At 44.5% G+C, this 141,646-nt stretch overlaps 6 protein-coding genes across 18 annotated transcripts in view; 3 read left to right on the top strand and 3 right to left on the bottom strand.

Moving 5' to 3' along the window:
* Window positions 1-24,798: 24,798 nt before the first annotated feature.
* ntrk2a (neurotrophic tyrosine kinase, receptor, type 2a) lies at window positions 24,799-91,672 on the bottom strand. Of its 3 annotated transcripts, none has more exons than XM_076019586.1 (20): window positions 90,885-91,672; window positions 88,218-88,292; window positions 87,046-87,117; window positions 86,807-86,875; window positions 85,151-85,299; window positions 77,305-77,438; window positions 76,398-76,530; window positions 76,193-76,264; window positions 75,058-75,285; window positions 74,703-74,729; window positions 74,127-74,138; window positions 73,426-73,463; window positions 73,204-73,303; window positions 45,022-45,210; window positions 39,558-39,688; window positions 34,765-34,937; window positions 34,473-34,628; window positions 33,925-34,015; window positions 28,089-28,247; window positions 24,799-26,692 (listed from the first exon to the last, which is right to left on the bottom strand). In XM_076019586.1, exons 1-20 carry the CDS (start codon window positions 91,136-91,138, stop codon window positions 26,507-26,509), a joined length of 2,448 nt encoding a protein of 815 aa, XP_075875701.1. In that variant the 5' UTR covers window positions 91,139-91,672; the 3' UTR covers window positions 24,799-26,506. The 3 variants fall into 3 exon arrangements, with proteins under 3 accessions (XP_075875701.1, XP_075875702.1, XP_075875700.1); XM_076019587.1 differs by having other exon boundaries at window positions 33,931-34,015; window positions 90,885-91,671; XM_076019585.1 differs by lacking the exons at window positions 24,799-26,692; window positions 28,089-28,247; window positions 33,925-34,015; ... (3 more) ...; window positions 45,022-45,210; window positions 74,703-74,729 and adding an exon at window positions 55,535-58,361 and having other exon boundaries at window positions 90,885-91,668.
* A 3,809-nt stretch (window positions 91,673-95,481) lies between these two features.
* LOC142884014 (solute carrier family 28 member 3-like) lies at window positions 95,482-103,297 on the top strand. Its single transcript, XM_076019406.1, has 17 exons — window positions 95,482-95,618; window positions 95,937-96,016; window positions 96,193-96,284; window positions 96,645-96,834; window positions 97,622-97,766; window positions 97,855-97,968; window positions 98,148-98,225; window positions 98,321-98,401; window positions 98,586-98,666; window positions 98,792-98,917; window positions 99,781-99,911; window positions 99,998-100,166; window positions 100,245-100,442; window positions 100,612-100,693; window positions 101,576-101,674; window positions 102,133-102,244; window positions 102,334-103,297. Exons 1-17 carry the CDS (start codon window positions 95,550-95,552, stop codon window positions 102,443-102,445), a joined length of 1,959 nt encoding a protein of 652 aa, XP_075875521.1. The 5' UTR covers window positions 95,482-95,549; the 3' UTR covers window positions 102,446-103,297.
* Window positions 103,298-114,704: 11,407 nt separating this feature from the next.
* Window positions 114,705-121,236, bottom strand: rmi1 (RMI1, RecQ mediated genome instability 1, homolog (S. cerevisiae)). 3 transcript variants are annotated; one of them, XM_076019602.1, is made up of 9 exons: window positions 121,146-121,236; window positions 119,445-119,662; window positions 119,217-119,327; window positions 118,965-119,114; window positions 118,284-118,354; window positions 117,883-118,006; window positions 117,688-117,781; window positions 116,776-116,950; window positions 114,705-116,476 (listed from the first exon to the last, which is right to left on the bottom strand). In XM_076019602.1, the coding sequence occupies exons 2-9, from the start codon at window positions 119,604-119,606 to the stop codon at window positions 115,438-115,440; spliced, it is 1,926 nt and encodes a 641-aa protein (XP_075875717.1). In that variant the 5' UTR covers window positions 119,607-119,662; window positions 121,146-121,236; the 3' UTR covers window positions 114,705-115,437. The 3 variants fall into 3 exon arrangements, with proteins under 3 accessions (XP_075875717.1, XP_075875716.1, XP_075875718.1); XM_076019601.1 differs by lacking the exon at window positions 121,146-121,236 and adding an exon at window positions 119,931-120,173; XM_076019603.1 differs by lacking the exon at window positions 121,146-121,236 and adding an exon at window positions 119,785-119,910.
* On the top strand, window positions 120,281-132,650 carry hnrnpk (heterogeneous nuclear ribonucleoprotein K). 4 transcript variants are annotated; one of them, XM_076019605.1, is made up of 17 exons: window positions 120,281-120,348; window positions 121,216-121,289; window positions 121,440-121,582; window positions 122,013-122,110; window positions 122,372-122,428; window positions 123,385-123,428; window positions 124,979-125,051; window positions 125,579-125,692; window positions 126,158-126,286; window positions 126,381-126,706; window positions 127,138-127,185; window positions 128,514-128,553; window positions 129,531-129,546; window positions 129,942-129,974; window positions 130,155-130,222; window positions 130,415-130,584; window positions 131,748-132,650. In XM_076019605.1, the coding sequence occupies exons 3-17, from the start codon at window positions 121,525-121,527 to the stop codon at window positions 131,776-131,778; spliced, it is 1,305 nt and encodes a 434-aa protein (XP_075875720.1). In that variant the 5' UTR covers window positions 120,281-120,348; window positions 121,216-121,289; window positions 121,440-121,524; the 3' UTR covers window positions 131,779-132,650. The 4 variants fall into 4 exon arrangements, with proteins under 4 accessions (XP_075875720.1, XP_075875723.1, XP_075875721.1 ...); XM_076019608.1 differs by having other exon boundaries at window positions 120,284-120,348; window positions 121,485-121,582; XM_076019606.1 differs by having other exon boundaries at window positions 120,286-120,352.
* Window positions 132,651-133,112: 462 nt separating this feature from the next.
* qng1 (Q-nucleotide N-glycosylase 1) lies at window positions 133,113-137,855 on the top strand. The gene is made up of 7 exons (XM_076019596.1): window positions 133,113-133,153; window positions 134,137-134,329; window positions 134,741-134,888; window positions 135,852-135,964; window positions 136,396-136,539; window positions 136,867-137,062; window positions 137,153-137,855. The coding sequence occupies exons 2-7, from the start codon at window positions 134,141-134,143 to the stop codon at window positions 137,380-137,382; spliced, it is 1,020 nt and encodes a 339-aa protein (XP_075875711.1). The 5' UTR covers window positions 133,113-133,153; window positions 134,137-134,140; the 3' UTR covers window positions 137,383-137,855.
* A 921-nt stretch (window positions 137,856-138,776) lies between these two features.
* Window positions 138,777-141,646, bottom strand: part of LOC142884114 (kinesin-like protein KIF27) — a 9,303-nt gene continuing 6,433 nt past the window's right edge. For 4 of the 6 annotated variants that reach the window (XM_076019588.1, XM_076019591.1, XM_076019593.1 and 1 more), the window contains 5 exons: window positions 141,394-141,561; window positions 141,097-141,276; window positions 140,785-141,012; window positions 140,252-140,450; window positions 138,777-139,554 (listed from right to left, as the gene is read on the bottom strand). In XM_076019588.1, coding sequence (XP_075875703.1) covers window positions 138,971-139,554; window positions 140,252-140,450; window positions 140,785-141,012; window positions 141,097-141,276; window positions 141,394-141,561 — 1,359 coding nt within the window. In that variant the 3' untranslated portion in view covers window positions 138,777-138,970. The remainder of the gene's footprint in view (window positions 139,555-140,251; window positions 140,451-140,784; window positions 141,013-141,096; window positions 141,277-141,393; window positions 141,562-141,646) is intronic. The other 2 variants (XM_076019590.1, XM_076019589.1) reach the window with 2 other exon arrangements.

Consider the following 141,646-nt stretch of genomic DNA (forward strand, 5'->3'; position numbering starts at 1 on the left):
GAATCATTAGGAGGGTATACTGTATATTATTTGTCATCACGCAGCTCAGTCCAGACAAAGAGGGCGGTTATCAGAAAGGCTAAATGAACAAAAATTAATTTAGCCAGGATCGTGTAATCTCCACCAAATTGAAATTTCATTGATTAAAATATCAACTTTCTCATCTGGGCAAATTTGGTAATAAAATCTAGATCGATGATCGTTTGAAATTCTTAATTATCGTGATTCAAAGTGGTGCAGTCTGGCTCTCGTAATGATGATACCAAACCTTTGACTCAAAGCTCAAAATTAAAAACTAAAAAAAAAAAAACTAAAAAAAAAAAGATGACTTGTTATCTCTAACATCTGCTAAAGTCTGCAAAGTACCTTGCAATTAGTATGGAAATTCGTTATGGATCGACGCTCGCAATTCTATCAACAGTGAGCTTGTGCTGCACAAAGGTGCAGGTGACTGATCATTCGTTCTCAAGGAAAAATAAAAACAAGACGCCACAGGGGCAGGAGTCATGTCTTTAAGAGAGAAGCGAGATTGCTGGGTGGAAATAGGCAGAGAGAGGCAGATGGGAAGAGGAGTGAGACGTCACTGCGAGCGGAGAGAGAGAAGCTGGAGGGGAGGAATCTGGAGAGGTGGAGAGAATGTTAATCTGGGAAAGGCAGTGTGGAGAGAGAAAAGCTCTTTTTCTCTCTAAGCCCTATACGCCGCCACTTCCTGTCCCCGCTGCCAATCAAATTAGCTGAAGTACATCAGACAAAAGACTCACGCATGCACCCACCCAACCACACACACACACACACACACACACACACACACACACACACACACACACACACTTCAACCCTTCCACCACAAATAGCCCCCAATTACCTACCCTAGTTAAGGGCAGGAAGTGTGTGTTTTTCAGGGTTTGGATTTGAGCTGCTGTTTCTCTGTGTTCCTCGTGTTATTAAGACAGCCCTAATTAGAAATCTCTCTCTCTCTCTCTCTCTCTCTCTCCCCCTTCCTTCCTCTCTCTGCCTCACTGGGGCATCTTGCCCAGCCTCCGTCCTCACGCTGACAGGCTTATGTCTGTACTCCAAGTGTCGCTCTGTGAGCCTCTAATAGCGTGGCCAATTAGTGCCAGTGTCCGATTTGGCTGCGCCTCCAACTTGCTGGTGGGTCCACTGAGCGACAGAATGGCTCCGCTGAAAAGGTACAAGGCCACAAAGACCGGGTCGACAAAGACGTGTGTGCACAGGCTGCATGTTACAACAGCAGCACACCCGAGGAAGGAAAAATGCTGTGTGTGTGTCCTGTTTTGTTTTTTTTGTTGTTTTTTTTGAATTACACAGTAATAATGAGAGCGGATTTTAAAATCTAAAGATTCAGCGTTCCAAAATGGGATGTAAATTCGCAATGATTGTACATGGAAATACTATCAAATACCCCTGCAATCAGTTCATTGGATACAGCTGAGCAAGGCTGCATATATTAGTCGCCTTCATGTGGAACATAGCGATACTGCACCAGGCATAGGCCAACTACGGCTCAGGGGCCCTATGCTTTTTAATGCGGCCTGCCGTACTTGAAAAAATTATATCAATAGTAAGTAAGCCATAAAATTGCTGTATTTCATCCATTTTCCCCCCCCAGTGTTTTAAGAGTCATTCCAATAAAGAGGTAAATACTGTGGGGCTTTAAAGACACATCTTTTGTTCTGATGCTTTTGTTCATTTTCAATAGCTGTCACATATCGGATATATTTTTTCCTCCTACGAGGTGGGTCACTAAAACACTCCATCCATCTGCTCCTGCTCCTGCTCCTGCTCCTGCTCCGGCCTCTCTGTCAAGGTTTTAGAACCCATTGTGGCCCCGCCAGTCAAAACGATTGCCCGCCCCTGCACTACACCCTTATTAGGAGCATATTTTCACTTTAGTTTTCATTTTTGTGCAATGCTATTTTATCTTTGACACATAGACACACAGGCACAACATCCTATTGATCCTCCTGCAAAAATAATTTGACTGGCATACAGAGGACAGGCAAAGAAGAAGGTCTCTGCAACCGTAGCAGTGGAGCAGCAGAAATAATGACGAGGTGACCAAGGATGTAACAAATGTTGTCTGTCACAAGGGGGAGCTGTGTGTGATCGGGTTCTTGTAATCGCACAAAATGTGCAGCTTTTTGTAAACAGACAAGAAACTCAACGGTCGTTGCCCGCCTGGGGGGGGGGTGGTTTGTCCGTGGCCTGTTTGTGTAGCGTGTGTGCAGCTTGTGTGTAGAGAGCAAAAAAAAAAATGTGTCAGGTAAAAAGAAAAAAAAAAAGAGGCATTAACGGACGTCGTGTTTAAACTAAATGCCCTGAAGTCTCTCTCTCTGTTTTTTGCAGGAACTCACATAGACCCACTTCCTCTTTTGCATATCAATAACCCCAGATAGTTGATACACACACATAGTAGTTGGGCGCGTGTGCACGCACGCACGCACGCACACGCACGCACACACACATAATTGGTTACGTAGGGAGCAGAGCCAACTTGCACCTCGTTGCCGTGGTTACCAGAGAGACTGATTTTTCTAGAAGCACTTACTCACATCCCGTCTGTTATTCACTTGTTTGTTCATTCATTCCTCCTTTTAGCTCTTCTTTGTACAACACCATGCTCCTCTCTCTCCATGTCTCCCTCGCTGCTTTTCAACCCTTTTCCCATTCCCACCTCTCCTCCAATGAGATGCACTCTTATCATGCATATGCAAACGAGGTGGACTTAAAAAAAAATAAAATAAAAGGAGAAGTAGAAGAAGAAGGAGAGAGAAGGTGGTGGTGGGGGGGGGGGGATAACGTTTGGAGGAGAGCTGAATAACGAACAGCTTTGTGGCGTCCTCTGTGGATTTGGAGGCCGAGGCTCTGAGCCACTGACACAAAATCTTTGCAGATACGTGTCGTTGCTACTGGATGGCCGAAACAAAGGAGCTCGGACGCATCCGATGGCTTCATCCGAATACGCTGACTCTCGTCTCGCTTGCAAACCAAACCTTTTTTTCAAGCTGGTTTCGTCGAGCTTCTCCTCCGCCCGTCTCCTTCTCCTTCTCCTTCTTCTCCTTCTCCTGTCCTCACCGCTCCCCACAGCTCTCTCAAGGGTGTATCAGGTTTTCGTCGACCCGCCGGGCAGGAAACAGGAAGTGTGTCTTTTGCTTTGTAGACCGAAACCTGGGCGCACCAGATGCACGGACGCACTCGCAGCTCAACATCAAATGACCTTGCAGGCTCGGACGACGGATTGTCGGCTCACTGATAAAGTAGGCCGACGCTCCGGAGCAGCAACAGATAGAACTGCAGTTCCTCACAAACATTTTGGCTTGTTTAACTCCAGAAATTTCGAGGAGTCTTTATCTTATTGTGGTTATTCTCCAATGTTGAAGAGATAGTGATAAAGATAATTGTAATCAGTTACATTACTGGGGGGAAAAAAAAGTGTATTTAAGTTACTTACTTGTGGAATTATTCATGATTTCAGTTTTCATTACACCTCACCAACTTTTACAAAAATGGTTTTATGTCTAATAATTTTCCTGGTTGCTTTGCTTGGTTTTCTCATCCACTGGCTTTCTGTTTCCCTCCACGGACAAAAGTTTGATACTACTCTGATGCTTCTGATTGGTTGCCAGTTGACTTGTCTCTCTCTGAAGGGATATCAGGTATCAGAGAAGGGGCGCAAATATTATGGTCCAATGCGGAGATCTGTTTTGAGTGCCGCTGGAAGCTGAAATCCGTCAGGTCTCAACAGTTGAGAACACAACTATTAGAAACGTTACAAAAATGTAATCAAATGTAATTAGTTACATTACTTTGGTAAAGGAATTGAAATAGTTACACCACTATTACATTTTCAATAGGGTAACTTGTAATCGGAACCAGTTACAATTTGCAAAGTGGACACGTTTAATCTCTTGAATGTTGTGAGACTCTCAGAAACAATCAGGGATATCTTGTGGAAGAAAAGGTTCCACAAAGCTTGACTTCGCTTTGTTCAGTCAGATTGGAACAGTCAGATTGGAACATGTTCCAATCTGACTGTTCCAATCTGACTTCGCTTTGTTCAGTCAGATTGGAACAGTCAGATTGGAACATGTTCCAATCTGACTGTTCCAATCTGACTTCGCTTTGTTCAGTCAGATTGGAACATGTTCGCCCTGTTCAAGCACCGCAACGGTAAAAAGCAGACAATAATAGAGCCCAACACTACCATTCACCATGGCAACGGGCAATAAAAAGAGCTTTGCCTCCTCATGTGTCACTCAAATTATGAGATTTTCCTCTGCAAATATACATAGGGAGTGAAAATATTTGTAGAAAAGGGTCACGTATATGTCACATATCTGCAGCAGCAAAAACACGGAAACACAGCAGAGCATTCAGTGTGTCGTCTGTCCATTTGATATTCAACCTGAACACACGTGTAGCATTACAGCCTTAGACTGATGCTGGACCGAGATTGCGCTTTAAACAGCGCCACCGGAGGAGAGCACAAGAAGATGAACATAGTGTGAAAGCATATGTGTAGCTCTGGCTATTGAAAATGAACACGAAGTAAAGTTACAACAAAATGTGCCTTTGAAGCTCCACCGTATTTAGCTCTTTATTGGAATGACTGTTAAATGACAGAAAAAAAATGAATGAAATACACCTATTTTATTACTTTCTTACAATGAATACAATTTCTATTACATTATGTATATTATATCATTGATTCTAATTTAAAAAGCTGAACGGGCCAAATATGGCTCCCGGGTCAGTTTGCCCACCCTTGCTTTAGACAGTCCAACAAGCCGTGTGTAAATATGGATTTTATTCAAACAGAGGCATGCATTGTCAAGTGTACAGGGAAGCATACTGCAGTCATTTGAAAAACAAAACAAATATTAATTTGAGTAAACAAGATAAATGGTCATTTTGGAAAACAAATATTCAGATTTTTTTCTTTAAGTGGACACAGTGTATTTGATACCACAGTCACTGATTCAGAGGTATGGCCTTTAAAAAATAAATAAATAAATAAATAAATAAATGGCTGGTGCCGTCAAAAAAACCAGGAGCAATCATGTCAGCCAGGCAGGCTGAAGCAGAAGAGACGCCCAGAGCAACTCACTTCACATGTGAGGAGCAAACCGTGGCTTTTGGAAAGGCTCGAGGAGAAGATTAAAGATGATTAAAGGGTGATCTAACAAAGTTGCACCCACCAAAGGGAGACGGCGGGCCCAATCATGAACAGCCCCGCTGCGTTATTCAGGGTACAAGTAGATAAGATGCTAATTACAGATACGAGTGCCGTGAAATCATCCGCACAAACTCCGTGTGTGTGATAGTCTCTCAGATACAACCCCCCCCCGACCCCCCCCAGGGACAAGGAGGACCTGGGATCAGGTGGAAGTGCAAGTGGCGTCACTCACAGTTGGCTCATCTTGTGCCGTACGTGTGTTTAGGCTCGAAGCGTTACAATTAAACCCACGGGTCAGTTTCACTTTTATACAGTTATATCCACCATTATAATCATTTATAAACATTGTCATAAGTTGTCATACATGACGCTCAACATTTATGACATGCATGCATTATAAAAGCACTCATAATGCATTATGACTGACCTCCATTTCTACCTGTTCTCTGCGTCCCTGTCTCTATGGGATCAAGTGGATTTTTCTTTTTGTGTGTGTAACAGCTTATTGGTGTATGTGCGTCAACAGGTTCGTCATTCATTGCGCTTCTATGCCGCTGTGCATGAGGCTGAGGCTCGGCGTGTCTGGACACCCAGGGGTTCAATTTGTCACGTATATGCAGGCATGGGCGGGGCTCATTGAACCACGCACCTGCTGCTGAGGCTGCCTCACACACACACACCTGCCATCAATTCCTGCTGTTTGCCTCGTTTCCTCACCTGCTGCTGCTGAAGGCAGGTGCACCACGCTCTGACTCGCTTGGTTCCAGGCCTCAGCATGGTGCATGCTCTGACAGTTTTTCATGGTTGATTTTTTTTCCAGTCTAATTTCTGGGTTAATCCCCCATCCATCCAGTCTACTCACCAATTTTCACTTCATTTGAGTTGACTTTATTCATACAATTTCTACTTTATGCCCCAAAATTTGTGTTTTTTCAAGAAATTTTGACTTTATTCACGAAATTTCAACTTAAAACTAAAAAAAAAAAAAAAACCCTGTCATTTTTTTTTCTCTTCTTGTGGCGCTAATCCTCTTTCGTATGAAACCTGATTGCACGGAAGCTAATCATTTTCTCCTCGCTCTTTGGCTCTGAACCTTTTCATGTAAAAAAAAAACAAACAAAAACTTGACTTAGTAACCCAATAGAGCTTAGAGATAGCAAATCAAATCACAGTTTGTGAAGGGTGTTAAGATCAAAACAGAGAAGATAAAGTCCCGAGAAAGAAAAACAACTGGGGAAATGGCTGACAGGAAACTATGTGAAACCTTAGAATCTGTTGGTATCTAGAGAGAAAGACAAGAGACTTGTTGGGAGAAGACGATGAGACAGCGATCACTAACAGACCTGCGTCAGCGTCCGGTCAGACCAACAGACCGAGGCGACTTCGATGGGACGTCAATGCATGGACGCCGCCGAGGTCAGTAGCTATAACCTTCAGGTTAAAACAGTTGACGCACACTTAGCACACGTATGCCGGGCGTAAAAAGGAATAATCATAAAACCTGTAGCCCAGTTGTACCAGTCGTTGTACCGGTTATATTGGTATCAATAGTTACTATTTGCATAAGTCCATTAGACTCAATTTGCACGCTCACAAGAGTCTATGGAAAATGTTTTTGACATCCCAGAACAACTCAGAGAGTGTAACTCGATGACGTTCATTATTATGTCTTTGTTATTGATAGACGTCGCTACTTCTTTTGTCAAGACAAAGGTTCTGTTTTTCCTAGAATGTTTCGGTGGAGCTTCCGCCTTCTTCAGAAGTGTCACACCACAATGGCAATGTGTGATGCGTTTTATCAGCTGGTGTTATGGAGCTGGTGTAAGAGCATCTAGGAAAAAAAGAACCTTTGTCTTGAAAAAAAGAAATAGTGACGTTTGTCAGAGGGTGTAGGAACCTTCTGTACCAGAATAATCAGGTTGTGTTGAGCAAACTTAAAGAATTCCAATACCAGACACACATTTTGCCCCTTTTACTTAATGCATTAACCAAAACTTTTGTCAAAGGCAGTCAGTCAGAAGTTAAATTTAGAGGGTTTCAACAACAACAAAAAGCATTCACTGCTTTCTTTGCTTATCTTTCCGTGGCAAGATTCCACCCAGTTCTGGTAAAATTGCCCTTTAGTACCAAACCTCTGCAATAACAGCAAGTAACTTTTTTAACAATAGTTATTTCTTAAGGGAACCGTATAACAGTGATTTGCTCTTTAGCTTTTGTTTCAAGTCTCAAGTTTTGTTTTGTATTTTTTTTTACCAGAACTTATTCATTTTCAAAAGTTTTTTTCTTTTGTTCTGAAACTGAACAATAAAAATAAAACATTTTAAAAGGAAAACAGCTAACGTATGTGTGCCAAGGTTATCTTTTCTTTTTAACAAAGAACTCCATGAATTAAGTGTTTATTTTTCGTCAGAAGTTCCTCAGGGCTTTAAAGTGTTTTGGCAAACACACAAATGTATTAACTTAAACACAGTATTTGCCTGAAACCTGCTGTACAACTGATCATTTAGATTAGCGGTTTAGATGGAAAACTATCATTTGTGTTGTTTGTGCTCTGCAACTGGAGGCTCTTAGCTTCCATCTGGCATTGACTTTTCCTTTTCCGCACTGATAATTGCACGCGGGTTGTTACAAGTGTGCAAAGTTTAGTCAGGTTTTTTTTTTTTTGGCCCCATATGACCCAGATCAGTGAGTGGCAGAAATCACATGGAGTCCAATCTTTGCTTCAAAGAGAACCTGATCCACTGCTCCACGGCTGGCTGTAAACGGCTCAGCACTTCAACGTCCACGCTCAAACAGGGTCTTCTAAAACTCCTCACACTGTACAAGATAAGATATGAGGTGTATTTATTTACGTTTTCCTTAGCTTTTTTTTTTTCTTCTTGAAAGTGTAAAGCCGTGTGGCATCTTTCCTTCACTCTGTCTTCTCCACGTCTTTCACTCAAATCACCTCAAATCCACTTCGGGCAAATGTGTGACCTCCAGGGCGACCCCAGAGATGACTGCGCGGCCGTCAAGGCGATGCGTAGCTTCCATTTCCATCGGCTTAAAAGAAAGCCGCCATGTGACCCTCCAAGATTTAGGAGGTGATCTAAGGATTGAGTGCGCGCCCGCCCGCCGGTACTTGACTGCCTTCGGCTGACAGCTGAGCTGTTATCGATGCAGCAGGTGGCGGCGGGATGAGGAGTAAATTCCAGACTGGACGGGCTTCAAAATCACTTGGGTATGTTAAGAGCAAGGTCTAACTGAAACCACAAAACATCCGCAGCATTTAATTCAGGGGCCTGACATTGACGTACTGTAGAGGGCTGGAACAGAGTCTATTGACTTCACTTCTATGTTCACACGAGGGCTTGACATTCTAAACAAAACAAACCAATGGTCGTGTTTTTAAATGAATGTGTTTAATTTTGGATTTTGACAAAAGCGTTGATTCATAGAAAGCTATGTTTTGCGTTCAGTCAACCTCACTTAGCAACAAGACTGCCAAGTGGAGGAAAACATTTGAAGAATGCTAATGAAACATTTCTAGGTGAGCCTTGCTGTGATTGATGATCAGTAGGAAACGACTAACAGGAAAAAAATCCAGTCAAAAAGTTTGCCCAAGTCTGGGTTCGAAAAATCTTATTAAAAACATTTGGAACGAATTTGAGTTGCACACAAAGGTTTAACACCGCTGATATGAGAAAGGAATTGCGCATATGGAAACTCGGAGTTTACGAAGCGCCTGACATAACAGCCTTGCTCCCTCAGTCAGTCAGCGGAGAGAGCTGTGAGCAGGTGAAATAAGGATAATCTCAGCGTGGGGGTTTAATTATGTAACAAGGAGAAGGATGGAAAAACAGAGAAATACCGAGTGAGACGTACATTTCTGCGGCCAGTCCGATGTGCTGCACATTTGTGCGATTAAAGTTTAATCTTCATATAAACCTGATGTTGTTTGATGTAGCATTCTGTGTTTTCGTTTATCCCCAAGCCTATGAAAATCATTTACACCTGTGCACCAGTGTCATCTGGTCCGACGTGCATCCAAACACTTTCCAGCGTTCGGCCGTCATGTGCCTCCCTTTCCCTTTCTGTCTTTCTTCTTCTTCTTCTTCTTCTTCTTCTTCTTCTTCTTCTTCTCTTTACACCTGTGGGTTAGTCCATCTCATTACACCCTTTGAAGATTTTTGCTGCTCCTCCAGAAATGAGAGTTAAGGGCTTAATTAATCCTTCATGACCCTCATCAGAGCCAGTCTGCCTCAATAACGCTCGCTGTATTGAAGGGAACAATAAGCACATGCAGCTCCATAAAAGATGCTAATGGTCAGGTTGGTGGACGCACAATCCCACCCGCACTACACACACATGCACGCGTGTGCACACTCACTCATGTGTTCGCCGGAGGGGGTCGGAGGTCCCTGAAGGATTAGTCAATTATTAAGCGGTCCAACCCACTAAGAAAGAGTGTTATTGATTGATTATTACTGTAGGTTTAATAATTTAGTTGTTTTAATAGCAGCGTTATGGGAAAAGACACGATGAACACCAATGGGCGGAGAGGAGTGAAAGCACAGAAGGTGAAGACGTCATTGCAGAGTGGAGAAAAGATGAAGGACAAAAATAAGAGCTTGTTATGAAACATGTACATTTGCTCTCAGCAATAAAACAGGTTTCAAATTTAATGTGATTTCTTCGGTCGGAGAAAAACAAACAAACAGCATTGTCTCCATTTGTGACGCAGTCGTCAAGGTTCTTGTTGTCTGTTGAGAACAATGATGAGCTTGTCCTTCAGCCAGCATCCTGTATACAAGCAATTTATTGTTACCTGGCAGTTAGAGGGAATGTTTCCAGAACCTTTGGGTTTATATCACATAACGATCCGGCCTTTTACTCAAAGTGTCTCTCCAGTCTTACAAACCCTGTAAAGCCCCAACCTTCCGTCTAAGACGTTTCTTGTTGCGGTGGCTTCCAAAGAAAACATTTTCTACTTAGTATCATAAAGATTTATGACAATCCAACTGCTGCTCAAGATCTTTTTTTTTTTCAATCTCTGCAGAAACCAGCTGTGGAGGTACAGAAGAGGATTAGGCCCACAGGAAGAGAAAAAATTAGATACAAAAAAAGATACAATTCGAGAATGAAATTTCGTCTTTTTTAATGTCGACTTTATTCACGAAATTTTGACTTTAGTCACAAATTTTAAACTTAAAACTTGAAATGGAAACTTAAATAAAAATCTCCTTCCAGCAATATTTTTCTCTTCTTGTGGCCCCAATCCTCTTTCATAGTGGAGGTGGAAGTCCACTGAATGCCCTCCGCTGCTCTCACCCACTCTGAGTACCTCATCTTCCCAGCCCTCATTTCACGTCTTCACCTGATGCGCCGCTGTGCGCTGGGCGTGGAAAAGGCACGGCTGAGCGGAGAGAGGAGGAAGACACAGAGTCAGCCACTCACATGTATACCTGCACCCGAAAATCTGTGGCATCTTGTCTGGCGTGTTTCTCCCTGTTAAAAATGCATGAGCAGACTGTGCTAGAGAGGCTCTTTAACGCAAGAAGCATGGCCCGCCTGAAAAATTCATGTGAAAGGGGCTTCTTTTTTGATTGCCCACTGTTTTCTAGATGGAGAGAAGAAAGGGAGGTCGTCTCATGTCGGCAATCTGTGACCCTGTTGGCCCCCGAATGAAAACATGTCAGCCGTTAAATGTACACATATGGTACACGCGAGGCACGTAAAAAAACGCGGCGGCAGCTTTGTCAGGGTGTGCGTGTTTGTGAAGCGTCTCGACCTGATATAAAATTCCAGATGCTCGGTCTTCAAAGGAGGGGAGGCAGCGTGACCGGTGTTTTTTTGGTTGGAAAACAAGGTCTCCGCTAATCTGACACATCGGATGGAATGTGCTGAAAACCCTCATGTCATGTCTCGTGCATGAAGTCAGGAGGCCCTTAGGGCATAATGGAAAAAGGTGTAGAATGTAACTGGATGGAGCTTTTGCCTCGCTGAGCTGTGATGTGCTGCCATGTAGAACGAGAGTCTCACTCAGGCCAGTTGTGAGTGCAACCAAACCATTCATCCACTCTTTTTATGCTAAAACATCATCCAGATGTCAACGCTGCTAATATGTACAAGTTTGTAGTCGTTTCTTCTTCTACTACAACTTTTTTTTCCTTCTTCTTCTTCTTTGAATGGAAATGAGAGCGGCAAATAAATGTTATTTTTCAAAAATCAAAAATCTTCTTCCTCTTCTTCTTCCTCTTCTTCTTCTTCTTCTTCTTCTTCTTCTTCTTCTTCTTCTTCGTCTTCTTCTTCTACCTTGGGTTTTGAGAGCAGCTCTAATCACGACTATAATCCCTCCTGGAGCTTCCGTGGCTTTCTCTTGTACATTTGAGCAGCAGGGACCAGTCGACGGTCGGTGATCGTGTAGAAAAGGATTCTTTTTAAAAGACTATTGTTTATCAATGCCTTCCGAAGGACCCACGAAAGGCATTGAAATTCCGGTGAAAAAGCACTGCGTTGCATTTGAAGACTGTTCGTGTCATAACGCGTATTTTGTTGTAGCAGTGAAAAAAAGAACAGCCGCTGGGAACTGTAGTCTGTGGCCTTGATCTATCAAAGAGTCTGAGATCGATTGCTCTAGTCTCCTCCCACACACACCTGGGACATTTGCCATATTTCCTCCATTAGATTCCGGCTGCCGCGAAGGAAGCATCGCTGCTTCGCTCCTGTGATTGTTTGTCCCTTTGTCTTGGGGGCACAATAACTTCTTATTCTGCATCACGGACGCTTTAGGATGTTTCTTAGATGCTTCAGTCTGGGGTTTTTCCAGACGATTGGATGATATTTCTGAGTTAAAACGTCAGCTACTGTGCTGCATTTGCATAGTGTGGTGATTACAGAACAATCGACTTCTTAGTTGGGTTATTTTCCTCACATTTTAATCCATTGTAAAAGCGCTTTTCCAATCAGTTGCAGCATCTGTTGCAGAACCATCCATGCTCATAATATCAAGTAAATTAAACTGTAATTTAGTTGCAAATAACAGTTTTTTTCCGCACATATATTTCTAGTTCAGACCTTGTCTAGTTTTCTTTTCAATTTTTTTTTGGTCTGTGTTTGGTTACAGGGTTGGCAGTTCTTCTTCATAGAGATGCCTCAGTGTCCAAACCCACAAGGTCTTTATGAAATGGAACCGTTAAGGCTCATTGCCCCGCTGCCATTGAGTGCCGCTTTAAGTCCTGGTGGTCTAGCCGCAGAGCTGTGAGCCAAGTCCACTAACTGTCCCGCCGAGGCTGCTGAAGCTCAAACCCCAAATACACCCATGCTCTCCATCCCCTGACCACAACCGTCCCTGCTACGTAAACACCAATCCCAAACCAGCGAAGACGCACCTGGAACTCCTGTAGGGACCGTGGAGCATCATCGCGGCCCCCTCGACTCACACGTGTGTCGCACAAACACACACAGCAGCGGCGGCAGCAAATCCACCCTCCCTGGGCCCGGACGGGAAAGTCGCCGGTGTGACTGTATTATTGATTGGGCCTGTATGCGTTTTTTTTTTCTCTTCCTTCTTAAAAGCATTTAGCCATCTGGCAATTAGTTAGAGCTTAATGTAGACTGTCAAAACAGAGCTATTGATCCAGCGGGCGAGGAGGAAAGATTGATCAGTCAACTCATTACGAGGCTGGCGCTGCCTCGTCATAAACACTCCAGATACGGCTCTATCAAAAGCCCATCCCGTGTTCGCCGACTCTCTCCTGCCTGCTCTTCTGTTCGCAGAGAGTCTTTCATTGTTGATGATGGATAATTTATAGTAAAAGAAAATATCCTGGCTTTGTCCTACACATATATTTATTATGTGCTATACATATGTATGTATGTCTGTATGTCTGTATGTATGTATGAGTGTGTGTATGCATGTATGTATGTATGTATGTATGTATGTATGTATGTATGTATGTATGAGTGTGTGTGTGTATGTATGTATGTATGTATGTATGAGTGTGTGTGTGTGTATGTATGTATGTATGTATGTATGTGTGTATGTATGTATGTATGTATGTATGAGTGTGTGTGTGTGTATGTATGTATGTATGTATGTATGTATGTATGTATGAGTGTGTGTGTGTGTATGTATGTATGTATGTATGTATGTGTGTATGTATGTATGTATGTATGTATGAGTGTGTGTATGTATATATGTATATGTATGTATGTATGTATGTATGAGTGTGTGTATGTATGTATGTATGTATGTATGAGTGTATGTATGTATGTATGTATGTATGTATGTGTGTATGTATGTATGTATGTATGTATGAGTGTGTGTGTGTATGTATGTATGTATGTATGTATGTGTGTATGTATGTATGTATGTATGTATGAGTGTGTGTGTGTATGTATGTATGTATGTATGTATGTATGAGTGTGTGTGTGTGTATGTATGTATGTATGTATGTATGTATGCATGTATGTGTGTGTGTATGTATGTATTGACGTATGTGTGTATGTATATATGTATGTATGTATGTATGTATGAGTGTGTGTATGTATGTATGTATGTATGTATGAGTGTGTGTATGTATGTATGTATGTATGTATGTATGAGTGTGTGTATGTATGTATGTATGTATGAGTGTGTGTATGTATATATGTATATGTATGTATGTATGTATGTATGAGTGTGTGTATGTATGTATGTATGTATGTATGAGTGTATGTATGTATGTATGTATGTATGTATGAGTGTGTGTATGTATGTATGTATGTATGTATGAGTGTGTGTGCGTGTATGTATGTATGTATGTATTGACGTATGTGTGTATGTATGTATGCATGTACGTACGAATGAATGTATGTATGTACAATTACCACTAATCGAATCAGTGCTATGTGGTAATACACAAACAGTGCTAATTAAAGGCCATAAACACACTACTTGATTATTTGTACACACGCTCATCAGTTCAGCAGCCCATATCAAGGCAGACCAATCAGAAAACCTCCTGCCAGGTGTTTAGTTTTCACCCCCCCCCCCCCCCCCCACACACACACACACACACCTTCTCCTTTGCCATGACCAGAGTCATGGCGTCTCGACGGATTAGCAGTTATCATTAAATCCCACAAAGGCTAATAAAGATAATTAATCCAAGTTCACTGCCATCGATTCATTAGTCAATCACATGAAAATCAGGCGTGTTGCAGAGACACCGGATTCAATTAGCAGCAACAGACGCTCGTCGGCCGTCTTTTCAAAATGTCGTATTGTTTGGTGAGCAGATGCAAAGCTCATTAAAGTTGACACATGCTGCAAAATAATGAGGGCTGGCATTTATGAAGCGCTTAACAGCTCAAACGTTGTTTCATTGCTTGGATTTCATTTTTCCCTGTAAAAAGAAACACACACACACAAAACAACCACACACAAAAACACAACGCACACACACACACACACACACACACACACACACATACATCGCTATTTGACATACCACTCATAAACAAGGTGGTTAGCCCTGCACGAGCGGTTCGTCCAAAGTCTTATTCAATATTTATAATTTTACACAAACTAACGTCAAAGTGACAGCTCATTTCGGTTCATGAAGGTCGCCTCATGAGCCCTGTGTTGTCATATTGATGTGTAAAGGTCTGCGGCCTCAGGAAAAAAAAAAAAATACAGAATAACAAATGATAATAAAATAATATATATAAAAAGAAGCGCGTACGTTGATCCAAACTCAATCGTAATCAGATTCAATTTATAGTACGATGGTTAAAAATGTTTTAATTAAGAGCACAACTTTACACACTATACAACAGATAGTTAAGACAGACAGTTTGGATAGGACATGCTGCCAGGACTTGCAGCTTTTGTATTCATCACTTTGCCTCACAGGTGTTGCCATCACTTATTTACACCACATCTCAGTGGTGTTGCTGGATTGTGTATTGCATTGTGTTGTATAATTAACAGAATGGGCCTCCACTTCAAACTCAAGGCAGAAAATGAATGAATAAAGAGGGCTGTGATAATCATACGGCGCTATACTGGGAATCACTGTATTGTACCTGCACCACAGAAGGTCTCATAAACAGTGATAAGGCAGCGTTGTGTTTTTGCTGCAGCACTGAATATTGCATTCCCCCCCCCCCATTTCATAGTCAGTCTGGCATCTAACGATGTACAGGTATAAGTCTATTGGTAATAGAGCAACACCTCGCCATGCATGAGTTTTTAGCATGAACACGAGTTGAACAGTATTAGATAGCGTTTGATTTTTACAACATGTGGCAACATGTTCCAAAAGCTGTGACCAGCTGGGTGGGGGGTGCAGTCAAAAGCAACAAATCGATTCATCAATTCAACGAGGCAAAGAGCAGGAGAGGCAGGTGAAGCTCATCTCGCCTAATTGGAACACCAGGCCCAGGAGCTGACAACCAGCTCAAACTCCGTCCACTGGGCACCTGCTGCATGAGGGACTCAGAGGGAATAAAGGTCTGGGGACCATCAACGATCGTGTGATTGAAACCCTTTTGCCTTGCAACGTCTCCACCCAGGCTCCCAGGGTCCAAGATGGCGGCCCATTCATTTCAATGGAGTCGCTCACCCAAACGTTTTTGACTTTCGCATTAACGGGCCCATAGAGCGTTCACAGTAGTGTCACTTCCCATCATGCCTCTGTAACTCACATGTTCTATTTGGCCGATCAGAAGGATTCTGGAGAACGTCACTTACAGACACGTCAGGAAGCAGCCAATCGGAACGAGCTGAGACACAGCAGCACAAACGACGTTGGGAATAAACTCTTTTCTGGTGATTTTTATTTTAACAACTAAAAGACCATAACTGAAAAATCTACAATAGAAATATTTGCTGCGAATTGCGTTTCAGGTCACAGTCGTCAATTCAGCCGTTTTAAAGGCGTTCATTTTTGTATTGTGGTCTATGGGGAAAAATGTTTTTTGGGCCCCAGGGATTCTTTTGCTGCAGTACCTCGACTGGCCACTGGGAAAGATCGGTGCGCCGCCATATTGCCAGTCCGGAATCCAGTTCTTATAATACATCCATGGTCTCCACTGGGTGCCGAGGGTCTTCTCACAGACACGACCGGCCGCCTCACTGCAACAGGATCGAAGCCAAGTCAAAGGAATTAAACTTTGAAGACCTGCGTAAAGATCCACTTGATGTTTTTCTCTATGTGCGTGTGGAAAGACACGACTCCGGACACGTGTGCAGCCGAGGGAAGCGGGGAGACAAATCAGCGCTGTAATGCAACAGCAGCTGCTGGTCGCCTCGGAGATTCATCTCATCTTCCAGACTTTTTCCCTGACAATCCAGCTCTTTATCGCTGCCTCACTCTTACTTTTGCACTCTTTCGCTCGATAACAGCTTCCAAATGGGATGTCAGCGGGGACGGAATAGATTGCACCCGAGATGTTTCTTCAGATTGAGTCCACACACACATACACACACATTGTTTTTTTGTTTTTTCTTCCTCCACACCATCCTCCACAAACAAGCCTGATTTGTTTGCCTTTCCCGGGCTCCTCCTCATTGTCTGTCCACCCCTGCTCACCCCTGCTTGCTCCCCCCACTCCCCATCTCCCCTCGTGCCCTAACAAGTGTCTTATATTTCCAATGATGATTTAGCTCATAAATCTTGATAAAGCCACTGGCTGTTCCGTTTCAGTGGAACATGAAACTCTTGCAGGGCCTGGAGGAGACAGGAGATGAGAGATGGCTCTAATCCACCGGGCTGTCCTGTTTTTCCACACTTTTCCATTTTGATGCCATCCGCTGGGTGAGGCCGCATCTTTCCTGCCAAGCGCTTCTTCTCATTGGAATTCAGGATGCGGTTTGCTGAGGTGGTGATTTTAATCATATCTGTGTTTGTTCAGCCACCCTGAAGACTGTGTCTAATCCTTTTTTTTCCCTTTTTAAGTCAACTGTTATTCCCGTCATTTTCCGACCACCTCATGCATTTAGCCGAGACAATTAAAGCTGCCTCATTAAAGTCCTGCATTGCTGACAATTTGTTTCCCTGATAATGTGGTTCTGCCTGAACCGTGCTCAGTTGTGGAAACCTTATTTTGAAAAGAGAACATTTTACGCGTGTGCGTGTATGTGTGTGTGCGTGTGTGTGTGTGTGTGTGCGTGTGTGTGTGTGTGCGTGCGCGTTGCCATGGTGATCCTCGAGGATCAGTCATTTGCTTCGCTTTAGGGAATGATTGCTGTTTTGATTAAGATGTTAGACATTTTCAGACATATGTCCCTGAGGTAACACAAGGTATTAAAACAAGACTAAGGGGAGAAATATCAGAAATGGCTGGTTGTAAGACGCACCCAGAAGCTATCGACACAATGGATCTCTGGATGAACCTATGGGAGGGGCTGTACGTGAGCAGGCAGCAGACTACCTGGTGACGTTAGAGTTCATCTAAGATTTTGTCTGTGTAATCAATTGGCTTTAATATGTGCAGCTGGTCAACTTTCAGTCAGTCGTGGTGAAGACACACCAATTAGTGTTGGCGACAAAAGCAGTGAGACGTCGTTAGTAAAGCGGCCCTGAGAGACCGCGGAGGAAGGAGCAGGTGAAGAGGAAACGACCTAGATGCCATTTACACCTGAGAAGATCATCAGAGGCTGAAATATGTTCTCTTTACTCCCAACAGTTAACTTAAAGTTTTGTTAACCACTGCGGAGCATCTGTGGCAGAGTTCAGTTGTAATGACGCACCAGGCACTTATGTTTATTTGTTCAGGTATTTGCACTTTGCTCGAGTAGATCTTTTACTGATGACTTTTTACTTTTACTCCCTTCATTTGTTCACAAAAATCTGTACTTTCAATTTCTAACATTGGAAAAAACATGGTGGCTGCTTTATGTGACTAAAAGATACTAATTCTGTTAAATTAAATGTTTTTGGAACTCCTCTGTTGTTCAGTATAAAAGTGTATGGTATTTTAGAGGGAGGTTATTTCAGAGTACCTCGGCTTTGAGGCCACTGTTCAGTACGTTCTCAGTACAGAGAAAAACAAAAATGAAGAAAATATCATTAGCTATTCTTAGTAAATGTGTAAACAGCCAAAAATGGCTCACTGGTCGTAACTATTATAGTACATTAAGAACACTAAAACGGTTGAAAACAAAACAAAACACATTTTAATTTTCCAAATTTTTCAACTATTGTATTGTTTCGTTAAAGGCAAAAAAACAAAAAAAAAACAAAAGAAAAAACAACAACTTTTTCCTTAAGTACAGTTCAGAACATGTGCTTTCTTACTTTTACTTTAGTAAAGCAGTTGAATCAGTACTTTTAGTTTCCCCAGTGTATTTACTTACTTAAATACAGACTGTGAATACTAATGTCTATGGTGCTTTTTTTCCCCAACTGTGACTTACCATGATCTGGTTTGTGCAAATTATTTGCCAAAAATTGGATTTTTTTTTTTTTTGTTGTTGTTGCAAAATCAACACAGTCAAACATTCTTACCACAAACCAACAGACTAACAACATCAAATTCCACGTTGAGTGCATAAGACAGCAGCTTGCAGCAGGGATCAGCATCGGCCACATGTTGTCCGCAGACGGCCAGATCGGCACCAGCGCTGCTTTCCCTGCTGGAGCCGCGACGGAACCAAACAGGTGCAGCAGTGACGAGTGAGGCCCACTAATGGCTCCCTGTCATCCTCCTAAAAGTCGGTAATTGGTCCACGTCACCGGGTGGCAGCCTCGCCTCTCCTCGCCTCCTCGTTGCGTCTTCACGGAGGCATTGTTCCATCATGTGTTTGCGTCATGGAAGGCTGAGCCTCTCCGGTAATGACACACTGTGCAACAGTCGCTCTTCCTGCTGTTCTTAAATCTTGTGGGATGGGGCTGCTGCTAATCATATGGTATTAGGGCCCAGGCAGGCTGTACTTAGTAAAGGCATTACTACGTCTTTGATGTTTTGGCACAATGTGCACACTGAGGCCCGCTCATTATTTTTTGGACCTAAAATATTGTTGAGGGGTGCAGGGTTGCTATTTTTGGAGGGGGTGTCAGTCACTCGGGGTCACGTGACCTTGTTGTGGGACCGTAGGCTTGTTTATAAGCCGCTATAAAGTATAAAGTATGAAAAAACCATTTCATTTTCTGCTGTTAGAAAAGCAGAGAATACATTATGTAACAATAGTAAATTAAGTCAAGAAAATGATTCTTCTTTTATGTCTGTTGTGAAGAGATTTGATCAAATTTTGTTCATTAACAGCCAAATCAAGTGAAATTTAAAAAAGCCAAACCAAACTATTGTTTTATCTTACATGTTGCCTGCTCTGCTACCTTTCACTGTGCTTGTTCCGTATGCCTTTCCCCCCGTTTTGTCGTTAATGTTTACCTCATTTCAAATTAATTTCTGACTGTCAGAGAGCTGCACTTGTCAGCGGGGCAACTTTCTCTTTTAACGAGATGTCGTAATTTGTGGTTGTCATAAAATTTGACACGTAATTACTGCGGCATCTCTGGATTCCCTGGTAGGGCCAGTCTCTCCCTTCAGCCTCGGCTGTACACTTAACATGAAATATGTGATCACTTCATCAAGCTCCCCTTGTGCTACAGAACTTTCTTTTTTGTCTGACGGTCATAGGATGGATCTACATTAGTCTCCGGAGCAGCAGCAGCAGCAGCTATGGGTGGATGAGTTTTCAATTTTGCACTATGTTGATTCAATTGTCAGGGGTAGGAAGTGAAACGCTGTTTTGTTTTTATGCCCTTAATGAAAATGGCAATAGATGAATCAATCAACTGATGGATCAGTCGATCTCACTCGCTCCTCTTCTTTATGGGCGGCTTGCAGCGGCTGCTCTCTGCTATCAGACTACAAATCAGTGCTAAGACCTGCTGAAAGCGCTTCAGCCTGGATGAGCTAAGATATAAGACTCAAACTCTAAATGATCCAGCTGCGTTGACAAAGTGACAGCCAACTTCAGCAGTAGGTAAAAAAAAGAAGAAAAAAAAAAACAGTTGTGTTTGGTGGGATTTTGAGTATCATCTTTTCACTTGGCCTCTGACTACATTTACACTGCATTTGAAATTTGTGAATCGTAGAGGGAGTGATGAAACACTTCACAAAGCTCACTGGGGGAAAAAAAAAAACCTTTATCCATTTTAAAATGCAGATTTTTTTTCACCCCCCCAGAGCAAAGGATTTCTAGTTGCCTGCATGGACTTTTTTTTTTTTTTTAGGGTAGGGGGGAGGTCTTTAATCAACTTGCTCAAGCTGTATTTCCTCTCAAAACTCCCACCCTCTGAATCTCAAAACCTCAGCCACTCAGGCCATCAATACAATCTGCCAGAGAGCTGATTAGTGAGACTTAAACACTCACATTAAGGAAGTCAGCCTTAATTACTTACTTAGGGAAACAAATAGCGCTCCAGTGGAGTGCCCTGTTTTCTGCCTAAAGGATGGGCCAAAAACTCATAAAGATCAATTTAAGCTCAACATTATTAAGGTTAAGCTTGCATTAATGAAGTGTATGGTAATGCTGTCTTGAGGCGGAGAGAGGGGGCGCCACAGTGAGAAAGGTGACTTCACAACACTCTGGTACCGGATCTTGTATTTCCACCCCTGAGATGATGTTCGCTCTGTATTATTTTCTGCCTTTGCCTCTATTTTCTTGTCATTACACGCAGACGAGCAGCGTGGCGAGGTTCACTCCTCTTCACCTCGCCTGCGCGCGTCTTGGTTGAAAGTCTAATTCATGAGGCTGAAGTGCTGAGTACTGAATCTCTCGGCTGCACAAACAGGAGAGCCACCGCCGCCTTTATTAACACTCATATGCATACAAAGACGTGTGCACGCGCGCAACACCCAGCCCGCTGACTCCGGTGAATTTGCGTGCCGCCTTGCAAACAAGCGCTCACTCTGAGGTAAAATTTTGTGCCGCCTTGTGCAATTCTCATTTCCCTCCCAATGATGTTTTTATTAAAAGATAGAGTGCGGACAGACCTCGGCGTGAAAGGAGCACATCCATTCAGCTGTTGCTTAATTGCATCAGGGACTAGGACGCTCTCCCCTCTCCTGTCCAATTTGCTTGTTCAATTGTGGGCCAAAGCCGACCCCCCGCCTCCCGCCCCCTCTCCCCCCCTCATAATCTGGAAACCCAACCAGTGGGTTGTTACTTCTTCTTTTTTTTTCCTCCAGTTTTAATTTTCCTTGAAACACTGGATTTAATGTTGAGATTACTGGATCTGGAAAGACGTAGGGACACCACAGGTCCACCGCCACATTCACCCTCCACACACACACACACACACACACACACACACACTTCATGCTAGTGAGGTTACATTAGCAGGCGATATGATGAGACGTAACACTTTTTATTAATTACATTGTATCATGACAGACTGGTCCACATTCAAAGAGAAATCAAATCATTATCACCTTCATGACTCACGATAAACACTGTCACCCCGAAATGTATTACTGTACAAGTTTCATAGATGGTGTGTGTTCCTCAACATGCCCGTGTCTGTTTGTGTGTGTGTACGTGTGTGTTGAACCTTGCTAAAAACATCCTGCTGACAAAGACATTGGCTGCACCAGTCGACACATTTACAGTTTCTTTTCTTTTTTTCTTTTTTTTCAAATGACGTTATGTGCTTTGTAATGGAGACACATCTGATTTCATCGCAGGTGCGCCAACGACGACCCAGGTTGTATTCATGAGGCTCTCGCTCTCTCTTAAGCTCGTTCACAATTTACATTCCACAAAACATCCAGTTGCGACTGGTCGAGTGGATGGAGACACTTAAAGGCCCACTGAGCAAGATTTCACAGCACCTAGTGGTCAGTGAGCATATTGCAAGCAATGTTAACGCTGATCCCCCCCCCCCCCGCTCCCCTTTCGTTTTAGACATCTCACTGGAACTGGCGTCTTTCTTATACCAGCAGCGATGTCCAACGAAAGCCACGGAATCCCAGTAGATGAACATTCAGGGCTACTGTTGATACGTGTTGACTCAGTATGGCTGCCCCCTTACAACAAAACCCACTCGTTATGTAACGACATATGCTTATTATTAGCGAATGAAAACACAACTGCTATTTACCTTTATCAATTTGACTGAAAACATTCATGTGTATTTTTATTTATTTTTTTTAAGCTTATTTCACACCAATAGATCCCTTTAGAGGTTACACAATGGGCCTTTAACACAGACTCACAGTTGTAATGTTTTTCGTCAGCCCAAATACTTAAGTAAGTGACGAAGGGACGGACACAAAGAAGAGGAAGATATTGCTGATAGACTTCTCGACAACACAGATTTTACACGTTTATGCCGAGCAGATGGCTGAATTTGGAGTTACGAGTGACGCGACTGAGTGATCCCATTAATCTTAGCTGCCATAATACCAACCTCAGACCCAACATGACTGGGCGAAGTCGTTCATCATGTGTTGGTGGACAGTGACAACAAATCAATTCCCGATTCCTGTGTTGAATCTTGTTGCATTTGAACAAACTAGGCTCTGGCTGGGGTCTAAATCCTTCCCGACTCTGCCCAGCATCCATCAGTCTTCTCCTCATACACACACACACGCAGACACACACATGGACACCACAGCGGGGAATAACTAAACGGGGCTCTGCCTCCCCGTGGCTGCATTCTGTCTTTTGTGTTTTTGTGAGTCCCATGTCGTCGCCCACGTCTGTGCCCTTGTCTTGTAAGACAAAAAGATAGAAACAAAAAAAGAAATTATACAATTTAGAAAGTGACGCAGTCTCGGACACAGCGTTTCGCCCGTTTCTCTCAGTAGCTTATTCACATTTGTACAGTTATTCTTGCTCACCCCCCGCCCCCATCCCTCATTATTTTCTGTTACAAAAAAAAGACAGAGAAAAAAAAAGTAGCACTTTCAGAGACCAAAGGTTAAGACTATTACATACGGTATAGGCAGCATAGAAGAGAAAAGTTTTCCTTTTTAGTCGTTCTATTTTACAGTAGGTCACTTGAAGAAAGAAAGCGAAAGAGAAGAGAAAGTCTGTGATTGTCAGTCCCTCCGTTGTCGAGGTGTTTTTTTTTTTTCTCCCTCGAAATCTGGACGCAAAAGTCTGAGAGATCTTCAGCCGGACCGTAAGCCTCCGCTTCGCTGACGTGTCCTCACAGGGAAAACAAACACCTCAGCCAGGCCAGGCGACTCTCCCGCTGCCTGGAAGCTGCACCCACTGTTGACTCTTGACATCCGAAACGTCCACACCCGCCCGTCTCTGAGTGTCTTTTTTTTTCCATCTTCTTCTTCTACTTCTTCTTCTTCTTCTTCTTCTTCTTCTTCTTTTTTTTTTTTTTTACTATTGTCATTATTATTATAATATTTTTTGCCTCACACATAACACGCAGGCACTCGCACACTGTAACCTCCGCAGCTGTGAGAGTTACCGTGCGGGCCAGTTTTGAGTGCGCTCACTCTGCGAGAGCGCCACTCCACTGTACAGGAGGGGCGGCTTTCCCCGCCGAGCCTCGACGCTGCGGCCCGGCGGCTCTTCACGCCCCCAGCGGATCGGCAATCACCTTGATATGTTTGACTGCGAAAACGTGGCCGACTGGCGAAAGAACCGTCCCTGCTGTACAGTGCACAGTGTTGAGATGCGCGGGCTAGCTAGCGGTCAGGGGGGAGCCCGACGTCAAAATCACAAACGCTCGGGAGTACCGTATCTTTACGCGTCGAGTAAAACTGAATCAAAAAATAGCCCCAGTGATCAGTGCCAGTCACTTGGCCTGTTGCGAAAAGGCAACCCTCAGATATAGAAAGAAATGTACAAAATGCTCCTTAATTATAAATAATGGTACTATAAATCAACAAAACCAAACATTTTTCAAGTTCACAGACATCGATACCATCAAGTGCTGTTGGTAATAAACAAACGGGACTCAAGTTTCAGGGTTGACGGCGGGGAACACTTGTGTTTCTTAGCGAGGCTGCAGAGATTAACGACGTCGCCATCAAGAGTAAAATATGCTCCGGTAAAATGTCAAAACAAAACATTGAACGCGTTCCAGTGCATGCACATGAGTTCTTGTATATGTATATACAGATGTGTCCGTAAGCTTTGGGGGAGCAGATACTGTGTACGTGGGCGGCTGAAGTGAAGTGCTTCTCCATTATGGCGGATGCGTGGCGTATTATCGAGATTATTCGCTGTTTGGGGGAACTGCCAGGAAAAAGAAGTTGTGCGCGGTGCGTGTTTGTGTGTGCGGTCGAGGCCGGGCCGTCGGAGCGCGGCCGGAGCGTGAAGTCCGAGCGTTAGTGGCTTAGAGAACACACGCCGTCCACCGCGATGATGGATGCTCGCTCTCACCGTCTCCCTGAGGACATTCACACCCTCCACTCTGCGCCCCGCTCTCCTTCCACCCTCTTATCTCCTCCTTCTCCTGCGTCCTCCTCCATCCATACCCTTTTGCTCCTCTTCACCTCATTGCTTTAGGCCTTCATCTATCCACCACCACCACCTCCATTTCCCCCGCTCCTCCACACGTCTGCTCCTCACTCCAGGTTCCCAGAAGTTCTCTCCTCCTCCTCCTTTCCCTCCTTCGCCTCTCCTCTCCTCTCCTCCTCCTTCTTCTCTCTGACTCCTCATCCTTCCTCCTTTCTTCCTCCCTTCCTTCCTTCTGAGCCATAAAACAATAAGTCTTGAATGTCTGTGAGGAGACCGTGCTAATGGAGCCCATTAGGCTGTAATGAAATATACATTACACCATTACAGTGGACAGGGCCTGGCTGAAGCACTGCACCGCTCAAATAATAAAACATGCACAATTCAATTTCCTCTCTCAGCCCGTTTTGAGTGTCTTTCACTCCGTCCGTCCATATGTGTGTATGTGTGTGTGTATGTGTGTGTGTGTGTGTAGGCAAGAAGGTATGAGGTACCATGTGTGTGTGTGTGTGTGTCGTCCTGCGAGTCCCGTCTAGATGTGGTTTCCAAGGATGTCTGAGTGCTGAGAGCCTTGATGATTTAATATGGGTTGACCAAATGAACCACACCTTCCCCAGCGCCGCCGGCCACACGTCTCCCCGTCATCCCACCACTCGGAGCCCTCCGTGATGACGACGACTCCCTCCGGAAACCTTTACACCCTCCCTCGGTGCCCCGCCACCCTCGTCCAAAAAAAAAAAAAAAAAAACCCCACTGGGACCTCGTGATTGGCGGACAGCTGCGGACAAATGAATCTATTGACCTCCGACACGAGCGCTTGACATCACAAGTGAAGCATCTGTCACTCCAAAAAGGGGGAGGGCGGTGATGGGAGTGTCATCATGTTACCGCGCTCATTACAGCGCAGGCCTCGGCAAAAAGGAGCGTGACAGTGTGTAGATATTTGTGCATATTCTCTTGTTTTGTTGTTGTTGTTGTTGTTGTGTCGGTCTCATATTCATAATTCCCCGCCACAGTACAGCAGAAGACCTCAGTCGGTCTTCCCCTCAGTGTGTTTTCAGCCTCAGCAGACAGACGCCGCCTGTGTCCCTTCAGCGAACCCCCGGAAGAAGCACACTGTTGATTTTCTTGCCCCACTGATGTTTTTAAAAAGGTGACAGCTGATCCGAGAGTCAAGAGTTCATTTTTGCCGTGGCGCAGTCTTTCCCCGCTGGCTGCGTCGGCTGAAAGCTAACGTTACTGGTAACTGGGACAGACAGACAGGCAAGGGACAAGAGGGGAGGCGTGGGAGGGGAAACACAGTGTCTTCGTGAGGCTTTTTTTCCTCTGAAACGTCTCACCGCCGCTCGAGTCTCGTATTTACATGAAAAGAGAAGAAGATTCCAGAAAAGCTCCGTGGTCGCCGGGAACAAAAAAAAAAATCAAAAAAAAAGAAATCAAAGAATTCCGGACAAATCCCGTTTTGTCCGGGAGGCAGCGTGGGATGAGTCACGAAATTTAACGTCCCGTTAATCTGTTTCGATCAATTAGTCTCCAGACGTTTTAAAGCAAATGAGAGCCTTTTTTTTTTCTTTTGGTAAATGTCTCTTCTGCAAGGGGGGGGGGGAGTCAGGGAGTGGGACGACACAAAAGAAGAGAGGAAATTGCCAGGAAGGAATTAGGAAAGAGGCGATTGGGGCATGTATTGAGGAATTTTCTTTTGATTGCCTTGAAGAGTTTGAAAGTAGCTTCACACCCGGCGGCCCCTCTCACACGCCGACTCGCAAGGCGCTGCCGTCTTCTCTCATGCACACGTGCAACTCAAAACGCACGCACAAACACACACACCTTAATTCTGCGACCGTCCCAACGCCAAACACACCCACACACACTCATCCTCCGAGACTCTCCTCCGCCGTCCCTGCCGGGCCTCAGCCCAGTATATCCAGGTAGACCGGCGAGGCCTTGGCCAGGTTGAGGAGCAGGCCGTGGATTTCTTTGATGTTAAGTCTCATGTGGGGCTCCCGCTGCCAGCAGCCCAGCATCAGGTCGTACACCTCCTTGGGACAGGTCCTGGGGCGCTGCAGCACCCTGCCTTGGGTTATACACTCTATCACCTGCGGGGCAAGAAGAAGATGGAACATCAGAAACGGTCGTAGGAAGCTGATAACCTCAAGCTACAGCGAACAAGACGGAGCTACAGTACAGCTGTACTCCTGCTGGAGTTGGTAAATAATTCAGTACAGTAAGGTGAAGAGGTGGCGGGGTAGTGGTGCAAGAGGGTCACAAGTTCATTTCCAACCCAGGGACTTGGTGCCCGGGTGGATTCTCTCCAGCATCCTCCCTCAGTCCAAAGACATGCACGGCTAAGCTCTCGATCTTCTGTTAGTCTGGATTGTTCTTCTCTTTATGCTGCTGGCCCTGCGGTAAAGTACCAACATGTCCAGAGTGCAATCGCACCTCCACCCAAAGACAGCTGAGATAGACTCCAGCACCCTGGGGTCCTGCAGGAGCGGTGATAGAAAATTGTCGGATGGATGGATGGATGGATGGATCAATGGGGGAAGAATATACACTCCCAAAAAGGGTAAAAACACAATAATATGTATCAATATTTTTTATAATTAGTAATAATTTGTTGTGTCAATCATTATAATCCAATTAGTTTACAATCTGAAAGTGTCTCTACTTTCACCCTTAATTCTAATGAGTTTGTGAGAACAGATGCACAACGTAAATATGATTACGCTACACGTTGCTTCTTAAAGTTATCTGAGCTCCAGACTTGGTTCAGGAGGTGAGTGAACTGTGGCTCAATAGAAATCTAATGGACCCGAAAAGGAAGACGGAAGGTCACGGGTGGCCAGAAGGTTAATCCTTGGATGTAACCAGAGTGAGGCAGCAGTTTGGAGGCCTGGTGACATGGTTAGAGACCTGTAACCAGAGTGGAGGTCATGACAGGGCCGCCAAGGTTAAGGTGAAGGGTTGGAGGTCCCCGGTCTAATTTTCTTTCCTGGAAACTGGGTCAAGACCCAGAGAGTGGTAAAGGGAGGATTTGTACCAGATCAATTATTCAGAGCGAAGATTCAGTGGTTATCTCATTTATTATTTGCTGCCTCGGCTGATAATTTATTTACTTTCTGCTGATATAGTCTTAAAAAAAAAAAACCACATCCTAGATGTGACCTGAGTGACTTCCTTGACCTCCGTCGGACCGACCCTGAGCAGGCCAAGCGTGACGAGGCAGCTTGTGGACTCATCATCACAGTCTGGCCTGTGATAGCAGCAGCTGCCGATTCATATCTCCATAATCACAATCCTCTCTGGTCCAAACTTAGCCGAAGACAGAAAGTATTGACCTTGCTTGTCCTTTGGTCCTGCTATGTTCATGCAGTTTGTGCTCAAGCCCGACGAAAGCCAGCAGAATACCCGTTGTATGACTTGGATTTATTTTTTTTGGTAGGTAGAGAAATGAAAATGGACTGCTTTGTACAAAGAGAAACGTGACATTACCTCATTATTGGAGAGCTGGTACCACGGCTGTTTTCCATAAGTGAAGATCTCCCACAGAACCACCCCCAGACTCCAGACGTCGCTCTCTGTGGTGAACTTTCTGTACATGATGCTTTCAGGCGGCATCCAGCGGATTGGCAGCATTGTGTGACCTCCGACCTTTAAGACATAACATAGTGGGTAAGTCGGCATACCAAGTCCCATATGATACGACATTCAATGTCTCAAAAAAGACAATCAATACTTCCTCTTCTCACTCTGGCACAGACATTAAAAGAAAAGTCCATCCTTAACTTCTTCACAGCACCTCACACCCACACAGGTGTTGCTTCTACCCTCTCTCAACCCCTTGTGGCTATACCTTCTCTTTTGTCCCCTACCAAATTTGACTGATGGTCCAATAAAACATCAGCGTTTAGCCGGAAGCTGAACTGAAGGTTTTTGCAGCAGACTGTAAATTGAAGGCTAATTTGACAGTTCCCAAGAGATCTACAGAGTTTGCAGTGATTGGTTGTTCAGCACCACTCTCCTTGACGTTCAGAAGAAAATTAAAAATCTGGAAATGGTTCTAATGGGTACGACTTCTTGTATTACATGAGTCTTTGAGTGTAATTCCAGCAATGGGATGTCAACCTTCTCTCTATTCCACAATGGTTCTCTGTACATGGACTCTGGACATCATTTAGCTTCCATATAAAATACGCCAATTATCTTGCTGGGAAAAAAAAAATCAAATAACTGTCGATGCAATGAAACATGAAACACAGTGCATGAGCCAGACTGTGTGCGACATGCTTGTAAATGCACAAATGAAATAAAGCTGCCACTGCAGTTTGGAAAAAAAAAATATCTGCACAATGTGTTTTAATAAGTCTTGAAATCAAGAATTAAACGGCTGCAAACCAACACAGCGACTCATAGGGCGCCTTTGCCACAAAGACGTGGTCATTTAATTAGGCTCTGATCTGAAATGAGCCTTCGGAGGCTGCTTGACTACAACACTCATTAGCTCTTTCTTCCATTCATAACCACCACATCTAAACAGCCATTACTAACATGCCATTAACAGCCCATTCGCCACAGAAAACATCATTCATCATTGAGTTTGCATGTTTATTACCTTTACTACACTGTGTTTGTTGGCATGTCACCCAAGGATGATTATAGATCTGTAACGTGCTGCTGCCAATCCGTGAAAACAAACCCATGATTGAAACACAGAGTTCACAGTAAATCTGTGGTCTGAGAAATTTGCCACAGCTTGTTGTTGTTGCTATTGTAAATACAGGTTTGATAAAAGCTCTGCTAAGCTGTTGTACATGATAGATTGTGCAGAACTTCAATTTTCCCCCTGCCTGAAGTGGAGGAAGCCAAACCCGGTGTGCCGGTGTTGCTCTCCATTATTTCCGCGCCTCCCCGCTTCTTTCTTCTCCGCCTTCAATATGAATCTTGTTGCCCATCCGCGCTCGGCTGCCTCACACAGATAGACACGATCCATTTTCTCTGCTTTATTCCTGTTATTAATGGTTATGTCCCCACGTTTGGCTTGTTGCGTTTTTAGTCAGTGGGTTATTTAATGGGCTAATAAAATGTGCACGCTCCGCACAGATAGCCATCAGGTTGACTGCAACGCCTGGGGATGCATATCTGCCTCCATCCCTGCAGCTTCTCGCGCCATTCATAAGCGGCTGCCTTGATTTTCTGCCTGCGAATGCGGCCGCTTGTTTGTCTGCTTCTTGTTTGCAGCTCCGGGTCCAAGATGAGTTTTGACTCGAGTTGACATGACGGAGTGCAATGTGGCTGAGAATCCGAGGGTTGGTTGCAGGCTTGTTTACTGACTTACATGGAAGATCTGTTGAGCATTTTTTTAAATAATGATGATCGGAACCGGGCTCACCCGCCTCGCTGTCATTAACCTGACACCAGGAAAATCAGAAGTCTGCTACATTATTCCAAAATCCCACAGCTGGCGAGAGCACACCAGGATCTGCACCTGACTCTGTTCCTTTTTTGTTTAATTCACCGCGGCTGGTCAATTACCCCGTGATGGACTGAAATATTAATACCGCTCTCTTAAGCTGCTGGGAAACCTTTTCATTTATTTATTTATTTTAATATGTTTATTAAGCGCTGCATGAGAGCAGTGAGAGAGGGGCAGGCAGACAGAGAGAGAGAGAGAGAGGGAGAGAGAGAGAGAGAGAGAGAGTGCCACTCTTTTCAAAGGGGATTACACAAGGCTGTGGTGAAAGGGAGAGAACAGAGGGAGGGAAACAAATGAAAAAAGGAAGGAAGTGAAAGACTCTTTCAGGAAATCCTCTTTTCACGGGGAGGACATCGAATTTCAGAGAAGTCGGGCGTTTCGGCAGGGGGCCAACGTTTCCCTGGGAAGCGGCAGGCTCATCCCTCCGCATGATCACCTATTCCCCTGTTTTCTCCTTGCGGCCGCCGTCTCCTCTCCTCTCCGCTGCCTGTTCTTCTCCACCCTCTGCTTGCTCATAAATATGCATCAAGCTCAGCAGCCAACCGCGGCTCGAGTGTCTCAGCCAGGGAAGCCTTGTTAAAGTGGAAAAACAACGCAGACAGAGGCTGTGGGATCTCTGAAGTGACCTCATGCAGGCTGCGGTAACCTTAGCAACTGGCCAACTTGGAGAGAGAGAGAAAAAAAGAAGGGGCTGGATTATGGGATGCGGTGTGGGAGGCGTGTTTGCGACGATACCCACCTACCGTTTATCGCGCTGCCTTAATTGCCCTCGGTGTTGCTATGGAAAGGAAAACTCCCTCCAAAAATGTGCAATGTGCATGTGCGCGTGCGCTTGTGTAGGCTTGGTGTTTCTGGGGTGCAGCGCTCGTTTTTAACTGTCTCATATACTGTAAAAAAAAAGGTTGACATTAACAAATGACGCTGTTAAGGAAGCTGGCCACTGCAACAATAGCTGTGTGACAGATTGCATGTGTGGCGCACTCAACACGGGGGGGAATGTTGCTCCAAATTGCGCGTTAGCAGGCGGTGACAGCAGTATTTAAGCTTCTCCCATTCCTGACCTGCCGCTACTTTTCAGTCGGAAGGACAGACATGTCACTCCAACGCACACATCTCAGCGGCAAGATGTAAACATGTTTATCAAGCTTAAAACGTTAAAGCGCGTTGGCACACCTAGCAGATACTGATGCTAGTGTGCAAGCCAGCAAGCTAGCAACAGCTAGCAAGAAAAAAACCAAACAATTTCCTCGTGAGTTTGAGGAAATCATCGTTGGGGTTTGTGGCTGATGCTAAATGTGCGACTGGATGAATTCAATTCAACTGAATTTGTGTCATGGTGATTTTTCGTGTTTCCTGTTACATCGTGAAAGTCTTTTCTGTCCTTGTATTTTCTGCACTTTCACTGTTCCTCCTCTTTTTCCGCCTTTTTCGTAGCCTCACGATTTTCACCTGCGTCTCATTGTCCCTCCTGCCCTCGAGTGTTCTTGCCTGTGTTCCCTGCTCTCTTGTACAAAAATCCTCGTCTCCCTTTGTCTGTGTTTGGTCGTTGTTACTTCCTGGTCGTTTCCTCTTGTTCCCCCCCTCTTTCGTCTCTGTTGTCTGTATCTCCAGGTCTGTTGCGGTTCCATTTCAATCATCCGTTGACACTTCCGGTTTTAGATTTGTTTATTGACCCGCGAGGACACCTTCAGTTGAGTTTTTGTTGATTATGCAAAATAAATATTTTTTTGTTCTCCAAGCCCAGAGATGCCTGCCGTTGAGTGCTGCCCACACCCTCTCTGTGTGGCATCAATCTGTTTTATGTTTAACATTTCACTGTACATCCCGGCTGAGTACAAGCAAGTTTAGTGTTTAGCATTGGAATATTCTGTTAAAATAACAATAGCAGCCCTCCCCACCTGCACACACACACATGCACGTTTGGCTTTGAGGTGTTGAGGTGGAGGGAAAGGAACAGATGCGCTGCAGCGGAAGTCCCGCAACACCCGCTCCTCACACCATCTCCTCCAACACCCCCATCCCCCCAATCACTCCCCAAAAATAAAACAGCCCCGCCCCCAAAACACGAGGAGGCTCGACGGCCGCCTGAATTCACGAGTGTTTGTCAGGTTCGTTGTGTAACGGGGGATCGAATGACGTCACCACGGCGCTTTCAGCCCACACCTTTCTCTGCCTGTCAACACACACGCACACACGCACACGCACACACACACACACACACACACACACACACAAGCAAGGGGGGGCTGCTCTGATTCCTCTATGACTCATCTTTTGCTCCTGTCTGACGCAAAAGCATGACTGTGTCCCTACACCACCCACCAGCCAACTCCCCCTTACCAAACACATGCACACACACACACACACACACACACACACACCTCCCTCTCCCTTAGACATATCTTCATCACATACACACTTCCTCTCTTCTGCTTTTGCTGTTTGTTGCGTCTGTATTTTTTCTCTGTCTGTATTTGAGTTTCTTGCTGTTTTTCTTTTGCCTCCTGTGCCATGTTCTGAAGCTGCAGCGTATGTGTGTATGTGTGTGTGTGAGTGTGTGTGTGTGTGTGTGCGTGTGTGCTCCTGATAGTCCTGTGTTTGTCAGCGTGCCTCTGTTCCATGCCGCTGTTCTTCCCGTTTGGATGCTTATCTGCGTCGTTCCCTCCGTCCCTGACCTCCCACCCTGTTCCCATCTCTCTTTTCCAGCCTCCATCTCTTTGTCACCTTGCCGCCTCCGTCTCTCACACCCCCAGCCACCCGCCACTCGCCCCCACCACTACCGCCACCACCTCTCTCACTCGCGAGCGCGGTCTCAGCATACTAAATAGAAGTTCTCTGATTACTTTTCTTCCTGAGAAAACGCTGGATTTGATTCCGGGGGAACGTCGCTACTGCCTCCCCCCCCCGTTGCCATGACGACAGCCAGGGCGTTTTAGGTTTGCCGAGGTAAAGGGAAGCAGAAGGGGAGGGTGGAGGCGTGGCTACGCGTCGTCACAAAGAGAGAGAGAGCGCAGAAGAAAGACGCCGACGAGACGTCCCAATGAATCCACGTCCAATCACATCCATATCAACCTCTGCATCAAAACACTGTCTGTCTCATATTATGGGTATTCCGGGCACTGGCTCACTGATGTTAGGCACTCATTTGGAGACTTTTTTTTTTATTAACCAAAAATTCCATAATAATACATACATTCAAAATGTAATTAAGCACTGGAAAACAACAAAACATGTTTTTTTTGGCATTTTAAAGACTGTCATAAAAATAATGAATGGACTTTGTAAAGCTAGATTTATCAGCCCAGAGTGCCAGTCAAGTCATATAGATCAATGCTCAACAGTCCAGTCCGTGCACGTCCCTTTAAAAGCCTCCCTGCTTATTGCCTTCCCCCTGGATTCTGCTGGCAATATTTTATCCAAAGTTGAGCGTCCACTCCCCGCTCCCAGCCCTGCCTCTGCCATCCTTTGAATTCTGTGTCACTGTCACTTGCTGTCACTCTGTCACAGGGGATGGGGCAGGGGGCAGGAAAAATGGACAGCCCCTATCAATCAGTTGGTGTGATTTATTAGATTTGGACGCTGTGGAAGGGTGACAGGTTGCTTTACAGAAGGGAAAAACGCACCCCCAAAAGTCCGAGTTAGCTTAACCCCCAGCGTAGAGAGTTCAAGTTCCCGCAAGAAACTTGAACTCCAATAACCGAAAAAAAAAACCCAAAACTGTTTACATGCGTGCAAACAAGTTGCTCCACGAGATTGGTTTAACCGGGCTGAGAGGGATCCATGCAGCAGGGAAGAGGGAGAGAAAGTGGGAGACGAGGAGGGGGAGGAGGAGGAAGTAAAGAGGTGGACACATACACCTACCCTGTAGTAGTCAGTGCTGTAAACGTCCCTGGACATGCCAAAGTCTCCGATCTTCACCAGCAGGTTCTCCCCCACCAGGCAGTTCCTGTTGGGCGGCACAGACGTGGCACAGACGAGGCGGTTTGCTGTTGCGTGACAATTTATAAGCAGTGACGACGAACCGCATCACGACCCAACTGAACAAAATCCCCAGCAGAGGGACTTGAGCAGCCACTACAGCTTCCGATCCTATGTGACTTCTTCACTGTGGTATTTCTCTGATATTACCCTGCTGTTGATATGCACTGCGGATAAAAAATAAAGTTCTTGAGATGAGTTAAAATCTGAATCTGAATTGAAATCCGAATTGAAATCGCCACTAAACACGAATTAGAAATGTGTTTATCTGTCTGTTTCCCGGTCTTGCGTTCTGATACTGTCATCATATTGTAAAGAGAAATGTTTCTGGCATTAAAAATTGTGTTTTGACATGGACAAAGTGAACACGGCTCCAGCTGTTGGTGCCAGCTTGGTGCTCGTCGGGTGTCAGGTGAGTGGCGGACCTCGTTGCCAGGTCGCGGTGCACAAAGTGCTGCGACGCCAGGTACACCATGCCAGATGCGATCTGCTGGGCGATGTGCAGCATCTGGGACTGGGTCAGCTCCACCGGCCTGGTGTTCTGGCCCTCGGCCATCAGCACGGCGTCGGGACCGTGAGCCCTGCGAGGGAACAGGCGGAGGGAAGGGAAAGAAAAAGAAAGCTCAGCGTCGGCTACTTTTTGATCGGCTGTGCGAAGCATTTATTTTTTTTGTTTGTTTGTTTTTTCTGCTCGATTGTAATGCAAACACTGCGTGCCTGAGGAACTTGTTGAGGTCTCCGTGCTTCATGTACTCGAACACCATGATGAGAGGGTCGCTCTCCACGCACACGCCGTAGAAGGTGACGATGTGCTCGTGCTGAAGGTTGGTCAGCAGCTCGGCCTCGCGGTGGAAGTCCTTCCTGGCGTTCTCGCTGGCCTCTTTCAGCGTCTGCGCAAACAGGCACAAGTCGCACGCACTTTAACCAAACAGACAAGCGAAGTGAGCAAGCGATGGGAGAAAAATCACACGCCAGACGTCCACACGTCGGCCAAGTGGCTGCTCCGCGCCGTCTGCTCCGACATGTCTGGCTGACGTCCTCTTTGCTTTGTAAAAGTGAGCTACAGCATCTTGGCAAATTCTCACGTGGTGGAACTATTGGCACCAGCAGGCGCCGTCCAAAAGAGTTGGTGTGTGTGGGGGGGGGTGTTCTGTGTTAATGTGATCTATTACGAAGCCAGTCTTTGTTTACATTCATTACGTTCTCAGATTCATTTTCGTGTTTGCCTCATTTCCGCAAATTAGGAAATGTGTCAGGCAGCGCGTGCTGAGCAGGCGACCGCTGTGAAAATAGATGTATGTAAAAGATGGAGAGGAAACAAAAGGCGGAGCAAGAGAAGCAGGATATGAAACTGACCCGGGAGAGCTGTTTATTTCATATCCAGTGATGGGAAATATAGAAGAAATTCTCCTGCCCTTGATGAATAATTAATTCCTCTTCTTTGAGTATATGACATGGATATACGTCCACGGTCCACCTTTATCGTGTGTGTGCGCGTGTCTCTTTGCCAGAGAGGACTTCCTATCCTATCACGGACCTTGACTCGAAGGACGGGGGGTAGGGGGAGGTCGTATAGAAAGGAGGGAAAGGACCTGCGACCTCTCAGCCACAATAATGCGGTCGAGAAAACAACACCGACAGAGTAACAGGCTCGCTCACTCAGGTGCACTGCTGGGGCGCGGGAGGAAATCGAACGCCGCGTGATGACTGCGCGGTGCATTACAACTGTAAATGTACTGCACGCTCCGATGAAATGTGTGGGAAACGTGGGCTGACATCTGATACAGTCCGGCATGATATGTTGGAGGAAATCCTCCGCCCCCCCCCCCCCCCCCCCCCGCCCACCTCCCTCCCCCTACCAAAGATGTGAGCAGTCTCTTTAATCGTACTTTTTCCATGCATCCGCCTACCTGCTTTATTCTGGCGTGATGTTGGGGGTCAGTGAGGACCCTCAATGGACTCAACAGTTGCCTTGAGAGGATGTGAAAAATGCTACTGTTTTATGTTGTTGTTTAAATAAATAATCATATTATTTCTACCATCAAATCTGCATGTCTGACTTGTAATACACCGTCACTTGATACACTTTGACTGATTAAACCCCTGATGAGTGATCTTTGTTGTTGCTACTCCCATTTAATATAATTTCTTCTAATCTTATTACGATCAAGCCGGCATCCAATCAGTGTGCAAACACTTAAGATGATTATTCCACTGTTAAGGAAGTCACAAGCAGGTTCTAATCGTTCAAACAAATACCAGCAGAAAACTTTTTGGTATCTGAGAAATCCGGCTGTTTCTTGTCTCTTTCCTTTTTCCTATTACGGTGTAAACAGAGGGTGTTTTGAAATAGTCCATTGTGAAAGGACGCCCAAATGGAGTCTGGGAAAATAAAGATCTGAAAAATAGAACCTTTAAGGTTTCAATTTGTCGGGGGGGTTCCCTGCAATGAAAAAAAGAGAGAACTATCCATGATGCTCCTTCTCCCTGAAATGGCGCCGCTAACTAATTTCCAGCTAAAACCAATACAACATCTGCCGACGTGTTAGTCACCCAAGCTGCGCACACAGTCAGACGAGTGGAGGGAATGAAAAGAAACCAACATCCTCTCGATCAGCGACGTGGTGACTCACGCTTGCATGTGTGATGGCAACTTCCCTGCAAGAGTGAGGTATGTGTGATTGATGGCATGTCGGGCTTTGCTACTAGTGTGTGCTCTGAGGCCTCATTTCTGTGCGCATAGGCAAGTGTGGACGCGAGCCTGTGATGTGATTGATGGCCCTGCCGTGTATACATTAACAGTAAAACCCGCGTCCGTATTGCGGCTGGCTGGCTGATTGATAGCCGGCACTGAACTCGGGCCCATTATTAGTTCTATTAGTGACTGTTGCTGAATGCATACACAGCGCAGAACATGCTTGTGTAATGGAGCATGCATGACAAGGTGCAACGCAACTGTGATGTGGTAATGAGAAATGGCAAAGGCTGGCTTCCGAGGGATGGATTTACAGCAACAAAGTGCACCTGAACGCACGTCCTTGCTGTGAGCGTGCAGCTTTCTGAATAGACACAAATGGAGTTTGGAGTTTCTTTCCTGGGGGCTTAGCAAAAATATCAATCGATGTGTGAGGTGGTTAATAATAGCAATAAATCTGCTTCCATAAAACCAGATGCAATTTGAAGACGATGCTTCTATTTCGTTAGGCAAATTGTTATAATCTCTGACAGTGAAAAACGAGTGAGTCAGTGTCAGTTAGTCACTAAAAAGTAATTTGATATTCTTCTATTGTGGCATGAGTATATGGACATCGATGAGTAAAAATTCAAATAATATTGAAAAAGGCAGTTCAGAACAACAGGGTGACCGACGAGAAACAAGGCCTTAGCAACATAGCAAAGTAGGTTTATACTACTTGATGCTGTCAGCCAATTTGAGTGGAGCCAACAGAGCAAACATGCTAACAAACCATTAGATCAGGGACTACATTTAACACACTCATAGTTCTTCTTTTAGCTTGTATTTCCCCCCCTGCTTTCTTGATGCTAAAGATCTATCTATCATGGTTAGCCTAGCATAATAGCAATAGATTGAGCGCAAGGCCCACTGGTGCCAAGTAGGGTTGCCACCCGTCCCGTTTTCCCCAGAATTGTTCTCTTTTTTTTCACCACCTGTCTCGGGAAAAATAAAATCTCTCCCGGAAGTCAATTTGTGACGTTTTTTTTTTTTTTAGGGAAAATGACAAAACCTCATCTGACTTCCGTCTGTGGTCTCCATAGGGTTGCCAACCCTCCTGTAAAATACGCGATTGTCCCATAGTAGGCAACTAAAAAACCTGTCCCGAAATGAACTGATACGGGACGCACTTCACTTTGTCGCGTATATTTCGGGGACCCCCCCCCCCCGTCGTCGTCGACAGACCCCCGAGATGACCCGGATTTGAAACTCTAGGAGGTGGCAACCCTAGTGCCAAGACAGCTATTGACAAATGCTAAGCTCAATGTAAATGTAATCAAAACAAAACAAAGCAACGAAAGACTTTTTTACCCACTTCCAAAACACTAAAATAATCACTCAAGCGTTTATTTCCTCTTTAAATAGTGATAGGACGCTGAGGGACGAGACTCCTTTGTGTGCACATTGTTGTGGTCCAGCAACCGTCGTGTTTATTTGCCCGCTAATTTGTCAAGTCAGTTTCCTCCACTTTTCTAGAGAGAAATACAGCACATCCGAAAAAATGTTGAGTCACATAAGCTGACGGAGGGATGAGAAGAGGAGGAGCAGGAAGACCGCAGCATAAGCACGCAGTACATTAGCTAATTAGACGGAATGTGACGTACAGCAAGTGTTAAATCAATGATGCGACTCTAATGATCTGAGACTCCATCTACGTCAAGTCATCTTACAAACAGCACCCATGCAGGAGCATCAATTCATTTGTAATGCAAATAAAGAGCAAATTAATCCAAGGTCCTCGAGTTATTTTCATATCTTTGTTTTCTCGTTAAAGGCGGAACTGCTCGTTCTAACGACGGACTTTCAGAAAAGTGGTGCAAGCGTTCCGCCAGAGTTTGCTGATGGACTGTAGACACGTTTTATTGTTACTGGTGAAGTGAATGTTGTATGCATGGGAACCGTTGATGCTTTACGTGACTCCTGCTGCACAGATATCGTCAGAGGTGGGAAATAACAAAGTACAAGAACTTGTTATAGTACTTAATAGATTTTAGATTTTTTCGAAAGATTTTCTCAGCACTTCACTTTCGTATTTACTTTTAGCAACGTTTCCCTTTTACTTCCTACACTTGTACATATAAATATCTATACTTTCTACTCCTTACATTGGAAAATCCCGCTCGCTACTTTTGTGTTTAAAAGATACAAATTATTTTCAAAGTAATTCACTCATTGGCCACCTCTGGATATCCTTTACAGTGCACTGTGGTGCAAGGTGCAATGGAAGGCAGCAGAGGGGAGGTGGGGTCTAGGTGGGTCGGTGGGTGGGGGTGGGGTTGGGGGGGGTTGGGCTCTCACTGGCCATGTATAGTTAATGAGAAGCTCTTTACCAATCAGCTCGTGTTTCACCGCAGACCAGTAGGCCGAGCACCTCTGATGGGGAGAGGGAAGGATGGGAGGAAGCCAGTCAATCTGACCCCGGAAGTCAGCGGTTTGAGTGTAAAGAGAGACCCTCGCTGCAGCGGCGGAGGAAGTGAAGGTGAGCCGCCGTGTCTAAACACCGTGCGCATGCCGTGCGAAGGGAATTTCTTTCTTTTCTTTTTATAAACAGCAGGCGTCAATTTCAGTCACTCGATATAACCCGATGTAATCTCCGGGAAAGGCTTCAATTTTCGGACGCTGAGATTGTTTTTCCGTGACAAGACACGGATGGCGGCGGTGAGTCAGTTTTTCGATGACGCTGAGCCAGCGTGTACAGTTGGTGGTTTCCACGCAATTAATGCCTCTGCGTTTTAAAACGCACTCTGTCCGGAGAAAGGGATACGACTCAGGTTACCTTGACGGCCACCAGGATCTTCTCCTGGTCGGGTGACAGGTTGTAGCACTCAGCCAGGAAGACTTTTCCAAAGGCTCCCTCTCCGAGCTCCCGCTTCAGCACGATGTTGTGTCTCTTTATGTGCTGAACAACTGTTGAAATAAAACACAAACAAAACACAGGAGGGTGACTAATTTTCTTTCTTCTGGTCCCATCTGTTTTTCGTATCCGCTTTAACAACAACAGCGGCAGACGGTGGCAGCTTGAGCTTCCAGCGAAAGAGAAATGCTCCTTGATGAATGGTGGGACCTTTAAGGTGACTGGAAGGCAAACTACGCAGAACTACAGAATTAAACCAGGTGACACAAAAAGCATTTCACCCACTTTGTATTCAAACGCTTCCCACACAAGGGGAAATATTGCACATCGGTGCCACACACGTGTCACAGATCACATGAAAACGGCAGTAAATTCAACCACAATTTTAAGTACGAACTCTTGCAGATGCTGGTACAGGCTCCGATCCCTTTGAAATGAAAGCATGTGGGTTCGGCCAGGGTCTAGTTGGTGCGAGCCTGTGCAAACAATGACAGCGGCACCATGAATGCTGCAGTAGCGGCAGTTTATCAGAAGTGGAAGTTTCGTCATTGAGCGAAAAGCAAAGAACTGCGCTGAAGGCTGTTTTTTGTTTTGTTTTGTTTTTTTGGCTGGCTTTGGCAAGAGTTTAATTTGACACGTTTCACAGCCCACCATGGCGGTTTGAAGGCTCCATCACAGTCTCACTCTGTTAACAATTTCCCCATTTGACTGCCAACAATAGAATCTTTCCACTTTATCTGTAACCAGGAGTTTGTCTTTTTTTTTTTGAATTACCTTCGGAACAATCCCGGCAGAGGGGCCACAACTCTGTGGTTTCTGTGGAATCTCCCCCAGGATTGACATCACACATGTTTTACACGTCTTTTATGTTTTGTTCTGTTTCCCCCAAATGTCACAAATTTGTAAAACCATCACATTTGTTGAGTCAGGTTACATCAAATCAGCCAACACTCTGGTTTCCTCCTCCATTGATTTGATCCGGTTTTGGGGAGTAAATCTCTTCTTGGCTGCTGTTCGCCGACAAATCGGTCGACAAACCTGCTTCCTGTTGCTAAGTAACTTGTGAGTCAAAGCCAGCTGATTTTTTTTTTCGTATTTATTAATTAATTAATTTATTTTTAGGGAAAATTGGCGTCTCAGCACGGTGATTTGACTGCTATTCACCATAAGGACGAACAGCACGGTGCCCTCGTTAAGCCTCCTTTTTGAACGCGGGCCACGCGTACAGCTGTCTGCATGCACGGAGGCACCGATTAACCTGCAACACGTGCACTCTGTGTTGCCTGAGACTCGGATGTGCACGTCGGGATGAGGGATGGAGGGAGAGAGGGATGGAGGGCGGGAGAGAGAGACGTGGCACCAAAAGGAGACATTCGTCGGTGATCTGTGATTAAAGAGGTGCGTTTGAAAGGAGAGCTGTCCACTCAGAATGTCACGGTACGGGTCCAGCCGGACTCTGACAGGCTGCGTCGACGAGGTTCCACTTTGACCCAATATGGTGCAAACTGGGACATCAAGAAGAAAATTGGGCAGAAATAAATATAAACCAGCGTAACAACAGTAACCAAGGACGGGATTCTGGGTTGAGGCTCAAGCAAAACCCTGAGTGCAGGAGATAGAATAGAACAGATAGAATAGAATAGATAGAGGTAGAATAGGTAGATGGACGGATGAATTTGTCACAAAAATATTGCATTATGTTAGATTATTATTATTAAATTACAATGAAGGAAAGTCTGTATGTTTTAAAACTGAGAAGCAAAAGCACAAATGCTGGCCGCAGACATCAATACCAGCTTTATTATCCTCCCACATTGTGGCCATTTTCAAAATCTCCAGAAGAAAATAAGCAAAAACATGTTTATCCCTCTGTTTGCACCCTCCAGCCAAAAAAAAAAGAAAAAGAAACTATTGCTGTATTGGCACATGGGCTTCACATGTGAGATAAATAAGCAAAAAAACAGCTGTGAGACTGTGGCAGTGGGGCTGCTGTCACTCACCTGGGTAAGGAAGACCTGCCCTTTGTGACAATAAAGTATTATAATGCACACCTTCCACTCATTTTTCTGCCGTAATCACCTCAGACTTGCGGGGAAACGATCGTCTTCATTTCACAAACAGCAGCTGCATCTCGATGATCTCACAGCTCAGTGCACAGCGGCAGCAGCAGCAGCTCGCAGTAAAACCCACATCCCCACTGGATGGCTACCCACCGTTTAGGCAGCTAATAAACTCACCACACATTTCCTGCTGCGGTTGCGTAATCAGCAATCGCCCTTTTATTAAAAAAAAAAAAAAGAAAAAAAAAAAAGAAATTGCCGCGCGCCACTTCATCTTAATTAACACCTTCTCACGGCAAAACAAACTGTGCGCAGCCCTGTTTTCTTGCAGCTCCACGTGACGTTGGAGACTCAGCGCCAACCTGGTCAGCCGAAGATGTTTCTACTGCAACATTTTTAAGCATGTTTTTTTTTTTTGTTGCTTTCTGATTTTCCCTCTCGTTGTCGTCACCCTTTTGCTTCCCTCCTCTCCCTCTCTCTCTCTCTCTCTCTCTCTCTCTCTCTCTCTCTCTCTCTCCCTTCCCGCGTGGTTCCGCTCATCATCATCATCGCTCCATAACAACATTCATAATTCAGGCCCCCTCTGCCCCCCTTAACAAGCTTTGCACTCAATATTTTCTGATGTTTTTCTTAATTGCCGCCCATCTTCCGCGCTTGTCACTTTCACTCATTTAGCACCATCCCGTCTCATTATCGCCCTCCCACTAACCTTATTTAGCACTCCTTTGTTCCGTGATTCATTCTCTCCCCACCTCAGCTGCCCAACCTATCACTTTTTAATCAACATCCGCTAAACTTTAATATCCAGCCGCATCTTCTCCTTTTTTTCCCCCGCCCCAATCTGATGCGCCATCAGTCTTCATTCACTGGTTTCTGGCAGCTCTTACAATATTGCCATCAAGAGAAATAACATTCACCATCAAGCAGCCTCCGCTGCCGTCTCCCTCCATTTATCTTCCCCAATCTCCTCCTAATTCTAGAGCCACCTTTTAGACAATCCTCCCTAATCAGTGCCTCGTAAACAGCCCCAGCAATTAATGTCACGGGAGATGACGATGCTCCATCCACCATCTGCTTCCCCCACTGGGGCTCCTCTCAGACACGTCACCTGTGTCCATGACCAGGGGTTTGATTTTAAAGTCCAACTATTGTTGAGAGTTGAAAAAGAAAACAGAAAAATGTCTATTCATCAATTTCACGTCCTGAATTTATGCTTCACCGATAGTAAAAGGTGCGTGGGTGTTTGCAGATGGACACTTCTACATATTACACATGGGAGGTCACCCGGATTATGTTGAAAAATATAAAACACATGATCTGCTGGGATTGCAAAACCCAGTGAGGGAGCTATGATTTGGACCGCTGTTAAATCACTGGCAAAAAGGGGAAAAAAAGAAATGTCTGCTTTGCTCCAGGGTTGCATTTTCTCTTCCGGGCACTAAGGCCAAGTCTTCAGTGTTTTCTCCCGCGGCGATATAAAAACCTCAGTTTGTACTCTACAACTCTGCAAATCCGCCCAATTCGTTTTCTAAAAAATAATTTGAAAATCATTCTTGTCTAAATTGAATAACTCATTGCAACAGCGTTGTTCTGTATGAGTTAGGCAGGAATCTCAGCCTCACAGCGAGGATGGGAAGCGTCCCGCTACTGTACGCAGCTCGGTGTGTCTGGCACAAGAAAAAGCGGCAGTTGCCACTTTAATCTTCCATGTGACACACTTTCCAACAGCGTTGCCTCCTTTGATGCTATTGTTGTTAATGAGGTGTTCACTTCAGAGGTACGCTACACAAAGCTTTGCATCACAGCTTACAGTTCCCATAATTACACACGGATCATGTCTGCGGAGTAATTGTTCCTTTGCTGTTGCCAAGACGAAACCCGTGCCATCCTATTTTTTTCTTTTTCTTTTTTCAAACAAAACCATTCACTCGCTGCTGAGTCTTGTGTTCGCTGTTACAGGCCAGAGGAGAAAGCCATTATTTAGGCCCAGTTCAATACTTGGCATGTTAAAAAACAAAAACGGCGCTTTGCCAAAGTGTCTCTATCAAACGCTGTCGCGCGGTGGCGGGCGGTGGGGAGCCAAATAATTGGTCAGATGCTTTGCATTATTTATGCTGCCTGTGTGTGAGTCAAAGATGCACGCAGAGTGATGGCGGTATGATGGCGGCAATGTATTAAAAAACACACAGGAGCAGGCAGGTGCACCTTAGCAGCAGCACGCTATTGACTTCCATCGATCTGCAGCGCTGTCATTCATGCTGCTGGGCAGTAAATCCCAGACTATCTTTCAGTTACTGCAGGGGTCAAGCCACAATCCGCCCATTGCTCCCCTAATAGGATGCACCTGATTGAGCATGGACACACACACACACACACACACACACACACACACACACATGAAGGGAGCTCGGGATTTACGACAACACAAGCCTTAAGAAGCTTTTATGACTTGCCAATAATCATAATGCCGTTTTGATGGAGCGGGTCAATAGCCCTGGGCGCTGCCCTGTCTGTCTGTCCATTTGACCGTTGCCCCCCCCCCTCTGCCCCACCTCCACCTCCTCCTCAATGTCCCCCTCCCTTCTCTCCATCCCCTATCACCCCTTTGCTCCTCTGTCTCTTTTTAAAATGGCCACTTCCTGAATCCATAACGCGTCCGTCTGTCGGAGAGCCCACGGAAAACGTTTTGGAAAGTCGAGGCAAACGGTAGAGGGCAATTGCTGGAGTCCACATTTAAGCCGATCCTCAGGCTACGCGCTAGGCACCGCGGCCTTAATGGCTCTCTTGCCGCTAGCGCACTCGAATTAAAACAGGAATAACATTGTTGTGCACCCTCCAGTGTGCTTCTTTGCTCTTCTTTTAAAGTGAAAAATACCACCAGGCTCTGCTAAAACTGCCCAACGGCAAAATATGTGCTAATCTCTTTGGCATCGGCCGTCGAGTCCACAGTCATTTCTCCTTCCCGGTCTTTTTTTTCTTTGTTTTCCCGGAGCATCACAGAGCGGTTGCTTCCCACTCCTGTGCCTCCTGCTTCTTACACACAAGGGGAGCTGATTGGTTACGGCATTTCAAGACCCATTAAGGCGCCACCGAGTAGCGACTGGCACGATGGATTTCACAGTTGAAATCTGAGCGATCCTCCTGCCGCGTCATGTTAATTTTTTCTTCTCAAGGTAAATTATCACCCGTCTGCCTCAGAGACAAACACGTCTCCAGTTCCTCACAGACGAATGTTTGTCTCCGTTGCACTTGAAGCTGATGAGTGAAGTCATGTCAAACATACGATGTGTAAGCGGCGATTGGGGACAGACGGGGTCCGTACTTACACGTGTCGGTTTTCAGAAGGCTGTTTGTGCTCCTGAAGTACTGAGGGTTCTCGATCACGGGGATCTTGGTCATGCCGATGATCACGGCATCGGGGCCCATCTCAGAGGAGGATGGCGTGTTGCTGCCGTTGGAGACGTGGTGAAGAGGAGAGGCGGAGTCGTCGTCGTTGCTGATCACCGAGGACGGTCCTGGTGAAGGGAGAAGGACGAGAGGCACAGTTGAGTCTTTTTTTCCACAATGATAAAATGAAACACAATCGTTTGTTGTTAATGAAGTGGCAGGCTGTCACGGCCAGCAAGGCCTTCTCTGCTGGTCCAAACATACTCAGAGAAGTCCCCTCCCAAACCCCCGTAAATATGATAATAAAGTTATTCTCCATATTTTCTTTTAGAGTTCCTTTTCAGAGTTTTTATCCTGTTGTATTTCAGCTCGCTTGTGTTGTCAGGTTCCTTGAAATCTGCCCGAGGCCTTCAGAGTCAACATTACGGGCTCCTGTTGGCTGTAAATGAACGGACCACAGTCAGTTGCGATAGCCAATCAGATCTCGAGTCTGTGTTGCCGAAACCAGGCAGCTGATTGGATAAGCACTCGTGAGATCCGTTCGCTACCACGACGAACACAGAATGGCTGAAGGGGAGGACGGTGCATTGAAGAATCATCTGCAATTACATGTTATTGTTCAATTGTTGCATACTCTCCAAAACAGATGCTTGTTTTGTTATTGTCTCTTTGGTGTTTTATATGAAATGGCAGCAATGGCCAGTTTATTGGTCAAACGTGTTTAAGCTTAAGTGTACTTTTTTTGCTGGACTTATTAAAACTTTGTTGGCTAATGTCTTGAAAACCATTTCTTTTGGGGTTTGACAGTATTAATGGTATTATGAGGCACATTAATTTAGGTAAGACTAAGTACCGTGCCACTGAAGGCAGAGACGTGAAATGCACGGCCCACCGCTGCGTTAATGAATATCTGGGAGGTGGGGTGGGGTGGATTTGCACAACTCAGACCCATCTGACGGGATCACACTTTGGATGTGTGGATGAGAGGCAGCGCTCACGTCCCTCTGACTGCTCTCTGGAAGGAAATCATTTCCCATCCATGAAAATGAAGTAAAAGCCGGATTCTGCGGCTGAGTTTTGTGACACAGGGTGTTACATCAAGCCTGGGTTCGGCTTGACTGACGGGTGGGTCACTTGGCGGTGTTTAATAATGGAGACAGAGAAGGAGACAGACTGAAGTGTATTTCAGCAGAGCTAGAGGGTAACCAGGGGGATTAATGGGAGCCTTCAAAAAGACAAACAGCAGTAAATCGAGGAACAAAGACCCAAAGTGCCGCGTTAGCGTCACTCCGGGACATGCTTTTTTTTCTCTCTCGAAAATTTGGAAAATCTGTAACTTTTAGCTGGAGAAGAACTATGTTGATACGGGCATTTTTATCTGCAACGCATCTGTAAAAGCACGGGGTAAACAGAGGTGGGATGGCAGCATCACACACTGAGCCCAGGCGGTGAACAGTGATGAAGGTTTGTTTTGCCTCACGATCCCAGTGCTATGAGACCTTGAGACAGTTTAACAATCCATGACACATGTTCGGAAGTTAAATTGAGCAAACATTCACAAGTCTGATGACTGCAAACTGTTGCCTTATTAATATTCAGCACACGAGCTAACAATCCCACCCACCTCCACCCCCTTCGCACACAGACTGTATCAAGATAGCAGCCGTGTTCTCAAGAAAATAAAGGAACTCGTTGCCTCCCACGTACGAGAAGACATAAAAGAGACACAACACTTCCCAGCAGCAGGAGTCTGCTTTAATGGTCAGGATAAGTTCCCAATATGTCAGTCTGAAAGACGGCCACATGTCCCATCCAAGTGCTTTTGGAATTGTCTCTCAGTTTGTGATCACGTGGAAGCTGTGAGTCCAACAGTTGTTCAGATTCAGCGTAAACTTACGCTACGAAATTACACTTGGTCGCATTGCTGCACTCGTTTGTTGAGGAATATTGTTCACTTGCACGTGTCTCTTATTGCTGCACATAATCAGATCAACAAATCAATCAATGTGGTCAACTCGTACAAGGCCAGTGGATGATGGTAGTTGGAGACGCTGTCGAAAGTTAACTCCATGTGCTGCTAAGCCCAAGCACAAGGAAATCTTTGGATTGAATAACGAAAGTTCTGTTCTGTATAAAAAAAAATATAAACATCGAAAAGAAAGGTGTAACTTTACGGCCAAGTACATTTCTATTATGCTGACACTATAGGTCCTCTATTGTCTCTTTTATTTAGTCATGCAAACATGTGGGTTTATGGGCCCTTTATTGTCCCAATTAGCATAACAGGGACACAAAATATGAGGTCATTGCTGTTGCAGCCTGCTGTCTTTGTTGGATCGCTGGAAGATGTGCTTGGTTGCCACAGTAACAAACGGCCAGAGAAACCTTGTGAAATGCGCACCGTTTGGTTTCAGCGCAGCCTTGTTCTCTGTGTCTGACGACAGAGGATGCCGGCGTCAATACACTGAAGCGCCCCGACATCTGTGTTCACATACCAGCCAGTTTCCTGCACAATGAGAGCAGAGAGAGAGACCTGTCTGCTCCCGAATTGCATCCATCGCTCCTTCAGAACGCGTTAATCATCATTATAATTCCACAGATGATTGCTGGTAGGTAATCATCTTGGAAATCATAATTACGCATTTCATTTGCAACACCAGTTCATGCTATCCGGGGCGGGAGCAGACTGGCCCTGCAGCTGTAGCCATGACAGCCAGCTGGGGCACCACAGGTCCAATTCAAAGGGTGACAATGTTCTTGCCTCGGTTCTGCCACTTATTAGCTAATTAACCAGGAGCGGGGACACTCACTGCATCTGAATAGACATATTCCAGAGTCCGTTTCTGGTAAAAAGTTAGCATAACCGCTTGATCAACCCAATCCACAGTCTTAGTACTGCAGATTTCCTGATCCACAATCCTCTCACAACCTCGAATGCATACATGGCCATAGCAGAGTTAAAGTTAGAATTAAAGTGCCAGTGATTGTCACACCCCGAACGATGCAAAATTTGTCCTCTGCGTTTGACTCATCCCCTGAGGGAGCGGTGGACGGCAGCGCTGCCACGCCCAGGAATCACTGAGTGATCTAACTCCCCAATTCCAACCATGAAGACTGGGTGCCAAGCAGGGAGGCAATGGGAACCATTTTCATGTCTTGGGTATGACCCGGATGGGGATCGAACCCACACTCTACCACTAGACCACTGGGTTGACCGAAGAGGGTTTAATAGATTGGGTGTTGGGTCCTCAGGTGAGAGGCAGTGATACATGAAGACTCGAGCCCAGCCTTGATTCACCTTCAGGTAATTGTCCAAGTCGTGATCTCATCGAAGGGCAACGTGATCTGACTGCATCTGAGGTCGAAATCATGGCCGAGGATCCCAACTGAGCATTTTAGCTTCCATTAACCAAAGCAAAAACAACAAACAAGAGACCCAATCATCATTAGGAAATATCACAACACACTAGACCACACAAGAAATAAACACGTGCCAGAAAGAAATTCTTGCATAAATTCAGCTTGAGTTCTCAGGAGTACAAAACACAGTAGACATATTTTACTGTAGTTTACTCTAGTTTACTCTAGTGGACTCTGCTGAAAGGCAAAAGAAGACAGAGAGAGAGAGAGGGCGAGAGAGAGAGAGAGAGAGAGAGAGAGAGAGAGAGTGCGCGCACATATATATCACTGAGTTGTCAGGAAAGGTGTTGATCGACCTTGGGAGGGAAAATTAAAAAGAGCAAAGAAATGAAAAAAGAAAAAAAATAGATAATGGGTTTTGAGAGAAAAGATTATGCATATACATCTCTGGTTATCTTCATAAATATTAGCTCTAAGCGGCTCAAGAAAGTTTGCTTGTCCCAAGTTACGCCACCGCAAGTTATTTCTCTACGGGAAACGTTTGGGAACTGATTGACTTTTAGAATATCTAATCTGAAAGTCAACATGTGCATATAGGTGTGTGCAGTTTTCTCAGGAGTGCAGGTTTTTGTCTGTCATTATGCCAATATGTGTGTGTTTGTGTGGCTGTGTGTAAGCGAGACCTAAAGATCATTAGCACGCAGAGATCACGGGGTCAGATCGTTATAAATACTGTTAAGACGAGGGGCAACGAGAGCCTAGCCGCAAAGGATTGTTTGTGTGTGTGTGTGTGTGTGTGTGTGTGTGTGTGTGTGTGTGTGTGAGTGTGCGTGCGTGCGTGTCTGTCTGTGTGTGTGTGTGGAATAGGTGTCAGGGGCTCCAGAGGGAGTGGCCTGCTTAAAGGGCGATGAAAAGATGGAGAGCGATGGGAGACGGGTGTGGGGGAGGAGGCGTGTAAGTGGGGTCAGGTCACGACCCCAACACCGTTAATAGACATGGAGCTGATGTTTGGCAGGAGCTCCTCACCGCCTGCTGCCGGCAGAAGCAAGACGCGTCCCGCACGTGACGTGCACGTCACTTTGTGCAAAACGGTCTCTCGCTCTTCATCATGTTTGGTCATGTGTTCTAACCAACAGGGATGTTGCCCACGCGTGATTGGTTGATGTCGTTAATGCCACGGCCACAACATTGAACATTGAACAAACGGCTTCAGCAGGTGATGCAAGTAGCTACACTCTCCCAGAACGCGCAGCAGTCGGATTTGAGTCAGTACAAATTCACCAGTTCATTCAGTGCCATTAACGACAACATTTTACTGTACAAATGGAATCTTTCTCTGTCATGCCTTCTACAGCCCACGTGTAGCAGTCTCCAAGGTCCAAATTTTAAACCACAAAAGGTAAAGAAAAATGTGGTCGCCAAGGAAACCAATTTTTTTCTGTTCCTGCAGAGAAGCAACTTTTCAAATTCCAACACTATTATTTCCAGTCTGAATGCAACAGCCTGTTCTATATCAGGTTCCAGAAGCCTTGCCAGTGTGTATAACCCCTTTAATTTTTTGGTCCTTTGCCCTTTCACTACGTGGTGACCCTTAGCTGAGCCCTGCCAGTCCTGAGTTGCCATTGGTACACATGAAGCTCTGCATGGAAAAGAGGTGCTTACTATATCAGCAAGTATCAATTTGAAAGAAGCGTTCTAAGGTTCAAATGTTCAAATGACCTATTATGTCACAATTTGAGTCATATCTGAAGTTGCTCTTTTTGGGTTTCCGGCTTTTGGGTCAAGCCCCCCAAGAGTTTGACATTAAGCCTGTAAACTTTTAGTTTATTGACAGTTGAATCGTCCCACTTCACTGCATCGGCATCTCAGCTGCTGAATTCTGACGGTGTCTTGGTCCTTTGTCTGCCTGGGGGTGTGTCTCAGTGTTTGCAGTGGGCGTGGCTACCCCTCCCCGGTTAAGCGTCTAATCGTGCACACCTGCCACTCATCGTCTCATCACCCTGCCAGTATAAGAACTCCTGCACGCCTCTCAGGCTTTTGTTGGGTGCTGAGCTCAGAAATTGAGACGCTGTGTTTATTTTCCTTCGCCTCTTGCTGAATTTCCTTCTCTCGTGCAAATCAAACCAATCCTCTCTGCCACGTGACATTTCCAGCAGCCCAAAGTGGCCTGAACTCATTTTTCTCTCTAGAGTCTTCTTCAGGATCCACAGTTCACTCTCAATCAATTTCTTTTTTCCCTCCCTCTAAATTTTATCCTGGGTTTAGCACTGCTTTCAAAATTCTAACACAGCAATTATATGCTCCCAGCTAGAATAATGTTGACGCTGCACTTTGGCAACATCACTGCGCTCTGTGAATTAGAGCTCGGCTGTTTATAGCGAACATGCCACGAGGTGTATTACTATAAGGGGCAGAAACAATACGCCTTCTTTTGATTGCTTTTATGGAAATCTGCTGTTCTGGGTGAAAACACCTCCTCCCCGCCTCCCACTCCCCCCCCCCCCCCTGTTTGTAGGCTTGAGTGTAGTGCGTCCGTGGCTGGGACAGACTGCGTGTGCTTCCTGAAGTGGCTGCACTGCAGACACTAAAAGCCCACTCCACCAAGGTGTCGCTTCATTCTATACAATAGCTGCAACCATGTATTTTATTTGGATTGGAGCACAAGGAGCACTCCATGAGCACTGGTGTAACGTAACGTGGGCTGTTGTCATCTCACCAAATCAATCAAAGTGACACGTATCAGAATTGCGACACGCAGGTGTTAACAGAAAAAAAGACGCTGTCAGCTGTTCTGATACTGCTGGCACTGAATCGCGGCTCTTGAATATCTGGAAATAATATGGATATAATTAGCTGCAGCTGTAAGCTGATCTCAACGTGCACAAGGAAGAACCTGTCTGAGACTGTTGTTGCCCTTAATGACGTCACCAATTGCTGAAGAAGGCCCATTAAGGAAACAATGGACTACTTTAGAGATACTTTGGGACGACTGTAGGTCAGGAGGTAGAGCAGGTTGTCCAATGACTGAAAGGTTGGCAGTTCAAATGCAACCTCCAATACATCCCAGTCTGTTGTTGTGTCCTTGGGCAAGGCACTTAACCCTAAATTGCTCCCAATGGGACTGGCAGCGCCTTGCATGGCAGCAGCCACCCATTGGTGTACTTTAAGGGTACCGTGATGGTGCTGGAAAGCGCTATATAAGCGCAGTCCATTTACCATTCTATCTGCAAAGTGAATTATTTGCATAATATGAGACATTTCATTCGAGAGGAATTATTTTTTTTCCCCCCAAAAACAGCAAGACAGTTTTTAGATATACTCCACAGTCAGTCAGTCATGAGTTATATAACAGACAGAGAGTTGTGAAGCCGCGGAACATAAACAAAACACGGCAACTTGCTGTGAACGTTTCCACCTGGGTGCTGCTTTCTGTATTTAGCGGCTGCTCCGACACCACGGTTGCTGTGAGAACCAGAGTTTGGAATCTACGGGGGGGGGGGGAGGCCGAGTTTAAACAATGTGTGTGACTCCATCGATCTCCTCCAGGCTCTCTGGGCACACTTCACACAAACCCGAGCCATTTACTGCCGCACCTTGCCCAGGGCGATGGATGTAAAAAGGCTTTAGTGGGATTTAAGGACATCAGGGCCTGTCAGTCAGTCTGTTAAAAACAACTCGGTTGCCTTCTTTCCTGGGAGAGGAGCGGCCAGACGGGTTGTTAGCAGACCACGGTGGTTTCAGCCATGGAGATGACTTTATTGCCGTGTCAAAGTGGGGGAGCGAGAACGTGGCCTGGATACAGTTGGGCGGCAGTGATGGACAATTTAGAAGTCAGGTGCAAGTTTGTTTTTTTTTTAAGAAAAAAAAAAAAGAACAGCATGAACAGATTGCACTGGCAGGCAATAAGCTGCGTGATTGCTGCCATTTGGTGCGTTTACTGGGAGCCGTCTTGGCTCCTGCTACCGCATCACGTGCCATGGATTTATTTTGGAGACGGTCTTGACTCTTTCACGAGCAGCCTTTTCTTTTTTCTTTTCCTTTTTTTTTAATTCTTCCTTGGTTGGATGTTTTATCTCGACGATACTGCTGTAACGGCTGCCATTCAGGCGTCGCGACAGAGACAGAACCGCCCCGGCCACCGTTGACCCGCAAGGTCTCTGTGACCGCTTTAAGGCCGTCGCAGGGCATCCAAGCACACAGGAGCCCCGTAACACGATCCCTATGGTCCTTTAACTGTGCTGAACAAAGGAAGCGCTCGATCGACCCCGGACAAGGACACACAGAGAGAAAGACGGGTCGAGGAGGAGGAGGAGGAGGAGGCAGAGAGAGAATCTTTGGAAAATGCAGCACTCGTTTTTTGCTGGCCGACACACAGAGGAAAAGAGAGCGAAAGAAAATGTGCAGGAAATTATGCAAAAAAACAATTACAGGTTCCGTCACGAATGGCGGTACGTGCGGCACGTCTGCCTTGGAGTTTTTTCCACGTTGGCCTCGAAGCGAAACCAAGTTTCATGGAGCAGGTTTGCGCAACATTTGCATACAAATGCAATTAGACTCGCTAATGCTGCCAGCCCAAAAGTAATAAATCTAATCAAAGCCCGCAGATTTCCTGCGTTCATTGCACACTGTTTTGAATACAAAGTCAACGAGTGGCAGTGAAATCTGCAACAACAAAAAAAATATTACCGCTTATTACTTTCACCAATAAAAATAATCATTCAAGCCAACAGTCTCTAAACGAGAAATATTCTGATTTTGAGACAAATTAGTTTGCTTTGATGATTTATTTAAAAGCTGCTGAAAGAAAATGACACCCAAATAATTTTTGTAATATTGTGACAATTGAAGCAATTTTTTTATCTTTTTTACTGTCTCTTGAAACAATGATTATATCTTCACACTGAACCCACGCAGCAGTCCTCGCCTTTAGAAAACATTTCTTTCTTTCTTTCTTTTTTGCCTTTTTTTCACCGACAAAAACCCCAATTGATGCAAACCTTGTGACGCTGCCACGGGAGAGCCTAAAAAGAACATAGAAATGTAAAAGTGAGACAGTGGGGGTGGGTGGGGGTGGTCAGATAGACGGAGTCAGGAGGGTTTGAAGAGGGCTGACAGACAGTGGAAGGGCAGAGAGGCACCTCGGGTGGGTGGATGGGTGGATGCGGTGGAAGGCTAGAATTTCCTCCACGCTGCATTTAGGCGGAGGCTCACATGAATCAGCCTGGATAAGCCAAAAATCCACCTCCTCTCCGGCCTGACGCAGACACCGATCACATCCCCCCCCATTTTCTCTGCTCCCCGCGCCGGTAAAAATAGACGTTTCCGTCCATCTGACTGCTGCGCGTCACGTATCTCCTTGCTCCGCTCTCCATGTACGTATATGCCACGCGGCTTTATTTCATCATCGCCGTCTCCATCTCCTCCTCTCTTTCTCGCTCATCCCATCTTTTGTCTATTTTTAATATCCAGCCCACAATCACCTTTTGAAATGACACACCAGGGGTTAAGGAAAAGGGAAAGAAAGAGAAGAAAATCAGGATGTGAGGGAAAAAAAAAAAAAAGCGGGGCTGTCGCATGATAAGAAGAGAGGATATATAAGTGCAAGGAAAACTCGTGTGTTTCCGGTAACTCGGCTGTATTTCAACAACAGCCAACCAGCCAGCAAAAGGATGAAGAAAAGAGGAAAAAGATAAAGCATATCAGAAAAAGCCTATCAGCCCTTTTCGTCATCCTGCATTCCCAAACTTTATTTCTATAGCCCGTTAATAAGGTTCTCGCTCTCCATCTGCTGTGGCAGGAAATCACAAATAGAGCTGAGACTGAGTGCTAAATTAAGAAATGTTACGGCGATTAAAGTCTGTCCACTCCACTGTTCCAGCAAACAGCTCAGACCGTCTTTCATCCCCACAGCAATTCAAAAGGCTTTAAACGGTCGTGTTTTTATTTATTTCTTGTCCGGTTGCGCCAGAGGTTTTCTCTTGTTTTATTGCATATGTACACATATGCAAAAGACCACGAGGTGGCAAATGAGTTTTCTTATCTGGGATTTGGGAAGCCCGTGCACATTTTCATTAACACTATTCCTAATTTAAAATTTTCCATCTCTGGCCTGCACCCATTACCCCAAACAGGAAGGCGTGAAAGGAATTGATTGGATTTAGACCAGCCGCAAGGGCGATGCCCGGTGCAGTAAAAAAGAAGAAATTGTGATTTACAAAGACGAGGCCGAACAGTAAAAGAGGCTATAAATGTTAAAAATGTGAATTTTAAGAACCTGGGAAGGCTTACAACATTCTGTTCCTTTTCTCCAGGCTCTAGAAATACCATGTGTGGTGATGATGTGAGTTCAGTCAGCGCGAAAAGCACCTGCTGGCTCATTTGATTTTCGAGGAAAGTCTGTGTGATCTCAAGCGTTGACCACGCTTTGAAGTTTAAATGTGTGAAGCAAAAACCTCAAACCTTTGAGTTTCAACATCGCCGCTGCGGACTGGGGGACAATAATGTTCGCCGAGGTAACCACAAACATGCACTTTATGCCTGTTAAATAAAAACATGATGCCATTGTGCATCATTATCATGAGATAAAAGAGTTGTTGTTGAAGTTTCACAGTGTGTTGGCTTTTTTCTAATTAATTTAGTTTCCTTTTCACCCGTTGGATAGACATGAGAGAAGAGAGTAACGAAGCCTAATATGACAAAGAGGAATCAAAAGAAATTGATCTTAAACAAACCCACACAACACATTGAGCGTCAACTGAAGGCGGAACAGGCTTTTTAAAGCGTGCGGTGGCCACAGCAGGCTGGCAGAGCGGCCATCACGCTCGGCTCTACGCGGCCTTTGAGGACTTGGGCGGCGGTTTACGGGGCCAATAACTTGGAGCCTGTAAATGGTATATTCTTCTGTGTTTCACAAGTTTAGTCAGAGAAACAATAATGATTTAAAAAAAAAAAAAAATCAGCCGGCTGAAGATGAAGGACAAGACAGATGAGGAAAGCCGCTTTCACGTTGATTCTTGGTGATTGTTTTCGTCCCCTGCTGTACATCGTCAGTGAGCAAATTGACGAAAGAAAATAACCACACAGAGTCTGTCGCTTGTGTGAGGGAAGACCTTTATTGCAGGAGTCCAAACCCTTCTCTCCCTGTCAACGTGGACGTGCCGCTTCACCACATACACAAGGTAGAAAAACAACCCTTCACTTGGGAGCTTGCCTCCCACTGTTCCCAGCCTCTTATCCCACTTATCCCGACTTTCCCACTGGTGGTGGTGAGTCTTATTTCTTTTGATCCAACTACACCAGGCATGGACAAACTACGGCCCGGGGGCCATATGCGGCCCGTTACGGTTTTTAATCCCGCCAAAAGTGAAGAAATTATATCAACACTAAGTACGACACAAAATAGCTGTATTTCATCAAAATTCTCTGTTTTCAGAGTTATTTCAATAAAGAGCTAAATACCGTGTGGCTTCAAAGGCACAGATTTTGTAACTTTGCTGTTGTTCATTTTCAATTGACATTCAAGCACATTTTCAACATATCCCCTTGATATATGTTTTCCTCCTATGAGGTGGGTCACTAAAACGCTCCCATTGTGGCCCCGCCCCACCAGTCAAAACGTTGGCCCACCCCTGAACTATGCTGTTTATGCCTGAATGAAAAGGGCATGACCCTGCCAAAGACAAAGATCAGGCACAGGGAAGCTCCACTCAGTGAATTCCACTGAGATCTTGAGGTCCCCCTGCACCTTTTACCACATTTTATCCTTTTTTTTTGTCACGTTGTGTTAGTTATAATACTAACTGCTAAATGACGGATTTAGCGGTGTGGATGGAGTGTAATTATATTGTAATAGTGATGAGATATAGTTTACATAACAAAACCATGCACAATTCAAACGTGCGTGACAATGTTAACTCGACCGTCCTTCCTTTGTTTAGACCCAGTGGACTGAACTGGAGGTGAAAGCTTCTCACACTAAGCAGTTTCAACCATTTGGTCCATGACAAATAGTCAAGTTGTAACTTTTTTTTTTTGCAAGATTAACAGTTTTGTTTTCAAAGTAATTTTGAGCATCTCTTTCCATAAGCAGCCAAAGCATGATAGAAGATAAGCAAGGCAGAGGGAAAATATTCATTTCAATATTGCTTTTTATGCCTGCTTTTCCTATTTCTTTATGATTTTGTTAAATATATAAAAATCTAATTATTACATCTTGGCTACTTAAGTTCACACTATGGGGTAATTTAATTTAGAAAAAAAAAAATCTAATTTCTTTTCTTATCAAATTAAATTACCCTTGTAATTCTCCTATGTCTGAGACTCCATTATGGCTTAATTAAAAAATATATTTCAACAGGAGTGGAAGCATGTGCACTTTCTGATCTTTTAACTTCTTTAAATAAAATATTAAGGAGGAAGCCATGTCACATGACTGACGTGACATGTGCAAACATGGTGGGCGTGTCTGCGCTAAAATGCAATCTGCAGTGGATGTGGACATGCATACATGATGCACTTCAGCCCTGGATGTATGCCGGTGATTATTAATGAATGTGTGCCTTTCTGAATGTGGACATTCCATCTCTGATCTGATCTTACTGTGATGACCAGCGTCTAGAGTTTTCTTCAAACAGGACTCTGAAAACTGAGTAAATGTATAAATAAAAGTTGCAAACACTTCCAACTATGACCATTTCTCAGGTTGATATTTGATTCTTTCCTTTGACTCATACTGCTGCTTGGAGCAGGACAGACAGATGTGCATCTACGTCTCCACGTGTCTCAGAGATGGAGAAACACTAAAGCCAGTGATTAATTCAACAGACGCAAATTTACGGCCTTGTTCAAGCCAGCGCTGGATTGGGTGGGTTTTAGCCGCAGAAAATATGAAATGAGTCATTTTCCAGAACAGCTGGCTGTTGTCAGTGTAAAAATAAATAATGCCGCTGAGCCGGATGAGCCGGATATTTAGACAGGTGCAGTTAATACCTGCAAAAGTGCTCTGGCTGCGCCGTCGCAGCGTGAGAGCGGGGAAGGACAGGAAGCGCGCTCTGCTATCTTGCATGGTTAACGACTTTGAGTGAAAGACGGACAAAAAGTTGAGCCACTCGTGTCTTTTTCCCATCGGCGACACTTATTGACACGCATTGAAGAAGAAAAAAAGGGAGGTGAGACACCTAAGCATCACCTATTTGTCTTGTTTTCAACTGTGAAATGCAGAGAAGGCTGCTTTCAAACTCCAAACTTTCCAAACTTTTTCTTCAAAGCCAATTTTTTTCCTTGGGTCGCATCAACTTACAGTTTTACTGGTTGTGCTGGGCTGCGCTTTCGCAGCAGCTGAATGCTTCGGCCTTTGAATTTATAAGGGTTAGGCCTCTGTCTGTGTCCTCTGTGTGTGTGTGTGTGTGTGTGTGTGTGTGTGTGTGTGTGTGTGTGTGAGTGTGTGGGTGCGCTGGGAGAGGAAGGCAGTGCATATTTGGGGAAGATGTGGGTTAATGGCTGCCTCTGTCCCTCTCATCTAAATAATTCATCCGCTGGGAGGCTTCTGAAGGCTCCATGTGATTGGTTGATCAAGGCCTCTGCACCGCGCAGGCCCTCTCCCGCCAATCACACACCTGTCCACTACTGGGGTCTGTTTCTGCACTGGAACAATCCTGGGTCCCCAACTGTTAGGTCCACTCACCTTATATATACACACATACATGTATATCTTTTTTATTTTTATTTTTTTTTTGCATTTTGTTTGTCGGCTGAACGTTTTGCCGTTTCGTGGTAACAAAAATCTCCAACACACACTGGGATCATTTCTGAGGCAAACATACAGACAGACCCTCTCTCTCTTTCTCTCTTTTTTCAGTTTCCTGTGAGTCCGTCTCCACTGAGACCACCTCCACTTGGATCCTCCTAAACAATGCACACCCTGAGGGAGAACACAAAACCATAAATAAAGCAAACAAAAAGTGAACAAAACAATCATTAAATAATGAGGACAGACAAAATAATGATATACTTGGAAGGCCTTGTTGCTGGTGATGTGAGTAAAGCAGTTCTTCCACTATTTGGACTAAGAGTTATTGTTAAGTAAAACAGCAGGATGGAGAGAGAACACAAGGATTTATTCTAATAATTATACTTTCTGTTTCAAGAAAAATGAAACTTTCTATTAAAACTTTAGACAAATCTGTCAAACTGCATAATGAACATTTTTCACATTTACAGTATGTTAAAATCCTTGTATTGATTTTCCACCCGACAAGTTTTACATAATGTCAGTATTCTGGACAACAATAAACAAACTAGGATTAGAATAGAGAGTTTTAGTAAAGTTGTTTAATGTTAAGAGCATCGTCAGGTTCCCTCGGTCCGCTTAGAAACATCAATCGTTTTTCTTGATGTTTAGAAACTGGCCAACGGTGCAGTGGCTTCGTATCCAATCGTGACCTCTGAACCACGAGGAGCCGCTGCAAACTAAAATATCTTAATTGCAAATGCAAACCCGCTGTCGGTGATGTTGTGGGCGACACAGTGGGGCACAAGATGAATCATAAAAGAAGCTGCCTGAGTCAGAGAAAAACTCTGAGGGAGAAAATCTGGTGAGTTCCCACAGGGATTTATTCAACACTGGACTGGCAAAACAAAACAGCTCAAGAAACCACAAACTACACTTAAAAAAAAAAATAATAATAAGGCTGAAACTAATTTGCTGTGGCTATTTAATACTACCTTATATAGCAAAGATAAAGTTTACATACACAATTTACATTTATCACTCGCAAGCAGTGAACCCTCAGCTTCTCATATATCAGCAGCTTTAGGAAATTAGCCACCCACATTATAAGAGGGTTGATCGAAGAAAATGTTCACAATTTTTGCCAGAAAAAACACTATGGTCTTCCTGAACATCCAGAGTTTGGTCTATATGCTCACAAAACCTCTCCCTGCCTGCAGAACACAGCAGGGAAACCCAGCAGCAGCTGTGCAAGCAGGATGTGCAAACAACCATGTTTTACTTTCCAAATTCCTCTAAAAATTCTGGATTTGGACAATGACTCAGCATCATTCCTAATACACAAGACCAGACAGGCAAAACCTTCAAGATCAAAAAGATAAGCAAGACTCAAACTTGCACCGCTGCAGAACTGCGGAAATTTCAATAGTATCTGAAATGAAACGTTTCCCAGTAAAATCCTACAAGGCGTCCTTTTAACTCGTGATGAAAACAGGAAGCTACTGCTGCAAGCTGCCCTTTATTGACCCAGCAGAAGACAAAGAAGAAACAGAGGAATCCAGCATGGATGCTGCAGTGATGGGAGTTGGTTGGAATTTTCGTAATAAAAGTCAAAAGTTGCACCAAAGAGTTTGCAGTGTGTAAAAAGATGTTTTTCCTTCACATCAAAATGGCTTTGGTAAAAGTTTAGCTCAACACTATGAGGCAGATATCAAACCAATAAGAGTCCTCTGGATGTAGTGACATCCATATGTATCTGTCAGTAAAATACGCCACACTGGTTTCCTCCAACACGATGGACTGAGGATTCATTCAAGCATCTGCTGTGCCAGGTTTAGTAAAAAAAAAAAAAATCCTGGTATTTATTTTAACGCAAAACTGTTGAGGAATTTATTGTGTCACGCTATTAGCTTAGCCAAAGAGTCATATGTCATAAAGCTGACTGACTGGAGTTAGACTGACTCCTGGCCTAGCTTACTGTGAACAGATTAACCAGTGGAAACACTCCACCATCCGCGTGTGGTGTATTTATTTAATCAAGTGTGCAGTAAAGGTCAGTGTCGCTGATATTTCACACAGATCAACAGCGGCGGCTTTGAAAGGAGGAAAATAATAACACAATAAAATTACAATTTATTCAGGGCGCAGGTGACATGACCTTTAACCAGAGCATAAACACTCAACTCATTGATCCCCAACAGCTCTGGACTTCACTTTATAGACTTTAACCTTCTGACTGTACTGCAATCAATAACACACTCGTATCGCAACGTCCCATAATATAAAACATTGAACTGTTTCGGCATCGAAGCAGTACGTTCCCAGGCCTCGGTACCGACGATTTCTTTTCCAATATTTTAAGCGTAGCTTTACATGCAACACTTTTTAGATGTGAAGCAAACACAAACACAACATCACCCACATCACTGTAGCCAGGGCGGACAGGGAGGCCACAGATGCGAGAGTGTGCAGTTTCATTTCCCAGTGCGCGAGAAGCAGGTGAGCGATGAAGGAAATGAGAGGGAGAAGTACGAGAGTGTGTGTCGCAATTATGGCTCCTGCTGCAGCGGCTGCTGCTTCAGTTTAGAACAGTGTGCGGAGGGGAAGTCGCTTTCATACTTTTGACTAGTTATATAAGCATTATCAGGAACACCAATCTATTCAGGTTAAAAAAAAAAAGCAAACCTAAGTTTGGGTCACATGACCCTTAAGACTGAAGCCGCATTAAAAAAAAAAATCCACAACATCCACAAAGCGATTGCCCGGCTTTTGCGCCAGAAGATCCGTGTAAAGAGCACCAAAAACAGTGCGTCCTATCCACAGAGGGGATGTAAACGTGAAAAGCAGCAGGAAAATGCGTCCCCTTCTATGCAAAAATGCCTCATTCGAAACAGCGGCAGACCCAGGAAGAGTTTGTGCTCACGTCCCCATGTAATTTGACAGGCGAAAACACCGCCAGGCAAACCCAGGCACCGTTTAGCCCGCCAAAGTGTTTCTGGCGTCAAAGCGACTCTCTCTGATGATGAGGTGTATGTGTATAGAAAAATATCATAGGCACATATCCTATCAAATATAAAATCCACATTTTTATATATAAGTTCACCTACACTTGAAACCTGCACTTACACGATCAGATCAGTCACTTAACAGCTACAAATCGCATTCACGGTTACTGTAAAATATATAACGCATATCGTCTGCGTATCGCGAAAATCCTTCCTGGATACGATGCAAAGGTGGCTGAGATTGTGGCCGCAAAGTCGCCGCAAAACGCGGCACTATATACCGCTGCGCTCCGTTCTTTGTGGATCTGGCCCTTAGTGTCTGGTTCAGCAAATTGGAAGTGTCCCAAATCGGATGTGAGCGGTTGAGAGATTTGCTCGGTTCACACTGCCATTAAAGAATAAAATTCGGGTCACACAGGAGTTAAAAGTCATTTTGGGGCCACTTGGTCCGACTCTGTGGCTTCAACACGGCCTCATTCAGCAGCATGTGTCTCCTGAAAGCTGCACACCAACAGCAACAACACCTGGCACCACACCAGGCAGCCCTTCCAGCTCCACCTGGCACTTTACGATAGACTCTGAGTCAGCCAGCAGTCGTAAAGCCTCTCTGCTGGATGTGGCACTGAGGTTCAAATTCCAATTATCTCAACGAAAACGAGGAACGTCTCCATCAACCCGTGGCTGGAGTTAGTTTGAGAACAGTAGGAGACTGGAACAAAATGATGTGTGTTTTTCGAAAACCATACAAAAAAGAAAAAAAAAGAGTGCTTGGGAAAAGATTGGAACAGCGGAGGCGAACTTGAGCTGGAGTTTGAGGCCAAGTTAAATATGATGCACGAACGATAAGTTCTGAGAATCCATTAACTTTTCTTTTTTTTTTAATTATTATTATAACGTTTCGGATTTACTCATTGTCTCTCCCTCTGTGTTTTGGAACTTGTACAAAGAGCCTTTAAGGAGATTTTCATACCCTACTTAGAGAGTTTATAAACCAAACAACAAGACAATTAATGGAGAAAATACTTGGCAGATGAAATACTCCAGACAGTGAGTCTTACTCAAAGTCTTAAAGCTCGATTAAAAACAATTTATTATTATCTATCGGAAATCACCACAACAACTAAATGAATGGGGCTGGGCTTCACAATGGATGTGAGCTGCACAATCAAGTGCAGCGGTGGGACTGCGGTGGCATCCATGCTGAATGAGGTCACCGGAGGGGCTGAGTCTGTCTCTTTCACGATTCAGATTATCGGAATTGTGTTCCTCGCAGGTGAATGCCGAGCATTCACCTGCGAGGAACACAGAGGTGGAATGAAGTGGAGGTGCGCACAACTGAGACGTCTGTGTCACCCACATCAGGGTACAGAACTTTTGTGAGCTACTGCAATTCCCTGTTCTGCCAGCAGGTGACGCATTCGTTGTAAGGAAGTCTTCAGTTCAGCCTGTATTCATTCTTTTTGTATTGAGACCTCCTACAAAGAACCCACTTGGAAGAGAGAGAGTTGAATCTACTCTGCGAGCTCCTCAAGATGCCTCCCGCTGGCGGAACAGCGAATTGCAGTAGCTCACAAAAGTTCTGTAACCTGATGTGAGTTACATCTGTCTTTGGAGTGTGGGGTTCGGACGGGAGCGCCTTCGCCGGATGGTTGCGTAGGTGTCGAGTGAAAGCTGAGTGAATTAACAATCCCAGGACGCAGATTAGATGAGTTCCCATCATTATGCATTTTTCGCTCAGCGGCCAAGACGGTTCTTTGAGTCCAAGAACAGCAACGCATCGGTGGAGAAGTGGAGAATGGAAGGAAAAAAAACAAAAAAAAACAATAATAACAAAGGCGTATTGAATCGCTTGGAAGTGATGAGGAGTGCAAGTGGTGAAAATCCTGACGAATGGAAACACGCTGAGGAGAAAAGAATCGAAACACACGAAGTGGAGGAAGCACACAATGTTTGAGATGGCGATCTTCGTTTTCCTAATTACTATATGACCATCAAGACCCAAGCCACATTAGTTGGGACACTGATTGTTGTTTTCACGCAGAATGTGAAGAGCTAATTTTTCACAGGTCTAATTTATTCAGAATTTGTTCACATTGTGAACTTATGCATAAACCAATAAGTCACGCTACAACAACAGTGGCTGACAAGCTCATTATCTGTGTCTCTCAGCACCAGAAGTTGTCAAATGATTAATAACAGCGACTTTGACAGCAACGCTGGGCCCATTTTTTTGTGTCAAAGCAGCGGCCACTCGAGGTACTGCTGGGGGCCTGGTCAAGCCAGACTGGGGGTGTGGAGCCCAAAATTCTTTTGTCCTCGTGTTTGGTACTCGTTTTGTTTTCTCCACCTTCTTGTCTCCAAAAAAAACCAACTATTTTTTGGATTTTTTTTTTTTTTTTTTAACGTTCGATTTTTGGATATTTTATTTTTTTATTTTTTTACCTTAAAGCGAGACTGGACATTGAAGCGACACAAGGGAGTGTCGAGAGGAAATGGGCAACGCATGAGCCGAGATGACGGAACTACGTATAGTTTAAACCAGGTTTTGTGTCTCAGGGCTCCTTCATAGAGTTCTCTATCATCGAGGAGCTTTCGAGTGGGGACGGCATCGTTGGACACCTGGCGCAATCTGATTTGCATCATCTTTCCGTGATCATGTACGTAGAAAACCGCCTCCCTACACCTTCACCCCACCTGAGTCCCTGCTGCTATTCCTGGATCAACACCTGTTCCCACTGCCTGCGCCTGCAGGTGCCCGGTGTCTCGTCCACTGTTCAACATCTCCTGACGTAAACATTTGGGCTGTTGATGCGCCCGACTCCCCTCGCCGTTCTGAAAGTGTGAAAATGTGAGCTGACAAGTGGAAAAATAACCGTCATGTCTGGCTGCCAGTCATCGACGGGCCGCTGAGGGTCGATACATTCGTCCAGCTTTAATGACTCACAAGCAGACGCAGCAGAGAAAGAAAAAGAGCAAAAAGAGATTTTTTTTCCTCGGACTCGACTCGGACCCTTCGGCGCAGTAATGAAGTGGCGCTTCACGACCTGGCGTCTCGTGTCTCAGCGACCAACCCCCCCCACCTCCTCGCCGGCTCCCCGTGTGTTGGTTGTGCGTCTGAAGGCAGTGATTCACTCCCTTCGGCTCGGCCAGTGATGACAATGTAGTTTTGGAAGTGCGCAGGTTGGCGATGACGCGGGTTGCTGTGGAAACAGCATGCATGGAGCCACAGAAGTTGACCTTGCTGTGCTGCAAGCCCTTATGACAACTTCACACACACACACACACACACACACACACACACACACACACTCATGCATGCAAAATGAAAGGGATATTTCTAAAATTACAATTTTACAATTTCTAAAAAATACAATTGCGATTTGCTGGTGTTTCTATTGAATGGTGTCAAGCGCATAAACCGAAATTCTCACAAATCTTGTCTTGAATTATGATTATTTTCGTTTGTTTACGTTTGTTTCCTGTCAAGAATGGTTGTCATGTTTTCCTCTTTGATTACTTGTAAAACATTTTGTGAAAAAGGTGTTTCCGTGACACTTTTGCTACATACTTCTATATCGATACGTCTGGAAAAAACACCTCATGAAAGCGTAAAAACATTATTTGATATTTGAAGTTTAGGCCTTTCCATTACCAATTTTTTACTGCGATATTTAGGTTTTGCGCAGTTCTAGGAGAAACGGGAACGCAGCCTGTGTCTCGCACACACACCAACCAACAACCCAATGTGTCGCTTGGATTTGGGCAACCTTTGATTATTTCATCAGTTTTTAAATCTTTCCAAAAAGTATTCTCGATTTCATGAGGTTTTAAATCGTCCGTTGGAGTGGCTCGATTGTGGTAACTTCAGGAGTTGCACCATCACCAGTGGCTCTACGAGGGCCTCTTCTAGTACCCACTGTGTCGTACACAAGTGATGCACATCACATCGGTCCCTTTTTGACAAGAACCATTGGGAAAACTGGTTATTTCTTCAGAGAACTGTCAAGAGAGGCCTGAATCGCTCGGTAGACAGGAGCACCCTGCCTGTTTCTTGGTTCCAAACCCAGTTTGTGCGCAACCAGCTGTGTAATCTAGATTCAACAGTGAAAAGTGCAAACTGCAGCTCATACATGCATAGAAACATGTCGCCTTTGTTTTGACTGTATTCTGAGCACCATCTGTCTTTTTAATCAGCTCTTTCTGCGGCGTCCATTTGTTTTTCTCTGTTCTTGGCAGGTCCGGGCTGCTTGCTGCTCGCCTGAGAGAACTCAGCGTCAGTTGCCTTTTGTCAGCACAAAGAGACCGCGCGGATAGCTCAGCAAAAAAAACAAAAAAAACATCAGGTCTTGGCACTGGACCATGGAGTGGACCTCAGGACACACGGTAATAAATTTGACTGGTTGCTCCCTGACGCTGATAAAGTGCTGTGGTATCAGGATGTTTGGACCCATCACTCAGGCCGCGAGCATGCGGAAAAACAATCAGCACTCTGACTGACAGTCTGCTCCCTGCTTGTCACGCACACACAAGACAAGCACGGACTGAAATTGATTAATTTTCAACCTAAATTAAAGGGCTCCTCCTCTGCATCATTCAGAGAAATTGTTTGGCTTAAAGCTGTTCAACAAAGGTCATTGCCAGCTCATAGCATCGACACAGAGACAGGTCCAGACGTCTGTTTCTTTTGTGCATGGATCAAATCAACAACCCTCGCCAGCGTGAGTGCCCTCTGTCTGAGCTTCACTCTCTGTGAAAAGCATAAATAATTCCAGGAATAATGCAGCCACAAATCATGGGCAGGGGGGGAAAAAAAAAATCACTGTTGAGACGCCTCTAATTGATGGTTTAATTGATGTAATTGACATCAGGTCCACAGACACACACACACATACACACACGCTGCTGCACTTGGCATGAGGCGGTTCTGGGAAGGGATGGCTAAAAACACAGAGGTCTCCAGGTTCAGTCTGGCTAAATCAATTGATCAGTCAATATCTGTTGTGATAAAAAAACACAAGTGCACAATCCACACTGGATTTCTGCGCGTCAGATTGTGCAGCGGCTGGCGGCTTATTAGCACAGATCCTGTAGGACCGACGCTGTACTGCCAAGGAAAAGGGAGACAGCAACACGCTCGATGGCGGCTGTGACATTTAATAAGAGATCAGCGCGCTGTCACACTGCGTGAAGAATGAAAATAAACACACAAAAAAGGGATGTGTCAGCACCAGAAGCGTGAACTGGCGTGACTGAAGGTTGTGCCGTCTCAACGGCAACAGTTTAGCATGTGGGACTTGAAGCTTGCATGGACCTTATGGCTTTTCATGGTCCTAAACTATAATTTAGTCTGTGGTTTACAATTTTAATACTCCAAGCAGAAGGCTTAATTAACCAAAAGCAGAAAATAAGTTATAAATATGTTGTTTTTTTTCTATTTCACAAATTTTATACATATATATATATATAAAATCCTAATGAACTTACTTTTTCAGAATCATTGTTTCTCGTCTTTTAGATAAGGTTCATTAACGATTTATAATCTTTATATCAGGAATCCTACTTACAGATTTCTCATGGTTGTAATTGTAGCACTAAAATTCCATGGACCAAAAATTGTTCTTTTGATATTTCGAAATGTGATTTCTCAGATTGAATTAAAAATTATACCAACATCTTCATTTTAATTCCACAACATTCCTCATCATTTATTCAGTAAAATGGATTAAAAAGGTAATTTGAGTGTCGATACTGCAAGTTGACATATAGGGCACAAGAGGCAGACGCTGGTGCTTTTACTTTGAAAAACAGTTTATGCACATTTCATAAGTTGCCAAGAGGAATATTTTCACATAACGTGACATCAGAACAGCAAAAATGTGTCTGCACAGATCGCACTTGATGGAACACAGTCAAGTTGGCAATGGCCGAATGTGTGAAGATTCCCATATTATCGTTGCCAGTATCAATATTGTTTTTGACATTGACAATATTGGGATTTCCCATCGCGTGACTGATAATCTGAAGAAACGATAAATTGCCCGATGCGCTACACGGAATTTTTAAGACAGCTGGAGTTCTTGACCTTGAAATAAAAGTGGCTAAGGGTCTTCTGTTCTGGTCATATCTTTCTCCTAGATGATATTCAAATCACAGCTTTTATGACGCAGAACGGTTGATGGCTTTCATTTGAAAAAAAAAAAGATTTCAGTGATCCTGTTATGCTGCTACAAAAAATGCATTAGTGAGGTTCTGAGTTGTTGTTTTTTTTTTCCCCCTGTAGGCAATTGGTTATTTCTCTGGCACTAAAACAAGCAAATAAATAAATAAATAAATAAAAACCACTACGCTATAGAGAAAATATATGGAAACCTTTGACATGTCTGACAGTAATTTTACATCAGCCCTCCTTTTATGAATTTACAATGCAAATCTAGTGACCACACCGCAGAGCTGCTCGGCGCTCAGAAGCAAAGAACCGTTCCAGAAAATAATGCCCAAGATGAAATTGGTCGCTGCGGCTGGAAAGCCCGACGTTGTTCGCAGACTTTAGTATGCCCACTGACTTAAATAAATGGATATGTAGATGATGTACGACTTATTTGATACACCAGAGCACGAAGGCCGAACTTCATTTTTAAAAATGCCACATACGAGTACATAGTCAAGTCATGGCGTGCAGCTGCATGTTAAACATCCTCCGGGTATCTCTTTTGCATTCTGTGTTTCTGCGGTTTCCTTTTCCTGAGCATCACAACTTAGGCCACCATTTTATCAGGCTGTGCAATCGTTAGCATCGAGCTGTGTCTGTTCGCCGCTGTTTGTTGTCTATCGACAAGGTTTTAGGAGCAGCAGGGGGGACCGCAGCTCCAGCTATGCATGCAGGGAGAGGACATTCATCTGCATCTCCACATATATTTATGTATATATATATATATATACATATATATATATATATATATATATATATATATGTATATATATATATATATATATATATATATATATATATATATATATATATATATGTATATATATATATATACATATATATATATACATACATATATATATATATATATATGTATATATATATATATATATATATATATATATATATGTATATATATATATATACATATATATATATGTGTGTGTGTGTGTGTGTGTGTGTGTGTATATCTTTACAACTTTCTACACTGCAGATAGATACAGAAGGCATATAAATATATTATATATGTAATAATGCAGCAAAGAAAAACGTGAAAAAATATGCTTTTTATAAAAGATGGCTATTTTGAAGAATTTAAATACAAAACGTGTTCAAGTTATTTTACACTTTTATTGTTTCCTATATAATTCCATATGTGTTTAGACGTAGTTTTGCCTGCCTTTTTATGCCGTGAGAAACCGCAATGTCCATAGAACATGAGAATGAAAGAAAAGACAAGTAAATCCATAGGGTGTGTCCAAACCTTTTACTGGTAGTGTATAGACATATATATATATATGTATGTATACATATTAACAATATTTTTTTTCTGTGTGAGATGATACGGGACAATAGAAGAAAATTCCCTTTAAAAACAAGAAAATTCTTGTTCCGAAGTTCCGGAAAAGGACGCATTAAATTTACGCTGCGCTAGAATCCATCACTGCCCTACAGACACGCCAAAGGCATTCCCCCTTCCAACTCCCAGCATTAAAAAAAAAAAATCAAACCTCTTCTGTAAAACATGATCCAGTCACATGAGGTCTTTCCATTGTATATAACTATTCATCCATTATTCATCTGTTTGGATTAAAATTTGAAGACGAAAGAAAGTTCCAATCTTTCTTATTTATTGACTCAGCTCGGTACATTTGTCCTTCTTCTTTCAGCAGTCTAGCGGGTCAGTCTAGGGAGAACAGGGATATTGTAGAAATAAGGTTGCTGTCGCTCAGCCTGTAAAGTCGGAGCTCATTTACCCACCCAACAAACAGGGTGCGTTTCAATTCGTCCTGTCTCTGCATTGTTTTCTTTTTCTCACAAGTTTCAGCGAGTTGCATGAGGCGGCCGTGTTGCTGTTTACTCCAAATAGCCTTCTGAACTCAGGGCAAGGGTCAAGCAAGTGCAAGAACTATTGGCAATGGAGGCGGATTTCGCCTGACATCGCCTCGACAGGAGAACCGACCTCCGAGGGTGTTCAGCGGCCACACACACGAAGCACCTCTGACCCCACCTCGGAATTTATTAAAACCTTCCTATAAAGCTGCATTCAGATCATCCATGCGCAAATCATCCATATGAGTTACATGGAATCATAGCAAGTCTGCCAAACCCGGTGTGAGAAACATTTTCAGTTGTTTGTCCAGGTGTTGACATGGGGGATAATCTGCCGAGGGGCGCAGCACGTTGCGATACGTCGACGACTTTGAGGTGGATTCCATCGGACAATCGTCCAAGATAATTCAACTCCTGCCAAAGCCGGCCAAGAGTGAAGAAAAGTCTTTTGTGTGCCGTCCTCTCTCCTGCTTTTTTTTTTTTTTTTTTTCTATGAAGAAATGCTGTCGACTCCTGATTAAACAGCGGACGGTGCGGACAGTGTGACAGTGACAGCTTTCTGTTCCCGCTAATCCCGGCTCAAGGCTCCATGGAGGTAGCAGCCAAAGACAAGGTAAATCAAGCAAAATGATTGGTCCGTTCGCATTCTGACCACCTATGGGTGAACCAGATGGGAATATGCCAGGACGGACTGGCCCAGAATCTCAGCGATGCGATTGCCCTGCAAAGTTGTTCTTCTTGTGGCCTTTTTTTGAAATTCTGAGGGTGCAAACACTGACACACACACACACACACACACACACACACACGCGCGCACGCACACACAAAAACTCCCAGGAGCTTACAGGTAAAAGTTTCTTGTCTTAAAAAAAAAGGTGGAGGAAATAAGGAGGAAGAAGAAGGTGTTGGGTGTACTGAGCATGCTCAGAGGGGCCTCGGGCCCAGAATAGAGCTCTGCTGACCTTGAAGGTGTCATATTGATCGAAAAACTGTGAGGAGTCGTGTGTGCTTATGAGCGAGGGAGGGAGACGGAGGTGTGCAACTTCGCCCGACAGAAAATTGAAACCTGCAGTAATGATGAATCATTGATAAGTGGAGAGAGGACGCCTCCTCCTCCTCCTCCTCCTCCTCCTCTCTTGGACTCACTTTTTCTTCTTCTTGCTGTTTTCAAACAAATGTTCTCATACTGGGAGTCTGTCTCTCTTACCTACTTTTCATTTTGTTTCTGCCTAGAATTCTTTTTCTACTGTGACAGTTAGCATTACTTTTACTTTTGCCAGTGTCTTCCGCCTGTCTGGGCATTTGAAAAAAAAAAAAAAAAAAAAAATCCAAGCTTCAGGTCAGGTTTCCCTCCCTGCAGGTTCTTCAAGGGCACTGAGGCAGAAGATGCTGAGTCTCTCCCTGTCTGCCAGCACTGTCTGATCACTTTGCGGAGTCTGCAGTGGGTTTCGCACAGGCTTTGCATTCACTGTGCGAAAACTGTCATGCTTCTAAGGAGAATTTCAAGTCTGTCTCACGGAATAGTCTTCCCTTTTTATTATTTTCATTTAATTAATTAATTTATTTTCTTGCAATTTCAGTTCAACGCAGTGGGTGCACACATGAGGAGGTAAGAGGGGCTTCTTTTCTGTAGCCGAGAACAAGCAGAGATCAGTGAAGACCAGTGAAGACCAGCTAAAGAGTTAATCAGGTGACTCGCTGCCCAAAGAAATCGTTGCGATTCCGCCTTTTTGAATCATGTTGCGTTTGTTCGTAACATTGTAGCGTCAAAGTATGTTCAGGTTATGTGTTATTTCACAGCAATAATAACACTAGAGTTCCACATTGAGCCTACAGCTTAATGTCTGACAGCACAGTCCAGTGGTCCGTCTCGGCCAAATCTATTCTTTGGGCCACACAGTCGCTTTCCACTTGCTTAATTTTACATCCAACCATATTATATTGCCGTCAGCAAAGACAGTGGAAACTGTTCCTCTGTTTAAATGCCTTCTATGAAGGCTCTGCTCTGCTGCGTGTGTGCGTAGGGAGAGTGGTCAGGCTGAGAGTTGGATGCAGTGACTGCCCCCGCCTTCCTGACCACTCAGTGGTTAAATGTGGAGCCTATGGCCGGTGCACGTTCGTCAGCAACTCTGCCTCCCTGATTGCACCACTAATGTAAATTGTGTTGGGAGAATTTCCCCTGCCAGAATTCCAAAGGTTTGGGAGAGGGCGGCAAGTCGGCCTTAAAACCCCAAAACACAAACTGCGTAGGATTGGGCTTCAGTATTTTGTGAGAGTTAGTCTTTAAAACCTTGCAAGGAAGCTGAATAGCATCGTTGTGAAGATTTTTGTATAGTTTTATCTTGAAATCTTTGATTTTGAGCCCGTAAGACGTCGTCTCTCGCATTCATAAGAAGCACAGTTACCACCTGACTTGAACCAAGCATGTGACAGATGGTGTTTAATCACTAGTCAAGTTTTTTTTAGGAGAGGTCTTGACTACAATTTTTTTTCCATGCGCTTTCCCAGACGAGCTATGCGCAAGATGTCTGTCAGACGCACAAGACTTTTCAGCAGGTGAGTCAGCTTGTAAACTTTGTTCACTGGCTCCGTGGAGGAAATAGGATTTTCTTTTTCCGAACAGACGTGTAGTAAAAACACATCTCACTCAGAGCGCTCTCTGCCTGGGCAAACATGGAACCGGGAGTCAGGATGCTGCGAGGCATCGACATCTGAAGGTGCACTGGGCTCCAGAGCAGGAAGAGGGCGAAAAGCCAGGACGCAAGCCAACATCCCACACACGGATGGAAAGCAAACACATGTGCAAAAGAGATTCATCTCAGAAAACCGCACAAATACAGGCATTGGGGTTTGTGTGTGTCAGTGTGTGTGTGTGTGTGTGTGTGTGTGTGTGTCTGTGTGTGTTTGTGTAGGGAGGGGGATTCCTCCTTTCAGAGAAACCTAATTCACTTCAGCTGAAGGAAAAATGAAACCACACATGAGACCATGAATACAAACACACACTTCCACATAATAGCTGCTCAGTCCCTCACACTAACCCCCCCCCCCACCCCCCTCACCCCACACACCCTCCCCTGCCTCCTCACCACCACCACCACCAACACCACCACCTCTCCAGCCCATAAATCAGCCGCTAGCAAAAACACAGCACTTCATCGCGTCTCCACGTTTGCTTTTACTTCTTCTGGAAGTGTCAGAGCTGCGCGACGCGAGGAAGTTTCCTTTTATGACGGCGCCAGAGTTTTCTTTCCAAACATAAATAAACCCAAACCGAGAGGAGCAGAACCATTGTTTGCACTCGGGGGGGCTTAAATCAGTTTTGCGCAAAAAGAAATGAGCCAAGATTGACATCTCTGTGGCAATTCATTGTTCGGAGGACAATGGACACATGTGCCTGCATTTTCCGACAAGACTTAAAGCCATTGTTGTGTGTGTAAATGCAAGAGCGATGTGCCATCATTAGTTCGCAAAAAGAAGAAGCAAACGGCGGTGGGAATGACAGCGGCTCTTGTGAGTAACTGTGAGAAACTTTGCGACAGGAAGTAGATTAGTCGCCACTGCAGAGGTCAAGCACGGTGTAGTGACGCCCGTGCAGAGTGGACATGCATGTTATGGGCCGGCGCTGAGACATGGCCGACCCCGACCAATGGGCAACCACCTTCACAGGCAGCAAAGATGAATTCATGGATACGTGGTGACATTTAGACTCTTTTTGGACAGAAACAACAAGACTATGAGAATGAATGCTGACAGTCGAGTCATTTCTGTTCCATCCGTCACCTGGAATTAACAGGAAATGTCCGTGGAGGTTTGTGCTGGATGGATGTAAACGAAAGTGGACCAAGGAAGCTGGGCTCACATTCAAGCCGTGAGGCCGTCCAGTTGTTTGATGTCTGCTGTATCTATGAATCCATCCGTGCTGCATTCGCCCGAAATAGCCACCAAATAGCCAGCGTTACTGAAGCAGACAAACGGCCGGGACTCTTACCTTTGATGCCAAATTTGGAGTTTCCTCCGAACTTGAGGATCACCAGCATCAGGAGGAAACCGGTGAAGGCGACGGCTGCGATGCCCACCACGATGTACACCTGTCCAGTGAGGACAGACACTTTGAACCGCAAGTAAAGGCCCCCGAGGACAGGCAGTGCTACAGATCATGTGTAGATGTCAACTTATTGACAACTAGAAATAATAAATCGCTGAAACTCACAGCAACTCTGTCTTCGGGCGGCTCCTCGTTAGGACTGTCTGTGTTGTCGGGGGGGTGGGGGTGGGGGGAAGAGAGTGAAGTGAAGCAGTGATTTTTTTCATGTCACAATGTGAAATTGTACTGCAACACGTGGTGGACTTTCTTTTGGATGGTGGATTAACCCAGTTACCCACTACTGATAACAGCTGTATCCCACAAGGTTCATCCACAGTAATCAAGAAACTGGCGAAAAAGGAAGCACTGCACGAGACTTGAGAGCAGAGCCTTTCGACATAATTATCGACATTTTGAGTTATTTCATGTTGACATTAATTGCAAAATGTCCATTTTATTCACAAAATTTTGTGTTTTTTTTTACAGACGGTTGGAATTTCGATTTTAATCTCGAACTTTCAATTTTATTCTCAAATTGAAAATTTGAAAAAAAAAAAATCTATCTCAATTTTTTTTCTCTTTTCGTGGCCCTAATGCTCTTCCGTATGTTTGTACTTTCTATCTTTTGGTTGAAATACAAGACCTATCTTCTGGGCTCATATTTAACTTGTAGTCTCCTTGTTTAAGCAGTTTTTGTGTCTTTTTTTGTTAGTTTTTTCATATTATGGATTTTTTTAAAGTAAAAACAAAGAAATTTGAAATGTGAAATGTGTCCATTTTTGTTTGTGTGTGTGTATGTGTGTGTGTGTGTGGGGGGGGGGGAGTACCTGTGGGTATATCTGCACGAGGAGTGATGCGTTGGAGAGGGAAACAGCAAAATAAAACAAAATTAGATCTAAAAACATTTAAAATACTCAAATGTGTTAAATCTTACACATGCCAAAAAAAAAATATTGTCATGCTTGCTCACTGAGCCTGTTTCAACAGCACAGCCTCAAAACACAAACTGACGGAGGACATGGAATTGGCATGCAAATCATTAGGAAAAACAATAACAACAACAATAACAACAACAACAAAAAAAAAAGGATAATACGTCGGGGTTACAGTGTGAGAAAACACATGACAACAACCCGAAATGTGTAGTTGCAAGTGTGTGTGTTTATCTAACACACTCTTAGCAACATGACAGATCAGAGGGGGAGACAAAAAAAAATCTGAACTGTGTAAATTTGTCCAGACACAAATGATGAGATGTTAAATGGGGGCGGGGGGAAAAATAAATCATTGACCTGGAGATACTGTTTCTGTGTGAACATGATGCGAACACAAGATAAGATGAATCAACACTTAAGTTGGATGCTGCAAAATGAAAGATGAGCGAAATACAAGAACTAGCTAACCGTAATAGAAAGGCTCCTTCTCAGTTCCTGCACATGAGAACAACAACAACAAGAGACACGTTAATTTTAGTGGACCCTTTGCGTCAGTGTGACAGCAGAACATTTGTTTGTTTTACTCTTCACCGCAGAGCATTCTGAAAAGCTCATATTTCTGGTGCAACTACAGGTGCATTTAACCTGACTGCTCTAAAAAAAAAAAAAAAAACAACAACCCCAACACAGCACACAAGAGCAGCCCGTCTGAGTCGTCATGAAACATTCAATGCCCACATGTCGTCCGTGCACACTCACGGAAAAGACAAAAATAGCATCCGTTCAAAAGCAGACAGAGTGTGCGCTCTTTTCCGCTGCTCACCGTTCCAGGGCTTGTGCATGAAGTGAGCTTCCACCTCTCTCCGGTCCGTCCCGTATTGGTTGCTGGCGACGAGCGTGTAGCGGCCGTTGTAGATGTGCGTGGGGTTGTCCAGCTGCAGGCAGCCGTGGTACTCTCTCTCGGTGACGTCGTGGATCCTCGTCTCGATGTAGAGATCCTCCAACACCAGTTTGCCGTTCAGAAACCACTGGAAATTTGGCTGGGGGTTCCCTGGAGAGGTGACAATCAGGTGTGAGATTGTTCACTCTCTCTCTCTCTCTCTCTCTCTCTCTGTGTCTTACACAATCCTTCAAGATTTGTGGTTTCTCCACGGAAGCGTATTACCATACTTATAAAAAAAAAGTGTTTCTCGGGGATCAGTATCACGTAATTACGTAAAGGTTTTTACAACATAATTTTCACATTATTATTTGAAACTATCATATTGTTTCCTGATAGTGAGAGGCTCAGTATTACTGAATTATGTGAAGAGTTTCACATTTTTACGTGATCATTTTCACATTATTCCATGATAACAGATTGAAACTAAATTAAACAAAGCAATGAGAGCCTCTTTTCATGCGTCTCCAATTGAACTTGCATGCATCCCATTGAGCTCCTGCTACAACGTTGACGTTAATGTTAATGTGATGTAATGTAAAGTTCCGGATCTCATCACGTCTCAAACCAAGCTTAAAGTACAGCTTCATTGAATCTTGCAAATAAGCCGTATTGCCTTGCTTTTGCCTTGTTTCGTTTCGTTTCGTTTTGTGTCGTAATCATTAAATAAGGTCAACATTTTGTCGTGAAAACGTGAAACTTTTTACCTAATTACGTGATACTGAGTCTTTCATCATCACAAAATAATGGGAAATGATCTTGTCAAAACGTGAGTATTATCTAGTAAAAACGTGAAACTTTTCATGTAATTACGTAATATTGACACCATTGTTCAATATCACAAAATAACGCGATAGTTTCATGTAAAAACCTGAAACTTACACGTAATTACGTGATTTCTTTTTTTCAGTATGGCAGCAATGGGCGTCAGTCGCTTCTGTTTGTCTTGTGAATCAAACCGCGGATGTTTAGCTGCGTAGCGTCACTGTGTGTGGGTGCACGAGTGCGCGTCTCTCACCCGTCACACTGAAGGGGATACACCAGTGGTGGTCCGGGATTGCGTCGCTCAGTTTAGTGATTTTTGGTGCGACTGTGCATCAGGAAGAAGAAGAAGAAGAAGAAGAAGAAGAAGAAGAAGAAGAAGAAGAAGAAGAAGAAGCAGCGGTTTAAAAGGATTTGATTTCAACAAAGAGAAGGAGGTAGGGGCACTAGACCAAACCCACAGTGTATGTTGAGCACCAGCGACGACTCCTTCTCTCCGACGATGTTCTCAGCTTGACAGGATATTTTCCTGTTGTGGTCCTGCCAGGACACGCTGGACAGCCGCAGCATCGAAATCTGGCCCGACGTCAGGATCTGAGAGTGTGGGCGCAAAACAGCCCAGCGTGAAGTCATACAGCTCGACAGTGTCATGTGGTTCATCCACGAGTCGGAGAAGCACATGAATCCAAGGATGTATTATAAGAACTGGATACTGGACTGGCAATATGACGGTGCATCTATTTTTTTTCCCCAGTGGCCACTCGAGGACAGGACGACTGTGACCTGAAACACCGTTCATAGCAAATCTTTCTATTGGAGATTTTTCTGATTGGCGATTCCTGACGTGTCTGTGAGTGACGTCCTCCAGAAGCGTTCTGATGGGCCAAATAGATCATGTGAGTTACAGAGGCATAATGGGGAGTGACACTACTGCGCATCCTCTATGGGCCCATTGATGCGGAAGTCCAAAACTTTTTCAGCGTATACGCTGGGTGAGCAACTCCATTGAAATGAACGGCCCGCCATCTTGGACCCTGGGGGGGGGGTCGTCTTGGACACCCGCATTGATCTCCCAAAATAAAATCAGTAAGTTGAAAGTATGAAAATATATTGTGTGTTAGTTCCCCCCCCCCCCCCCCCCTCTAGACAATGGTTTGACAAAACCAGAAAGAAACAGTGGGTGTCACACATTGCAAAGACTTTCTGTCCAAAAGTATGTAAAATGTGTTCACTATACTGCACTATACTATCACTATACACAATGAGACAAACATAAAAATATAGTTTTACAACCTGTGCACTGTGAGTGTGCGTTTGTGCGTGCGCGTGTGTGTGTGTGTGTGTGTGTGTGTGTGTGTGTGTTCTGACCTCATAGGACGACTTAATAATCATTTTCCATATCAGCTCAGGTGACGGCACCCCAGATGTGGTGCAGGACAGGTCCACATTCTCCCCCTCCATTAATGTGACGTTGGACGGACTCACTGTTGCCATGGGAACCTCTACATGCAAAGGGAGAGGAGGGTGCAGGGAGGAGGGAGGGATGGAGAGGCAGGCGCAGGGAGTCGGTGAAGAAGGGAGACATTGACGGGCGATTCTTGCCCTTCGAGTTAAAACAGAGAGCATGTGGACAACGAGAGCGGAAGAGCGGGCGCTCGACCACGTGCGCTCCAGCGGTGTGAAAGAAACGGAAGGAGCACAAAGAGAGACCTTGGATTCCAATCTGCTCTGTGTGTGTTTGTGTGTGTGTGTGTGTGTGTGTGTGTCGTGCACTCGGGCCAGTCAAGAGGCAGCGGCGGTTACGCTCGTCTCCAGCGCACGTTTTCAGCAGCCAACAGACAAAAATTGATTGGACATAGTCAGGAGTCCCTGTCCAAGCAGAGTGCCTCTTTGTAAGTGTGTGTGTGTGTGTGTGTGTGTGTGTGTTACCAAATGTGAGACACTCCTGGAGCTGGCTTTAAATTACAAAGCAGCCAATGATGTAGCCACTGTTAATTTTTGCTTTAATAGAAAATCCATTAATTATTGCTGGTGGAAAAGCACAAAGCCATCATTTTTACCCCCTTCATACATCATCCCATGTTTCTATCTTAGTGTTTATGAGGAAGGTCATTTCATGCTTTCAGTCACAATAAGGCAGCAGCTTCAGTTGATTCCTCACAAATGTGACAATATTATGATGGCAATAAGAGACGCCATTGGTTAAGGTGGACTAATGGTTTAAATAATGGAAGCTTGGATTCTCTGTGGTGAAAGTATGTCCAAGGCATCTGTTCTGCACGTTGGGAAACAGTCAATTTACTGGCCCCTGATACTTTTCAGTTTTGTTTGAATGTTGGAATTTATGCCGTGACTTTGATTGATGCAGAATTCTTTTTTAAAATATGTAAACGTGAAAAGCGCCATCAGCCCCATCATAGCAACCCTAAACCCAGTAACTGGCCCAGAGGAAAAACAGCGCAATGAGAGAAACAACACAAAGCAAAAGCACATTTTACTCTCACGTGATGTGTTGCTCGACAAGCTGCCGTTTTTGCCACGTGCCATGTCATCTGCTGCTCGGCAGTCGGTTTATTCCCTTTCAGCTTCGGCTAAACAGGTGAGTCTGTGTTTCTGTGGACTCTGGATGTAAACATAGTGCCTGCAACTCCCTCTCAAGGACCCGTTGGTTTGGCTCCCGTCTCTGCTCTTCAGGCTGGGCTGATAAAACCCTCTTCCATCGAACGTCGGGCCGTGGAGAGGCCTCAGATGGCCTCAGCTGTGTTGGTGAATAAATGAAGTAGCCCGGAGAGCAGACGCAGCCACTGAACACAGCGTAAAAAAAAAAAAAAAAAGCTGAGATCATTTCTCCTCACACATACACACGCACGCACCCACACAAGCGAGCAAACCTGGCTGGACGTGAGTCAGTGGTGTGGCCCTTTAAAGGTTGAGATAAACAACCACGTTAATCACGTCACATCATCTTTCCTTTAAATCATTTGACAGGTCCAGTCACGTACCACTGCAACAGGAGAGCTGCTTCGTTAATATGTCACCCTCTTTGGACATATGCGAGCGCTTATTATACGGCTTTGAGAGGAGATAAGAGTGATTCCTGTCCAATTTGACACTCTTGGAGGAAATATGAGGTATTTCCAATGACAGCGTATACGAGAAAGTCATACACTGGCTGCGGTGGCTTTCTGTGGGGAGTTACGGGCCAAACAAAGAGGTGGATTGTGTTTGTGCAATCTGCAAGACATTTCACCGGAATTTGGACAATTTTGGATCACTGTTGCCCAGCGTTCACTCTTCAAGTGAGCCACAGGTTGTTTTTGGGACCTTTTCTGAATTCAAATGAGGTGTGAACATTGCCTGGAAATACAGGAAATACTGCCAGGAAATACTCCGAATAGTCTGTCTGACTTTGTTTTCTTGTGAGATTTCAGATGTTTGATACAGTTTGCAAATTCAGAAGAACTGTCTGCTCGTAAAATAAAATAAAAAATAATTTAACCCAATTGATTGACTGATTTGATTAATTTGACACATAAGAATAGTGAAATAATTACATATCTTTTTTTAATTGTTATTTAATTGAATAAATAACACATTAAAAGATTCTGTATTCTGTGTTTTCTTTCTAATTTCGATTAACATTTAAGTTATTATTTAATAATGTATCTACCTATTTAATTTTGCCATTTTTACTTTTTCTTAAAAAAGGAGGATGGCGGAATAGTTGCGCAAAAGAAGAGGAGAGGGTGGCACATCTGGGAAGGAAGGGAACCAGTGAAATGCGAGTTGCGTGGAGGGAAAAATTAAATCCGACGAGGTGAGGCATAAAGGCAGACGAGAAGACAGTGAAATGAAGGATGATTACGAGAAAGTATGAGAATGGCACGAGATCGGGCCAGAAGAAAAGGACAACATGAGCAGAGGAGAACAAAGGAAACAGCGAAGAGGAGAAGAGAGGGTGGAGTGAAAAGGGGAAAATGGGGAAAATTAGAGCTGAAGGAGGGAAAAGATCGAAAAAAAATGTCCGTCTCCAGCTACTGCAGATAAAACTGGACAGATTTCTTATCGAACTCTCTCCTCTCCTTTTATTGAACCTTCTCTTCCTCCCCTCCTCTCCTGCCCGTCGGCAGAAAAGCTTATCACCAGGGCAACCCACTTATCACTACGGCAACCCGCTCAATCACAGCGAGACGCTAAAAAAAAAAAAGGAAAAAAAAGAAAAGATAGAAAGCCACGGAGCAGTCGTTTCACTGCTGACAGGCCGACTGCCCTATCACAACCACATATCTTAACAGACCCCTAGTAAATCAGCTCACACTGCAGCCGTCTGCTGGCCACAGTACACACACACACACACACACACACACACACACACACACACACACACACACACACACAGCTTCAGGAAAACTCCTGGATTAAATGCAAACTGTCACAGCTTGTCAGCGGCACAAAAATAGAAAAAAATATTTTCACATTTAATGATTTGCGTGCACTAAACAATCAGCGAGCAGGCCAGCGAGGAAATGAAGGCCTTGGGCTCGTTACACGGAGAGACCCAGCCGCAGATGTACCGGAAACACCTTGCGGTCAAGTCAGGTGAAGTGGAGGGTGTCAGTGAAGGTGTCTCTCCCTCCTCCTCCCCCCCCCCCCCCTGTTGCGAGTGTGTTTGAGGGATTAAGTTGACATTAAGGATTAAGGATTAAGTTGCTCTCACGGTGGACATGAAGCCACTAAATGTGGCCCTTTGAGGTTAATTGTCAAAACTTTCAAAGCTGCCGGCGGACAGAACAGTCCTTTATTATGTGTGAGTCACATTGGTTTCCCCGGCCCTTTGCAAGAGGAATCGAGCATCAGGTTTAGTGATTCTGACTGGGGGAGAAAACTGACGAGAGCGAAAACTGGAGGCCATTTCCTTGACCTGTATCACAAAAAAAAAAAAAAAAAGCGGGGCGTTTGAGGACGGTGTCATTCTAATGGCGTCGCCTCCGTTTGGAACAGACTGTAACATGCTGGAGCTCTGAGGACTCAGTGTCATTTAATAATGTTTCTTCACTAAATTGTCCCCTGCCTTTGAAATGGCTCTGTAAGTACACTTTATATTTGTACAGGCAGGGCAGCCTGGGTTTTACCCTGCAGCTCTTTAATTGGCCGTTCCGGCTAAAGTGAAGGTTTTTAAGGAAGAGCTGTTGCATTTGGCACTTGAGAGTTTTCTATTTGCCTGAAGTGAAAATGTATCAGACTGGGCAGAGTTATTAACGTAGTTGATGTCTCTTTGTTTTCTTATTTTACATGTAGTGTGTCATGGCCATGCACAATGACGAAGGAAGAAATGCTGGAGAAAAAAAAAAGAAATAAAAAAAAGAAATTAATTTACTAAGCTAGTCTGCTCATTTTGCTCATATATTGCAGAAACAGGATGATTATTCTTTCATTACTGTTGTGCATTGGATTGGGTTATCGACTATGAAAATTCACTCTCCACCAGGACGGCAGTGAGGAGATTATTGGATTCTCTGTGCCGCTAATTTTGGTGCCTTTATCTTCTTCAGAGATAAATATAATTCTGTAAAAAAAAAAATAATAATAAAATAAAAAACTTTAGCACAATCCAATCAGTTATAAACAGAGTTTTGGGATGTGTTCAAGGACCCCCAAATTTATTGTTCAGTCTTCTGTGTAGAACACACCTCCACTTGCCTGCTTTATTGATATAAGTACAAACATATGCTGATATTACAATGGAATTTATCATTTATTTACTATCCAAGTGTGTCCGGATCTGTTAAATCATTATATTCTTTGCATTTATCACTAGATTTTCATCCTGCTCGCCATTTAGTCAGACTGAATATTCAGTGTGTGTGTGTGTGTGTGTGTGTGTGTGTGTGCGTCTACTACAAAGATCATCTGGCCTTGTTCACCGCTTCCTTGTATTGTCGGGGTCAGGGCCTATGTTAGGCGTCTGTGCTTTCACAATATAAGAAGCTATAAGAGGCCAATGACTTTAAAGGTGGAAGGAGCGCAGAAGTGCACACTGACACCTGCGAGTCATGTGTGCCATTAAAAGGAGAGAGAAAGAAGAAAAAAAGAAAGTGGAAACTAATGATGGAAAATAAAAATAACCTGAAAGCATTCATGTCGGATCTGCAGACAGGCATCCGTGCCACTGTTGTGGTCGCTAAAGTTTGCTGTCAATTTCACTGCACATGGCAAAAAAAAAAGAGCCATGGACAAAAACAACTAGAGAAACCACTAAAAAAGAAAGCCAAACAAGATTCTCCATTCCTCCCACCACTGCAGATCTTCAAACTTTTTTTTTCCCTTGCTGCGCCTCACTGGAGACTTGTTTTCTTTCACTCGGCGCATGAAGCGCGGTGCTGCAGTCATTCCGTGGTCAGCGCTGTGCGCGGGTCAGAAGTGGGAGCCAGTCTTTTTCAGAGGAGCCGTGGCTGGGAACAGTCCACAGAGACTGGGAAACAGTGACGGGGACACATGCGGGTGGCCTCTGAGATCAGCGCCAGCCCGAGGCCATCGCCGGGCACTTCCTCTGCTTTGTGCCCTTCCCATATGTCCCTCAGAAATGTTCAGACGGACAGACAGACAGTGGCACAAGCGAGCAGACAGATCGGTGGAAAATGAGTCGAGAGAGAAAGGGGACGAGCGGCAAAAAAAAAAAGAGGAGGAAAGCAACGGACAGAGGAGTGAAAAGGGCGTCGGTTGAGGCAGACTGAAGGCTCTTTTGGTGTGCGGCTCCAAGTCCTGGGGCATTATTTGGCACCGTGTCCTCCCCCTCCTCATGTGTCACTCTGCCAGGGGGTCCCCTGCCCTCCTCTCCAGGGGCCCTGCTGTAACTGCGCCACGGCCAAAAATAACCCCGGCTAATGGAGGGGAGGAGAGGCAGGGGAGCCAATCAATGGCAGTTATCAATGACATTGCTTGTTTCCTGTTCGGCCAACTTATAGTTTGCTTCCTGAGCCCCATTCTGAACACCTAAACATCACACTGAGGCCAAGCATTTCTTAGAGTTCCGCATTCTTTCGCTGCTATTGTCTGTTTATTCTCATTTTCCACTGTTTGAGATTCAACGTGATCCAATGCTGTCAAAGTGTATTGCAGGCCGTGTCATACCTGTACTTTTTTTTATCGTGTGTGCCAAGGTCCTGCTGTCACACGAGTTCTGCCGATAAAAACTGAATGAGCTGCCCTTCAGAACACAGGCTGCTCCTTCGGGTCATTCTGCAGACAATCTTCCTCACAAGCAGTGCACACGAGTGCCGCAAGCACTTATTTATTTATTTATTTTCAATGTATTCTTTTTATTTGGAATATTCCATTTGGGGAGGGACAACTCTTTCTCCCACATCTCTGGAATGTCAGGATAAAATTGCGACACCGCAACAGATTCTCTGTTCTCAGCCATACACTCGCCCCTCTTGAAAAGTGGATCCGTCTTTAAAGAACTGTCCCTGTATTTTGTTGGCAAATGAAGGCACAAATTCCTCATTTTAGCCACTGATCTGAATTGAAAATGTTTGTGTCCGTTTTGTGCCTCACTACCTTGAAACAGACATGTTGGCTCCTTGTTGTCCTGACCGCACAGTGCCAATTTGGAACTTTTTTTTTTTTTTAATTATTATTTCTAAACCCCAAAAGCTGGAACAGCACGTCGTATTTGTTTGAAGAGCAGCTTTGTTGTTGAATTTGAATCGAGCCATAGTTGGAGCATTGTTTATGAAAACAAGAGAGTTCCAAATAGACAGATTTATGAAAAGCTAATAGCAAGAAGGGAAGGATATAACCCCACTTAGTCGCTGACATTTATGCATTAGGGCTTGATAAACCCTTTCATAAAGACATAAAAGGTTCCAGCTCCTCTTCAGTTGGTCTACAGAGGATAGCACTTCTTGCTTATCTCCGCTGAGGTAACACTATGCATTTCTGCATAGGCTTCAAAACACTCTACCTTAGAGGATACATGCATTATTCCCATTCCCTATAATACATGAATACCACACATATTTTAATCTGGAGCTGAATGAAGCCAGAGTTAAAAACCCCAGAGCATTTTTTTTCTTCTTCCAAAACGTGAGAAATATTTCTCATGGCTCATGCCATTATTGGCAGTTTCACCGCCGAGGGCCATTTTCTTTTAACATTCCGCGTCCAAAAGAGGAAAAGAGGAAATGAGATGTGCGGCGTGACAGCAGGTGGCAGCTGTACGGGGCCGATGCAGATGGACACTGTTTTTAAATGCGGCGCTCCTCGGCCGCCATCTGTGAGGATCCCTGATCTTTGTCCGTGTTTGTCCTTGCCCCTGCCGCCGTGTCCTGCACCCCTGACCTGTGTGCGCCCGCAAGCGACGCCTGCAACCGGCCTGTGAATTAACGGCGGCCCTCAAACGACACTTCACCAGCGTCGCTTTGCATCTGACACATTTGCTGCCCCCCCATCTGGCGGCTGGTCTTAATTCACGTTGAGAAATATCCCCACAGATTGTGTCTGATAACCCGCTGTCGCCCCGCAGCTGATGAGAAAAAAGACTCTAAAAAACTCAGCGTCCGCGCGCGCGTTCGCCCGGCCCTTGGTGCACGAGGGCTCTCTCGCTTTTATTTGAGCAGCATTATGTCTGAGGAAATGACAACATAGGCTGCATCCTCCGGCCCTGATCAAAGCAGCGGTTGTTTTTCTTTCGACTTTCATCTTTCTCATCAATTTTTCCCAGAGCACTCAGGGGTGCAGGGCGCTGTGGCCTCTCCCAGCTGCCGCAGGAGGAAGGTGGGCTTTCACCCTGGACAAGTCACCGGTACATCACTTGGCCACACAGAGACAAACAACCATTCACATTCGCACGTGTAAAATTGCCAATTTGTCCAGTGCGCGTGAGAGAACCCGCGCAGACACGAGGAGAATGTTAAAAACTTCACGCAGATAGGCCTGGGCTGGGAATCAAACCTGCAACCTTCTGGCTGTGAGCCGACCAGGCTCAAACTACTGTGCCACTCTAGAGTTTTTTTATCAGAATTTTCAGGGAAAAAAAGAAAATGTCTATAAAAAAAAAAAAAATGACCTCACACATTACAGAAATATTCACAAGACCAACTGTACTTTTGTGTTCTCTAGTGCCTTATTCAGTGTGTGTGTGTGTGTGTGTGTGTGTGTGTGTGTGTGTGTGTGTGTGTGTGTGTGTGTGTGCGTGTGTGAGTGTCCTCACCACAGTTAGGCAGTGACAGTTTGGACATCAGCTTTCGCCCTCCTCCGTCCTTGATGCAGCGCAGATCCTGGGCGTCTGCTTCGTCTCCCAACCACAGCTTGATCCACATGTTTTCACAGGAGCAGTGCAGAGGGTTCCCTGAAAGGACCCTAGACACACAGACACACAAGCACACACACGTGCACAGTCAAGGAGTGCCAGGACCAGTGAAACGAGACAGCGGTAACTGGCGCGGCGGCGGCGCCACGTCAGGCCACATTGACGGTGTGGGCACGAGCCTTCTGGAAGAGAGAAGCAACACCTTCATACTGATGCAATATTTGTGTTTTTAGCACACGTCTGAAATCAGAAAACAGCCGGTTTAACTTTAACACTGAATGGTAATAACATGAACCATTTGTTCTCTGTAATAAAACATTTTTTTGTGTGTGTACAAAGCAATTTGCTGGCAGAAGGAAGCAAACTTTCCAAAACCTGTCTGACTAAAAAAAAAAAAAACTTTCTCTGGTCAAGTCTAGCACATGCGAAAGAGGAGAAGAGAAAAAATTATTACAGGGAGGAGATTTTTATTTCAAGTTTTCATTTCGAGTTTTAAATTGGAATTTCGTGAATGTAGTCAAGATTTTGTGGGGAAAAAATCGACGTAAAAAAGATGACATTTCGTGAACACAGTCAAGGTTAAAAAAGACAAAATTTTGTGAAGAAAGTAGAAATTCCATGAATAAAGTCAACACAAATAAAGTGAAAATTGACGAGTAGACTGCGATTGATGGCGGATTAACCCAGTTGCCCACAGTTAAAAGTGAACTGCTGAAAACAGGTGTCAAGTTTCACCCACAGTAATCATGAAACTGGCAAAAACGTAAGTACTCCACTGGACTTGCGCGCTTTATTCTGATTGCAAAATTTTGATTTTACTCATGAAATTTCGTCTTTACGTCAATTTTATTCTCGAAATTTCTATCTTAATGTTTTACTTTCTTGTGGCCCTAATCCTCTTCCGTAGTCACGTGAGCTCCCACAAAACAGCAACTTGCTATTTTCTTTTTTTTTCTTTTTATTGCTCAGATGAGCAGAAGGTGGCGGTGCTTTAACCTTTTGAACCAGCAGTATTCTGTATATGCCCTCACTGTGTCCTTGAAATGGGTTTTCACTGGATTCATCCCATTCATTTTGGGCCTAACTGTATGGTCTGGATTATCGTTCCTGTCACAGAATAAAGACGACTGACGTGAGGTCATGTCTCTCAAAAGAAAAAAGAAAAACACAGTGTTGAATGGGCGAAAAATAATAAATGCAGGTTGTGTTTTCTATGTCTTTGGCACAATGGGAGGCAGATTAAAGGGTTGGCTGCAGGGCATGACTGCACAAAGTCACACATGTCACTACTGGCACTGACGGTTAGTCTCACTTTAGTCGTCTCCGGCAGCCTGTTTATTGGAAATGTGAAAATACAGGCGGTCGTGACAGCGTAAAGCTTAAAAACTTGAACTGCCATAAGATGACAGTCTAGGGAAGATGCGACATGTTGTGTGTGTGTGTGTGTGTTTGCATGCGTGCATGTGGATGTCCAGACTGTGCTGATGACTGGGAGATAAAGCAAAGACAGAGCTGCAAGCAGACGGTCAAGCGCAGAGACGGACAGACTGGACTCACAGATAAGAGATGTTGAGGTGCCTGAATATCCTCCAGGACAGCGATGACAGGTTGTTATCTTTCAGATTCCTGCAAATCACATCAAATATGACGAAAGGAGATTACACGGGCGCGCAAAGTTCAAAGTCTGGGATTCAATAATGAATAAGCAAATAGCTAAACATACAGCAGTGGCTTCTCGAGAAATAAGGTTGTGTGCTTGGAAGGGAAGGGGGTGTTTGTTGCTTGTGGGTACTTACAGGTACTGCAACTTGATGTTGTTTTCAAAGGCCAGCATCGACACGTATGTGAGCCTGCTGTTGGTCACCGTTCTGGCACGAAGATAAAGACAAGAGCGTCCGTCATCATCATGATACCCATCATTCACAGGAAATCCATACATCACAGCAGCCCCAGTACTGTCTGGACACTCATCTGGAAGGCATCAGCGCGTGTGATTAAAAAACAATCGGTTAAGTCTTTGTTTGGGTTCTGGAAGGCCGCATGTTGAGTTTCTCGCCCAAACCGCATTTCACTGATTGATTCGTCACACAAGGCAAACGAAACTGGCACCATTCACAAATCTATCAAAAGCATATTAATAAAGATCCATACAAATCAAACCCAATTAAAGATGCTTCTAATGACCTCCTTTAAGTCATCTGACGGATCTGTGAGATAAGCCGAACTGTCAGGCGACTGCTGCAACAACCCGATTACTCTGCATTACTGAGCGGCATGTTAAGCAGGTGCGGGGAGTGAGCGCAGTGCTGTTGCCGTCTCTATCTGATCCTTCTGAAAATGAGTGTAAATCTGTAAACACAAGGATGTATTTTTCAGTTTTCACATTTTCAGTTGGAAAGTAAAAAACAAAACACTTTCCAGAACATTTACTGCGGGGGGGGGAAGTGACATGGGATTATCAGATCTGACTGAAAGTTCTTTCCAAGAACCCACTCTGCGTTATCACAGTGTTTGTGTTGTTGAGCTGGTGTTCCTCACACGCCGAACTTGATGTTTTCTGTTGACTGTTTCACCACCGAGTGAAGTGCTTGCTTTGTGTCCTGTACAATACATGCATTTTTAGCCTCCTCTCACCACATATCGTGATGAGGGATAAGAGTGTCTCTTGGCTGACGGTCAAGCTTTGTATTCAATAAGGCGCTGCGCAGCAGAGCAGCAAAACCAAACACAGGACAGAAAGACATTTTGAAGAGATCCATCGGTCAGATCGCAAAATGATTATTTCTGGCCTGTTACGTGAGAGTTGGCCTCCCTGACCTTGCTGCTCATATCCTTGCTGCTCAGAATTCATGACTGCCATGTATGCCAGAAACTCCTGCCGGGGATCTCAGCTTTTTTTCTTTCGTTTTTTTTTTTTTTTTGAAAAACGCCTGTTTATCGCTTAAACATTGAGCCACGGCGGACTTACAGGTTTCTGAGGTTCTTGTAGTAGTTTAGGTCCTTGTCGTTGATGGAAGAGAAGCTGCTCTGGTTGACAATGTAGCTGTCGGGAGATACAAGATAGAAGCGACACAGGAAGTCACACACACAGCACAGCGTCATTTCAGCAAGGCTCGGGGACCGACAGAAGACTGTTAATAGAGCGCTTCCAGCTTGTGAGGGCCTGCAGATGGGAGGAAATGTGAGGGCGATGGCTGAACATTAAGGTGCTGAGACATCTGCCAGAACTTAGCGAATGTTTTCACCACCTGAGGGAACGCAGCGTTACAGTTAGAGAAGTTTTTTTTTTTTTTTTTTTTTCTTTTTTTTTCGTTTTTTGTCCTTGGGCTCGACGTTTTGTTTGGCTGAAGCACAAGGTCAACATTCACATTTTCATAGGTTACATACTTAAGGGTCCACCGGGAGGGGAACAACGTTTATCAAAACTTTAGGTTTCCGTCTATGGACGTCTCTGAAAAAAAATCCTCTCACACCCAAATGAAAAACAGCCCAGAAGAAAAAAAAAAAACACAGCCCAGCCAACTACTGACAGAAGATTAATACATCAAGGTCAAGGCCGACTTAAAATAAAATAAGAATAACAATCAAAAATCAGCACAATCAAATTAAAGAGAGGATATACACATTACTCACTAATGACCAAAACTCACTCCTGTCAGACTCACTTTACAGCAACAATGTCATTTTTCATCTACGATCACTAATTACACCTTCAGCATCACCAGATAAGTGTCAAGGCAGCCAAAGTCAAAAGGAAGCGGTGTTCCAGAGCAGGATATTAACGGCATCAGCGAGGACTGATAACACATCCATCACAGGTTTGTCCTCAGGCTCCATGAAAGAGGTCACGCTCGTAGTCGGTGTCCAGCACGGGCTGTTTATGGACCCCTCTTTTATTAGCATCCACATCAAATCTCAGATTTCTATCATTAAAAATTATCATTAGATGTTTATTTTGCATTTCGGACTCCAGCGGTCCAACATAATTGATTCTCCTCAGAACTCTAGAGAACAGCGTGTTTAGCCCTATGTTTACAGCATTGCGCAAAAACACTTGACTTAGCTTCAGACTAAAACTGATGCTCTGTTGAACCTTCCAAAACCAGCACCCTGTCTGGGGGCGTTGTTGTTAACCTGAGAGGTGTGTTAGCACCCTTTGTGATGTCAAAATTACTCATTTCAGATTAGCTTGTTGCAGCGCACACTTTCTGAAAACTGGTGCCAGCAGAAGAAATCAAGGATGGTCTTTTCTCATTTCTGGGGCGTTCACGACAAACTACACGTTGCTGGAAAATGTTTGTAAATCGAGCTATGCATTTCAAAACTCAGCATTAGAATCTCATCTTCAGCTTGCCTATTGTGATAAATCCTTCAATTTTATTTGAGGCGGTATTTGCCAAAACAGAAAAATAGCAAACCTCAAACCTCATTAGTCTCAAAGCGTTCAGCCCAACAAAAAAAAAAGACTCTTGCCAGGTCTGGAGGAGGGCAAGTTCAGGGAGCCGTAACATTTCCTTGACTCAGCACGTAAGCTTCAATTCTAAATGTCTACGGCAGAAATGAAACGTCAACACAATGCACAGACAACAGATTTTAGCACCAGCGTTTTCATCATTCAAACCGAGACTGAAATTGTGTGCTGCTTGCAAGCCGACGTCAGCGGAGGGAGAAAAATCTGCGGGTTTAAGTAATTAACGCCGACAGGAGTTGAGATAACCTGCGCCCGCCTGGGTTCTTTCTGCCAAGGTCGTATATCACTAACTCATCCGCTTCGGTCACACCAGGACTCACAGAGACACCGAGGCCTTCACCGCAAGTTATTATCCAGGATGCCCCCCCCGAATGACCTTTAAATCCCAACGCAATTACTTCAAATCAAACGATTTTAACAACATTGCAGTGAGGGAGCAGGAGCTGCAGGATCCCCTCGGGCTAAGATGCAAATAAAACTCCAAAATCTGGAGTGAACCAGTCAAACATACAACTCCATCAAAATGTTGACTGGAGAAATGTCGCCTTCTCCTCTGAGACCAGTGTGTGTGTGTGTGTGTGTGTGTGTGTGTGTGTGTGTGTGTGTGAAATATCTGCTCATAAACGCCATTTGAGGGAAGTGTCTGCGTTAATATTTGGACAGAGGCGTCTGGTACGCCCGTCTCCATCCTCAGAACGCATGTCCCTCCTGACAACATACACACACACACACACACACACACACACACACACACACACACACACACACACAGCGGAGCACAGATTGATCTTTGTCTAATTCTGTGGCGGTTCTGTTCGAGTACTGATACGACCCGTCATGCAAAAACACGTCTTATGCAATATAGGTTAGACATGACGCGCGTCTCAGGCGCAGCGTCATGTCTAATAAAGATGTGATGATTTGCATTGAGTGCAATAAATAAATAAATAAATAAATAAATAAATAAACAAATCACACACAAAAAAGTGATGAGGTTCCGGCTCCCTGCCGGCGGATCGTGGCCGCCGTCACCTCCAGACAGACACAACTCACAGGTTGACATGTGTGACACAACACGGTGGACCGACAGCGAAGCGCCACTCCTCGTCATTTTACATTGAAATTCGGGGGAGGAACAAAAAAAAAAAATAAATTCCCACTCACATTTCGGTGATGTTCTCCATCTCCGCCTCGCTCTGCAAGACGGGGAACGAGTTGATGCCAAACTCCGGGTCCACGCAGGAGATCCTGGTGCTGCTGCAGGAGCAGGTCAACGGACATGCCTCGGTCGACATCCACGGATCCCCCGAACCCACCGTCATCCCGAGCAGCGCCACCCAGCCCAGCCACCGCAGCGACCACCGAGAGCCCATCCCCGGCGAGGAGGGAGCCCCGCTCCCGGCTCCCCAGGCGCTCATCTCGGGTGCCAACTAGAGATCGGAAGGCTCGCCGAACAGCCCCCCCGACCCCCGAACGGCCGTGGCCCGGGTCGGCTGGGATCAGCCGCGGGGTGTCAGTAGATGGATGAGATGGTGGTGAGGAGGGGAGGGCGGTTGGGGAGGAGGGAGGTGGAGGGATGGGGGGGCGAAGTGGGGTGGTGGTGGTGGGGGGGGAAACGAGGCTTAATTAGGAAAATAAAGAATACACGTTCCAGCGAATGAGGTGGACACGCGGAGCGGAGAGCGAGCAGAAAACCATCGGCCGTCACAAGGTGATGACAGTCAGGGGGCAGAAAAAGCGACGAAAGGAAATGAAAAAGGGAAAAACAGGGCGATGCGCGTCCCCCGTCCCCGCGAGTCTCCTCCGGCAGCGGCCGTCAGTCACTCAGTCAAAATCACATCGGCACACTGACGGGTGTGTGTGTGTGCCAAGGAGGATCTCTCTCTCTCTCTCTCTCTCTCTCTCTCTCTCTCTCTCTCTCTCTCCCTCTCTCTCTCTCTCTCTCGCTCTCTCTCTCTCTCTCTCCCTCTCCTGCGCGCCGCTCAACCCTGCTCTCTCTCTCTCGCTCTCCCTCTCTCTTTCTAAATCTTGTCAGTGCGCGCGCCCGTGCGCGCGAGGGGTACGCTTGACGAAGGGTGTGTGTGTGTGTGTGTGTGTGTGTGTGTGTGTGTGTGTGTGTGTGTGTGTGTGTATGTCCGCGCGTTTCACACACATATTTAAGCGGCGATGGCGCAGGCACGTGGAGAGCAGGAGGGTAGAGAGAGGAGTGACGCCAACCTCCCTCACCCACTCTCACCCATCCTCGCCCATATGCTGAGTCCTCACCCACATCCTCAGTCCTACCCCAACTGCTCACCCATCCACATCCTCAGTCCTCACCCAACCTCACCCAACCTCACCCATCCTCACCCACCCTCACCCACATCCTCAATCCTCACCCACCTTATCACCCATCCTCACCCACTCCATCCCACACTCCCCCATCCCTGCCTCCACCATTGCAGGGCTCCTGCAGGTGGGACTTGTCAGGTGCACAGCAGAGGAGTCTCTCTTTTCAAGAAAAGTCCTGCCAGGGTTTTTTTGTTTTTTTACTTTACTTTTTTTTACACGAGTCCCAAAGCCTCGGATGGCTGCGGCCGCCCGACCTTGCCCGTGGAATTTTGAAACAGATGATTGTCCTTGTCTGACAGCAGGAGGCGGGGAGGGTCCGGGAAGGTGAAGGAGGCTTTGGGAGGTTATTATTTCTCCGCAGAGGTGCGACCACCACCCCCCACCCCTGCATCCATCGTGCGCCCTAATCGAGAAACATCATTGGGGGTCATCTGTCAATCAATGGGCCGTCATCATTCCATCCTCACTGTGTTTATGGTCGGCATCGCCGCCAGCACTGTCATTGATGTGTGTGTATTGTTCTTTTGGGAGTGGTGGTGGTGGTGGTGGGGGGGGGTGTCACATGAACATACCTGTGCGCTGTTTAATCACACGCATGAACGTGTTCACCTTGATCGGCCATGTGTTGACGAGGCTCCATCCAGTCTACAGCAGAGACTCACCTTGATGAAAACATCGGGCCATATTTCAACATCTCAATTCATAGTCTGTGATATTTGTTTAGTTTGTGCCCCCCCCCCCCCCCAGCACTAAATATGTATATGTGCCTTCCTGCTGCGTACAGTGAAGCCAACACTTGGATGCTGCTTCTTCCTCCTCCTCCTCCTCCTCGGGTCTTTCACCTTGACGGCGAGCGACAGCATGACAGCACATCTGCCTGCCTGCCTGCCTGCCTGTGAGCACGCAGCGCGCGCACGGCACAGCTGCGAGGACTCCTTCCCCACCTCCTCCCCCTCCTTTTCCCCCTCCCCCAACTCACCTCCTTCCCTCCCCCCTTCCGCCTCCCTCCATCCCTCCCTCTCCTACGTCCTCCCGTCCCCATGTGCGGCTCCAAGCGTGACGTCGATGCTGACGCACAGGCAGCGCCGCTGAATAGAGGGGGGGGGGGGGAGCGTAATTACGGGAGGCCCGGTCTTGTGTCTGAGCAGAATCGCGGCTGCTTCACAATTCCCGGTCCTGAATCCGCTCCAACACGGAGTGGGCGTAGCAATTAAAACATTGTCTCGCGACCATAATCATCTGCCCCAATCATCATCACGACTCTCGGTTCCGCTGGAGACGCAGCGGGAGGAGGTTGCACTGCGCGCCGTGTTTGGCGCTTCTTGACATTTTAAGCATGTAATCACCCCCTTCGGAAGCGTCTGCCTGTCACCCCCAGACAAAGCAAGCGGTCACAGTGTCTGTGTGTGTGTGTGTGTGTGTGTGTGTGTGTGTGTGTGTGTGTGTGTGTGTGTGTGTGTGTGTGTGTGTGTGTGTGTGCTTGTTGTCACAGGTCTCTCTTTCTCTTTCATATTTGCAATTTAACTTGACTAATAATGGCTTCGTTCACATTAGGCGAAACTATTATCACATCCAAATTTAAACATTTACTCGTTTGCATCACACTGATGGACTGACTGCTATATTTTCGGCATCCTGCGCGAAGCACCGCCTGGAAAATGAAGACCCAGAGAGTTTAAACACAGCCATAAAGTGTAAACTGTGATCAGATCAATCGATTGAGAAGAGAAAAAAAGATACAGCTTTAAATTCAGCGATCTTGTCCCCGTCAATAAAATGTTCTGTATCCACTGCCAGATGTTTTCCGTAAATCCTGCTGAGGTAAAGATCTCTTCTTAAAGTGCAAACTCAGTGTAGCGAGGTCTTCTGCTGAAATCCCTCCAAGGTCACCTTTTAATGGAGCGCATCGTCTCTTATCAGCAGCAATTTTAGCCTCAGGCCCGACTACAAAGAACTCTTGATGAAAACATTTTTTTTTTTTTTGTCGGTTTATACCTCAAACACATGGCATGATAAATGAGTGACTGTGTATCCTGTTTGACCAAATCTATCACACATGCACACACACGCACACACACACACACACACACACACACACACACACACACACACACACACACACACACACCAACAGGTTTTATGTTTCACATAAAAATAATTAAACACAAAAGAACACGTCTGTAAATCTATCCGTCAATCCATCATCCATCTAATTGATTCCCAAGTCTAGGTTCTTCCAACTACCTCCTCTCTCTCTCTAAGACACACACACACACACACACACACACACACACACACACACACACACACACACACACACACACACACACACCTGTTGGGTGCTTGTTTTTGCTTTGAGGTGAAAAAAAAATCTTTTGTCTTGTTTTGGTGTAAGAAATGTGCACGTGTTGGACTTGCCTTGATGTTTTTGTCCTGAGCCTTAATTGCTGTAACATGTTATTCAAACATCAAAGTGGATATTAGATCGTTTCTCAATGGACCGGCACATGTGTGCCGTGGAAAGAACTGGCTTTGAATGGAATTCTACTTTCCGACCCCTCAAGAAGTAAGTTTTAGGGATGTTTTTTTTTTCTTTTTACTCCTTTTCAAAGAGCTGTTAAGAATTTGTTGAATAGTGGAATGTAATCTTTGCAGAGTATTTATCATTATTAAGCTTTTACTATGTAATTGCAGGACATTTTCAGCTCAGGTTCCCTCAGCTCAGGAGCTGTTATGTTCATAGGAAATTAGTACTCTACTGCTCTCTAGTGGCTGCTTGGAAAAATCCGATTGGCCTTCTTATTTTCTTTTCCGGACAAAACTCAACAGCAAGGCCAAACCATTAGAAAAAAAAAAGTTCATTCATTTTCCATACCCGCTTAGTCCCGAGCTCAGGGTCACGGGGCTCTGCTGGAGCCTCTCCCAGCTGTCTTAGGGCGAAGGCAGGGTGACACCCTGAACAAGTCGCCAGTTCATCGCAGGGCCACATAGAAACAGACAACCATTCACACTCACATGCACACCTACGGACAATTTAGAGTGTTCAATTGACCTCACATGCATGTTTTTGGAGTGTGGGAGGAAGCCGGAGAACCCGGAGAGAACCCACGCAGACACAGGGAGAACATGCAAACTCCACACAGAAAGGTCCCAGGTCCGGGCCCCGGAATCGAACCCACGACCTTCTTGCTGTGAGGCGAAAAATAAATAAATAATAAAAAAAAATAAATTAAAAAAAAGTTTTTTTGTGAATTTCTATAACAAAGAAAAAAAGATAAAACATTTGTTTGTGTGTGTGTGTGTGTGTCTGTGTGTGTGATGTACTTACCTAGTTAAGCAAATAAGAAAAATTGCCGCCAGGTATTAGGATGAACTGTGACTACTCGTGTGACTCCTTCAGCACACAGGAGAGGGGGGGTAAGGGGAGGGAGCAAAGTGAAGGTGTGTTCAATATAAGACTCAAGGCAGGTGAGACCAGCCGACACCCAAACAGGAAAAATGGAGTTGAATGAAAGACAGAGGACGACGCAGAAGAGTGGCCAAGACAACGACGCCTTTGTGTTCGAGGTAAGCTGAACTGAATTCAGTCAAGACTGGCTTTGCAAAGCAATGCTTATGCATATGTGGCGCTATTTGTCAAAGCTCAATGACATGTCAATGGCAGCCCCCAACATGGGGAGGATTTTCAAAGAACATTTTTTGAAAAATGTCTTTCTGCAAATACACTTTGACAGCAAACCGTCCCAGTTTAGCATTTGAAAACAAGATATCTTCGAAATGAACAGAAGATAGATGTTCTTCTAATGTGTCAGTGCTGTGTGTGTGTGTGTGTGTGTGTGTGTGTGTGTGTGTGTGTGTGTGTGTGTGTGTGTGTGTGTGTGTCAGGAGGATCACATGTACTTTGATACAAACAGCACTGCGGAAGAGGATGAAAAACACAAAGAGGACGATTTCCAATTCAAGAGGTTGAAATTATCTTTTTTTTTTTTTTTTTTTTTACAGTGCACACACACCCTTTCCCCTGCCCCCCCCTCCCCCCCAAAAAAAACAGAACAAATTACATCTGAGTTTTACAGTCTTCTACATTGTCTGCTTGTCTGTGTGATGTGAGACTTTACGCCACTTTCCTTCATTGCTGCAGTTTCCTCATTGAGAAAACTGAGGACTTTCAGAAGTTTTTGGCGCGGCACCGACGCCGGATCAGACTGATTGCCTGTCTTGTCTTAGCAGCAGGTAAATGGGGAGAGGAGTTGCAGTTTGCAGAACAATCAAATAAAGGTGTATCTCAACATTTGGTGGGGGGGGAAACATAGTTTGAATGTGTTATAAAGCAAATAATCCTGACTGGTTTGCTCAAGCAATTTTGTTTGTTGAGTAACCTTGGAACAGTGTGTTTGTGAGTGCATGTTAAAAAACCAAAAAGAAGGGCAGAGTTGACTTCACTCTAAATATCCCCCAAGAGATTACAAACTGATTTTGTTTTTAGTCCGAAACTATTGTGGTCCGTATTTTTTAGAAAGATACAATTCTCAAAATAATAATGAAAATGTTAATGTTTCAATGTTTCTTTTTTTTCCCAATTCAATATTTTAGGGGCTATTGCACTCGTGATAGCAGCATGCGTCCTAAACTTCAAACGGGCGGTTGGGCTCCTGGTCATTGCGTGTTCTGCTGTGTTTTTCCTGATCTGGGATGGAATAATGGAACGTTATGGCGAACAGATGTGGGATGGGATGTATCCAATCAGGCACTTCTTCAGCAGCAACTGGTATTGGATGAAATGGTGAGAAACGTTGATTGCACGTAACGTTTTACAAGCCTTACAACCTCTGAAGAGTCTCTATTTGTATTTTGACCTACAGGTTAATCAATGAGAAAATCTGCTTGGTTTCTACTGGAAAACCAAGCATCCAACACAGAAAGAAATATCCAGTATAACAACAAACATTCAGTTCGGTGTTCATTGAGTTGTGTGCACGGCACCCATGTATTTACCTTCATTCATATCCAAGAATATCTCAATTGGCGAAGGGCAGGTTTTTTGTATTTAATTCGGACTTGCTGGCCGGTCCTGTTTGGCTGTGACTGCAGCAACTGCGCTAATCTCTTTAGCAGCAGCCAGGCTCACTGTTGCCTCCTCTATTTTTGTCGTTAGTCCTCCTCTGGGTCTTTAAGGGCATCTTGAAACAGTTGGTTTCTGGGATCGTCACAGCTAAAAAGGGAACTGATTGCTTTCAGAATGACTGAAAACATGTTGGAGTGGCGGTTCACAAGACGGAAGAGTGAGACGTCAGAGTTAAATTTACGGAACCCAAAGATTCCAACGACCAATACAAGCCAACATTTTGGTGCGACCCTTGTCCTGGGTATATTTATAAATCTGTTTCTGCAAATCATAACTCAATCTGAGGAAATGGAGTGGCAATACTTATTCTGTTTCAAATGTTGTCAACAGGGTGTCCAAATTGCTTTGAATTTGAGAGAATTTCAGATGGGTCCGTACGCTCCTCCGCTGTGTCCTCCTTCTCTCACCTGATGAATTTTTGTCCTATTCTCCACTCTGCGTCTAGGGTTGTAAACGGTGGCATCCTGGCATTCGTGGTGATGTGGTTTGCTCTGGACACAGCCCAGCGGGGCATCAGCCAGGTTGTGTCTTTCTTCGGCCTGATCATGTTGGTCGTGTTGATGCACCTGTTTTCCAAACACCCATTCCAGGTACGACATTCCACCCCGACCGCCGTCGTCCACACGCCAAACGCCTTCCCCCTCGCGCCACCTTAACATCTTCTGTTTTTTCACGCAGTGGTCTTGGAAATGTTTGATGTGGGGGATCGGAATCCAGTATCTCATGGCCCTGATCACACTCAGGACCCATGTTGGTGTCTGCGCACTGCAGTGGTTGGGAGATCAAGTAGAGGTACATCTTGTTGAGTTGACCATATCGTGAATAGCCAATGCTAACATGCTAACGTGTTTGCTGAAAAACACCCTCGTGTCGCTCACAAATTTGTCATTGATTGTCATTTGACATTAAACATTCGTAATCCTCAATGTTTTTTTATGTTTATGATGATAATATTTATTTCTTCTGTACAGACTTTCATGTCCTACACAGATACTGGCTCCATATTTGTATTTGGATCCAAATATACAGATCACCCATTTGCCTTCAGGGTATGACAAATACCATTGACACATGATGATGATGATGATGATGATGATGATGATGATGATGATGATAATGACGATGACTTTTGACTTCCCTCCAGGCGATGCCCATCATAGTCTTTTTGAGCTCTGTCTTATCCATCCTCTTTTACATTGGCTTCATGCCATGGCTGATATGTAAGGTGAGGATGTGCAGGTAAAATTTACATTTATATAGATTTTTTTTCACACTTTTACCCCTTTTAAAAAAGAGTGTAAGGGCTGAACACACTAGATCTAACCCTGGCACTGTCACATAGTGAATATGTTGACCTGTTGCCGTTCACTCTCAAGGTGGAGACTGTTATTTTTATTTTTTATTTTTAGCTTGGCTTCATATTGGAGGTTACCATGGGAACTTCTCCCACAGAGTCGGTTGTTGCAGCCGGGTGCGTGTTCCTGGGACAGGTACTGTATTTGAAGGGCAACAAGTCTATTGCTGATTTATTATTATTATTATTATTATTATTGTTCATGATGTATTTCATCATTCAAAACTGAAGCCAGCCTGTGCACTTCTCTCCCTCCTCCAGACAGACTCGCTTCTCTTGATCCGTCCATACATCAGCAAGCTGACGCTCTCCGAGATCCATGCTGTGATGACAGCAGGTTTGGCCGGAATCTCTGGAACCATGATGGGAGTCTACATCTCCTTTGGGGTGAGGGTGATGAGGAGGGGAGTTGAGGAGGGCCGTCGGTACACCATGCTGTCCTTTGTCAGCTGACTGGCCCCTCAAACCACCAGGAAGAACACAGGAATCAGAATCAGAAACATGTTTTTTGCCAAGTAGGTTTTATTTGCTTTGGTGTGGTTGGCGCTTGAAAAACAACAACAATATATTTTTTTTTTAAAAAAAAGAACAGCTAGCTATACTATATGTATAAAAATATTTTAAAAAAATATGTGTGCAGGAAAGATACAAAAAAGATAAAAACAAAGTTTCCAACTGGAAGCTGTCAGATTCAGATTTAGGTTCAGATTAAGATACACTTTAATTGTCACTTAGATGCACATGTGAAAAATTTATGCATGGAAGGTCCAATACAATAAAAAAAAAAAAAAAATTCAATTGGAAATACATGATAAAAACCTAAGAAACATGACCTAAAAATGCTGAAGATAATAACAGTAAAAAATTAAATAAATAATAAAACAAAGTGCAAGATGCAGAGAGTTATTGCACCTTACATGACATCACACTCATAAAGGTTTAACATTACAAAATAAGGGGGGGGAGGGGGGGGAAGAAACTGATTTGTGTCATCAAATAAGCAAAAGCTGGCAGAAAAAATTTTGTAGCAATTTGGAAAAAGAAATCTTTATTTAAAACGTCGGAAATTCATGAATGTGATCTGCAGAACTTAACGGATTCAAAATAAAAGGTCATGGCCATTTGCGATTCAGTGTGTCCAAGTGCTAGGTGGCGCTCTGCCCCTCTCAGGGCGAGTTTGGGATCTTACTGTGCATCACTTGCCACATGAAGAGAGCCGTCAGACAGAGTCAGTTCTCCTCTGTTCCCAGGTAAAGGCATCGCACCTACTGACCGCGTCAGTGATGACGGCTCCGTCCTCTTTGGCCATCGCCAAAGCATTCTGGCCCGAGACGGAGACCTCCAAGTTAAAGGACCGCGCTGAGCTGGGCGTTGACCACGAGTAAGGATGGACACACACTTGATATTTGTCCTCGCCGCTGAGGTGATAGCTCTGCTGTCCAACCAGCGGACACTCGTTCTCCTCAGGAACTGTACCAATGTGTTAGAGGCGGCCTCCAAAGGTGCAGCTTCCTCTGTTGGTTTAATTTCGGCCACCATTGTGAACATCATCTCCTTCCTGGCGCTGCTGACCTTTTTCAACGCCGTCCTCTCCTGGCTGGGAGGAATGTTTGGCTATCCAGAGCTCAGCTTTGCGGTATGACGTCACACCGCGCACTCGGAAAAACCTCCCCACCGGAACCTGTTTCACATATATCACGTCTCTCTTTTTCAGGTGGTCTCCTCCTATGTGCTCATGCCACTGGCCTACATGATGGGGGTGTCCTGGGAGGACAGCTTCCTCGTTGCCGAGCTGCTTGGCTTGAAGACTTTTCTCAATGAGTTTGTGGCTTATCAGAGGCTGGCCGAGTACATAAAGAGGCGGGAAGCGGGGGGACCGCTGTATGTGAACAACATAAAGCAATACATGTCTGTGAGTCAAGGTCTTCATTTCAGGACCACTATTTTTTTTTTGTTTCAAATAAATGAAGGCAAGGTTAATTGCTGAATTATTTGCATCTGAATGTCCAAGAGCTTGGAGTTTCTGTGACTTTTATCAGTCTTATTGTGATTTCTTCTCCCCCAAAATGTTGAAACTGAAGGTCTATGCTGAAACCATTGTCACCTACGCTCTGTGTGGATTTAGCAACTTTGCTTCCCTGGGGACAGCAATGGGAGCGATGAGTAAGTGCCGCACCTAAACATTGCTGACAAACAACAGAATGTTAACTGTTTTAAAAAGCTCCTGATTTTGCAATTTTTTAAAAACTCCTTTAATTATTAATTTCTGTCTCATGATGTATGAACTAGGGCCGTCAGTCGATTAAAATTTCTTTATTGCGATTAATCGTTAACTCACGATTAACCGCAAATTAAGTGCTTTTTTTTTTTTTTTTTTACCCTGCTCTATATGTAACTTAACAAAATATTTATTGTGTTTCTCATACTCTATGAAAAAGGTTTTATTTTTATTTTCATTGGAACATTCCAAAACAATTCCATAATTAAACTGTCCAGATACTCTCCAAAAAAAAAAAAAAAACCCCTCAAACTTTAGGGTATTCCCAAGCCAATGCTCCTAACGATTAAAGTTTACAAATAAACCAAAGGTTCTATCAATAGTTGAAGATGCTGACAGAAAAGCCACTGGCAGCACTCGCACCAGTGCTGTAAGCTTCCTTGAACATACATGTAAACATGTGACTAACTGCACAGTAAATGACAGAAACCTGTTTTTAAATACGCATACAAAAGACTTCCCGTACTCCTGTCTGGTATGTGTCTCTACATGTCAAAAGACAACTGACCATGCATGTGACAAAACAAAACTCTGTCAGAGCTGAATATTTCAAATTCAAATTTTACGAGATATTGTAAAAAATAAGAAAAAAAAAAAAAAAAAGAAGAAATTATGTATCTTGGTTGGTTAATGCATCTTTCATTAAAAAACCCTGGATAATTCTATTTAATTTGAAGTTCAGAAAGTCATACGATGCTTAACGTGCTATTGCTGTTGAGGTTTTTCCCGTGTTCCTCCTTCCTCACACATGTTTGCTGCGTTTCCAGCGGCCATCGCCCCAGACAGACGGGCCGACATCGCAAACTGTGGCATCAGGGCTCTGGTTGCAGCCAGCGTCGCCTGCTTCATGACAGCTTGCATTGCAGGTGACTGCGTCCTCCCCTTGGCCCCTCCCTGCGCTGATGAGAGGCAAAATCCAGAAGAATTAGGTTTCCCGCACAGGATATTAATCACAATATTCGGAACACATTTCTATGAATATTCAAAGCCGTATGTCATATTAATAGCTAAGACCACTGTAAGGTGGCGGAATATTCATGCTGTCATTTTCACTGAGTTATTTTTATCTTGATCTTTCTGCCCACAACGGAAATCATGGATCATCTGAAACCTTTAAATTGGCTCACTTTGCTTTTCTGCTTTAATCACAAATTGTATTTTACTGTTTAAAATCTATTTTTGTGTGTGTGTGTGTGTGTGTTTTTAAATCTAACATCTAACATGATTTGCAGAACTTCCAAAACAGCTGCCAGACAGACACACACACACACAAACACTGCATATTGTCATGTTCAGCGCCGTTTGTCGTTTCCCATTGATCCAGGCACGCTGTACGTCCCCGAGGTTTTCTGCCCGGAATTCCTCAACGAACAGCTTGCAAACGTCACCGTGGGCGGCGACTCACAGCTCTCCTGCTGCGCGCAGCTGTTTTCAAGGTGACGGCGGTGCGAGCGGTGTGTGCAGAGGGGACGAGGGCCACGCTCATCACACTAACGGGCCGACTGCCGTTCCCATTTCTCCTCAGTGTGACTGTTTATGACAAGTGGAACGCAACCATGACAGGAGGATTCAGCCAGAAGAGCCTGGACTACTGCTGCACACTGACGACCCCGACAAACTTCAACTGCAGCCTTTGATCACCACGAGAAGGAAGTGTGTGTGCGTGTGCGTGTGTGTGTGTGTGTGTTGGCTTTAAAAAAAATATTTAAACAACGGATTTTATGTCATTTCATATTTCATATTTCCATGTCTTCTGGAAGAGAGGTCCACCATTTCAAAGAAGAACTTAAGCTCTTGGACTTTTCTATTTATTTTAAACCTCTCCAGAATGAACCAACAATGACAACAATTGTCCTTCTGAATGATATATAACTTATTTTGACTTCGACTTTACACCAATGCCAGTGTATTTCAAGGTGCTTTGTATGACCCGTGTCTGGGATTGGTGGCTTTGTTCTGCCATGACCTCTTGACGTGTGACTTTACTCCAGGGCCTGATTGGTGCAGGAACACACACACTTGTTGGTTGTTTAGCAGTATTCCGAGGAAGAGGCGCTAGAAAGGCCCGGCTCCAGACGCCGTCAGGAGGCTCCTTCAGCACCTGGTGCTGCTCTCGTTTTTTAGCCTAGCTGGTGATTGGAGGCACCTGCCTAGTTTTGCATACCTTGGAGGACAGCTTAGTCGGGGCCGGGCACTGGTTGGTCTTGTTTTCTTACTGAATACATAGTTTCCGTTCTTAGAAACACTATTTTCAGAGCTTACAGGCATGCATATATATATATATATATTAATATTTAACACCAGACAGAGAAAGTCAGGCATTAACTTACTTTTTCATGACTTGGTTTTTGTGCTCTATATTTGCTGTTTTGTATCAGTTTTGCTCCTGTACTTGTAATGTTTTCAAGCCTCCTTTTTGTGTACTTCAAACCAATAAATAACTTAATAACTTTTTGACCATACCTTTAAAATCAGTCTTGCATTCTATTCCATCAGCCTTGCAACATATTTCCAAATTAAGACAGACAGTGAGATATTTGCCTTTCTTATAAATCTCGAGATACAATAATAAAGCATTAAAACAATTAAAAAAAAAATATATATATATATATATATATATATATATATATATATATATATATATATATATATGTGTGTGTGTGTGTGTGTGTTTTTTGGACTGAGCAAAAACCCTGCCGGCCTCAACAGAATCATTCTCAGCGTCATCTCCTACTTGGCCACTTGGTGTCACTGATGTCTTTTCTTCTTCTTTGACACTGCGACTCCATGAAAGGCAACATAGCTCAAGCTCTCTCCCTTTTCTTTTCTTTTTTTTCTCTCTTGGCAGGCCTCTTGGATTGAGGGAGGGGTGGGGGTAAGAGAATCTGCATGTGTGAGACGAGCGCGGCATGTCAGAGATGGCAAATGACAGTCTCCTCATTAAGTCTGCGGCGAGCGAAAGGTCAGATGGCTCCGATGTCAGGCAGAAGGAGGTATGTTCATATGTGTGAACCTCACACACCCACAGAGAGGGAACATTAGATTCAGCCATCAGATGCTACCATGGCAAGCACTCCCGGGGCCTAGCGTTTCCGTGTGGGTCGCCTTGAAGGAGAGGGAAAAAAAAAAAATTGGATTTTTTTTTTTTTTTTTTGCTGCATGTTCTTTTTTTCTCCTTTCACAATTTGCAACAAGGTCACCGAGAAGTAAGCAACATAATGGTGCAGTTCAATCAGAAGGTCAGAGACGGCGAGGAGCTGAGGAGACTTGGAGTCTCGGCTCTCAGTGATGAGATCTGACAAATAGTAACAAAGAGGCCGTATTTCTGAAACATTTTCTCATTGTATCATCTCAAGTGAAAACAAATCGTTCGACGACGTCACACTTTCAAGGTTGCAAAAATAATTCAGTTGGAGGAAAAGCTTTTAAAAGATGTCGACCACAACAAGGAGGCGTCTTCTAGAAAATGCAAAAAATAAATATCAGCCTGATTTGTGTACTCTGTGCGCGTGTGTGTGCGCACGCATATGTGTGTTGGTGTGCGACTGATTGGCGACTTAAATTATTGACCACATGACAGTAATGGTCCTCAGAACATATTCTGTCTGCCATTAGGATCATAATTTAGAAAGAGTGCATTTTCTATGCACTGAAAAAAGACACTTTATGCAACAGCTTTGCATAAAATCCAGTTTATTATGTTAGAATAGAAGATCAAGGAAGGAAGGAAATAAAGAAAGACAGAAAGAATAAATTATTTGGTTCCTCCTTGTACATTTCAGGGATCTTTCAGAACTAATTTAAATTGTCCTTTGCTTTATCTTTGTAATTCTCCCTGCAGCACGGGAAGGTTAGCTCGATGATAAAAGGAAGGGAAAAAAGGGGGGAAGGTGGACCAAGTAAACATAACAAACTCTGTGCAGAATTAGATGGACGCACGCAAGGAGGCGAAGGCTGGTGAGGGGGTGCGAGGGGAGATATTGGATTGCAATGTAGCACCACTCCAACCAAGGAAGAGGGTGATGAAGAGGAGGATGGGACGAGCTGAAGGGGCCACATGAAAGTAGGCTGGAGAAGGGTAGAAAACCAATTGAGAGAAACTGGATTGTTTGGGCCGACTAAAGAAAGAGGAGCTCTTAGAAAAATGATTACAAAAGAGAAAGAGGGGCAGAGGGACGGAGGAAGGAAAGGAGGAAGAGAGGGGGCGAAAGGAGGATTGTATCGAAGCACCGCCGATAGAGGGATGGATGGACAGATGGATGGATGGCTATATGGATGCTCCATTTCTTGTCCCTCTCTTTCTCACACACACACACACACACACACACACACACACACACACACAGATGAATTCACTTGAGGCCTGGCAGGGGGTCTGGCTCGGACAGAGAGGAACACATGCTGGGATCAGAGCAGCAGTGTGTGTGATTCACATTTCCCTCTCGCTGTCTGTCTCTCAATCTCTCGGCGCCCTGCACTCTTTTATTGCCCGACGGGCCGCTCCTGCTCCCTCCGCAGTGTCTGTCCGTTTCAAATGGACTCACGGGAGGACTCTCAGCCTTCAGGGCTCTTTTAGATATTTGGGATTTTATGGATCGCCCGCTCCTCCTCGCCCTCGTTCCGCCTCCCCGTCCACTTTCCTGCTTTATTTCACTTTCGCTCGCTGGATACCAAGCTCCTCGTTACTCTAATTTACCCAGCGCGCTGCTCCCCTAATGGCCTTGGGGGCTCGGAGAATATCAAGTGCTGGTTAATTTTTTCTTTAATTCTGCTCATGCTTTATGTCCATGCCCTCCATCCGCCTGTCCGTCCGTCTGTCCTCCCTTTCCATTCAGAACCCATTTAGAGTCCCTCCACCAACAACTACTAAAAAAGAGAGTTTATTTCAGCGGAGGAGGCGGGCGGATGCGAGTTTTAAAAGCATATCAAAGCGTCACGGCTAGTCCCTCAATTTCATGCGGCCTGTTGTTCACGGCACACGGCAACTGTTTGTGTTTTGCTGTTGTGCATGCTCTCCTCTGAATGTGCACTTATTTAACCCTATCGTGGGCCAAATTAGACAAATCTCCATGGCGACCGAGGCAACAGCGAGCATGTGGAGGACCCTTGAGGATGCATTAGGACCTTCTTGCAACGAGTGGATGCATCTTAGCTGTAAGCTAAACTGTACCTCAGACTGGCCAAGGTAGAGTTCATCAAATTAGCCGGGAATTGCTATGCAAATACATGGAGAGTAACTGAAATTTAAGATTCTGCGCAAGAAATTAAGTTTTTTTTTTTGTTGAGTCGTTGTTCTGCTGAAGGCATGACAAAAAGTGGTTTGTTTCTCTTCATTATTTAAATTGTTAAAAAAGAGAAGAAGCGAATAACTTTGCACATACTGTAAAATGAAACTCGAAATTACTCAGGGAAAAAGAGAACAAAAGGACCAGCTGAAGTAGCCTCGTGGCTATTATGTAGCTCGAGCAGGACAATGCAAGCAGTAGCTGAAGTGGTCCTTTTGACAGCAATTGTCAGCACTACCTTCTTTCAGAAAGAATGGACGTTAAATTGAATTTGATTTCATAAGGTGCTTTCATTTTTTTTTTAAAATAACAATAGATATCTAATTGTGGTTTTGTTTGAGCCATCCAGAGACCTGTGCAGGGTCAGAGGAGCTGGAGGAGACGTAGTAACGTCACATGGAAGGACATGAAGGAGCTGCGCTATTTGGTAGTTTTGTTTTTGTTTTTTGTCCTTTTAGAAAAATGCAGGAATTTTGTAATGTGTAAAAGGAAGCAAAGAAACCACAGAAAAACACATCATGACCAGGGAGGGGCAAAATGCTTCAGAGGACGAAAGATCAGCAAAGTGTGTGCACATAAAAACGTGCTGCTTGCATTGGTGCATTTGTTTGAAATAGTTTAGTTTAGTTTAGTTTAGAGCTGATCAAGTGACCAGTGGTGGGAATCAACCGTCAACATCCCAAACTATGTTCCCTCCGCCTTTTCCGACCCCTTCACAGGAGAAGTAAGAAGAACTTCCTCAGTGTATCCTCTAACGCAGGGTGAATTATCGATGTTAGGTTTAAATTGCCCAACGTGAAGGGGAGCTCAATCATGTACAATTAGCCGTCGCTGGCGCCAGGAGGAAAACAAACAAAGTCTCGGGGCAAGACATCGGCAAGTGCGTGATGCCGCATTCTAATGGCGGAGCACGCATGTAAATAAGGGCACCCAAATGAATGAGCGGTTTTGATTATTTGTGTAACACCCCCCCCCCCAATGCCTCCTCCCAAACACTTCAGTGGGTAACACTTTGCCGTTTGTCCAAGAACGCACGTGAGGCTTTGCGCATGAGCTTGCAAGCTAGCGACAGGGTGCGAAAACTACTTTTGGCTCCGAGAAACACCAAAAGCCGGAGGCAGAGTGAGGTGGGAGCATTAGCACCTCGGTGTTGCTGAATGGACAGGCCGCGTTCTTAAGGAGAAATCTTCAACAACAGAGTTATGCTGTGGGAGAAAACTTCATCATTTGGTTTTAGTCGAGCTGCTGCCTCGTCTTCCTTTCACTCTGTAAATATAAAATGGCTGTTTGCCAAAGACTAGGGTGGCCATATTTTGATAACCGAAAACCAGCACCCCTGGCCTGCCAAGGGGACACTGAAATGAGAAAAGTCAAAGTTTTATTCAAATTGTGCCCCGTAATTTCAATCTATTTAACGTATACCACCGGGATAGAACATTGTTATGTACTATCTCTAACCAAAGACACATATTCAGATCGGCCTCTCAGGGGTTAGTCAACATGCTTTATCGTGCCTAAAATAACCTATTTGACAAGTTTCAATGGTGCAAATATAACTTTGAAATCTCTGAAGCGAAATAGCGACTTCTCCGTATCAGAAAAATCAGCAAGTAAGAAAATAGTACAAGGAAGTTGTAATGGACAAATAAATACATTTAAAAAATATAAAAATATTATTCTGAATAATATCAATGCAAAAAATATATCAAATAATGTAGTGATGTAAATAAAATATATTACTTTAATGTGACAGTGGCGGTCCTGTCACTATGCCTCCAATTGATCATGCGCCTGGGAGTCTGGGGTTCGAAGCCCGCCCGGGCCCTCTGCGCCTTGCCACATTAAAAAACAAAGTATTTCCCTTTACCGATGAAAACCATTCATCACTTTGTGAACAAAACTAAAGACCCCCAAGACAGGAGGTGAAACATGCAAAAACCTTCTTCAGCGTTGGGACCCAAATATTTTCTTTGCTCCATCCCATCTAATAAGATTTTATTTTGTTTGTTTTGTAAGTACTCGGGTAAATATTTTGAAAAATATGTAAAATGAAAGGAAGAGAAGAAGGAAGGGCATTGGTGAAAACGGAGCTGCTGCAGAGTGGAGGAGAGATAAAAGCAGAGAACAGCAACAGAATGAGCTGCGAGCAAAGGCTGTAGGAGGGCAGTGTGTCTCCAGCCTTCAGGGCTCAATACTGCCTCTGTTTTTGACAACACAAGAGGGTTTGTTTTGTTTTTTTGGTTCCCGGTATGGCAGCAACAGCAGCCATCAGTTTCGTGCTTGTGCAAATTTTTTAGGACTTTTTCGGGAGCAACCACAATGGATTTCCTGCTAGGTGCCTTGACAGTGTGGAAAACTTTTCATCCTGAACTCCAGCGGAGCAGCCTTGTGTGATTAATTATGTAACCAAAAAAAAAAACAAAACATGAAGAAAAACCTTGTAGCCTTGTTTGTGTTTTGTGCACATTTATTGAGAAGTTGAGCAAGAATTTGTGAGTCCGTTAACAGGCTTGAGACACGCATTACCGTTAGAAAACACTGAAATTCAGGACCTTTGAAATACTGAAATAGGGAAGGGGTGCAGGAGATGGCCATTTTTCTCCTAAAGAGATTTTTTTTGCTGCTTTTTATTGTGGAGGACCTTTTCATTCTGCTTCCTGCTTGCCTCCTAATCGCCCGTGGAGGATCTCATTTCCCCCTTTTAATTCCTCCTCGTCCCCGTGGCTCAGTGATAACCTTGACCTTTCATTTCATATCCTGCTTCATTAATTAAAGGCATTAACAAGCGCACAAACACGGTGGCGGTGTGTGTACGTGTGTTGGGGGGGGTCTCGCACCACTCGGCCAGAAGGTGCGTGCTTTCGCAAAAAGACCAACTTTGGTCGTTTCCTTAATGACTAGAACCTTTTGCGAGGCGTTCAAGTGTCAGCGTGTCAGAAAAAAAATTAAAAATGAACGCCGAACATCGGGCAGATGTTGAGCGTCCCAGAGTTCGCCGTCAGCGTGTGCGAGGGAGCGTGCGCGGCCTTTTCCCGCCTCGCGTTAACTTCAGAGTACAGCAGGAGGCCTCGTGATGTTGAAGAGGTGTCGCGGCGCGGCGAAAGCACTCAGCGCAGCTTATCAAATTACTCGGCTAATGGCCGACCTGTCAGGCCTCCTCATCTCCATGGAGAAAAGGAAGGACAAGTCGGGGGGGGGCCACCTCATTCTCTTCCTTGTCACAGCAAAATCAAGCTCCTGTCTCCTTTTCAGGCCTCCTCTCCCCATCCTTTCTTTTAGAGCCCCGCTTCTTCCAGTATTGAAGCTCACATTCAAGTGGTGGTAATGACTCTGTAGATTGAGAGCACGATGGCGAAGGGGCCAGCCGTATTGTGAGACTGTCAATTTATAGTTGCCTCAGCTGCCCTTAATAGGTTTTTCCATTAAGACTAGTTAACCATTATTCGCATGAGTAATCAGAGGGATTACGGCGCTTCTCTAATGAATTCCTTTCGTTCCTAACAATGTCTTTCCACTTCTCCGCCTACTTGGTCAATATTACACGTGGAAGGCTGGAACCATTTTCATATCCGTTTTATTCATGCTGAACTCCAGTGGACTGGCCTCCAGTGATTACTTATCGAGCAACTGTATAGATCTTCAGAAAACAGGATGTTTGAGCGTGTGTGTGTGTGTGTGTGTGAGGGTCCTGCTGCGTAGTGATGTGGTGCTGATGATTAAATTGGTTTTGTTTATTAATTACCGAAAGACAGAAACATCGCCATCCCAGGATGATTACATTTACGACGCTGAGAAGTAAACGCGATGGATTTCCTGCCCGAGGTTGTGCAGCGTGAGTACGTTTACAGAGTAGAAAATTGGAGCGGCACCCCTGTACTTTTCAGATTAATATTTGTAATGGCCAAAAAGATGCAGTTTGATAATCATTTGAGACACACAAAAAAAAATCAGCGCTGCTCCCACTCCGAGCCTCCGCCACTCCTCTGTTATATTTAAGCATAGAAGCTCACACAGAAATATAAAAGCCTTTTCTTTCTCCTGCCGCCTTTCACCAGGACACTGACCAACATTAAGGAAATTATATTATCAGATAATTTGTCTGGGAAATTTGAAAGGTTTGAAAAATGTTTGTAGTTGATTGAAATAGTACATGTAGCACGTCTACCGTAACTATAACATTTTGCATATTTTTTTTTTTTTATTATATTAGTTTCATTCCTGTCGAAATGAAAATGTAGGATATTTGCATGGAATGACATTTTGCCAGGATACAAAAAAAAAAAGAAAAAGAAGTTGAATACTTTTATCTCCCATCCTGGTTGGAACAAATATTGTAGTTTAGTTTCAGTTTTTGCTTTTTGGGAAATATTTCCATGGTGAAAAGACAGAAAGCTCTCACTGTGATCATTAATGGCTTTACGTATATTACAATATCATTCATTTAATCTTTGAAATCAGGTTTGAATTTTTGAAAAGGTTCCTGATGATAAAGCTGCTTTTGTGAAGTTGTGAAAAGAGTCTGACACTTCCCTTTTCATGACAGATTGATTTGCCACTCCATTTATGCAACAACAAAAATAGCACTTACCAACTTCCTGAGTTCCTCAGTGTTGCAGCGCATCGGTTCGTCCTGTCGGGCTTCCTCTCTCGCATCATCCATTTCTGCCACCAGACAGGTAATTGAACAATTCATCAGACATCTTAAACAGTCATGGGTATTTACATCACACTAACCTGTGTTTCCATACCTATAAGGCGTCTTTCTATCGGAAACAGACTTTCTTTCAATAGCTGACAACCAAATGAAATGGGAATGATTGTTAGATGTGAATGACAAACACACTGCCACTCACATTTTAAGGAAATCTATGTGTTGTTATAATTTAATTTAATCAGTCCTGATAAATCACACATGCATTAAAAAGACAAAAATCACAGACTTCAGGTTTTATGTCTCTTCTGCTTCTAAATAAAATAGAAAAACACATTCGTAAATTTATCCATCCATCCATCATCCATCTAATTGATTCCTAAGTCTAGGTTCTTTCAACTACCTCCTCCCTCTCTCTAACACACACACACACACACACTCTCTCTCTCTCACACACTCACACACACACACACACACACACACACACACACACACACACACACACACGCACGCACACCTGTTTTTGTGTGTTTTTGCCGTGAAGAGGGACCATTTGCTCATTTTGATGGAGGCCTGAGAGAGGCTGAGCTTCCTGAATGGATTTTCATTACTAAATATAATAAGGAAAGAAAATTACAGCTGCAGCAGCATATGGGAGACTGCTACTCGACTTTGTAGATGAACATTAGTAATAACAAAAAGGGTTTTGTTTCATTTCTAAAAAAAAAATAATCGAACCACATAAGGTTTTTGTCATTGCTGTAGTTTTCCCCCCCTCTTCAATGTCATGTATGTTCGTTGTGGACAATTACTGAAGTTGCAGTAAAACCCTCATTAAAGAAGTCTTCCACTAGGTATTTGCAGTATATTATATATATTGTGTGTCGAAAGCCGTCATTTAAGTAAATATTTGGTGTATGTGCTTGATTTTTCTAAAGATGTGCGATGCACTGCAACAAAAACACATCAAATGTCCAAATAGCTTGTAAAATCTGAGAGACTATTTGAACTATGACTATTTGAAGTTTTGCATTCGTCCAAAGTCACAGAACCTTTCTGCTCGTCATGCCGCATCTCCAGCGTGAGACAGAACAGGGAGAGCGATGGAGGGGAAGTAATCCTGCAAATGGAAAACTATTAGTGAGTCACCCTCTCATCCCTTCCTTCCGCTGAGTTTTATTTATTTTTATTATTTCTTATTTATTTATTCATTTATTTTTACATGCAGCCCCATGTTGACGTTTTAAAGTAAAACTCACACGAGTTTGCCGCCCGACCTGCAGTCTGCCTTTACAGCACTCAGGGGTATGATTCTGGTCATCAGGGAGCTTGATTGAGTTTCATTTTTTTTTTTTTTATCCCGCCCCTTCTGCCCAATTCCATCCAAATGATTTACTGCCCAGAATTCAAAGCCTAAAATGAGAAATACCACAATGTTATGCTTGAAACGTGCTACATTTCAAGTTTTTAGTGTTAACACAAAGAAGAAGCTTTTAAAAGAATTGGGCCCATTTGACAAAGACAAAAACCTAAAAATGTAGATAGTGTAACGTTGATCTTTATGACAGCTTACGGTGAAATGAGAAACATTTTATTTAGGCCAATTTAGTCTGCAGAGAGAAAAAAAAAAAAGGTTGCAGGGGACCAAAATCCTCCATTTTGGCCACCACGACCCGACTGTGACATTTCCTGCTCAGGGAAAATAAACTCTGGCTATTTAAATGACAAGTATCCTCGCTCATTGAATCATACTTTCCAAAACATTGCAGGCAAGAGTGACAACTGAAATTCAGACATTTAAATGATTAAATGCCAAAGCACTAACCCAAGAAAAGGACCGTTAAAAATAAACAATAAACAAGGTTGACAAAAATGGTGAAATCTAAAAGGGAAAAGGAGACACAGCCAGATAAAAGTAAAACAAAATTTAGAATTGTCAGAGCTCTCTGCAAGAGCTCTCATTATTATAGACTATATTTGCTTCTTCACATCAGTTTGAGGCACTGACTGTGATTTTATGAACACAATGTCTTGAATTATGATGTGGTTTCAGTCTGGACAAAGGGGGGTGGAATATCTCTTAAATCCCCTCCTTTAATCCCCAGATTAGATCAGTGGCTGATTATCAAGTGAAATGTGATCACAGCCCAGCCGTCGAGCTAAACAGAGCCGTTCGGCCTCATGGGTTCAGAGTGGACACATGGCCATGAGGGTCCCCTTTAGAATGTGAACGATCCTGAGCTTCTCTCTGCAACATAGGCGTCACACTCCGGCCCGCGGGCCAAATTTGGCACGCACTGTAATTATGTTTGGTCCACGAGGCAATACAAAATCACTACTAGAGCTGTCGCTTATACAACAAATCTCAGAATGCTCTGCTGGTATTTTGGCACGTCAATCAGGACAGGACGTCCACTGAAGGGTATTATTACAACTTAATTGGTTTATTGTAGTCATTTTAGATTTTAATTTATTGGCCAGGGGTAAAAGGTTACTGTTGAAATTCAAATCGGAAGAAAATGCAAATTTTAAAAAATGCATACAAAGTCTATCTATTTTGATGAGATTTTAAACTTGTTTCTGCATGTGTGCAATATACAGTTATTTATTGTATAGCATTAAGCTTTTTTTTTTTAAGCAAAGCTTTTTTAGCTCTGTTTTTACGGTGTCGGCACGCAACGTCGTCCAAGTTTGAAATTTTGGCCCCAGTGTGTATTTCAGTTGGACACCCCTGCTCCACACCTTTAAATGCAGAAATTTAGGAGGACCGTCAGCCGAGAAACCCTCTGCTTTCCTCCCCCCTTGGCTCCTCATGTGACTTCACAGTAGCTCCGTTCATTTTCTCATCAGATCTGTTCTTTTCTCATTAGATGCCTTTCTTTTTTTGGCCCTTACCCAGTTTGTTCTCGTCTGTGCCTCTGCTCCTCTACCATGTTGTTCTACCGCCGCTGCCGCCTGCATTTCTGACGACGAGTCTTGCTCGATGTCCGGTCCGTAACGAGGTTTGACTGCAGCCTCATTTCCGCCGCCAGTGAGACAGCAGTCCCTTCGCTTCATTTAAACTATCACCCAATATTTATTCCACTTGTGGCTCCCTATGGGGTGCTTCTCCCCCCTGCCCCTCGTCTCGGCCCCCCACACATCCAGCCTCATTAGCCTGTAACAGGCTATTGACATGCATAGCAGGGTCCTGATTTAGACTTTCAACCTGATTAGTCCTCAATGATCGCAACCAAGCTACCTGGGTGGAAGCTCAGACAGACGGTGGCACAAGAAAATACCGAACATTCATGTTCCCTCCCGCAAGAGAACAATAAAATGTAGGCTTCCTTTCTTTTTGTAACATGAGCCATGTTACATAAAGAAAGGACGCCGACATGTCACAATGACATTTTGTTATGCGGTCTGGTGACTGACAAAAAGACAAGACCTTTTTAAAAGTCTTACGATGCCATGTCTACTAACGTGCTGTGTCTGTAGCCTGACATTAGCCCCCCATGAGGTCACCAAGGGCACTGACAACTCTCCTAGGCTAGCGACATCCAAAGTCAGGTGTTTGTTTAAAGCTGGTACCTCATCATTTTTCGCTCAAAGCACCAAAAGTTACAGTTTGAGTTTTGCAGGATGTTGTACACCGAGCGCTAAAAATGCTTGGGAAATCTATGGGGGTTTTTTCCCCGGTCATATTTAATTGTGCCAGGCTGCTTCACTGGCACGCCGAATGGAAATTAAAATTAATGGGTAGAACATTAGACACATAGAATCTTTTATATGTCTGATAGAAGAAAGAATTGATGGATCAACACGACCAGAAAATAGTACACAATCGTTAAAGATGCTCAAGTGTGTTTAAATAGGGCTGGAGACATTTAATTAAAATGATTCCCAACCTAATGGAATGGTGCCCCGGTGTGTTTGTTCATCTAATCTAGAGAAAACAATATTCATCAGGCACAGATATATAGAAAAATAATTTTATTCAACATCAAATCAAGATGATAAAATCCAAACAACTTAATTTAGTCAAACGTAAATATAGACAGAGAACCAAACATGCGGTCCATACATTCATCAGGGGCTAAAACATATACAAGGCCCAGTAATGAAGGGAATTAAGCCCGGCTCATGGCCTCTGCTTTATCCCACTGTTGTCTCCGTCTTCTCTGGCGGAGTTTATTAAAGACCCGGGCTGCCCTTGGACGCTCAATCATTTTCCTCCCCTCAAGAAATAATAGATGTTCTGAATGAATTCAAAGGCGGGCAATTCATTACAGCAATCAGCATATGAATCCACGCCTCCACTTTAACTGCCTCGCCCTTCCCCGCTGCCTGGCTTTTGGAGGGTGCGTTTAAATATGCGCTCCCTCGCGGAGGTGCGTCTGAAGGCAGCTGCACTCTGCCGGGGGAGACGTGCACAACAGATGATGTAAAAAAACAACAACAAAAAAACCCGGGTATAATTGACAGAATGCCCCGGTGTCATATACAGCAGATGGGCTGCGTGGCAGCGTGTGTATTATGCTCTCCAAATGTAAACCAGATGGACAGATTGATCAGCAGCTTGAAAAAAAAATGTCTCCATTTCCCTCCGCGAGGCCGCGTACTATCAGAAAACCTTTTTTTCCTCAGCTGAACCGAAAACGGCAATTTGTCCTCATCTCATCGCCGACTTCCTCTAAACCCGCCGCTGGCTTTACTTCCCGCCTCTCACCCTCCGCTCCAGCTCACCGAGTGTTTTCTCGCTGACGGGCTCCGCCTCGGTGACCACGGCCTTCCCGCCGCCGGCTTTCACCAGGACGGTCACGACGCAGCACATGTCCACCAGCTCCTCCTGGCACCTCCTCATCCCGGCGCTCAGCTCCGCCCGGCGGGCCGGCTCGCGCTTCAGGGCCTCCTTCTCGGCCACGGAGAAGCCGAGGAGGCCCGCGAGGACGCCGTCCGACAGCTCCACGTCCAGGTAGCCCGTCCCGTCCGAGATGGTGACGGCAATGCTCCACGCGCCGCCGCAGCTACTCAGCTTCCCCAGCAGGGTCATGATGAACGCCTTGAGCCGGACCTCGGCGGAGACGAAGCCCGGCTGGGACGTCGCCTCCTCCAGGAGGTGCAGGTAGGTGAACGGCGGAGAGGTCAGGGTCAGGGGCGAGGCCGGGCCACGAGGATCTTTGTCGGCGGACGGTGTGTGGCTTTCAGGTTTACAGCTCGAAACGCCGGCACTGCTTCCCTGCTGACTCGTCCCCGTGAGCACCTTCTCCTCCTCCGTGAAGAAGCAATCCATGTCCTCGTCCATCAAATCACCCTCGTCGTTGGTGACAAATTCCAAGCGAGGCGGCGGCCCCGGCGCTGGCGGGGAGAACAGCGAGGAGGTCGACCTCTGCGGAGCCTCTTTAGCGCAGCCCTGGTGGTCTCTTTTCTGCGTGGAGGTGCTGGAGCCGAGGCGCGACACGTGAGCCGCTCCAGACTGGACTCCAGGGACGCCGTCGCTCCGCTGCATGTCCTCGCCGGCGACTCTCGGGCTCTCTTGAAAAACCACGGCGTCCAATTCGTCCAGGGGAAGGTCGTCGAAGTCGTCGTCGTCGGGGAAGTTGTCGTCCTCCATGTGGTGGTCATTGACGTGGTTGGAAGACGGGGCAGTGAGAGGTGGTCGCCAGGGACTGTTGCGAGGGCCCCGGAACGATGCGTCTCCGTAGCTCTGGGCTGAACGACGGCTGAGTGAGACCGCGGAGACTTCGCTTCTGCAAAAGATGGACGTTGGACAGATTTAGTTTTGAGTTCCGCATCACGTGCGGCAGGTAACAGATGTGATGGTGGCACGGGTCTGCCTTTCCCACTGCAAGCTGATGGGATCTGGGTCGCTTGCAGGGTTGTTTGACGCTGGTTGACGCGGGTCAGTGAGCCTTTCCCACTGCCACCTAAACCTTGTCTTTCTTATTGTCTGCTGTGTTGGTGAGCCAAAGACAATTTTCCACACTGGTGGACAATAAAGATGTATTCTATTCTGTTCTATTCTATTCCAGTGTTTCATGGCACAAACCTGGATGAAACTGTTGAGACGAAGCTCCTGGTGGAAGAGCTTCTTGCGGACTGAGTGGAGGTGTTGCTGAGCGTCCAGTAGCCGCTGTCTGGACCAGGCTCTACCTCCTCCTGGGCCTCCAGACTGGCCAACAGCTCTGCATCATCCAGCCCCTGCTCATCCAGCTCTTGGCTACCTGAAGAGGAAGGAGGCACATCACCATCATCACACATACGGTCGATGTTTCGTTGACAGCTCCCGTTTCATGCAAGACTCACTTTATCGATTTTTTTCTGACAATAATGTCCTCTAATGCCTCTACCAAGTCAGAGGACTCATCAGAAAGGAAGGAAGTGCATCCATTGCATCACTTTCTTCCTGCGCTTGTTACAAAGTGTGTCTTTAAGTCACACAAACGTATGACACTGTGCACTCTACTGCATACAGGGTCCAGTTAATAACCTCAGCCACTAGCGTCTCCATGGGGTGGGAGCAATCCAGGGCTGTATGGATCCATACAATTTGCAAAACATGCGAGCTTGCAAAGCACAATGCATGCAATTTCTAATATGACTTATTGCAGCTGAGGCTATATTAGGCATATTATGCATGATAAATCTGAAATATGCAATGCAGCCTCATCACTGACACCTCCTCTAGGTCAGTGGCAATAAACCCAGTCTTGGTTTGTCGCCTTCCAAAAATGTGGGATGTCCAACAAAGCACCAGTTATGGCAGGAAACCAGGCATTTTTAAAAATTGGTCATAAACAGAGGGCTAAATCTGCAGTTTTCTGTACATGTCAGGAGGGGTTTTTTTTCTGGAAAAATAATTATGTAAGAATGTTTCACTGAATTAAAAAAAATGAAAATATGTACAATATCAGCTCATTCATCATTCATAATGTGTGCACCCAGGCAAACTAAAATGTACCTTGTTGTGCTGCTAGTGGCACCTCCTCCTCTTCCTCTTGTGGCTGCTGCCCCTCCTCCTCTGGGATCCCCAGTGCCCGACAAAGCACCCTGCCCTGCCACAGTGGAATAAAAATGTTAAGGACACATGGAAAACATCGTTATCCCCCAAAAAATTACTGATCTTTAGACAGATGACGCAAAACCACCAGCTTACCCCGCCATTCCTCTCTACCAGGTCCTCCACTTCACCACCCAGCACCTTGACATTGGATGGTCCCAACAGAAGCATCCCGAGTCTGCAAACCATCTGCCCTTGCAGCTGCAGCTTCACACCCGGCCTGCATCATCAAATTAACCAGATACTATATAAAGACAGTGGGTTTTTATTTTATGCAGGAGAAGCAGGGATAGAAAACAGATGGATGGATGGATAATTACAAAGAAGTACGTTGTTTCCTTGGTGTGGCTTCTCTGCCCACAGTCATGCCAAAAGAAATACTCTCAACCTGCAGCCCTCTTGTTTGGTTGATAAAATTTAAACATACTATTTTGTTTATTTTTACACGTCAGATGCACAAAGAGACGTAGCAATGCTGTTGCACTCCAGTTCCTCACCTAAGAGCTGTGCTCAGAGCAGGCACAGGCTGGTACTCCATAGCCTCTAGGCTCTGAACTCCATCCGTCACCTGCACAAGAGAACCCGTTCATTCAGACCAGAAAATAATACACATTCATTTTGAGTCTATTTGAAAGGTTCTTGGTGCCCTGAACTTGGGTCTATAATGGGAACCCTAATTGTTAAAACTCCTACATTTCCTGCCAAACTGGGTCTGGTCTCAAAGAAGGCCAGCTCCACACTTATCATGCATTTTAAACTGCTGTGGAAGTTTGAGCCACACTGCTAAAATGGTAGAAGACCAGAAAACGTCATTGCAATGTTTCTTAGCAACAACAGCACAATCCATCTTAGAGTAGTGCTAAGTGTTTTACTTAGGGTGAAAATTACAGTCTGAAGCTTTTGTCCTTGCACTTTACTCTTTTAATATGCCTCCACTGATTGTACCTGTCCACTTGGAAACCACTGACAGGAGAGACGCTGAGGCTTTTATATGTCTAGCCTACTGCCTATATCCTGTAGATAATACCTCTTGGATGAAGGCCACAGAGTTGATACAGAATATTCAAGTGTTGAGTATTTCTTTTTTTTTTTTTAATTATACTCAAAATTTGCTTTAAAAAAAATGCACTAAAAGATAAAAATGTTAATATCAACATTATTGCACATAGGTTTCTTGCCTGGAGTAGCAGCATGCGTGTTGGTTTGGCTTCCCAGGATCTTTGGGTGGCCTGTGTGACGGCCGACACCTCATCATTTGCAACGTCTGTGCCCTTCAGCTTCTGCAACTGGCCATATGCAGGCTGGCTGATGTCCAGAACAGAGTCGACCTGTGATGAGGCACCACCACGTGTACAACAGTAAAAAAATAATAGTAATTACACTGCACAGTATTGTCTGTCATTTATAAAACATTGTCAGCGGGCCCGTACCTGGATGCAGAAAGTGCCCCTGAGTTCAGTCTTCTGAGCCCCAGTGAGGCCCTCAGGGAGTACGGGGTGGCCCAGGTCCCTCAGGTCTGTCAACAGCCACTGGTCCAAAGCCTACAATAATGCCCACTAAATCAATTAAAACTTTTAAATTACTTTTAACAGGACGGATAAATGTTGTTTACTCACACTATTTTTCTTGTTCTCTATATGTAAACGTCTCTCACCCACCTGTTGGTTGACTTGCTGCTGTAAAAGTCGACCAGGTCCACCCGCCTCTTCCTGCAGCCACTCCACGCAGGCCTCCAGCCAGCCAGAGGGCACCTGGATGTTCCAGGAGGTCTGCAGCCAGGTTTGGGTAGCTCGTGCGACGGCCTGGATCTCAGGAGCCATGCTCCTCCTCTTGTTGTGCCTGATTTGTGTTCTATCCCTCTATTTTCACCAGTTGGCTGTTGTATGCGTACTACACTTAAACGAATGGCTGTTATAAATAATTAAAATGACTATCGGAAGAATTTCCCTATCAAATCAATTCATATTTTCAAACCATTGTAACGTAAACACAACTTACGTTGATGGAATAACTTCAGTAGGAGTTATACAATAATAACCCTAATAATTATCTTATTAGTGCAGCTATTGACGTGTAAATCTCGTGGCTAACACAGACAGGAATATCATTTGATTAAAGTACTGAACTTAACTTGCTGTCGTTACCTGAGAGGCACAGGATCAAAGTAGCAAGGCAAGGCGCCAAAATGACCAATCTATTTCGAACGTACGAGCCCCATAATAAAAAACAAGGCATCACATTGCTTCATAGATAATTATTAAAGCTAAGAAGCACGTCTTGTTATTACAACGACGCAATATGTAGCATTCTTTCTTTTTTTGGAAACGCCCGATAACGAATTTCATTGACTGCTACAACAAACTTGAGCTTTCTGGATCCGGAAAGAGGGAATTTTGTGGTATTTTGGAAACGCCTCTTTTACTGTGATTGACGTCTAGTGAAGCCAATCGTACTTCTGGTCACGTTGGTTCGCCTTCTATCCAGCCAATCAATACACTCTTTGTGAACGGCAATTATTACAAGTTTGGTGGAGAAGGAAGCGGACGAGCGAGTTGTTGCACCGTAGGTTTGTTTTGGCAAAAAAATATTATTAATTTGTACGTATTTCAGCCTGGTGGAATTAGACGTTTGTGTAACATCTTACATGAATGTTTTTGCATTGCAGTTTCGCAGTTTTATTCATCGCGATCATGGCGCAGCTTAATTAGCTGGCCTGCTAGCTTCCCCTTTACTCAAGTGAAATCATGGCAACATGGCGAAATTAGCCAGCGACTAGCCGCCGAGACGGGGTTATTTTTTTTAAAAGAAAAAAAAAATCAACTGCTGTCTCATTTGTTCATTCGTATCGTATTGTTTGGTGCTTATGGAGAACGACATTAGCATTACTTAAAAACTACAATCCCGAACCCCTGTCAACGAAGTCCTTACCAAATGCATTTCTCTCGAGCTAGCGACTCTTGTAGCTAACGTTGCTAACGTCCGCTGCACTCGTGAGCGTAGCTTGCAGCGTTAGCCTTTTTTTTCTAAATTTACGAGTTGTTGAGTATGCTATATTCTATTCAACAGTCGCCATTCCATAGATTGTGAATGGTTCAGTTAATCCTCATGTACTACAGTGTCGTAAACAATTTATTAGACAATGGATTCCAATATTTGATTTGGTCAATCAACGGGTGATCGAATGATCTGTTTGGCACGTTTTACCTTCGATATATTCAAAGCTCTTTGCAATTTCTGTTTCGCATAATAAACACCACGTTTAGCTGATTATCGCAGCGGCGCACGCTATTCAAGGGAAACATATTTCATTTATTTGGCGAAATTAACACTGCGTTAACCCGTGGTATTCATTACTTTACCATCGCCGAGCCTTTGCCATTGTTCGGTTTATTCCGATTGTATTTTCAAATGGCCTTTCCCACTCGACAGGTCGAAGCAGCTCCTTGGTCCTTGCTTGGTTTGTTCCGCCTATCAACACGCCCTTGCCTTTGACATAAATATCGGTGAGTGCAGTTCCTCAGCCAGTTTAGCCCTCGATTTTTTTAAATGCATTCCCATGACACACCTGCCTGTTGCATTTATGTCTTGTGCCCACTGCTTGAATCTTCCGACTTCTTTCCTTAATGTATCACAATGTTTGCGAATTGCCACAGCTCACGGGGGCCGGTGTTGTGCTTCTCTGCTCCGCTGCTGCTCAGCCCGAGGTAACCTCCAAGGTTGTTACACTACCAGAAGAAAATGGACACAGAAATTGACCAACAAGAAGAATCTTCCTTCAGCAACTCCGAGACTAATGGTATGGACTGTTTTATTTAAGTTTTTGTTTTAGTTGCTTCCTTCCTTCCTTCCTTGCACGTTTCGTTTGACATTTGTATTTGGTCCTTTTAAAGCTTTGCAAAAGCAGATTAAGTACAGTTTACATTTTGTGGAAGGGCGATCTTATTTCAGTTTTTAGTCTGTTAAATGTGCTCAATGTTTGAGATGGATGCGTTTGTTCAAAAGCAAACGTGAGGTGTTTACGTACGGAAGGAGGAAACATTTGCATCGAGCTCTTTTTGTTTTGCAAGCGGCGTTGTGTGCGGGCTTATCGTGTATGAAAAATGAATTTCAAAGCATAGGTGCTGTGTTTATTTGCCTCACTGCTTTCTGGGGGTCTTTTTCTCATGAAATGATCTTTTGTATTTTTTGCAGTCCTGTTTGTCATGGTGTTTATCTCCTTGTTCCAGGTAAGCGCCCTGCTGAGGATGCGGATGAGCAGAAGTCGTTCAAGCGCTCAAGGAACTCTGATGAGATGGTTGAGCTTCGCATCCTCCTGCAAAGCAAAGTAAATATGTTTTATATCAACCTGCCGTATGTTGTTTTGTTGTTTTGTCACACACGCAGTTGTTTTTGTCAATGCATTTTTTGTTTTATGTTCCGAGCACAAATGATATTTTGTCTAAATAGTTTTAATTCCTATCCTTTTTTGATTACACATTGAAATCCAATAATAGCACAACATTGTTTTTTGACCTGTTGATTTTTATTTATTAATTTTCTTCTTTTAAATCTACTTTCTTTTAACTTGTGGTCTCTCGATTTTTAGAACGCAGGAGCTGTGATTGGAAAGGGTGGCAAAAACATCAAAGCCCTTCGCACAGACGTAAGTAAAGACAGTTTACGGACCCTGGTATTCGTTATTTTGTTAGCCACTTAAATTTTAGTTGTTTCCCCCCACCGAATGGTAGTGAGCTTTTCTACCCAACTGCCACTATAGGGCTGCTTTTTACCCCAAATATTCAATGAAATCGTATTTGGCTGTTCTTTTCTTTTTCCTTTTTAATGAGTAAATCAGGGGGCTCTTTGTTCGATGCCTGCAATAATAGTCCTCTCTTGATGACGCAGTGTAAGCGATCCCTCGTTCTTGGGTTTTTATCTTCTCACATGACCGTTCTAGGTTTGCCTCAACTAGAGTGGCCCCTGGCAACAAAGTCAATTCCGTGTCGCCTCCTCTGTCCGTGTGTTGATAATTTATTGCCACGCATCTGTTGTGACAACACTGTTGCTCCGGATAATGTAAAATTATGGGCACAGTGACACGTTTATCAGGGCATCAACTGCACTGGCTAACATCCTTTAATATTGTTAAGGCAACCAACCCGATTCCTAATTCATTTAAAATAATTGCCTTTTTCTCTAGCCCTCCACATTATATTCTACCCCCTCTCTCGTTGTCTGTGGTCTGCCCCCCCGACATTGAACTCTTCATGCTCTTGATATACCGTTACCCATTTTCCAATGTTATATTTTCACCTCTTCTCTCTTTGACAAGCCAGTCTCTGAGAGAATCAAACTAAAGTCACGTTTGATCAGTGTAGAGCCTGTCTATTAAAAATGTATTCCTCTTCCCTCTTCCCTCTCCTTGTTTATTATTTTACTGTTGACTTTTTGCCCACTTCCTCCTCTGTTGCCCATGTTCTGGATGGCCCCTCCTGCGCCCGCCCACCTGACACCTTGGTTGGCCCTGTCCATAATCGTGCCCTGTCCCTAAATGGGCGCCTTACTTGATTGACATCTGTGCTCGAATGGCCCTGGCCCCCCTGCCCATGCCACGCCCAGTACAATGCCAGTGTGTCAGTCCCAGACAGCAGTGGGCCTGAGCGGTATGTCCCTAAGCTCCTCCCTCTCACTGCCTGACTACAAGTCAACAAAGAAAAAAAAAATAATAATAAACATTCATCCTGCCTCTTGTCAAGATACTGTATTTTAAACTACCTGTTCTCACAGTTTGTTAGCTTGAATCGAAATGCCTAAACACGTTCATGTCCAACTTTGCCTATTGAGCCTGTAAAAGTCGTGTCAACATCCGCCATTTGCCAATTTCAAGTTCACGACAAAGTGAAACTTAGGCTGGTGTTCTCAGGGTTTTTCCACAAACTGCCTCTGCTTTAGCTTTTCTATAATCTGTGTATATCCTTGAGTGTTTTGTATTCCCTTTTATTTCATTGATGACTCTTTGTTCTGTATCTCTTGCATTTTTCACCTCCCTTCCTCCTTCAGAGTGGATATAGTAATCTGCTTTTTTGTTTTTGTTTTGTTAGTCTCATAAGCTCACCTGCTTCTTCCACCATCCCATTTTTTTTCCTTTGTGAGGTCCCCATCCTAATGATAGACTCGAGTTGTCCATCCATCCTGAAGAGCTGTGTGTGTGTGTGTGTGTGTGTGTGTGTGTGTGTGTGTGTGTGTGTGTGTGTGTGTGTGTGTGTGTGTGTGTGTGTGTGTGTGTGTGTGTGTGTGTGTGTGTGTGTGTGTGTGTGTCTTTCCTATGCTTCATCTCAATTTGCTTATTGACTGAAGGAGCTATTGGAAGTCCAGATATGTCTGTACTGCGAATCTCTAAACTCATCTGAGAATCTTTATTTTTTTTTTGGATCACTTTTCCCATCCACTTCTCCAAGTCATTAATACCCGTGGCGACAAACTTAATTTTCTGTGGTATAATCTGCTCTGTTACCCTTCCGAGCTATCTGCCATTCTGTTCATGTACAAAGCAGCTCCTAGGTTGTTTTTATCTGTAGAACCATTGCCTTTGTTTCTTTACGTTGCGAGGTGGGTGCAGACAACAAAATCCTTTTGCCAATTTGTTGAAATAAAAAGACCGCAGTGTTGCTGAAGCCAAGTTTCCAATAAGGGATCAAAAATGTTTTAGTTGTTCATCAAGATTTCAAAGTGTGCCCAGCACCCGTTTTTTCATCAAGTCAGTCTTTGTGGTGTGCACCCACCAAATTATTCTTTAAAGACTTTAGACTTCTTTCTGGCAACCCTGGTGTCTATTTATGCCAGAACCTCCTCAGGCTTCACCCTCCCCAACTTGTCCCCTCAGTGGTCTCCAAATGCAGTCACTTTCTTTGGGTCCCCTTTTTAATTTGATGTCTTTGCTTCCTTTCCCTGGAAAAAAAAAACACTTTTTTTTCTTAATTTATTGCTTGGGTACCACCTTGTTAAATTAGTGTTGAATTGTCAAGAGTGTTTAAGAGACCGGACGAAGACTTTTTTTTTTTTTTAGCTGCATTAGTTTTGGTTTATCTTTAGCAAATGAAGGGATTGGGTAATTCTCTGATCTAAAATATTGTTCCCTTCCTCCCCGGTGCCGTGCTGGCACCCCCACCCCACCCTGTGTGTGTGGCCTGTCCCTGGTGGATGAAATATAAAGCATCCTTAGCATCAGTGCAGACATCGAGACTGTTGGTGAAATCCTGATGAAGATTATCCCCACGCTGGAAGAGGTGAGCACTGAATTTCTTTCCTTTTAAAGTTTAAATTTCTATTGTAAGCAGTCCTAATACTTGTATGTGACAATTAACAACATATTACAATGTGTCCTACAATATATTAGGTTGATTAGGTGATGGCTCTTTTGCATTTTTTTTTTATTTGGTGCATTTGCTTTTGCAAATGAGTTTCAGTAATCTGCCCGACGGGTGCAAGACTGCCTGCATCTGCAGTAGTTCCTTTAAAAATGTTGCCGTTCCTCCTTTCCAACAATTTCATCATCAATGGTCCGCTGTTTAAATTGTATGAGAACATGTGATAAAACTGGTAATGGTTTGTCTCTAGTTATCTGTTTGTTTAAAAAAAAAAAAAAAAAAAAAAAAAGTAGTCATGTGAATTTTGAAAGTTTTTGTGTATATATTTATATATATATGTGTGTATATATATATATATATATATATATATATATATATATATATATATATTGTTTTGTTTGACTTCTCTTTTTTTTTAACTTAATGAGTTATATCATTGATTGCAGTACCAGCATTACAATGGCGTGGATTTTGACTGCGAGCTGCGCCTGCTGATCCACCAGAGCCTGGCTGGCTCCATCATCGGTGTAAAGGGAGCAAAGATCAAGGAGCTCCGCGAGGTGTGTTGATGCAGCGGATGATGACGCGCCTCCTGCTGTTGTCGCCGAACAATTGGACAGACTTGCGTGTTTCCTTAAAGCCAAGTGCCAGTTTTTAGTTGCTGTTTGGAGTCGGGCTGAGATCACCTCATGATCTGTTTTTTTTTTTTTCTCTCTCTTTTCAAGGGGTTTTAGGAATGGGTGTTTTTCCTTGTTTGATGTGAACGTCCTTCCCCTGGCAGTCAATTGGGAGGATGGCCTTTAATTCCTGCCCCCTCCTGTTTGTTTTTTTGTTGACTGTGTTCTTTACCCTCACCTTTTGTTCAATGTCACATACGGAATAGGCAGAAATAAGCCGTGGGTTTCAACCTGCTCCTTTTTATTTGTTACATATTGTGATCTTTTATGTTAAATACTTCTTTTCTATTTCTGCTTTGTTGTAACCAAAATGTAGTCATTCATTCATCCATTCATTCATTCCCCCAGAACACAAAGACCAGCATCAAGCTGTTTCAGGAGTGCTGTCCCCAGTCAACGGACCGTGTGGTGCTGGTCGGTGGAAAGATGGAGCGGGTGGTGGAGTGCATCAAGACCATGCTGGAGCTCATTGCGGACGTGAGTCGCTTTCTGTTTTCCTTTTTGCGCGAGGGACGATTTTCTCTTTGGCTCGACTGACGAAGCGGCGTTGCCGCTCTCTGCCCTCCCTCAGGCCCCCATCAAGGGTCGCGCGCAGCCCTACGACCCCAACTTCTACGACGAAACCTACGAGTACGGCGGTTTCACCGTGATGTTTGAGGAGCGGGGAAGCAGCCGCAGACTCATGGGGGGGTTCCCCATTCGCGGGAGCAGGCCCAGCACCGGCGACCGCGGTTTTGACCGCATGTCTTCCAGCAGAGGAGGGAGGGGCCCGATGCCCCCCACCCGCAGGGATTATGACTTGAGCCCCCGCAGAGGTCCCCCTCCCCACCCAACCAGGGTGTCGAGGCCGAGCGGCCGCGGTCGAAACATTCCTTTGGTGCACCAACACAGAGGAGGGTAAGATGTGAACAAAGATGGAATAAACACAAACTGAAATTTGACAGTTGGCATGCTGTTTCTGTGTTAGATTTAAAAAATAATGTTTGAGAAAGTTGTGTATATAATGACAGTCCAATCTAAAACCAACATTAACAGTTTGTTTAATTATAATTATAAAAAAGTTTAATTTTTAACTTATTATATAGTAATAACAAATGAAATGCCAATTTAATTTAACTTCTGCTTCTGCCTTTACTCTGCCAAGTCAAATATCTTTATAGCCTTTTTTCCTTGTCTCATAATATAGGATATGCTGAGTTGAGTGGTTTGCGTGTATAATCCACCTGTTTTGTATTCATGGCTGTCATTCCATTAACTTTTTGTGCTCATCGACGTTTGTCTGCGTTTTTTTGTGTGTCTTCTTTTCCCCATCTCCATGTTGCCCACAGAGACGAGCGTTACTATGATTCGTACCGCAGCTCAGATAGCAGGTCAAAGTAAGTTTCTGTTCCGGAATCTTTGCCTTAACCTTCCTAACATATTTATACAAGAATGTGCACGTTCTGATGTTCTTTGTTGTATCAACCTGCACTTCTTCCTTTAACACCTCTTGTGACTGCTCTGTAATAGCAATTCCCCCAAGATTTCCTCAAAAATAACTTCCAATGGGTGCACCCCTTCTTGAGTAACATTTTACCATTGATAGTCCCTCACTCCCCAGTGTCACAGTATTCTCAAGAATCCCCTGTTTTGAAAATCTCTCGTTGCTCCTCTGTTCCACCTAACAGCTCCCAGATATTTCTAATTTTCTGCTTAATTTTCCCAACTTGTCCCTTAGCGGCATGACAAAAAAACGAGTAGATCCCCATTTTATACATTGTGTGTTGATAGCATTTATTTGTTTTTAGTGAAACGCAATATTTTACGACCATTTCCCTTCCGTATGTGGTGGTGTGCATGTTGATCAGATGTATGTGAAATGAGTTTTTTCAGCCTCGCAGAAACGAGCTTTGAAAAATATATATTTTTTTTTAAATCTAATTTTATGCCGCCGGCATCGAGAAGAAAAATGTCAGCTTTCCTGGCGTGTCAATCAACTAATTGTTACCTTTCTTGATTTTTAGTCAAAAACTTGGAAGTTTTAACTTTTGCAGACATAATTTCCATAGTGAACCACTGTTATTTTTCTCTCAACAGCCAGCAAAAATGTTTTATATGTTCAGTGAATGGCATCATCGTCTCAAGGCCAAACCCAAATCCTTGAGCCCACATTGCCGATATTCGGCATCTATATTAGCAAAGTGTTTTTTGTTTTTTTTAATGGTACGCCGCAGCCACTGAATGTGACGCCGCGAATCAAAAACATGTTTGACGTTATATTTGGTTTGTATTTTGACATGGCTGCTGCTGACGACTGTCTACATGCGACAAGCATGAGATGGATTTAAAAAAAAAAAAAAAAAACACCACTTGGACAGCTAATTCCTTATTTGTGGCTCAGTTCTTGGCTCTGATCATCATCATCGCCGCCACCTGTCACTTTTTTCACTATAACACTGTCAGAGCTGTTCCTGTTACTGTGTGGGAAGATGGCTGAGAGGAAATGTGTTTATACTGTAATCTTGCTCAGCGTGTGTGCAGTTTGACCCAGACCAGAAATTTCCTTTGGAATGCTGTCAAGAATCAAACCCCCCTCTTCCCCCACCCTTTTTTTTTTTCCTTATAAGCAATTTCTTTTTCTTTCTGCCCACCCACCCACCCCCCCCGCCCCACCCACATCTCCTCCCACTGCCGCCCCCCTCCTGTGACATGCCTCCGTCACCAGTGACAGAAGAAGCCGGCCGGATCGCTACAGTGACAGCATGGTTAGTAGTGACCCTTTGCTAAATGCAGCCTCTCCCTCTCTCTCTCTCTCTCTCTCTCTCCCTCTCTCTCTCTCTCTCTCTCTCTCTCTCTCTCTCTCTCTCTCTCCCTCTCTCTCTCCAGCTCTCTCTCATCACACTATGCGTCAACATCCTCGGGGTAGCACGCGCACCGACTTGGCCTTAGCGCAATACAATATGCTGTGATTTCCATTGTGTCGCTATGATAATTGGGGTGGGGGGGGGGGGGGCTTATTGGCACACACGCAGCCGCATCCGGTCAGCCACTGACATGCTTGTGCACAAATCGGAGCCCTTATGATACATCCCGCGGTAGTTTATGCATGATGTAAGCCTTCCCACCAAATGACCATAATCACCCCAGGAGGAGACACCCCATAATAATCTTCTGTAATGGCCCTCTTACTGTGTACTTTTCATGGCCAACCTCCCCCCCACCACCATCCCCCTCCGACCTCCCCTGCTAAGAGACAGAGGATGATGGGAGGTTGCGGGGGGGGGCATGGCTGGTTGCTAGGCAATAATAACGCTTTGTTGACAGACTGGAAGCTCTCTCTCTCCCTCCCTCCCTCTCTCTCTCTCTCTCCCGCTCGCTCCGTCTCCTTCCTCAAGAGCTGGCAGCATACTGCCTGCCGTTGCTCGGCAACAGCTTTTTGAATTGCCTGTTGCCCTGGTGACAGCAGCAGGTGAAAATGGGGCCTGGTGGTGATGCAAGGAGTGATGGGGGGGGAGGGGAGAGAGGAGGAGGAGGAGGAGGAGGAGTCTGCGTTACGGAGGAAAAAACTGGGTGGCTTTTAGTTGAGTGTAGCCGCCGCATCAGTCCAGCGTTTGCGCTCCCGGGCTTCTCGTCTCCTCTTCTGGAATTTTTTTTTCTTCACGTTTTTTTCCCTCTGTATAAAGATGAGGGGAGTCAGCCGCGCTGTATGTAACATGTTTCTGTTTCTGTTTGTGCTTTACAGAGCGGAGGAGGATATGGTGAGTACCAACGCTTATTTTCTCGCCTGTCATGAAGGCAATTAAAAAAAAAAAAAAAAAAAACTAACTGTATTTAAAGGTGTGGAGGGCTTTGACGACTGTCATGTATTTTGTTGGCACAGTGGAAATCTGCTAAGCAATGATGCTCTGGTCTTGTGAATCCCAATGAACATTAATCGTTTTTGCCGAAATGAAATATTCTGGTTTCTCAAGGAAATGAACGTGGCCTATGAAAAGGAAAAAAGAACATAGAGGAATATTTAAACATTTAACAATGTGACGACGTATGTAGAGCCACATAGAATATTTAGACTAGTGATTGTCTTTTTTTTTTTTTCATAGTCAGAAAAGTACCCTTTTATTATTTTGTCCAATTTCTTTTTTCCCCTTCTCAGACAACAGTTCCTCCTGGGATAGCTACCAGTCAAGTGAGTCCCTTCCACTTTTCAACAGCCAGTGCTATTTAAAAAAAAAAAAAAAAAAAAAGATGTTTTACTCAGCCATGTGGGATCACACCAATAGATAACTGTTGCTCTCCTCATTTGTTCCCGCGTTTCTGTCTGCCGTGCGTGTCTGAGCAGGACATTTGCTCTCCTCTCTGTCTTCAGGTGGACGTAGCTCCTACAGCGACATGGGCGGCCCAGTCATTACCACACAAGTGACCATCCCTAAAGATGTAAGTGAACGAGTATACGATCAAGCAGAACAAAGATTAAACATTCACATCAACCATTGTCCTTCATCGCCTTTTTGTCTTTTTCTATTTTGCCCAATTTAAGATCCTGAAAAGTGTTTCCTGACCCGTTTTATTCTCTTTGTTTATTAATATTTTTTCAACCGCTCTTGCTCTCGTGCCCCGCACCGACAGCTGGCTGGCTCCATCATCGGTAAGGGTGGCCAACGGATCAAGCAGATCCGCCACGAGTCTGGCGCTTCCATCAAGATCGACGAACCGCTAGAAGGTTCCGAGGACCGAATCATCACCATCACGGGCACCCAGGATCAAATCCAGAACGCCCAGTTTCTTTTACAGAACAGGCAAGTTTTCCCCACAAATGCTGCCTTTGAAATTATTGATAAAAAACACTTACATCCTTTTCTTATCTCATTGGTGCAGGCTGTCTAGTTTTTTTTTTTTTGTCTTAGAGTAAAATGTTTGTTGTGGGGTTTGATTCTAGCTCACACCTGCTGGGTTTCCTGATTATATGCCTGTAGATGCTGTATACAGATGATGCTCTAGCAAAGTCATGCAGGCCTTTAGGTAGAACAGATACCTGAAGGCTGCTTTTCTATGACTGTAAGGACTCATTCACTGTAATGAATCTTTCCTCTCTTCTGATGTTTAACCCTTGAATTGTTGGTTTGTTTCATGCCTGCTCTCTCTTTTTCACTAACCCCATTCCTCTCTCCCCCTCCTCCTCATGCAACCTGCACCTAGTTCAAACCTTCCTCTTGCATGAAATGGCTGTGGTGGACAATGCCGGCTGCAAAAAGCACAACTTACTTTGTTTTTTTTGTTTTTTTTTTGAAAACACGTTAAGGATCAGTGTGACCGACATGCTTTTTGACTGTCACATTAATCCAGGGTGTGTGACTGACTGGCAGAGGGGGGGAAACGTGCATTTGCCATCACAGCCGTTTCATTCTGAAGCAGGGAGTGGATTGATTCTTCCCCTGGCTGCTGCTGTGTGGAAGACTAGTGATTTTGTTGTTTTTAGTTAGAACAACAGACAACAAATCACAGTCTGCCAAATAGCACAGGCTCCTCCTCTTCTGTCTCCTTTGGCACGCAGTGGGCACGTATAACACACACTACCTCCTTCCATAACGCTACCCGAGTTTAGCCGGAATGCTAATACAGCTGTTGACCGGCTGCCGCCGTCTCTTGAGTAGTGTAGTGTTGCCATGGTAACTAACCCTGCCTTCCTCTTCCTTCCTCTTCTCCTCCCCTTTCAGTGTGCTGCACCTGCTTGGACACAAGGACTAACCACACCCTTCTTTAAGCCTCTTCCCCTCCCCTCCACAACCTTTATCACGTCTACCTCTCCCTTGCTTACAGTCTGTCTCTCCCTGCTCCCCTTTCCAGTCACTCTCCAAAGACTGTGCCCTCTTGCAGTTGCCGGAATACACATTAACGCTGTCGGTGAACAGATTTTTTTCTTTATGCAAATTGTATTTATTTGTTTTACTTTTTATTTCAGTGTGAAGCAGTTCTCTGGTCATATGCTGTAGGCCCTGGAGACACAGATTGACGCAGACTCAGATTGCCCCACTCCCCAACCCCGCCACCTTTCTTTCCATGTCACCACATACCCACCTCAGACTATTCTGGATTGTGGATTTTTTTTTTTTCTTTCTCAGTTTTATTTTTGTATTTTTTTTTTTTTTTTAATGAAACAAATGTCCAACATTCCTGTGCATTGAAAGAAATTGTAGGTGTGTTCTATATTTTAAGTACAGCCCTTTAGTTTATCAGATACATTTTGCTTTTTTTCAACACACATCAGTGACATATTCACTACCCTCACTAACAGATAAAAATAGCAATCTTTATTTTTGGAATCGTTTTTATGAGATGTGTGTTTGTCTCTGGTTAAACCTATCCTGTGTGGATGATTGTGCGTGCGTGCGTGCGTGCGTGCGTGCATGCGTGCGTGCGTGCGTTTGTGTGTGTGTGTGCCCTCTCTCAGTTGTTTATATCAGTCCCTTCACACAGTTGTACCAAGGCAACATTACATTGCAACGTGTTTTGTTTTAAACAATATGAAGTTTTACGCTTCAAAGTGGATGTTTGGGCTGTTTGGTTTGGCACCCCTGTACACACGAGAACGAGGACAGTCGGACTTATTTGTTAAAATAGTCACGGGTAGTTGTGTAATGGAAAAAAAAATAAATCTTATTTTGGAAACACATCACAAAAGGAAAGTTGTAGCTTGGAATTTGTTGACATTTTAATGAATATTTGATGAACCCCGTCCTCTATTCTGTCCCTACAGTTAATTCCCTGTGCTCCACTCTTGTTTGTTTTTTTTTTTTTCTTCATGCTGTAGACTTAACATTGTCAAATTGTATAATGAATAAAGATGGTGCCACTTTTTACTGAATCAATTTGTCTGTGTGATAATTGTATTGGTCTTTGTATGAAGCTGGGACAATAAAAAAAAAATGGTCAAATTGAACTGCTGAAAGCATTTTCAATGAATAAAACCTCGATTAAAAAAATATATATATATATTCATGACGAAGTTTAGAGCAGAGCTAAAACTTAATGCAGATATTGTTGAAATGTCATTCAATTTGACGCAGTGGAGTTTAATGTCAAAACTTTCTTAGGTGTGGTTTACACAAAAAGGCATTTGCTTTAGTGGTATTTTTAAGCAACACATTCTGTCTAAACGTCTCTCTATAAATACAAAAGAAACCCGAAGACATAATTGTGTCCAAAATAAATAAGAAATACATATATTACGTATTTAGCGTGTTTTCCGGTTTTCCAGTTTGCTTCTTCTGATAGGCTCATTCATTTGTCATACGTAGGCAACGGAGACTGTGATTGGTCAAAAACCGGGAAACAGGTAGTGGTAAGGCGAAGCAGCAAGACGTCGCGGTAATCTCAATTTTCTCTTCAATTCTGTGATAAATTAGGTTATATTGTTCTTCGTGTCAAGTTGAACTAATGAATTTACTCATTTGAAAAAAAAAAAAGCACACGTCTTGCATTCACACGGTCGCGTTACTAAATATGTTTTAAACAGTGGTTGGAAAATGCGACCCTCCAAGTTCCTACTCGCACTTTGCTCGAACAGACCTCACAGGTTGCTTGACAGACTCCTTGATCGTTGAACCTACTGGAAATCCTGTTTTTAAATCAACATCTAATAATCCTCTGACATCAAAGCATATTGAGCCATGGACCAAAAAGTAGCCCTTTAATTGACAAGCAAGGCGTACAAAAATGACGTTGTTGTGCAGGAATTGTGGTTTTTGGTGTGAATTTATACCGTCCTACCTTTTTTTTTTTTTTCCTAACACAGGTTTACCTTATTCGGTGTTCTATTTGTTGGACAAACTGATCTAATTGGTAATTTTAAACTTTAATTCATTACTTTGCCTTACTGTATAAAACAATTTATGCACTAATTGCACAACTAATTGCCTTTTTTTTCTTAGCTTTTAATGCTTATTCTGTGATATATTAATTTTCAAACTGATCACCAAGATAGTGAAATGAACGTCTTTATTAGTTTTGACCTTGAGACTCTGAGTCAGTTCTTTTACTACATTTTCAAGTCAACAAGTGTGTGTGTGTGTGTGTGTGTGTGTGTGTGTGTGTGTGTGTGTGTGTGTGTGTGTGTTTCTGTGTGTGATGCATTATGCAGTCTGCTCTTATTTATATGTGCAACAATGACAAATGATGTGATAGGAATAGTGTTCCTGTCATCTCACTGCCAGTCTTGTCTCGCTTTCACAACCAGAGAGTATGGAGACCAGCCTAGCGATGCTTCAGTTTTCACCATCTGAAAATTTTGCCCCGTACTAACAAATATACTTGTGTGCATCTTCTCACTGTGTGCATTTGCCTGTGTCCAGTTTCATGGCGGCCCCTCTGTTTCCTCGGGAGTCCGGCCAGTTCATTGCCGAACGGAGTAAGGATGTGTCTGTGGAGGAGGAGGGGGTGCAGAAGGCAGCAGAGATGCTCTACAGTCTGAGGCACACCGACCACCTGAATGCCACTGGCTGGAAGAAGGCAAACTCGTTGGCTCCTGTTGCCACCTCTGACCAGGTGAGTCCAGAGTTCATGAATGCATTTTCACATCATTCTCCACTTTACAGCCATTTTCCATAATAGAGGTGGGAGGTCCTGCTGATTTTATCGGACTGGTGAGCTTTAGATATTTTAAAAGAGTGCTCAGAGTACCTGTCTGAAAATTTTATGGGGAGATTTCAGATACATTTTATGAAGATTATAGCTAAACAAGCTGACCATCTTTCACGACTATTTGTCACATTTGTGGTCTCTAATAAAGGGAATCAAACATTCTAAGACACTTTCAAAATACGTTTTTCAAATATTGTTGATACTTTTTAAAGGACAGTTGCAAATAACACAGTCTTGGTCCAAAGTGTGTGGTACAATAATTATCTCCCTTCCTCAAGTTAAATTTCTCATTTCTGGATCTACATCTCTTCATAGGCTTTGAATTGGGTGTTTGTGGTCGACACCATGAACTTCTCCTTCTGGCCTGAAACGGACAGCGAACAGTGTGAGGTCACCTACAAAGGGACCACATACACAGGCTACATGACTCTGTGTGCTGCCATCACCAGGGCCATGGATGAAGGTATGGCCATGTACACTATCACACTGTCTCTTTGTTGGAGTTGAGGTGTTGTTTTGTTTTTTTACCTGTTGGTTTAGTTTTACAGCATAACGATTATTCCATTCAATAATTCAATCTCACTTTTTTGAAATGGGTACTCTGACTTGCACGCAGATACCAATTCATGCATTGTGAATTTTTGACATTTGCTATGCCTAAAATCATTTTGAGGATTTATTGAAATTGAATGTAAAATTCAGTTTAAAAAAAAAGAAAAAAAAAAAAAAAGATTTTATGATTGACAGGGTTAAATTCTCTGATCACTATAGATGAAATAATTGCTCTCGTGTTCCTGTTGCTTTGTTCAGCATGCCTCAGTATTGCACTGGTAATTGTGTAGATGTCCTTTACTTAAATGTGCACTCCGAGGAAGTTACTTATAGCCCTGAGCGCCTATTGAATCGCTAATTATCATGAACAGCTGTGAATATGAAACAGTTATGTCTTTTATGAAATATTGCTCTCAGTGTGTGGGCGGCGTTTCCTTTTAAACCCGAGAGCTGACAGCTTGAGATCAGAAGAATGAAAACGACTTTTGAGCCCGTTTGACAGAAATGGGCTACTGCACAATCACATCTGTGCTATTGTTGCACACCTTTACAGAAGTCATTTTCCGGGTTCCAGCTGTTCCCCCCCCCCCTTCACACATGTAGCGAGCCGCCGAGAAATGTAATCAAGTACAATTACTGAAGTACCCCGCTGCCGACAAATTCTGACACATTGTTGCATTTTCTGTTTCGTAATCACGTACCTGTGGTGCGTTAAAGTAATGGTGCAAGGGAGAACTAGCCCTTAATATCTGGTCAATGTGTGTTTTCTTCAAATAGTTTCACCTTGAATTATATTTACAAGGGAAGTAAAAGTCCTTGTTGTTTCCAGCATTACATCAGCCAAGGGTCTGAATGCTTTGTTTACCGTCTACAGGCGTAGCAATAACTGATCCAAAGTACTTCTCCCAGATGAGTTTGGAGGAGCTGGCACACGTCCTCCGCTCTGACAATAGCACCGCCATGCCGATGCTTCAGGAGCGCCACCAGGTGTGAACACTGGACTGAACATTTTCATTTCAAATTCTGTATGTCAGTCATTTGTAAAAGAAAATTTCATTAAAAAAAAAAAAACAACAACCAAAAAACACAATCCTGGAATCTAGAATGAAAGTGAGAAGAAAGAAGATGAATCTTATTTAAGATGCCCCTTTATCCTGAGAAATCATAAAAACGTAAAATAAAAAAAAACGTAAAAAATAAACCAAAAAAAAACACGTAATGTAGTCATACAGTATGTTCCTACATACCATATTGGGGTATGTATTTAATGAGTACATATGCCTCATACGTTTTTTGTAACACTGATGTATTTCAAATGTCATGTAACTGTGTAACACCTATTAGTCAAACCAGATTGCCTTTATGCATCCCTCTCCGGCCTAATTTGAATCGATGTCATACTGTGTTTTTCTAACAAGGTGCTGACTGAAGGCGGCCTCGTGCTGCTGCAACATGGAGGAAGCTTCAGGAGTTTTATCAGCCAAGCTGGGAATGACGCCCGGAGGATGGTGGAGCTCATTGTGGAGAAGATCCCGTCGTACAGGGACGAAGCTGCATATGAGGTGAGGGGCCCCACGTGGCGGAATCAGACACTTTCATGATTAAAAAGTTCCAGTAAGAACTTCAGATGACTTTTGAAGTCTAAGAACAGGTTGTCATGTGCTGAAATAATTGGAAATAATTTCCTACATCTTGGACAAGCGTTAGACGTGTCGTTTCAATTTTTCTAAGTCTCTTTTTAATCATTTTATGTAAAACAAAATTCATTTCACATGACGTCACTTGATGTGCATGACATTTTAGACCAGTTGGACATTTGCAATTCGAACCTGAGCTCCATCTGACGGACACAGTCACACTACCCCCCCCCCCCCCCTTTTCCTTTCCAGGGGAAGAGAATCTCATTCTACAAGCGAGCTCAGATCCTGGTGGCGGATTCCTGGGGCATCATGGAGGCCAGAGGGGAGGGAGACCTCGTCAACATGGACTGGCTCACCATGTTCGCAGACTACCGCGTCCCTCAGGCTCTCGTGCACCTCGGCGTGCTGCGCTACTCGGACGCGCTGATGCAGGCGCTGAAGAATGGTGAGAGCGGAACTTTTTCCCCCACCGGGAAACAAACATGAAACATCTCAAGCTGAGCGTTGTGGTCTTCTTCTGCTCCACCACCCCCAGGAGAGCTGCTCAGCCCAGGGGACAGGAGAGAGGTGGAGATCCGAGGCTGCTCCATTTGGTCCGTGGAGCTGATCAAAGAGCGCCTCTGCAAGCTCGTGCAAGAGAGGGACGGGCAAACCTGCGCCATCAACTCGGCAATCATCGACTTCTACCTGTGGCCCTACGCCAAGCAGCGCCACAAAGAGATGGCCCACATCCCCATACACCACACGCGCAGCGTGTACTACTGACGGGCTGCTAAGTGTGCAGCCCCGCCCCCAAACCCCCCTGGGATGAAGCCAAGCGGATCTCGGTGCCAAAATACACAACTAGTGGGTTGGTCGCTCCCCGAAATAGAAACAGTAGTCAAGCTTCTAGATTGCTCACCGGCTCATGCGTGAGGAAGGGGGTGATTTCTGGCCATTAGCAGGCAGTTAGAATGTTCAGTCACCCAGCGCCATCGCAAGTGTTACAAATGTTCACAACCTGTATTCAGACTTGCCGCTCTATAGGCGTCTTGAACTGTGAGTTATGGGACCGCACTAAAAATAAAACTGGGGATTGATTTTTGTTGAGTCGTCCAACTCAAAGAGACGAGAATCTGGAGTCCGCGATGAATCTCACTCCGCTTCAGGGCTCGACTCGGAGAACCTGAGCAGCGCCCTCCCTACCTGTCACACGCATTCATGTGTTTCAACCGTCAAATAAACGACGGCGCAAGCTCGCCAAGTGTGTGCAGAGTGTTAGTCGATTCACTTTTACATCGCTGAATATCTAATCCCATTACGCCCGAGTCGCTCTGCTGCCTGAGGCTGGCCTGCAGCTGGGCTTTTTGTCACATCGTGTCCCGTACGCCGCACAACACGTCGGCTTGGACCTGCGGCTCCTGCAGGCTTTTGAATTACACAGTGAAGGATTTGAATATTCCGTATAAAGGGTTAAACAAATGAGCAGTTAAGCGCCAAAGTATGTGCACTTCAATTTAAAATATTAATATGCCATGGAGGATGATGTAAATAAAAAAAGAACGAATACAGCGTTAAAAAAAAAAATCTGAATGATGCTCTTGAATAAGAGAAAGCATAGTTTGATTACAAATACATTACATTAATTTGTAATCAAGTGTTGAGAACTAAATGACGATGTTTATCTGATATGAAGCACTGTGTGCCATTTGACAGAAGCCTGGGGCTCACAGTTCCTCTTAGTTAATTGCTTCATTAAAAGCTGTTTGTGAGGACAGACCGCTTTAGCGTCGGTGACGTCCCGCAAAAAGCACTTTTACCAGCTACACACGTATATTTCGAGATATGTTTTAGGTTTAGAGGGGATGCGCACATGGGCCGCCTTGCTGCTCGATGTCAAAGTTGTGCCATGAATGCACTACCAAAACAAACCAGTGCAGGAGCTACATCTCCTCTTTAGTAAACACACTGGACCTCCATTGACTGAGCAAAAGGAAAGGCTCGAACAAATCTAGAGCAGTCGTCGTCCACTGAGCTGCAGTTGGGCACAGTAAGCTTCAAGAACGGTGTTGGAAAAAAATGAGTGAAGATTGCTTCATGTTCTCAGTAGAAAAAAAAAACTTGAACAGGTCCTTGATTGGCTGATACAAACATACTCAATAGACGGTGCTACAACAACAAACTGTACAATGCAAGGCGATTATTTTACAAATGAACAGCTATTCTAGGGCTGTGGAGTAAACCCATCCATTCACACAGATTCCGTATGTATTAAAAATTGTAAAATGCTGCAAACTATGTACAAAAGTGCTACAAAATTTCTCCTGGCGACTGACTTTTGATCAGCGTGACGCTGCTACTGCTGCTGCTGCCATCATTGGTAAGCCTTTCTGGACACCTCTATGGAGTCCTCTTGCAGGAACTCCCCGCTGGAAGCCTCGGAGCGACTCCTCGCCGAGACCTGCTGCTCACCGGGGAAGATCTGCTTCAGCTCCCTGCGGTGCAGACGCACCGGCGTCATGTCCTTCTTCTCAGGGTGAGGGTGGATCTCGGCGCCGTCTCCCCGCGACTGCATGTGTCTCTGGTTGCATTCCGGCACCTCTGACTTCTTGTCAGCGGCCGAGGAGCGATGGTGGGAGAGGTTTGGGTGCGTTTGTTTCATGGCGTGGGACGTGCCACACGTGATTTCGTCGTGGGCGAACGCCGCGGCGACGTGTGTCCTCTTGCGTTCCCCTTCCGTGCTCGTCTGGGCCTCTTTTTTCATTTCCTGCGTCTGCGCGTGTGCTTGTCCACTCCCCGCCGCGTTTAAGGGCTGATCGAGGGTGTGCGAGGAGTCATGGAGACGCTCTTTAAGTTTCTTTCGGAGCTGGCGGCTGGAGCTTTTGTAGAAGCACAGCTCTTTCTCCAGGTGCTGCAGTCGCTCTTGGACGGCCTGCTGGGCCTCCCCCGAAGAACCCTCTGAACACACACACACACACACACACACACACACTTGCTATTAATACCAGACAGAGATGAATAGAGATCATGACTCACATAGGGTTGGTAATAAGAAGTTACCTGAAGTGTCCTCAGGCCTGTTTTTATTATTATTATTATGAATAAGTGTCTACTTTGTCATTGTTTGTATCTATTAAATATTTTCAACGTGACCTCATAGAATAGAACAGAATGCCTTTATTAATCCCACATTGGTGAATTTTGCATAATTGCAACAACAGTATAGTGCAAAGAGAAGGAAAATTATATTCATTAAAAAAGAAATAAAATATTTATAGATATATTAAGATATAAGTCAGCCGGTCACCATTCCTATACATTAGAGAACAGGAAATCTCCACAAATGTTATACATTAATAATTAACCTAAACCAACTTGTTCACACTGTCCTAGGGTTAGGGTTACTTTAAATTTTTTCTTGAGTTTCTTGTTTCCCTAAGTACAGTGTTTCTGACTTGATGACTTTGTATGTAAAAAAAAAAAAAAAAAAGAGAGCGAGAGAGAGAGATACATCAATCAACAAAGACATGAGTTGAGATAGTGGAGGTGGAAGGCGTTTTGTCAAATCCCCCCGGCCGCTCCTCCATCACCACCATCACCACATCCACCTCTGGCCACCACTTATCTCCGCCCCTGGCCCCCCGCCTCCCCTCACCTTTCAGCTTGTGCAGCAGCAACTGGATGTCGCTCTGGTGTCTCTGGTGCTGCTGCGTCCGCCGGCGGTCGGCGTCCAGGATGACACGCCGCGTGGCCAGCTTCAGCTCCTTCAGCGACAGCTCTCCCTCGCCAACCCGAAGCTCCAGCTCCTTGCAGCGCAAACGCAAACGACGCTCGGCCTCGCGGAGGTGAACCACCTGGGGGAGGGAGGAAGGGAACCAGGCGGAGTGAAAACGGTGCAAAGGACGAGGTTTTAATCAGTCGTCACACTGTACCGAACCGTTTTCCTTTTGTTTTGCCTGGAGAAAGAATGGAGGAATTTGAAGGAAAATGGTCATTAAGCTTGAGTTTTATTACCCGAGCGCAGCTGCTCGCCATTTGGGGCAGCTTAAGATGCAGAGAGCTGAATGAAGAGGACACAGCACATATTTACAACATCCGTCTGCTGTCGAGGAAGCTTCAGGTTGAAGGAAGCGACACGTTTGGATGAGCTCCCATGTTTGTAGGCCTGCACGTGCACTGGGCTCTCACCCTGTTGAAGTATCTGGCGAGTAGCCGAGGAACCTCAGGTGGCGGGAGGCCCTCCAGCTTTCTGACCATGTCGGAGAGTTGGACCGGCTCCAGGCTCTGCAGCTGACTCAGCGACGTGTCCGAGGTGAGCAGCACCTTCTGCCGGTCCTGGATGGAGCGGTTCTTCAACTCCAGGTTTGCATCCAGAGCTTCGATGGCTTCCTCCAGCTGAAGGAGCGAATGCTCCTCCTGCCAGGAGACACAAAGGGAAGTCAAGAGACAATGTCTTGGAAGTATCTGGAAAAACACAGCGCCCACCCAGTCTGCCCTCACCTCAGCCCTGTGCGCTTTGCTGTCAATTGGCTGGTTGTGCAGCGAGTCCCCCCTGTTTTTCAGAACCAGCGTCTCCTCCTCAAGTTCTGCTCTGCCGGCTCCTCCGGCGCTGCTCCTCTGCTCCTGCTCCTCCAGGGAGCCCAAGTGCTCCACCACCTGCAGCAGGTCCTGGCTGTGGTTCTGATCGGTTGCAATTACGAAACAAAAACAGAAAAACAACGCCTTTAGGTTTCAGTTTAGATGCATAATATGTGCATATCAAATATCTCTTTATGGATACAAACACAACTTTCACACCTGACTAGAGCGCAGCATCTTCATCTCCAGAGTGTGTTTCTGCTGCAGACAGGCCTTCCTGCGCAGGAGCACTTCTTCTCTCCTCTTCAGCTCCTCCTCGAGCTCCTGAAGCTCCGCCCTCCTCTGGAGCACCATGTCTTCCTCCTTCTCCAGCCAGCTTCTTTCCTGCTGCCACAGTCAGCACAGTGAGGTTGAGGGGAGGAGATTTCGTGTGTAAAACACGCTGGCTGGCATTTCATAAGGATTCTGTTCT

Source organism: Nelusetta ayraudi, unplaced genomic scaffold (genome assembly GCF_046127955.1).
Source record: "Nelusetta ayraudi isolate G7.1 ecotype Tasmania unplaced genomic scaffold, CSIRO-AGI_Nayr_v1 ptg000010l, whole genome shotgun sequence".
Taxonomy (NCBI): domain Eukaryota; kingdom Metazoa; phylum Chordata; class Actinopteri; order Tetraodontiformes; family Monacanthidae; genus Nelusetta; species Nelusetta ayraudi.

What these genes read in the sequence shown, in the direction of transcription:
- qng1 (XM_076019596.1), top strand. Translation starts at nt 134,141, where the DNA reads ATGGCGGCCCCTCTGTTTCCTCGGGAGTCCGGCCAGTTCATTGCCGAA. An exon ending in CACCAGGGCCATGGATGAAG is followed by an intron (nt 134,889 to 135,851) that starts GTATGGCCATGT and finishes TACCGTCTACAG; the next exon opens with GCGTAGCAATAACTGATCCA. An exon ending in TGCTTCAGGAGCGCCACCAG is followed by an intron (nt 135,965 to 136,395) that starts GTGTGAACACTG and finishes TTTTCTAACAAG; the next exon opens with GTGCTGACTGAAGGCGGCCT.
- rmi1 (XM_076019602.1), bottom strand. Translation starts at nt 119,606, where the DNA reads ATGGCTCCTGAGATCCAGGCCGTCGCACGAGCTACCCAAACCTGGCTG. An exon ending in GCTCTGAGCACAGCTCTTAG is followed by an intron (nt 118,007 to 118,283) that starts GTGAGGAACTGG and finishes TTGATGATGCAG; the next exon opens with GCCGGGTGTGAAGCTGCAGC. An exon ending in TGGTAGAGAGGAATGGCGGG is followed by an intron (nt 117,782 to 117,882) that starts GTAAGCTGGTGG and finishes CCACTGTGGCAG; the next exon opens with GGCAGGGTGCTTTGTCGGGC.
- ntrk2a (XM_076019586.1), bottom strand. Translation starts at nt 91,138, where the DNA reads ATGAGCGCCTGGGGAGCCGGGAGCGGGGCTCCCTCCTCGCCGGGGATG. An exon ending in CACCTCAACATCTCTTATCT is followed by an intron (nt 85,300 to 86,806) that starts GTGAGTCCAGTC and finishes CTGTGTGTCTAG; the next exon opens with GGTCCTTTCAGGGAACCCTC. An exon ending in CTGACTACTACAGGGTAGGT is followed by an intron (nt 28,248 to 33,924) that starts GTATGTGTCCAC and finishes TATGTCTTAAAG; the next exon opens with GTCGGAGGTCACACAATGCT.
- hnrnpk (XM_076019605.1), top strand. Translation starts at nt 121,525, where the DNA reads ATGGACACAGAAATTGACCAACAAGAAGAATCTTCCTTCAGCAACTCC. An exon ending in TGCTGGAGCTCATTGCGGAC is followed by an intron (nt 126,287 to 126,380) that starts GTGAGTCGCTTT and finishes GCCCTCCCTCAG; the next exon opens with GCCCCCATCAAGGGTCGCGC. An exon ending in AAGTGACCATCCCTAAAGAT is followed by an intron (nt 130,223 to 130,414) that starts GTAAGTGAACGA and finishes CCGCACCGACAG; the next exon opens with CTGGCTGGCTCCATCATCGG.
- LOC142884014 (XM_076019406.1), top strand. Translation starts at nt 95,550, where the DNA reads ATGGAGTTGAATGAAAGACAGAGGACGACGCAGAAGAGTGGCCAAGAC. An exon ending in GGTTGGGAGATCAAGTAGAG is followed by an intron (nt 97,969 to 98,147) that starts GTACATCTTGTT and finishes TCTTCTGTACAG; the next exon opens with ACTTTCATGTCCTACACAGA. An exon ending in ATCCAGAGCTCAGCTTTGCG is followed by an intron (nt 100,167 to 100,244) that starts GTATGACGTCAC and finishes TCTCTTTTTCAG; the next exon opens with GTGGTCTCCTCCTATGTGCT.